The sequence below is a fragment of the Aphelocoma coerulescens genome, chromosome 19, assembly GCF_041296385.1.
Source record: "Aphelocoma coerulescens isolate FSJ_1873_10779 chromosome 19, UR_Acoe_1.0, whole genome shotgun sequence".
Classification (NCBI taxonomy): Eukaryota; Metazoa; Chordata; class Aves; order Passeriformes; family Corvidae; genus Aphelocoma; species Aphelocoma coerulescens.
This window is the reverse complement of record NC_091032.1, coordinates 3,449,369-3,577,500: the sequence shown is the minus strand read 5'-3', so window position 1 is coordinate 3,577,500 and position 128,132 is coordinate 3,449,369. Positions and strand designations below refer to the sequence as shown.

Genomic DNA, 128,132 nt, shown 5'->3' with positions numbered 1-128,132 from the left:
AAATTTTACTCTAAACACCTTTGATCAGGTGTGGAAGCTCTTGCTGAGTAGAAGTGCTGGTGAACATTTCATTTTAAAAGTGGTGGGTACAAACACTAGAAAAATAATATTCTTTACAGAGGAAATAGCAAAATCCACAAAAAGAACTATCCCTAGTCCAGACACTTCTGCTGTCTTAAATGTGGCACATCTGCAAATTGCATTACAGGAAAAATGAGAATAATCCATTTTCAGGCTCTTTCTTCTGCCTCATATCATGCTTATTTTTAGCCTTTTGCAGAACTGGATATAAAATGATCTCCCAGTTCTCCTATTGCAGCAATTTGAAAGTGACCTTATTTTTGCTTTGCAGATTCTATTATGTGGGGAGGGGGAAGGACTCACAGAGTTGTCAACCCTCCCTTTCTCTGATTTTTCTGTGGCAGCAGTTGGAGACAGAAAGGACCCACCAGGTGACCTGATGTTGTTGCCAGCAAAGCCCAGAGGCCCCTCCATTAACCATTTCCCAGGTATTAAAGTGGCAGCTGACTGACACTGAGTGTGCTCCATTCTGGTAGTTTGCATTGCCAAAAAGAATGTTCCTTCTCTGAAATAGCTGGAGCTGTATCACAGAGGGTTTTAAGAGGCTGGACACTTATTTTAGAGAGATGTGTCAGTGCTGCATTGAAGCAGAGTTTGGATTTGAGGATTTCAGGAGCTGCAAGTGGATTTTAACAACTCCCAAAAAGGGATATTTGAGAACAGTTTGCTCACTGCTGATATTCAGCTGCTTAGGGGGAAGAATATCATTGCTTTGTTTGTTTTGACTTTACAAAAGAACAATAATTAAACGTTTCCTACAGTGGTAGAAACTCACAAGGCTTTTTTGGCCCAGGTAAGATATCCTTGGCCTTTGAAGCCATGTGAATTTACAGCAAAAAGCCTGGATTAGGATGCAGAGGATCTGGGGTGATGGAAGGAATGAGGCAAGGACTGAGTTTTGTGTATCTGAGAGTGGCATGATAAAAACTCACAGACTGCAGATGGAACAAGATTAGACTATTAGATGGTTTATATAGAATTTGTGTTAAGAATATGAAGGGGAGAGGTGGTGAAAATGTGAGTAGTTCTATTATTGGTTGAAAAAGCTCCTTGTAGAGCTGTTGGTTTTCTCACCTGTTTACTGGCCATGTTTGTAACTCCATAAACAGAGTTAGCCAAACCAAGAATGTAGCAGCTTAGGACTTGAATTTTAAATGCTGGTTTGCTGCCTCAGTTGGGAGCTGCTGGTGTCATGCAAATGGAAAACAGTCTCATATAGAACGATTGCTGATTTGTTGTGTCACGTTCATCAGCCTGTGGATTTCCTGCAGGTCGGGTAGGGAGGTGTCAAAGGTCAGTGTGGTTGTTCACAGGCAGTTTGAGCTCAGCTGTGGTCCTCACAGGGTGTTTGAAACGTGCTGTCGGAGTTCAGCGTTGGCAGCAGGAGCTTTGCTTTAGCCCAGGCAGAAGGATGGGGGCAGCTGGTGCTGGCACAGCTCTGGGAACTCCTGAGCTGCAAAAGGGGCTGCAGGCAGAGCTCTGGGTTCTCCAAAACCACCCATTCCCCACCAGACTGACCTTCCCAGGTTCATCCCCTGTGCCACAGAGAAAGGAAAACAATATTCCTACACTGTTCCTAGCTACTTAGTGCTCTCTTACAGCAAGAATGGAACTTCTCCATGTGCCTTATGTTATAGGAATGCCAAAGCTCACTTCTCCAAGAGCTCCAGATCAAGAGCTGCTTGGGAGTCCTCCTGCTGTCTTGGCTACTGACTCTCTGCTGTGAGCCCCAAGAAGTCAGATGCTGTCCCTAAAATGCTCATCAGCTGTAAAACAGGATTGAAGGCACTTTCCCAAATGTACAAGGGGCACTGAAATCATATGCTACCAATGGACTTATCAGGCATTGACATTGCAAAGGAGAATTCTTGGTGTGGAGGGACTTTGCCATGCAGGAGGAGATTTTAAATTCTCACTGAGACAGATTCTTTGCTAAGGCTGCCCTGGCACAGAAACAAAATCTGATCAGATCCCATGCAGGTGACTGGAGCATGAGCAGAAGGCAGCAGCCTTCCAAGCAAGAAACAGTCTCTGACACAAGGAAATGGAAGAAATCATGAAAAATTCAGCCCTGCTGCTTCCTGATGTCAGAGCATTTTGCAGAGGTATTGGCTTTTATCAGCAGCCTCTCCTTGTTCAGCAATCTGCAAGGCAGATACTGTGACTGTGGGTGTGTTAGAGCACTTTATTTGTTGTTGGGTCCTTGGCCTGGGCCAGGCTTTAACCCAAGCAAGTCCCTCACAGCCACTCACTCCCTGCCCCACCAGCACACTGGGGAGAATTGGAAGGGTAAGAGCTGGAAAACATGTGGGTTGAGTACAGACAGTTTAATAGGGAAAGCAAAAGCTGCACCACAAGCAAAGCAAAGCAAACAACGGAATTAATTCCCCCCCTTCCCGTGGCAGGTGGGTATTCAGCCATCCCCAGGAGAGTAGGGCCCCATCACATGCAAGTTACATGCAAGGACAAACACCTTCACTCCAAACATGTTCCCTTCCTCATTCTTCCCCTCACTTTATATGAGGAGCACGGTGTCAAAAGGTGTGGATATCAGTTTGGGTTTCCTGTCCTGGCTGCATCTCCTCCCAGCTTCCCATGGACACCCAATTCCTCACCAGCATGGCAGGGCGAGGAGCAGAAAAGGCCTTGGCTCTGTGCAAGCCCTGCTCAGGAATAACAAAAACATCTCTGTATTATCACCCATGTTCAGCACAAATCCAAAACACAGCCCCATTCCAGACACTGGGAGGAAAATCTCATTAAATCTACTCCAGCCAAACCCAGCACAGCCTAAATGACATCTTTTAGAGAAACATGGGCAAACTGTTGGAGTCTTACCTCCAGTGCTCCAGTAAGGAGTGTCTTAAGTGCTCTGGCTTGGTCATCCCCAAAGTTGCTGCCAGACCACTACAAGCCTCCTGGGGACTGCCAGGACTGTTACAGTGGAGTGAAATGGATGGATGTTTCCTTGAGGCCTCCAGGCCAGGTTGGACAGGACTTGGAGCAACCTGGGCTACTGGAATGTGTCCCTGCCCCTGGCAAGGGGCTGGAATGAGATGGTCTTCAAGGTCCCTTCCAACCCAACTCCTTCCATGGTTCTATAGTTCCCCACACCTGGTAGCTCACAGGTTTGTGAAAAGACCTGTAGCATGAGGCAGTTATTTTGGAGGATAAGAAGTATGTTTTTAATCAAGTGCCATCAGGAAGTTCTACAGGATTTTCTATTTTAAGATTTAATAGTTCTAATCTGCTTTTTATGTCATGTTTTCTCTCCCTTGCCATTCAATCCAAAAGCGAGGTACTCCACTGCCTCTTTTCTCCAGTGGACATAAATATATGATGTTTCACACATCTTCTGTGGCACTAAAAATCCCTCCACCTCAATATTAAGCCCATCAATATCTGGCAGAATTATACTTCCAGAGACAGACTCAGGCACAAGGTTTCGAGACCCCCATCTTCACAGACTTCAGGGGTCCGTGTCAGAGTACCCCCCCAGACTGGTGAGCTCTGGAGCTCATTTCCATCCAGGTCCTTGGGACCCTGATTTGTGCTGTTAACTGCTCGTCTTCACATCTGTTCTGCTGCAGCTGCCTGGGAAAATAGCAGGAAAGGATTTTTCCTTTATGCCAGTTTTCTCCTCAGTCAAGATCTGTGAAAGAGGAATAAGTGAAGCTGACCCATGTTTCTGCCTCTGGAGACAAATCAGCACCTGAATTAAATGAACAGATGGAAGATCTTACAGTCTGTACAGCTTTAAGGGGCTGAACCAAATAGAGGGGAAAATATATTTGCTGTACATGATTATCATATTTTGTTTGCTAAACCCACTGACATGCAGGAAGAAAAGGGGATTTGAGCCAATTCATTTCTTCAGAGCAGCTGGAGAAGCCCCTGTCCCCTCTGGAGAGCTGTCACTCCACACCGACCGAGTGCTCCAGAGGGAAGGACGGCTCTGCTGCACAACCAGCTCCTGTGTGAGCCTTGGGATGGAGGGCTGCAGGTGCACAAAGGCCCAGGCCCCATCCCTGGCTGGGAATGAGAGCACAGGCAGGCAGCAGCCACAGTGAGCACTATTCCTGCTCCAAAGCAAACTCCTGTGCCAGATAATTGGTTGAATTTTGTTAGAGTTGTCTTAGCATCCTTTTCCTTCATCAAACTGACCTCAACTCCATCAACAGCCCATTCCTGCAGGCTGGATAACCTGTCTGATGCGTCAGGAAGCTCAGTATTTGGAGTATTTTTAACTGTGCCATCTTATCCCTGTGCCACTCACTAGGAGCTCTGTAGGCTGATGTATCACTGTTGCTCTCCTTCCCTTTCAGTCACTGTTTCCAGCTGCAGCCTACTTGGAGTCTGAAGTTCTGCAGGAATTCATGTTGTCAATCACAAGTCTTGTCCCAGAATTACTGACTTCACCATCAAAACAGCTTGAGGTCAGTCAGAGCAGGAGCTGCTCTCTGGGAGCAATCCTCAATTCCGCTGTTCTTACTGAAGGTAACAGGTTGTAGTGAGGGTTAATGTTCTGCAGCCTTTTTTTGGGAGGAGCTGGAGGCTGTGGCAGCTTGTTCAGCATCCCGGGGGAGCTGCTGTGGAGCAGGGAACCAAAGCCATCTCCTTCTAACTGCAGGTGAAAATGGGCTTAGCTACTGCAGGGCAGCAACATCTAACGCAGTTACCTTTTGCACTGTTGATCAAAAACTGTATCATGAAGGGCATAAAAGGTACACACCTGAACTGGAGTGTCCAGCCTGCTGGCTTTGCTCCTCCTAGAGTGTCTAGTAGAAAGGTGGTGCAGGACTGGGGCCAGTGTTTGCACTCAGGGTGTGGCAGAGTCCAGCTGAGAGATCTCTGGTTTGTTTTGGCTTCTGCACTGAGCAAAACAGTGAGAGAAAGCAGAACAGCTGTGGTTTTGATTTGTTACAGGGCCTGCTCCAGCTCTCCTACTCCATAATTCTTTCATCAGTTATCTGCAGGAATTAGTGATAACAGCAGCATCACTGCAAGTCCCTTCCTGTGTTCAGTTGATAAAATTCACTCTTACAGCTGAAGTCATACAGGAGCTACAAATGACCATCCTTAGCCTCTGTTTTCCTTGTCCAATCTCAGGCAGCAACATTAGCTTTGAATGCTGCTGTTTCAGTAGCTGGAATTGCAGACTGCTGCATCTGGCTGGGCTGCTCATCATCTCTCAGGCACAGGTGGAGGGTGGTGTTGTTCCTTATGCTCTGATGCCAAAAAACACCCTTCAACTGGCTGTATTTGAAAAAGAGATTTGTTTTTCATAGATGAAGGCCATAAAGTCTCATTATCTTTCAAGGTATGACCTTGAATGTCTGGCCATGAACTTTTCATCACCTGAGATTTCAGGTTTCAGTGTGTTCACAAGGCCTTTTGGAGATGTTTTTAACCTTCCAACAATGTCTGAGGAAGTTCAGACAGGGAGGAATCTGCTGGGGGCTGCCATTAGTGACTGGTCCCCCTGTGTCCCTTCCTAAAGCACTGTTTCAAACAGGCATGTGATGGCACATTGCAGCAGAAACACAGAATTCTCTCCATTGAAATTAAGGAGAAGGATCCTTAACCACTGGCAGGAGTTGCTGCTAAGTCCAGTGGTCTAGCTGCCCCTGTAGCCCCAGTACTTCTGTCTGCCTAATGAGCTCCTGCTCAAAAACTCAATACTAAAAAACTCCTGCTCAGTAACTCAAAAACTGAGTTATTTTCAGGCTAGAAGGACCCTACCGAAGCATTTTATTGTTGGTTGTAAAAGTTAAGTGATGTTAAGTACAGCAGGCTGTAAAAACCAGGACATCACTTCCTAATATGCTTCTCAGTTACAAAAGCCAGAGTCTGGCTTGTTTAGATAGCGAGAAAACTGGGCTTTGGGAAAGCTGCAGGATACTGAAATACAGGTGGTGTTTAACTTAGGCATGAAACTTGACATTAACTGGGCTGGCAGCATTCCCAAAAGCTTTCTGTAAGCACAGCTTCTCTTGGAGCCTTGGGCACAGTAGTGCTGCACACAGAGGTGTGTCCTCCTTCCCGACATCCTGCTCCTGGCTGGAGCTCAGGGACAGAGGTGACACATCCCTGGAGCTCAGTGGGAAGTCAGTGGGACACACATCCCACCAGTGCTCCTCCCAGCTGGAGCAGACAGAGCTGCAGGTGAGAAGGGGGATCTGGGTTCTCCCCTTGCTGGCCCAGGGCAGAGCAGAACATTCTTGCACTGGATGTAGGCAGCAGGAATTCTTTCAAATCCCTGGGACTGCCCAGCAGTGCTGGCTGCACTACAACCTGTAATCTCCATTAGCTGCTGGCTTGGGCACCAGCAAGGCTGGAAGGGACAGAGAATTTGGAGAATAATCCTGCCCAGTTCCTGAAATAGAGCATAGCTGACCTGTAAAAGATCCTAGCCAGTCATCTGTTAAGTTAAATTGGCTGTCTTGTCCTCATGCAGGTCTCTAACCGGCCGAGGTACAGTGAAATTAGATCCATTTTACATAGCATAAATATTTAACAGCTCTAGAGCATGTAGTTTAATATTAAACAGACAGTCTTATAAATACTTCAGAATTATAGAGGCTGTCACAGTACATGGAAATGACTTGATAGGATCTAGGAGAAATATTTAGGTTTGACAGGAGAGGAAGTGATGGGGTTAGAGAGAATCAGCCACATTTTTAACTGCTGGAGGAGTCAGTAAAAAAACCAAAAAAAGTGGTACAGCTTCTGTTCTTAAAAGGCAATTTGGGTGAGTTTCCTCCTCCTCTGGAAATAACAGACTGGTTCCCACCCTACTCTCTTCAAGGAATGAAAACATTCTCAATCTTAAGAAAACACTGCCGAGAAAACAGAACAATTTAGGAGCCACTGTTCAGTGATCCATTCAGCGTGGGATTATCATTATTAGAAAGGCAAGTGGTACTTAATCAGGGATTTAGATGCTCTTGAACCTTGTTATTTTAAACCCATGCACTACGTTTTGCCACCTAAGAGAGTTTAAAATTTATTATTTGTGACTTTGCTTTAAAAAAAGTAAACAAAATCCCACCTAACCCATAAGCTGAGCCCCACTGCCACTGGTTATGGCAGTAACCACTGTCTGCAGCACAGGGCTTCAGAGGGACTGAGGAGGCACTGTCCCAAATTTGGGGACTATTTCAGTTCTCCCTCCTGCCCACCAGCTTCCTGTGTGATCCCTGAAAGTCATTTCTCTCCCCAGGAGGTTCACAAGTCATGTGCAGTCTAATTTCCCATGAAATCTTCGAAACGCATTTCAGGATTAGCCCCTCCAGGCCTCTGTTCCCATCTGTGAAACAGAGATAAAGCAGAACTTGAGAGAAATGTTAAAATAAAAGGGAGGTACATTTTATCCCATAGGAGGCTGAACTGTTATATGAGTAGGAAAGTTGTGTCTATTTACAGTTGTCAGCAATGCAGGTGGGTTCTCTGTGCTAAAGTCATGGCAAAACTGACTTCTTCTGTATAGATTCTGTATCCTCTAAGAACATGGAATGACATGGCAAGGGATATGACTTTCAAACATTACATCTCACTCAAACCTCTGGAGTTTTAGTGTTCTGTGATAGTTCTGTGACATTCCAGAGCTTGCTTCCTACTTCTGAAGTTGGCTGTAGCATTCTAAGGTAATTTTCTCTGATGTATTGTGCACAATTCCAGTGTCCAATACAATGTGATTTCCAGTGCAGTGGGGTTCAAGGATGGGACTTGTACAAAGAAACTTGGGTCAGCTCTTGCATCAGAAATATTTTGGTTTATAGCCTGGAAAGGGACAGAGGCTTCTGTGCACCTTGGAGACTTGTGGGGTTGGTGTGAAGTTAAGAGCTGTCGGCTGAACTGGACCAATTCCTGATGCAGCTATTTCTTGGAAGGTGTCCCCTGAGTACCGGTCAATTTTTATCCTGGAACATGTTTGAGTCCAATTTAGCCAAAAAAATGTTCTGGGTCAGGTACAAAGTGTGGTGAAGAGCCACAACTAAGTTTTAATGTGTCCAAAGGAGAATGATGTTTCCTGAGAATTTGTCACCTGGCAGGGCCTCAGGCAGTGGCAGTTCTGTGATGTCCCCTGTGCACCTGTCCAAGGCTTTCACTGATGCAGAGAGAGGCTGCCTTTGACAGCAGAGGTACAAACCACTGCTGGGGCAGTTTGGTTTTTAGTTGAAGCTGGCACAGCTGACCTCCACTGGTAGGAGGAGACTCTCCCTTTGTGACTCAGATTTATTTATGCTGCTACTGCCCAAGTACAGCCAGTGAGCCCTTGGGTAAAGCACTCAAACAGCCACATCAGGGCAGGTCTGTAGGTGTGGTGGGGGTTTCCCAGTGTTGTAAGAATCCAGGTGTTCCCACTGAGGTCAGTGAGCATCTGAGCTAGAAAGCAAGTTCCAAAGGTCTCAGAGTCCAAGGATGACAACTCTGACAGTTCACACGGGGGCCTGCTCTGTGTGTCACCATCAAAGGCACTCACTGCTGCCCTGAGTAACAAGAACAGCATGGGAGGGGACGGGAGAAGAGCTGCTGCCGTCGAAGGTTGAATTTTCCAGGGCATGTACTGCAAGGACAAGCAGCAGGTGCAAGGGATGGACTTCATAGGACTATTGCTGCTGTCCCCTGGGTCCCACAGAGCAGACAGGAGCTCTCCCCTTGCTGCCCTCATCCCAGGAGTTGTGGGACAGCTCCTGCCTGGTGACGCTGCAGTCCCTGCCAGACGCTGTCCATCACCCAGGAGCAGGTGCCTGGAACAGCAGCAGGTCTTCAGGAGCTGGAAACTGAAAGACAACTCATTTTTTCTTAATTTAATTTTTATCAGTGATGACTGTTTACACTTGTGCTGTCAGGCTGTAGGACACTGACAGCCACTGTACAATCTTGTACTGGCTTGGGGAAATAGTTGCTACGTCTGGATGCCTTTGGGACGTTCCCAAATCCTTGTCAATTAGTGCCAGCAATGTTACTTGGCATGTTCCAGCCATTGTCAGCATTGCTGTCAGGCACCCCTGTGTGACAGGGTTTCAGCTTTATACCATTGTGCAGGACAGTTATTAATGTCCTACTTCTTTAGACACTGTTAAGCAACCAAAACCTGGATTTACCAGGCTGGTATGTTATTAGGAATCCATTTCTTTGCTAATTGCAGCTCTCACGCAACACTTTTGTTTTCCCTTCACCAGGGTGAATCAACTTGTGATGCCACCAGCCTCTGTGAAAGTCTGAGATGGTGAGTGACCCAAACCAGCAGCAGGTTTCAAGCTACCCCTCTGCTCCAAACCCCTGTCAGCCCATTTCTTTCCTTATCTATTGCAGAGAAGTTTCCATAGCCAGCTCTGGTTTGCAGCTTTGCCGCCCTCAGCCCAAAGCAGAGCAGATCAAGAATAGGGAAACCAGGGGTCAGCTCAAGTGTCCTTTGGGGTATGGAGGTGCTTCCAGAACCTGGTGCTCCCTTCTTTGAGCAGAAAAGCCCATTACCCCTGTCCCCTTGACCACCAGCAGTGTGACTGTCCCAGGCCAGAACTTAAAACCTTCTGGTGTTCACAAAACTTCCTGCTGCCCTGCTCTGGGTCAAACATGGGCTGCTCCCAAACCACCATTCCTGGCATAGTCCAAATTTTTTGCAGAAAGTGTTTCCTGGCAGCACCGACCCTGAGTGTTGTTGTGGGACTGTCCCCTCTGCTACCCTCGATCCAGGGCCACAGCACTGAGCTGGAGGGACCATCCCCTTCCTGCTGCCCACCCTGTCCCTTGTGGTCATGCTGTCCTTATCACTCCCCCACAGCCACAGCGCTGCTGCTTGGAGCCGCCACAAGTGATAAAGACTTCCCAGCATTTTACTGGAGCCAAAATTAATTAAAGCAAGTTTTTGAGGAGGAGATTTCTTTCCCATAAATTAAATGCATTGAAAGAGTAATCAGAAAATCAGAACTCAATGAGCCTTTTGAGAGAAAAGATTTAATACAATCTCTAGCACAGCAGATGTGTTACTTCCACAGAGGGGAGTGGATTCGGGCATAGGGCTGCCTGGAGCTTGCAGGCTCTGGGCTGGATGTGTACTCACACAGTATTATTTAACAGCAGCTTTTAGATAAAGTTGGAGGTTTGTTTTAAAAAAAGCCATCAACAAATCTGGGAGGAAGTACTTTGTGCTGTTGCTGAAACTTGCCTTATAAGCCAGTGACTACCTAGGTCCTGGGCACACCAAGGTTTTTCACTGCACTTTCTTCTTTTTTGGTCCAGTTTTATACAGGCTGAAAGAAATCAGGGCACCATCATAGGATAATTCTTCTGTAATGCAGCAGTCACTGATTTTTAAGGTCAGGGGCTATTTCCTGCATAACATGGAGCACAGATCCTCTCACAGGAAATCCTGCAGTGAGAGAACTTGTTATCCGTGCCCCCTTATCTAGGAAAGCTGTTGGCTGCTAGATAGGCCACCACAGTAGTACCTCAGCAGATAGGTGCTGACGTGCTCCTTAAAGCCAGCTTGGACCACCTGCAGTGCCTGCTCTGCCGTGTCAGCAGCATGCTGAGCTGGGCTGTGCTGGACTGACACCTGAGCTGGGCTCTCCAAGGAACAGCAGTTTCAAAAATGACAATTTAAGGCACAAGGTGGTCCCTCTTTTCTTTAGTAAAGTGAGGGGGTCAAAAACAGTCTACAGAAATGGAGCCTGTAATGTGCTGTGCTGTTGTACCCACACACCTGCTGCCGGTCACCTCCCAGAGCAGCCTGGGCCTGGATCACAGCGCATTTGTTTCCATTCCAAATGGCTACAGCACATCCCAAAGTGCTGCCTCCACCATGGGCAGGCTTTGCCAGCCCCCAGCTTGCACAGAGACCTGGGGTCTCTTAGCTGGCCCCCACCACAAAGCCAGTCCATACCTGGGACTTCCCCAGTAACCACCTCCTTCTGTTCCCTGTTTGCAGCTGCCAGTGAAGGCAATGACACGTGGACTCCTGCTCCCACCATACCAATCTCAAGCTCGAAGCCCTTCTGTACTGGGTATCAGTGGATCCTTCAGCTCCACATCACAGAGGGGTTCTCCAGCACCAAATCCATCCTGCTGCTCCAGCCTGCAGGGCCAGGCACCAGGAGACGAGCAGGGCAGCCGAGAACATGGGAACTCCTGGAGCGCAGGGACATTCATGGGGTCCCCGAGCATGGAAACCAACTGGCCACTGGACCCAGAAAATGCTGCCCAAGTGAGCAACTGTAGATTGTGTAAATGGTTTTAGTTGTAGCCAATGAAGTCCATTGTTTGTAGGGCAGCTGGTGTCCTATGGAATGCTGCTGCTCTGCCAGCACTCCCACTCCCACAGACTGCACTAGTTGGGGACCTGTTCTGTACATCACCTTTTCTTTGACACTGAAGGCTCAATTCAGATTATTATTTTTTATTTAAATATGTTGTAAGATGCTTTATCTCTGCTGAAGACATTAGATGAGATATAAATATATATATATATTTAGATAAACAGTTTTTATTTAAACATTTGAAATCTGGAGCTGCCTGTGCAACCATAGCAGACATGAATAACGTCCATAGCCCTCCTCCTCCCAGTGCCCAGGTGCCAGGGCCTGCAAGGGCACCACAGGAAAACTTCCAGTGGGTGACCTACCTGTCACTGAGACTGAGCAATGGGACAGAGGAGAGAGTTTCACTGCACTGGGTATGCTGCTGGTTGTCACAGAAGGACCCAGAAGAACATTGGACTGAAATCCCTATGGGCTCTAGAGTTTTCCATATGCTAAATTCAGCCTTGCCTAGGAGGTTCACAGGCTTTTAAAATACCAAAATCCACCTGGCTGAATGGCTGTACCTTGGGCCTGGGAGTGCAATACTGCTGTGCCAGTGACCTCATGCTTTGTTTACATGATACCATATCACTCAGACTGTCAATGCTAATTCTCCCTGTCAATACTCCAAAGCAGGTGGCTGACGCTGCCTTCAGAGCAGTGCTTGGGTTCCTGCACACCCAACCCTGGCCTATCCCAGAGCGCTGTCACTGGGGTGTCACTTGTACCTTTACAAAGGTGCATTTGAGAGCTTTCAGACAAGGCCAGTGCCTAAACTGGGTTAGACTCAAATGCAGAAGCATGTCATGGTGCCATTCCACTGGAGTCTTGTTTCCTGCACTTGGCCTCCACAAGCCAAATTTATGCTGTGTCAGCTGGATGGAGGAGGAAGGGGAGCACAGACCCTGCAGAGGGCCAGGCTGCCACAGGAAGGGCACTGCCACAGGGAGGGCACTGGCTCAGCAAGCCCCCATTCCCTCTGTTCTGAGCCCCCTCTCACGGTTCAGATCACCCCTCCAGTTCAGCACAACTTGAGCAGGTGAAAGCACCTCGCTCTTGTGCTCACAAGTGGCTGCACTTAGGCTCCAAGGAGGACTAAATCAGCTCAGGAAATGCCAAACCAGGACTGGCTGTGAGTTAAGGCTGGGAGCTGCTGTCCTGGTTGTGCCATAGGATTAGTCAGGCACAGGAAGGTACTGTTAGTAAATCTGGGTTTATCTCCCATTCCCTGCCAGGATGTGCTGGGACCTACAGCACAGCAGAGATGGTTGTAATTCCAGGTGCTCATCCCATAGCAAGTCCCTGCCCTATAATCCTGTGAGCCTTTCCTCCTCCCCAGACCTCACAGGACTCCTCTGCAAGGGTTCTGTCACCTGAAATACCTTAACAATAGCTCTAAGACGTGGCTAAAGAACCAGAACCAGAAGTGTTCCTCGAGTGCCTGAGCAAGCAGGTGCTAGAAAAAACAAAGCAAAGCAAATCCCAAACAATGCTTCACTTCCTACCTCGTGCCACTATTTACACTTGGAGGGAAAACACAGCAGCTGTAGTCTGGGAGCCAAACACTTGGCTTTAAAGGCACATGAATTTCTGATTCCCATTAAGAAATTCCTTTTTAAGCTGTTTAAAAAGAAACAAAAAGCAACCCAACAATCAGTCATTTCATCTCAGAGACCAAAGAAGATTAACCACATTTCCTAAATTGCTTTTCTGATAGGCTCTCTCTGTTGTAGCATTTACTGTCAACAAAATGGAACATTTCTGCTAAGGTTCAGAGCTTAGGAATTCTCCTTAAACTCAATTCTCAGGAGTCAACAGTGAAAAGGGAACTGAAATGTTCTGTAATGTCACTGGCAGTCCTTGTTTGTGACAGGCTCTAGTCCCTGTCAGAGCTCCGTGCTGGTTTTATCCTCTGTGCCCATGAAGGAAATGCTGTGGATTCTGTTTAAATAAGGACAGAGGGAAGGGAGCAGAGTAGTGAGAAATGTGTCCTACCTTCACCAAGGGATCCCTGAATCCCTGCTCTCATACATTCCAGGCTAGGAGAGGGAGGCTCAGGCTCCTTCCAGATCCTTGCTGCATTCACCAGGGTCTGTGCAAGTGTCCAGAGGCACCGGGGAGGCTGCAGATGCCTCTCAGTTAATCACAAGGGTTTTCTTCTACTCCACTACATAAAGGGGATTTTTTAAAGCATTAACTCCCCCCAGCTGATCCTGCACTGGCAATGAGGTGGTTTGTACACAGTGTGGGAAACTGAGGCAATGGGACCTGCCCAAAGAGGCAAGAGAATGACCCAAAAGGCAGCAAGCTGCCAACCCAAGCGGCTCCTGCTGCCACCGCTCCCAGAGCAGGTCTGGGTGGCCCCAGGAGCCTCTCCCCTTACAGTCAGGGTGATTAAACCCCATAAACATCTGGCTGTGCTCTGGGAAGCAGAGTTCTTCCAAGCTCCATCCCAAATGCTTGTTTTCTTCTCCATTTGCTTTATTGTTTGGTAAACCAGCACTTACAATCACTTTTACTATGTGATGTACGGGAGTATTAGTATATTTTCTTGTTATACAAGGAAGGAGTATAAAATAGTTTTCTGATTTCTTTCAGAAGCAAATGACTATTTTATTTTTTAAGAGCAATTGATTGTGAATCTCAGAGTATAAAAAAAGATAAGCCAAATATATACCTTTATGTAAATTAAGAAATAAAAGTATTTAAAATGTACCTCCTGGCTCCTTTTCTTGTGTCACCTCTTGGCTGTGCACTCCTGTGGTTGCTGCCTGCAGGGCTGGTCCCTGGGATAAGGATGCTCCAAGCTCCAGCAGCCACGGAGCTGCCAAGGACTTACCTGGACACCAGCCTGCCTGGAGTTTGTTGAGAAATAACACCAGGAGCAGGGAAGGTGGTGAATTACAGCCTCCTCTTCCGTCTGAGCTGGATCCAGCCAGGATTAGAGCTGGGGGGAAGGAGTCAGTGGTGGGTACAGAGGTGGGGTCTTGCTCCAGCCCCATTCAGGCTCCCTACAGCACAACTAAAGGACCTGGCTGATGGACTTATGAAAATGGGTGGTGTGGGAGCCATGGGTCAGGTGCTCAGGAAGATGGACAGGAAGCCAGGAAATGAATTCCCAAGTGGTCCCACAGTGAGCATCAAGGCTGCCCTTCTCCAGGGATCCTGGAGCAGCCATGCCCACCAACCTCACAGGATGGTGGCTTGTGGAAAAAAGGAGTGAAGGGGCTGGTCCTGCTGCATCAGGAGCCCTGCAGCTCTGCCTTGGGCTGCCGTGACACACAGACAAGGGTATCTGAGGCTCCCCTGACCAGCTGGGAGAGACCCCTCCCACAGCACCCTGCAGTGCCTCCCTTCAGTGTCCTCCTTCAGCACAGGGCAAGTGTCCAAGCCAGGACACCGCGAAAGCAAAGGCTCTGTCACTTAAAACAATCATCCCTGATGGCCTTTTGTCAGTGCTTCTCGGGGCTTTCTGCTTAATCATTCTTGTAAATGACTTTATTAAGAATAATTTTCCAAATTCTGATGTTCCAGCAGATAGATAAGCTTCGAAGCTCAGCAGCTTTAGCTTCCATCCATCAAGTACTGTTAACAAGAGTGTGCTGTCCACACTGGCTTTGGATCATGGCCATACCTGTGTGTATGTGTGTGCCCTCACACACTCACGCACTCCCCATCCCTGCTTCAGAAACCCTCCCATCACTGCCTGTAGAGCTCTCACAGGGCCACCCATGCTCTGACAAACAACAGCCTCATGGGCTGGCACAGGGTGACCACTCTGACCCTCTCCTGAGCTGATCTGTACAAGCTGATGCTCTTTGTGCTGCAGTGCCCTGGTGTCAGTGGTGCATTTACATTTACCACGTTGCACAAAGAGGTGCTGATTGCATGGCAACCTCTCCTGAACAACTCCAACACTGCACCCATTGCCGGAGTCCTTGGCAAAATTGCTGTATGGCATACAGGATATTACATCAGAAATCACAGAATCATGGAATGGTTTGGGCTGGAAGGACCATAAAGACCAGTTAATTCCACCCCCCTGCCATGGCAGGGACACCTTCCACTATCCCAGGTTGCTCCAAGACCTGTCCAGCCTGGCTGTTAACACTTCCAGGGATGGGGCAGCCTCTGCCAGGGCCTCACCACTCTCCCAAGTCTCCACGTGCCTGGATTTGTCCCATGGTTTTGGCCAGTCTCCAGCATTGCATCCCTCCCGAGCTCAGTGCCCAGGGCCTGTGGCTGTTTTCTTGCATCCAGAAGAACCGTTGAGCTCCCTGGCAAGAGCTCTGAGTCCAAGACAGCTGAGAAGAAAATGCTTCATTTAAATCAAAGCATGCTCAGTGGTCTAAAGCCTTAAAGGTCAAGCAACAGACAGGACCCGAAATCAAGTAAAATGAAACCTTTGTGATTTATATTAAAAGGCCCAATTAAGTGCTGGTGAAACACAATTTGACTTGGTGGATTAGTGACTGCGTTCTATAAGCTGTGCATCGAAGTCAGCCTACAGTCAGGTAATTTAATTGGCAAAAGAGTTGTTAGGGAAGCATGGCTCGCACTGTGCCCTGCAGCTCTCCTGTCCCTTTTCCCCTTGACCACTCTGCTAGTCCTGGAGACTAAGCACACCAACGAACACAGAAGGCAGAGGTCAGTCAACCTCTCCAGCCTGACAGCTGACATCTGGCACTACCCAGTGGCCATCCTTCTGTCAGAAACAACAGCTGGCACAGCTCTGGCCTCGTGCTTTGCCCTTCCCAAAATGACAAGCTGATGCACATGAACTCTTCACTGCAGTGGCCCTGGCAGGTATCCCAGAACAGCTCAGCCAGGCTCTGTGGCCTCATGTGGGCAAGGACTTGCCCAGCATGGTGGTTCTGGGTGCCACAGCTGTGCTCTCTGCAGGCAGGTGAAGATTCCCTCCCTAAGCTGCCTGCAGAAAACCCTCTCAACCAGCTCACTCCTTGCTTCCCACCCACCACACCTGCCTGCTGTTCCTCCTCTGGTTCCACACAGCAGAGGCACAAAATCCCAGGATGTCCCACTTACAGGCACAGAGAGAAAGAATGAAATCATTAGTGAGGCAGTTCAGATCTGAAGCCCCTGGTCCCCTTTGGAGCCCGTCCGGATCATTAAACCACGGACAGCCCTGACCTGCTGGCCTCCTGTGTGCTGCATTTGCATAATACATGAGAAGTCATCACCCAGGGGACAGCTGGAGGGGCTTAGCTGGGATTGAGGTTTTAACGAGGCAGTGAACCAGCTTTCAGCAGTAAATGGCAGAGGCAGGGCCGCATCCCCAGTGCCAACAGGCCCCTTTGGAGCAGAGGCACCTTTTTTCCTGGAGACAGGACTGGCAATAATTGCCAACACCTTCTGCCTGGGAATAGAGATTTGCAGCTCTTCTGCAGGCTGCAACAGCAGCTATTCCAGTCAAGAGCCTACAGCCACCTCCAGATGAAAAAGTGCTTTGGGAGAAAAGGTCCAGCAGGGCAAGTCCAGCCCTGAATTGCTCAGACAAGCGTGGGAGCACCACAGAGAGCAGGAACTAGCCACCTCCTGAAGCATCTGCACTATCCTGCCACACACCTGCAGCCCAAGTCTCCATCCTGTCTGGGTACCTCTGCAAACCCTTCCAAGGCTGGAAGCCAACAGTCATCAAGGGTGGGCACAAGGAGAGCTGCCCTTCACCTCCTGCCCAATCTATGCCAATACCTGAAAGACTCTTGACTTGCAGAGTCCAGAGCCTGCCAAGTCCTCCTCATCCAGCTTGCACAAGGGCTGTGTCCTCCAAGGCAACACCACAGTGCCCCTCAGTCCTGACTCACCCGAGTGCCTGCAGGAGCCAGCTGTGGAGGCAGGAAGTGAAAGGCAGGCACAGGAAGGATACTGTGCTGTGGGCACAGAAATTCCAGCTGTCACCTGCTGCTCGCAGGAGCCCGCATGTGGATGTGCAGCTCAGCCTGTGGGATCACTGCTGGGACAGGGAAAGAGGAAGCTGCAGGTCTGCAATGGGATTGCAGACCAGGGGTCTGCAATGGGATGTGTCTGTGCCGCCGCCAGCCGCTGTCTCCAGGAGTTCTGGTGCCATTGGAGCAGAGAATCATTGCAAAGGCAGATAAACAGCCATGGGGAAACACAGCCCTTTGCAGCTCTTCTCTCACCCCCTCCAAACACAGTATGACATTTCCAGTGCCTTTATCTCTGCCTGGTAGTACAGACCCACCGAAGGCACAACAGGCACAGCCCTGCTCCCGGCCCTTCCCTCTGCCAGCAGCAGCTTCTGCCAGGAGCCAGCACCAAACTCCTCTGCAGTAAGGTGGAGAGCACTGAGGCCCTCAGACAATCACAGAATCACTAAGGTTGGAAAAGACCTTCAGGATCATCAAGCCCAACCATTAACCCAGCACTGCTCCCTTGGATGCTGGAGAGGAGTCAGGGCCAAGCACCAACACCCATGTTCTGGCATCCAGGAGCAGGGTGCTCAGCAGGTGGGGAGGAGCAGGGGAGGGAGGAGGCTTTAGTGGCAACTACAGCATGAGTAGCATTTCAAACACTTTGAGCCTCAGCTCTCAACAAGAACCAGGTACCCAACACATGGGAGAATTTGGTCCTGGCACTCTCCAAAGGGATGAAGGCATTTCAGCATTCAGGAGCCTGGGGATAAATAAGCAGATGCAATTCCAGGCAGTCACCTCCCCAGACTGCTGCAGGCCTGCTGTTCCAGGTGCCTTGCATGGCTGCACACAAACTGCTGGCCTGGCAGAGTGGCCAATCAATCAACCATTTCAATTGTTTCACTAATTATTGACGTCCCTGCACTACCACAGGGGCCATGACCCCTCCTGCACTCAGCAGCAAAAAGGCAAGAAAAACCATACCACAGTAGTTACTGACAACACCAGAGTGTTCAAACTGGAAATAGCTGACCCCAGAGTTTGCATGTGCAAACCCATTTGACCCCAGGCATTTTGGAGGCTGCATCTCCCACACTGGAAAAGCTGTAAGCACTGCTGGGCCTGGGCAGGACAGGGATGAGCCTTTAGGAGCTCCTTCTGAATCTCCCACAAGGGCTTGACCACATAACTCAGCAGTGCCAGCACACCCACCCCAACTCCCCAAGGAATCCAAACCAGCCTCTCACTTCTGCCTTGGGAAATCATGGAGACAGGATTCTTTGGCACTGCCAGAGAGGAGAGAGTGGGCATCTCCCAGAGCCTGGAGGGTATGTAACCTCCTGAAGCTCTCTGTGCTCTAGGCTGAACCCTCCACACAAGCCAGACCCGCAGTTTTAGAGCTCAGCATCATGGAAGGTTTATTTAAAAGTCATGGAGAGCATAAAAACTATAGATATAAAAAGTATTTCCACAGTCTACTGAGCCATGCTAGCCATGCCAGGCCTGGGTGAGTCCATGGGTGAGTTTACTCCTGCAGAACTCGAGCTTTCTTCTCTTTTCTTTTCTTCTTGGCTTTGTTCTGCTTCTGCTGGGTATCCTGGACAACACTCCCCTTGGTTTTCTTTGCAGCTGGAACCTGCTCAGCTTCATCGCCTGCAGCACCTTTTCTTTTTCTGTTTCTCCTCCTCTTCTTCTTCTTCTTGTCAGCCACAGCATCTCCTCCATTAGCAGTGGGGAGGTCCCCACCGCCCACCTTTGACACTCCATTCTCCCTGCCCCCCCTGTTTGGATTCTTTTTGCTACCACCAGGCACGAGGCCTTTCTTCTGCTTGGGGGTTTCTGTTCCCAGGGGCTGCTCCTCTGGGGCTGCTGGTTCTCCATCTTCCCCTGGTGCCACCCCATTCTCCTGGATGCCTTTCTTGCGATTCTTGCGTTTCTTGGTCTCTGGCAGGAAGCCTTTCTTCTTCCGCTTAAGCGACTCCGCTCCCTGAGTGGGCTTACTGGCTGCCTTCTCTTTCTTGGGCTTCCTGCAGAGAGAATGCCAAAAATCAAGAGCAACTTAATTTACAGCCAGGGAACAGTGTGATCCATGTGACAGGCAGTCCACGAACAGGCAGAAGCACCAGAAAGGTGCCAGAAGCACAGGATGAGGATGAATGCTGTGAGGATGAGGTTATCCAAGGAGGTGAGGTAATGCTTGCCTGTGGCCCTGGCTTTCTTAGTCTTCTGGCAACACATGATCAGGTATCAGACATGTCAGTCATGTGTTACAACCCTTTCCCATCAAGGACCAATCCCAAGATGTAAGCACACAGAACAATGAACCCGGCATTATTCCAAATAAGCATTAATGAGTGTCTCAACCCCACCAACCAAAGAGCTCCATTAAACTCCACCCTGAGCTCACTGCCTTGACTTCCTTTCTCTTCCCACCTCCCCACATCATTGTACACAAGCACCCAGACAAGGCAGAGTGCCAGGATGCCAAGCACACATACGTGTAATTCAGCCAGCACATGACGTTCCAGTAGAGAGAGTCGAGCCGTGGAGAATTCCCAATGTCTTCCAGCTGGTTCAGAGTGAGCAGCACTTTCTCCACCTCTGTCAACTTCACATTCAGCTTCTGCAAGAGGCAAGTAGAGGCAATCTGCAGAGTGACCTCGGGAGGGGCACTCACAGCAGCAGGGCACAGGCCATCCTCAGGAGAAGGCTATGGCAGGAATTACCAATCCTGCCTGGCCTCTCCAAGCCACTACCTTGAGTCCATTTGCAACACCACTTCAGTTTGGGGCAAAAACGGGTGAGTCACACCACGCCATCAGGTACTGGGTTTGCTCAACAACTTGAGCTTCTACCATGAGAGGCATTAGTCTAACAGAACTGTAGTGGCACAAAAAGAACTGGAGGGTCCTTCAGTCCACTCTCCTTTCCTGTCCATGGCTGGGAGCAGGGAAGAGAAGACACATGACTATGTACCCATCCAGGAGAAAAGCAGCAGCATGTTCAGTCTGGTTTCTAAAGATCTGGCACCCTCTTCTGTAACCCACTGCATAATCTCAGTCAAACCAGGCAGAAAGGGGTGTCTCAAAGGCTATTCAGCTCCTACAAGAGCCTTGGAAATAACCTCTCCACCCACTTTCCTGTTAGGTCTTCACAAAGAAACAGGCTGTGGTCTGAGTTCTGGGCTTATCAGTAGCAAACTGGGCTTCAGCAATTCTGCTGCTTGTGGTGTTTTCCTCCAGTAAATAAGACCACATTAGGGACACATTTTGTCACCTACAGAAAATCTTCACATGCTCAAAAAAGTAATTTTTTATTAGGGAAAACAAAGCCCCAGAACAAAGCTTCACTCCTGCTCTTAAAGCTATTAAGTCTATTTGTGGGATTCATGATCTCTGGAGTTCAGTGGAGAAGAAAGAGCAATCACCTGGGATAAAGCCCACGCTCACTGTACCCCAGGTTATATTCCTGCTGCTAAGAAAGCAGATGCCACAAGTGTTTGCTGAGCACTGCACAAATTCTCCTCTGGAGATCAGCTCATAAAGACTGTGGATCACTCCTTCAGACAGGAGGGCTCTTCTGTCCTCAGATCCAAGCAGGCATTCCCTCTAGAGGTACTTTTGGTAGGAAATGAGGTGGGATGTAGTAATTACCTGGCAAAATCCAAGTGTGACATTTAAAAGATACTCAGGAAACAGCCATTTGTCACATACTGGGTCACACACTCACCTGCCCTGTCACAGTTTTAAGGAGAAAGTTCAACAGCTCCAAGCTCTTGGCAACTTTCTCTTTCTCAGCCTTCATGATGGGTTTTCCAAGAGTTTTCAAACACTGCAAATTAAATGAGAAGATTGAGAAGAAACACACATTAGATGGGGAAACAAACCACACTTCACAGGAGAAAGCAGAGAACAAGTAATGAATGGCAAGATTCACCTGTCAGCAAAGTAATTCTGGAACACAAACCCCACCAAACTGTGGAAAAGCTCAGGAAGGCACTTGGGGAAAGCTTCTGATTAATTAAGGTTAATTAAGAAACAACTGGACAAAGTAAGAGCAAGCCATATCACAGAAGCACAAGCTTGCTGCTGTCCATAGTTTCTAAGCTAAAGCACAACTGGAGATGCTTTCCTGGAGAAAAGCAGGTACAGTAATCCCTGACCTCGCCCTGGAGAGGCCAAGAAGCTGTCAGAAAACAGACTCACCTGAGGGACCACAGCTACTCAGCTTCAGGAGCTCAGATTTACACATAAAGCATTATTGCTAAAATCCATTACGACTTATGCCCAGGAAATCCCAGGTGCCTGCCATAACAGGCCTTGTCAAGCTTAAGTTCACTGAAATAACTGAGGGAAAAATGTCCCCTGTGTTCTCTCTATATGCTGCAGGGTTTCCAAGACACTGAAAGGTCTGGCTTAGAGGAAAATTACTCCAAAGATAGGTCAAATAAAAGCCAGTTATTTACAAAAAGGGCAGAAAATAGCCGTAAAAAGGCAGCTGGATCAAAGAGGTGGCCCACTGGCTCAGGAGCACTGATCCTCTACCTGCAGCTGGTCCTTCATCCCTGCTGACATGGTCCTTTTCCTCCCCATTCTATTTCTGTGCGGACACAGCAAACCCCACACAGATCACACTAATAGGAAATAGGATTTGCAGGGACAAGTGCACTGCAGACACTGGCAGCCAAAGAAGGCTGTACTTGTGGCCAAGCCCTCCTGTCCTTGGAATTTGGACATTTCAACACAGCCAAGGGGCAAAGCCCACACCACACTCAGCATCCTCAGTTCCTCAGGCTGAAAACTCCCTGCCCCAAACCTGGACCCAGCAGTGGAATGTCATTGTTCTCTCACAGATCCTGTATTCCAACCAGATTGGAAACAATTTAAGGACTCAGCAAACTGTTCTCCATCTATATCAGCATGAAGTTGGCAAATAACATAAAAATCCTTGCAGACACTGAGAGAAGTAAGAAATCTATTCCCCAAAGCAAATTCTTTCAGTATTGACACTCAAAACAGAAAAATAATGATGCCCAGCAAGAGCGTAGGGAACACTTTCAGCATAGAAAGTGGGGAGACAAGATAACATGTCTGCAAAAACAGCAGCCTTCAAGTAGAATTATTCACTATCTGTACAAGTTCCACACCCTGGGAGTATCTTTTTTAAATAATAAAGATACAGTTATTTCCTCTTCAGGATGGTCCACTCAAGCCCTGTATTAGAAAGCCATTCTGCTGGCTGGAATTCAAGCTGCAACTTCATCTGACTATCAATAACTTGCTAATTACTCTCTCCTGATATAGACAGATGCACTGCAACTCTATTCCAGAGCTGTCGTTAACCTACAAGGTCATACAATTCCACAGCTCTGAAGTCTCCCAGGTAAAAACAGAAACAAATATAGGGGATGTGATTGGAAAAAAAAATAAATCTTCCCATGTAGGATACAACACCCCATGGGTCAGGCACATTCAGTTTATGAGGCTTACCACTAATAATAAAAATAATAATGAACAAAAAAGGCTGATTTACATAAACATTTTCTTTGCAATTTGAAGAACAAAATATTGCCAGTCTAACAGTCTTCCTTGTGGTTAAATCAGCTTTCAGAGAGGCTATTAGGCTGAGATCCTTATTTTGCTAAGTTGTGCACAAGTTCACAGTATGAGAAAATCAGCATGGATTGTCAGCTCCTTGGGACAAGAAGAATCAGGGCAGTGCTGTGAGATGGAGCCAGAGCGAAGTCAACTGTCATTTCATCCTTTCAATATACAAACACTTTAGAATTAAAATGGTGTTAAAAATAAATTGCATTTTCTCTTCACCGTACATGAGTGATGTAGACAACCGCATTCAAATCACGCTGGCTTGACTCTGCCTGTTCTTGCTGCCCTGATGCTTTGAAAGGTTTGAAATAAATCCTGCTGAAGTCAACAGAAAAGTCCTGCAGCTCTGAAACAACACCTGATGGGCTGATTTTCACCAGTACACAAGTTTTCAGATGCTGGGGAAACTGGGATGTGCGTCTAGTGGGAGGTACCCAACCAAATTCACGTGGAAAGAAGAGAGTGGCTGGCCCAGCTGGAGATGGAAAACATCACTAGTCTAGTGACTAAACATCTACATTAAAAGCAGTGTTTTGCATGAATCTGGAAACACAACCACACCTCCACCAGTATAAATAGCCAGAAGCAAACTGGTACAATTTAGATGCTCTGCAAACAAAGATCTCCCTACTGAAATGGATCACTTCAAAACAGCTCTCAAAGACCGAGAAGGAACAAGGAGGGTGGGGGCAGAAGCCAAAGAAGTCACAAAGAAGCAGCAGATAATTCATTCCTACAGACTGTACAATTTTCTCTAGCCCAGAAGCAGAAAGGATTGGCTTTAAGGAAGCTGGATTCAGACAAAGTTTTACTGTTCCTCAACATATGCCTTTCTCCCTTTCCCTTCTGCTACAATGAGTGTAAAACAAATTTGCTACTAAAGCACAAAACCACCACCACCTCTGCATGTGGTAGGTTGAGACAGTCAAAAGCCTCCTTAAAGAGTGGAGCCCAATTCCTGCTCAGCCCAGAGTCACTTATTATCTTGATCTCAGAGCACTTGCCATTAGCATTCCATGAGATGGTATCTCTGATTAGGCATTGCTTCATTCTCCTCCTCCCACAGCAGGGAGTACACAGAATGGAGCATTTGCTTCCATGGGATCTGTGTTATTTGTGTTATTTGCTTCAATGGGATTTGTGTTATTTGTGTTAGCATGAGACACAAACATGCTCACTCTTGTTATGTAAAAGAAGCTGACTTTGGGCTGGGACTACTGGCAAGCCTGGGGAAATGGCTCCCAGGGAACGAAATCCAAAGCCTCTTCAATGGGAACTGGGTTCAGAAGTCAAAAGCAACTTTCCCAAGAATTTATGTAACTTAAGCAATTATAAAACTTCCTGCTACACAGGGTACCAACCATTGTCTGCATGCTGTGTTCTGCTCCCTCATTCAGCTCCCCGAGAGATGAAATCAGCTCTGCCACCCCAATTGCAGAGGTCAATCATTCTACAGGCCTACCCTGATTTTATTTCGGGAATGTACACAATCCAATCATAAAATCAAAGCAAAAGCTATTATGTAACAGATGGCAAACTGCAACACATGGCAAACATGCCTTAAAAAGAGAAGTAGTATTTCAGTCCTCTGCAGCACCCCCGGGAGAGCCTCGAACACCGATCAGATCACAAACACTTGCACAGGGCTGGTAAAGATCTGTCTTACATAGCAAGACTGAGGCACAAAGCAGAGGTTTGCTTCCAGCTATGCTACAGGTCAGTGGTGGAGGGTTAAAGGAAAACCCAGAAGAACTTGTCCAACCACCTATTCTGTGATTCTCTGCCATGTGCTGTTCCAGAGGTATCTAATTCCCTCTTTCCCTGGCCTCTGAAAGCATTACCAGCCCAAGGGTCACACAACCCAATTACGCACTACTAAAAGCAGAGAGACCACATGATTTATACCCAACAGCTACACTGGCATCACTTGCTGATTTATGTTGCTTTTCTCCCATTTTCTGCTTTTCTTACTCTGCTGCTTCAGGAACAGCCTGTCCCATTTCACAGGATATCTCAGTTCCAGTTCCAGCTCAGCAATACCTGTGATGGTTAATCATGCCTGTACATCTGAGCTGTCAGCAGATCTGGGCAGGTCATTTTTCAAAAGGAAAAACTATGGAGGCAGTTTTCACAGCTGGAACTCCCATCTCACCTCAAGCCAATATAGCAGTACAGCTCCTGCCTCACCCTACGTGGATTCAGCTGGCAGAGAAGGTTTTGTCTTGTTATGTCAGACACGCCGCTTCCAAAAGCCTCTGGCTGTTTCTGGAAGAGGGCACTCCTAGATCTAAAGTTCTCTGCTTCCAGATTTCTACAAGAAGAACTTCACACTGCCAGCATCTTAACAATCAGTGGGTTTTACTATATCTCTCATTCCTGTATCACACATGACTATATCCCAACTACTGCAGGATCCAGCCTTCGTTCCATGTGGCATTGCACTTCACAGCATTCCCCCATCTTCACCAAGTGTAAAACAAGTTAGTCAGAGCACAGGAGGTGCATAGCTGCAGTAATTTCAGTCACACAGGTAGGACAGAGGGCCGGCAGGTAATTATTACCACGCAGCTCAGTTTCTAAGTCCAAAACTCCCCTGAAACCCGTCACACAGCAAAAGCTCTGTATGTGCACCTAGAGCCAAAGTCAGCATCCCAGCTGCCCAACTTCCCTGCAGGGGAGATGGCAATATGCTGTTACATGGAGCCATGCAATGTTCCTGGAAGTCTCCACATCCACACCTGCCTGCACCTCTGCCCCTTTCACAGAGACCATGGGGGGACACGCTCAGCCCAGACTCACAGCAGCATCTCAGTGCCCTGCCACTAGAGACAAGCTCAGTTCCCAACTGGAACTTTGAATACCATTTAATATTTATGCATTCCCAGCATGTCCTTCAGCCTAGTCCACTGTTTGAAACAAATAGCCCTTCCCCTCCATGGGATCAGCCCGACAGATCCATCACTGAGAGCTGGAGAAGCCCAGCCAACTTGCATTCTTTCTGCACACTGCGCTACCTCCATCCGGCCCCTCCTCGCACACAGCAGAGCAGACACTGACGGATGAATGTGCGGATTCACGGCTGGACACAGCACCAAGTCCTTCTGCAGACACACCCCTCCACAACCTTACACCACTGGACAGCCCGGGGTTCCTGGGGTAAAGTCTCTTCTCCAGCAGCAGAGTTCAGCAAAGGTTCCACCCCACAGAATGTCCTCAGCCACAATGAGGAAGTGCCAGAGGTCTGAGCTCCGAATGCTGAGGTCGAAGCTGTGCCCCAGCTCCGTGCTGCATGCAGGATCCCAGAACAGTGGCACAGCGTGAGATTTTGCTGGTGGTGTGGCTCAGGTCCCTGTGGTGGAATCACACCCAGAGGAACCCAGCAAGAGCACTGTGGGATCTACAAGCCGTGTCTAGTACCTGAGCCAAAGTACAAGACTTCCCACATCACCATAGAGGTGAGGTTTGGGAAGGGCAGAGCCTTCCTGTGTTATTGAGAGGTTAAGAGGAAATTGAAGCTGAAGGACTGCAGTATTCTGTATGCTCACAGCTCCTGTTACTACCCCATGTGAGCATACAAAATAGCGTATGCTCAGTATGCCCTCGCCTCGCCTGTAATTCTGCTTGTGCTTCTCCTGAGAGGAAGGAGGTAAGCCAGCATCATTCCCCGTATATCACAGAGGCCAAGTAACATGATGCCACACAAACTGTGACAGAGCCAGGAGTCAACTCTGAGCTTCCCAAAATTCAGACACGCTGGCCCCACATATTTCCTTTCATGATAATTGCCTTGGGAATGGTTTATTATCCCATACCATTTTGGGGGTTTTTGATCTGTTTTGTTTGTGCCTGGGGTGGCTGCTGTCCCTCCCCCCCCATCCTCCCTGGCCCTGGGACTATTCGTGATGAATGGGAGTCCGGCCAGGGTTTCTGGAGGGAGTTGGGGGCGGGGTGAAGCAGCTCCCACTTTTTAGGATGGACTGTTTGACTGGACACACACAGCCGGCATCTCTGACCAGGGATCTTGCTGTTTCTGTGGGTTTTGCCTGCTTCGGCACTGTGACTGGGCTTGCTGGCTTGCTTTATTTTCTCTGCTGCTGTGCTGTTGGGGGAGCCCAGAGCCAGTGCATGCCACTCCAGCACCCGGGACCACCGGGAGGCTGCCCCCTCCTCCACACAGCCCAGACCCAGGGCCCAGCCAGCGCCGATGAGAAATCCCGGGGAGTCTCTCTCTGCCGTGTTTGGGAGCCGGGCTGCTGCTGCCCAGCCCCGCCGTACCTCTGCCATTGCTCCGGGCTTGTGCTACATTCTGGCTGTTTCCCCCCTGCCTGCTGGGATGCCTCCCACTACAGCTGCAGAGTTTCTGCTGCCTCTTACTTGCTGCCCTGGGGAAGCCCACCCTGCCATTCAGCCTGCTTCTGAAGTCCCTGCTACAGCCCCTTTCGCTATCCAGAGGGGCACCAGGCTCGGCTCCCCCTGTGAATTTGAAAGGAAGCCCTTTCTCCTCCTCTCCCGGCGGCCGAGCCGCCATTGCCGTGTGGGGAGAGGAGGCGGAGCAGCGCCCCCTGCTGGCACGGGGAACCATGGCAGCCGCCCTGCCCGGCCGGGAGCCAGCAGCGCCCCTGGTGGCCGTGAGCGGAACTGCAGCGAGGGGAAAGCGCCTGCGGCCGATGGAGGCGGGGGTAAGGTTCCACAATTTCAGTATCTAGCATTTATTCAATATTTTTATTTCTTTCTTTTTCTGTGCCTTGCAGGCACCCTTTTTTTGCTCATAAACAGGAGGTTTTTTTCACTTTTGCCCACTGGTATCCATTTCTCTCATTGGCAAAAGGGATTACTGGAGCTCTTTTGTTCAGAGGAAACACTCATTTCACACCGTTTTCTCCTAAATTTGTCTCCAAAACCAAGACAATAATATTCACTATACAATCCCAAACCAGAACTTAGGGCTAAATCATGGAAGACAAAGAAGAGAGGAGGGGAGTATATCTCTTCATTCCAGTTTCCATCTATCCACAGAGCCACATCCATTTCCAATTCCATGTACACCAGGTACACAGGCACACAAGGACAGGTTCTCACACCACCCACCTGACCAGCACAGCAGCTGCTACTGAGCCTTAAAGGCAGAAAAAAAGCATTGACAGTCCCTCCTCCATCCATTTTCTCTAAGTTTCTAAAGACTGAAAGCATAAATGTTCAAAACTTACTCCTTGCATCTCTAAGGAAGTCATCAAGAAATGCTCCCAAAAGGAGGGAACCACCAAGTCTCTGCCTGCCCCTGACTGAGAAGAAGGGAAGGCAGGGGACTAAGCAGACCCACATGCTGAAGGGTGTAAATAAAGGACATTTTTGGTGATATTTATTTTGGCAGTTATTACAGGGAGGAGACAAAAAATCCAGAAGCCATTCTCACAGAAAATGTCAACGCTTTCCCAAGTTTAATGATCTGATTTTTCTTCCAAAGGCCAGCTGAAAATGCAGCAGGGAAAAACCACACAGGACAGCTGAGAGAACAGAAGAGAAGGAAGTCTCCACAGAGACATCCAGTATTCTGAAAGCACATTGAAAATATCAGTTAAACCACTACTGGCCTCATTTTACAAGCTAAGAGGCTGAGAAAGGGCAGTGAATTAAGAATTTATAAAGATGGACAGATAAAAGTTCAGGCAATCTTCAAGGAAAAAAATTGAAGGATGGCTTTTTTAGAGATTTGATTAAGTCACTTTAATAATTTATCTCACTACAAACTAAGACACCGATAATCAAATGTGATGCCCTTCAGAAATTAAGGGCATGTCTACACTGGAAGGCCAGATAGTATATCCCTCTCTCCCCTACTCTCTCAGTAGCTCCAGATAGTTATTTTAAATCCCTCACTGAACAACACCATGGTAACAAAACCCTGGAATGCCATACAACAAAAGTCTTCAGGGAGCACACAGTAACTTCCTGTTAAAAAGAGGTCTTGGGTTATCTATGCCATCCCTTCCCAGGCCATGTAATTCCCTATCTGTCTACATTCATGCCTGCCCAGTCCAGGCCTAAGCAATGACTTAAGTGTATGGAGGCATCAAATGCATCTCATTGGGATTACGTGTAATTATCTGAAAGCCTCCAGAACTGGTGACCGGGAGTGCTTTGGTTTTGCACCAAACTCAGGTATCAGATTCTGTCAGCACTTTTACAGTGCAGGATGCCTTGATCCTGTCTGGGTGTCAAACAGCCTACTGGAACACTGTCTGCTCTGCCCATTCCTTATGACACCGACAAAACAAGCAAAGGGAAAATCAGTAGTAAAGTTTGTCTCTTCTTATGATGTACTTATTGCAGAAGAAAGACAAAGGAAACCCTCAGGAAACCACTGTGTTCAAGCCAAAGAAAGCAGTTTTAACAACAGTTTTCTGAGGGCTGTTCTGTTTTGAAGTTCACAGCCATCAAAATACATATTTTCTGGACTATTCCCACTCCCTTTGACTTTCACATCATAACTGGGAGTTTCAGCATAAATTGGGAATTACATAGAGCATCTCAGTTCAGGAGGGCAAGCTGGTCCCTAGGAAAGGGATGACAAAAAAAGGCAATGAAATTACGTATTCAGAACCTGGAACTTCCTGCCCCAAATCTGTCTGTGAGTTACAAAAAAAACTGGCACCAGTTCAAGATCTCTCCAAAGCCGAGACAGCAATTTTGCAACATATAAAAAGGAAACATAAATATATCTCAACAAGGGAAGGAAACACCAAGATGTGCCTACAGTGACAACCAGGAGAGCTGAAAGATCAAAATGAGAGATGCTGGATAGAGTAAAAAAGCGTCTGAACTATAGCAGCAAACCCAGAGATCCCTCACCAAAACTGTGTGAGAGCTTCCTGTATGGAATGGGGAACTGGACCTCTCGGGCTCTGCAATACTTTACTGTGTGATTCAGGGCAGCCTGAACTCACAACAATCAGCAGAGATGACCGCGGGACAGAGATGACTGTCCAACACACGGGGCTGTTCTGAAACCAAGTTAAGAGACAGACAGACTGTTCATGCACAAGAAGGGCCTCTGAGATGTCTCCGGAGACCCAAGTTTGATTCCTGGCTCAGCTCCCAGCCAAGGAGCGTCACCTGTAAAACAGGATGAACGACTTTAGCAAACCAAATGCATTATGTCTTGGGTTTCTGCAAAATACTTTCTGCATTACATCAACAACTCACTGGTTCGAATTTCCTTTGTAAAGCACTTTTAGACCTACTGATAAAGAACAAAGAGAAGATGTTCCTGTCAAACGTTCCAGCATCCCAGGTGAGCTCTGTCACTTATAACATGAAGCAACTCTTATTTCTTTATACCATGAACAAAACTGAGTCATCCAGACCCCCAGTTAGAACAGACTTGAACAACTGTAGCAAGGTTCTGCTTTGTGTAAAGTAACTATTTAAGATTTGGGAAGCCAAAACTGTGCCAGAGCTGTTTTTCTGCTTCCTCATCTTTGCAGTGAAGGGCTGTGGATGAGGCTTTCTGCCCAGGTGACCCAGCAGCACAAGCCAAGAGCACCAACAGCAAGCAGCGCTCTCACACGAGCAAGTCAACTCCAAAGTACCCAATGGGACATCAAGACCTGCCTTGGTGACAGCAAGGAGAGGGCAAACATGGATCCCTCATGACCACGATGTGTGTTTTGTAAGCATGCTTAAACAATCTGGGAACAAATAAGGTCAAGTTAGCTTATGTAAGCACAAGAGCCATTGCCTCGCAGCAGCCGGAGCTGCTATTTCGGGAACCTGTCTCTTCACTTAACGTTCCTGGCCACTGATTCTCCCTCATCTGCCTCTTAGCTTTGCCTGCATAATTCAGTGATATCCAAGACTTGTCTCACATTGCTTCTTCCCCAGTTCCAGCTCATATCACTGCCTAACCCATCCCAGATTTCCCTGGTGAGGATGCTCCTCACCAAGGGATCTCAGCAGGTATGCAGTGCAATCCCTGAGGCGAGACAGGATAAGCAGGCAGACACCAGGAGATAGTATCTTGTCCTCTCTGACAGCCTTAAGCCTCCCAGGGCAATCCTGCACCTTGGGAGCTACAGCCTCCGAGCTGCAAATGTGACCCAGGATACAGAGTGCAGCAAAGCCTTCAGGTGACAGTCTCCTTGTGAGCAACAGCACTGCCTGAATTACAAGTGCACATCAGTTAAAGTGTTGCAAACCTCTCCCTGGGTCAAAGAAAAGTACAAAATTCTAGATTATAATTTTTTTCTTCTTATAACAGCTATTTGTGAGGGACAGTGGCAGGGATGGCCAATGACAACAAATACAAACATTTCAAGCAGAGGCAGGGCGATAAATATCATCATTTTCCACAACACCCCACAGCTCTCAGTCCAGGTTCTCACAGGTAAGCACCCACATCTGCCAGCATCTACTCACTCACATACCTCTGAAATCACAGCTGACCTGGAATGTCCTATGGAAACAAGTCTCAGAAGTAAAGAGACGAGACTGAGCTGCAGGAGAAACTCAGAGTTCTGCAAACATCCTCCCAATCCTCCAGCTAAGCAGAAGCATGTCAGGACAGCAGTGACAAAAAGGGCTGTTGTTTAGTCCAAGCTCTTCCCAAACAAACTCATCTGTCTTGGTTTGAAAGACAGGTGTCTTTCAAGGAAGGCAGGAGCCTCCCTTGAAATGGAAAATGCAACCACTTTTCCCTCCGAATTATTATAATTTTGAAATTAAGGGGCTTTCAGGCAGAGATATGAGAAATAGGAATAACAGTTCTTTACTATTATGTATCTATATGTGTATAACCAGTCAAACAAACAGCAATAACTGTGGCAGGAACAGCAAACAATCCCAAACCCAGTCCCAGCCTTCTCGGCTGTCGGGCCCTTTCCCCTCGGGTGCAGTTCCGCTCGCAGCCGGCAGGGGCGCTGGCGGCTCCCGGTGAGCAGGGCAGGTGCGATGGCTCTGTGGAAGCAGTGATCCTGTAGTAAAGGGGTCTGCTCTTCCTTGGAAAGGTCCAGTGGTGGCTGTGTAGCTCCTGTCCTCTGGGAATCCAGTGGAAGGGTTGTCTCTGGTGTTCAGAGTCCCAGATTATATCCACGATGGGATGCTTGGGGTTCCTCCCTCTGGGTGGAGCATCTCACAATGGGGTAATGAGTCATGAGGCCAAGTGTTGATTAGGGTCGTTAACAGAAGATAGTCCAGAGGGAGTTATCCCTGAGTCTTTCAGCATGGCATTGATGGGCCATTAACAGAAAGATAGTCTGGGGGGAGGAGGCAAGGAAACACTGCTCCACCTGATTTCAACAGCTCATGCAGATGGTAACAGAATACACTGCAACCCAGGACATCACGCCATAACTTCAACATTGGGCCTGGAACTTCTACCCTACCTGCAGCTTCTCTGTCAGCCAAGCACACAACTTCCACCTGGAGATTCAGGGCTAATAAACTCTTCAGCAAGTTCCTTTAATGATGGAATAGTCTCTTTGACAAATACATACTTTCTACAGATTCTAAATTTGCTCAGTTTCCAGCCTCTGACTTTTACTACAAGAGATTTTTTTACCATCTTCAAAAGATGACACTGAGAACACCGTTTTACTACACCATAGAGCTACTACGTGTTTCTACAGCTCTTACTCAGGGAAGTAAGTGTTTCTGCACCACCAAAATGACACAGAATTCCTTTTCCAGCTTTAGTAAGTCTTGCAGCACAAGTGCCAGCCTTTGGCTATGAATCAAAACTGTTATGTGGAATATAAAGTCCTTGACCCCTTCTCACTACAGCAATATTGAATGTGCAGCTGCCCCAGCCCCACACAGCCACACCCAGCTGGGTTAAGTACATGGCGGGGAGCAGGAGGAAGGGAGGCAAAACCCCCACATGTATGAACACCACCAGCAGTCTGTAAAAATGTTATATCAGGGCTTTTGCAGGCCAAAAAGAGAACCAGCAGCTATATGCCACTGCCATTTAACAATATGGGAGGCCTCCTGCCCGCAGGGTAAACCTTGGACAACCCAAACAAACTGACAGTATTTCTCAGGAATTTTTCTTTAAACACACATGACCACAGAAATGAGAGGCACTGAGGAAACTTTAATAGCAAAACTCATTATAATCTTGGATGGGTTGCAAGATGCTAAACTCTCCCTAACAAGAACAACATAAAGGCATTGTAAATGTTTGTGGTTTCCCAGTGAATCACTGAGTTCTGCATGTATTCAGCTGCTAGAGAAAAACATGGAGATGACCAGGTTGGGAGGAGTGGTATGTTTTATGTAGCTGAGAAACAAAATCATACCTAACTCCACCCACTGGATTCCTGATGTAATCTTTAATAAAAAGTGTTTAATGAAACCGAGGATTACCTGCTTTCTCCAGAATTATAAACAGCATCTTTAAATTCCCTGTTTTAAACAAAGATTTTGTTCCTCCTTGACAAAAAGAAACAGATCTAATTGTTCTGTTTCAATACAGCAAATTATAGAATAGCCTAAATTACCATGTAACCAGCATCTGAAGAAGTAAGTAAAGAATGAAAGCCACCCTTAGAAAGAGGTCACTATTACAGTTACACAGAAACTCCAACACTGGAATCTCCCACGTCATCAAGTTTAGTCACCACATCACAACATTAATTTGGCTGCTTGGTTCCCCTCACATCAATCCACAAGAATAAAAGTGAATGGCATTTGCTTCTTCAACCTCCTGTCCCACAGATTATCTCCCACGTAACAGCTGCACCCAAACACCATCCTCAGGTACAATTTGCACTGGCCACTGACTCGGGAGCCCTGCAATTTCTGTCACTGTTTCTTCTATACAAATTATTTTCCAATGTATTTTAAGGTTTCCCTTTTGAACAATATTAGCAAGGGAGTCTGGTCCAGAAGGCCTGCAATGCACCAGGAGCCAAAAGTCCAGTGCACCTCAGCTCTACTTTTGTGGCTCTGAAGCTCATTCCAATAAAGAACTTGCATGACATGTCCTGAAATTCATGTTCAAAATACCGTTCCATTCTTTTTATATATTTTTTTTAAAAACACCTTAAATTGATCTGTATGAGTGTATTCCCTAAAATTTGAGCTCTGTCTCTTGGATCCATACACAGCCTTGCTGAGCTGCACCAGGAACATCACAGTGGTGTTATAAGAAATCTTCCAGCCTGGTGGGTACTACTCAGACCTAGTGCCAGCAGGCACAAGGTCTCTAAGACCTCTTAAGCTGAGCACAGTCCCAGACTGCAGCTCTGAGACCGAGCACCAGACAGATGAAAACAGCACTCATTAGGTGTCATCTGTACTTTAAACACGTTGAAGCTTGTTACCTCTGTCACTTGGCTGATGCTTCTGCTGATCAATTCCTCCCATTCCTTCTCTGTAATGAAGAGCTTCAGTTCATGAAGTAGCAGAACTTTGTGGAGAAGCAAACAGGCCATGGCCTGAAAGAGAAAGGGGAGAGAAGAACATGAAACTCTCCAGGGAAGGTGTTAGCAATGTAAATACCCTGCTAAAGCAAACAGCTACGCACACCATCTCGGGGAGGCCACAATACAAAGGCTGCACACCCTCACCAAACAAGTATGTCACAGACTGGTTTGGGTTGGAAGGGACCCTAGTTTCTGCCAGGGCCAGAACAGGGACAGGGACACCCTCCACTATCCCAGGTTGCTCCAAGCCCCATCCAACCTGGCCTTGAACACTTCCAGGGATGGGGCAGCCACCTAGCTTTTCTGGGCAACCTGTCCCAGTGCCCCACCACCGTCACAGCCACGTATTTCTTCCTAATATCCGACCTAAACCTGTCCTCCTTCAGTGAAAAGCTCTGTTTGAAAACATTCTCTAGGTCCTTATAGAGTCACCCCTCAGGAGACAGGGTGGTGGGTTTTGGTTGAATGCACATATAAAAAAGAGAAGGTCAAAGGGGAATGGAGTGAATCATTACAGTTCTAGATTTAGGCATGAATATCCAAAATGTGCGTTAGCAACTGCTCCAAGGGCATCACTATTGGTCTCCCCAAGTTTTGAGGCAGCACCTTTGAGTGACTGCACCCTTTACTGTACCCTGACAAGTGCAATAGGCACAAATAATAAAAAATAAAAGCTGGCAGGATAGCAAATGCTTCATTTCAGAGGAATACTAGATGGGAATTGCTGTTCAGAGCAGCACTTGGCCTTGCCCTGGAGCCAAACTTGTTCATTAAGCCTCTATATTAACACAGCAATGAAAAGAATGGCCGCTAGAAAACCAACAGTAATCTGCAATCTTCTTACACATCCTTTTCTATTCCAGAATTCCTATTTTAAGGCTTTCTTAGGTACAAGAGAAAAATGCAGCAAAGACAAAATATAAAAATGCATGAAATACAGTAATGAGGATTAGTACAAATAGCTTAGAGGATTTAAGGGGGGATTTTTTTGTAGCAGCACAGCGTTAGTGAGCAAATTCTACTCATATAAAGAAAATAATGTTGCCTCTAGCTGCCATCACACAGACTAAAATTGAATGCAGTTACAAATATCAAAAAACAGAAGGAATTACAAGAGCTAATCTCATCCAAAAAAAGCAACGGCTGCTGTTCTTTAACCACATATCACAGAAAACAAATGAGCAAAGTTTGTAAAGTTCTTTATCAAAGACATCATTGAGATTAAAAGTCTGAGACCTCAAAGATAAAAGCAACATGGTGATATGCAACCTGGCCTCCAGGTACCCCTTGGGTCAAAAAGAAGCAACCTGAAAAACATGGAGCAGGAGGCTAAAACCTGACCCAGACTTTTATTGGGTCGCTTCTAGGGAACTATTTACTGATTTATTCAAAGTGAGCAAAGAGAAGAAATCCCTGGATTCCCTGAGAGCAGCATGACCAGCCAGAGTCGCAGGCAGTCAAACAAACACATCACAAGCTCAAGGAGGTCTGTGTTTCCTGTACAACATACTCCAGGCTTCTGGGACAGATGGGATACTGGAACACAGGTTGCTCCCTGGAGAATACCAGCACTTGTATCTGTCACAACAGATAATGTCACACATCCTTGTAAGCTTACCTCCAGTTTGCACCAGTGTGGCCAGTGAAGAGAATTATCCAAACAGAAATTCTGTTCTTTACTGGAAGGTGAAAGTGCAGCAGGGAACCAATGAGACCATGTCAGAAGATTTATGCTCATTCAATGAGAGAAAACACCCTAATGCCATCTTCAAGGCAGGCAGGCTTACATATTCCTTGTAATTATGGGGAGGCTGTGCCTTACAGAACAAATTATGCCATGTCTGCATGCATGTACCAAATGCAGTGGAAAGTCACTTCAGTGCAATTACAAAGAGAATGTGACCCTCGGAGTAGATGAAAGACTGCAATTCATTCTGAAAGGCCCAGGCAGGGTCACAAACCTCCAGGCACCAGCTCTTCTCTGACAATTACAAACACATTTATACTGCAAATGGGTGCAAAGCAGAGAGAAGGGTCATGTTAAGGTATACTGGGATATCTCAGGACTGCAGGTTTACTCCAGAGGCACCAGTGACAAGGGCTTGCTCAGGAACTGCTCCAGTCAGCAGTGGGTAGGAGCACTGCAAATTAATGAGGAAAAGAACTGGAAGGAAATCAAAGCCACCCAAAGGAATGGGAGCTCTGGAGACCTGAGACTCCTATGGTGCACTGAGAACAGTCCCTGAATGGGACCTACTCCTTGGTAAGCACTAAGCTTGAAAAGCATTTTAAAAGAAAGGGAAAAAAAAAAACCCAAACCATTGAGCATTCCCTTCTGTGTGACATAAGTGAGGAAGTCAGAACACCCAGTCATGTCAAGATCCCGGCTGGTGCTATCACTCTTTAGTAATTCTGTCACACTCAGAGCTTTCATGTCTCCAGCCTGTGTATTGGATTCCAGCAAAGTGAAAATATGATTGAGTTTCACATAATTAAAACACTGCTATTGCTCTACTCAACATTATCCTTTTTCCTGATTGTTTAATTTAATAATGATAATTTAGTACTAAGCACAAACAACTTTTCTCATTTGAAACAACAAAAGTAGACTATTTACTTGTTGGTTGAAATAAAATTTGGCTTAAGAACATCTCACTCAGAGAGTAAACATGACACTAATAACTACAGGGTTGTCAGTACCATGCTATGCTGTACTTTAAGGTTATCATATTCATCCCAGAGTCAATGATTTCCCTGTTCCTAGAGCTATTATTAACATATAGCCCTTGTACAGCCTATTCTTTTACAGCAAACTGAAACAGCTCAACAGCAAAAGTTAAACCACAGGGAGAGGGACTGACATCAGTGGACTCAGCCAAAAACATCAGGGGCAGGACCAAAACTAAATCAAGTTCTTCAGTCCCGGTCCAAGGGTGAACCCGATAAGAAACAACATTTCTCACTCCTCCTGCTGATGCCATCCCACCTCAGCAAGTTCAAACGAAACTAGGAGGGGCACCAAGTTTTCTTTAGAAGGTGGTGCAACCATCACATGTCACTCACAGCATCCATAAGCACGTGAAGAAGGATCCTGGATGTCATCAGAAGATTGCTTAACAAGGAAATGTACCCAGAGAAAACAATCTAGCAACCAAGAGCACAAAGCTGCACATCCCCTTGGAAAGCAACAGTCCTCAGCAATGGCTTTTCAGCCACAATTCATCTGTCAGGGCTGAGAAACATCAAAGCACTGCCTGGGAGGGCATGGAATAGCTCCAGGTAGAATAGTCCCTCCTGGCAGGGTTTGCAAAAGCGATTTTGAACACTCAAAAGTGCAATCACTTTCATGACCTTCAGGAGCTTCACCAGGTAACAAAAGCTTTGCTTTATCACCTAATATAAGGGGAGCTAAGAGTATGAGCGCTTTGCATAAGAAAGGAAAGACCCAAAGTCAGTCAGATCTTCAGGAACCATTTCCTTGAGGGGGCAGAGAAACAGCCCTGCCGATACATTTCATTTTCCTTGTTTTATCTTCTCAAATACATGGACACAATGCAGCTGAAAGCAGACATGTTAGAGGCGTGACATCCATGCACATGGGAGTGAATGTTCATCACCCCACCCCTGCTTTAGAGGGCCAGTCAGAGATACTGCAAGCCACTTTCTTACCCATCTCAACACATCCCACTTTTGGGGAATGCAAATGTTTTTAATGAAAATAGCCTAAAAAAGAAAATGAGACTGAGCAGAGGATTTTTCAACCCATCTCCTGGAATGAGGATCTTCCCATCCCCAGCAACTTCAGGAAACACATCACTGGAGCACCACCAAACAGTAGTGGCAATACTAGCAATCCAAAAAGATCTTTTCAGAAATGAAGAATAGTCACAAAATTTACCTATGTTCTGTTCTGTGATGCAGAGGTTTCACTGAAACTTTTGAAATACAAGACCACACACAGAGCACCTTAGGAGGAGCCAAGCCACCCCAGCTAGTTCAAATCTTTTCCATCAACACTTAAAACCCTTGTAATTTCTCACAGCTCATAATTTACCCTTAATATGCTCATGATGTGTCTTTTACAGATGATACAGGGACCAGCTGCATGTTTTACCATCACATCACAGACCATCAGCAATTTGAAGGTTGGAGAGTACTTCCACAAAACCCAGCACAGACCTGGAGCTCAACCACTAGACAAGCCAGTTGTCTCTCTCCCTCCTGCTCTCCCCAGCAACACTGGTATTTTGGAATGTCTTACAAGTATTTGGCAATTTTGGAGGCTGGCAGAACAATACTGTCCCCAAGAATATCACAGAAGATTCTCTCCATTTTGTCAGTGCCAAATCAAGCCTGCTGTGTTCCTGACAGCCCTATGAGAGAGCCAAGTATTATCAACACTTCACAAATGGACAAAAATAGCAGAAGACTCAAAGAGTCCCAGCTACCAAACTCAGTCCAGCTCAGAAAAGAGGGGTGTCATCCCCACTCATGCACAGTCTCTGAAATGAGAATGTGTGACAATAGTTACAAGCAGCTGACAGCCAGATTAGAGCTTTTTCTAAAGGGAGCTGAATGCTGCAGTGCATCCTGTGCACTAGAAGCCACGCAGTTGCCTAATCAAAACATTTTCTCCTAAATGCCAGTTTTTAAAAAGACCATAAAGTAGTAAAAACAGTAAAATAGTAGGAAAAAAAATACAAGGAAGGTCTATTCAAGCAGGCACAGTAGATACACATAGAGACTCCCACATATATCTATCAAGCATACAACTAAATGAGGCAGAAAGGCTCATTATCAGTCCACGTGGGAGCAGAGAACAAACAATAACTAAGGGCAGTGCTGACCCTAAGATTTTCTGTGGCTTTGTTCATTTCTCTCTTATCTGCAACGATTACACAAAATGCCATTCGGTGCAAACAGTTGTGATTTCTTTCTGAAACAGGCAACGTGCTCACTGCAGTAACCAAGATGTGCTGGTAATTCCCAGGTGTGCTCACCCACCTTAGCCAGATACTAAAAAAGAGTGTGAGTGGAGGCTGCACACAACCCAACTTTATCTTGCACAGGGAAGGACAAGACATCTGGCCTAACCATTAAACATGGTAATGGATTAAACCCCTACCCATCCAGCCACTGTTTTCCTACTGAAAGCAGGTTATCTAGCACAGGTAGGGCAGAAGTTGCTCTCCCCTGTCACCATCCAGGTGAGCTGGATGGAGGGGAACAGATTGAGATGTCTTTCAATCACTGCTATGAAAGAGGAAAAGAACAAAAAGAACAAAACAAATAAGCCTTTGCAATACTGTAGAGATTCTGTTTGCAATTCTGAAGAGACGAAGGCATGACCTAAATTCAGAGTTGTTTTTCCAAAGAAAAGCAGTCTGTTAATAGAAGGACACTTGTTTCTGATGCAAAAAGAAACACTCTTCAGTCCCAAGTGGTTTAGGATACTGGCTGGAGGTGGCTTTGCAAACAAGTGAAAAAAACTGCCACCCAGGCACACTCCTGAGAGAAAAGACACTGAAATCAGCAGCCACCACTGCCACCATCAGAGGAGCAGGAACCTTAAGATGTGCCTGCACTGTGACACACCAAACCCTGAGTTTTCACACAGCTGTTCTGCTGGGTGATCCCTATGCAGTTTGCAGCCTACAGCTGAGTAACCCTTCCAAATTCCCTGACAGCCATTTCCAGCTTTCAGTAAAGAGGCAGCAAGTTTGCCTGGCTTGCCTCAAGCACATGGCAGGACAGAAACTCTTATTAGATCTGACCCAGGATAGTATTTGAGCTTATCACACCTCTTTACACTTTGTAAGAGAAGTAGTAGGGAGTTTAAATGGTTACTGAAGACATGAAGATGGATTTTCCTCATCTTTCTGCCTGTTGTTTTTGCAACATGAACAAAGTTTATCCACATGAAACATGTTACCAATGTGGCAAGATCTTCTTATTCCCTTTATGCAGTATATATATATAAAAAGAAAACATTTTACCTGGAAAATTACAGGTTTGTGCAACTCAAATGCATTTTTATAAGTGAAGAAGAGTTTTAGTACTATCAACATTCCACTGCTCTTGGAAGTCCAGGAGACAAAAATATACAGTTGGTATCCCACCACAGAGGCCACTGGTATTTCAGAGCACTAATGCCTCCCTTCAGGCACAGAGCTTGCCCTGCCAGCACATCTGACTCAGTGCCAGCACAAGGCATAAAACAGCAACTCTCAGCGTGTACAGCAACAGGGATATGGCAAAAAATAATTGCACTTCTAGAAATTCTCTCCTCCCAAGCCCTTTGAGACTGCAGTCTCATGAATCACATGCTGCATTTGTGACAAATGCTACCAGGAAAGCTGGGTAAAAGAACAGAGGCCAAGAATATGGGAAATTATAAATAAGTTTTGTTTGAATTTTAATAAATAATAAAACTATGAAATAAATTCCTCAGCTATCTGTAATCTACTACCCGTTTAAAATTAACCAACCAACCCACTCCAAAACCCAAAAGCTCCACCTTACAGGGCTATTGGTTACAGGAGAACAACCTATCATTTATTACTACAGAGCAGGAGATCCAAAGCACCACAGCAAAAGCCTCTTCCAATTACTGTCAAAGCTTTTTTAAAATGAAAACAAAGAGCATCCAAAGCCATGAAGCAAGTGCCAATCTACCCCCATTTCTGCTCATACAGTCAAACTATTTTATTTTTACATTCACATTGGATGTGGGATGGAGATAAAGGCTCCACTGGAGCAGTCTTGAGTTTCAGGGCTTCTTATTTCTTAACCAATATTTGATTCATCATTTGAGCATTTCTGAGCCCACGAGCTACAAGTCTATTTGATCTTGGTTTGGCAGCTGAGTCCGAGTTAGAAACTCAGCCTTGAAGGTTATTCAAAAGGACCCATATGAGAGGGATGGGACAATAAGATCCACAACAATGGAACTGTTCCACACAGCAAATTCCCAGCAGGCTGTTCAGAGGCAATGGCAGTTCAGTGTATGCTGTGAATACCATACAATCATGGAATGGCTTGGCCTGGATGGGACACCTTAAAGCCTATCCTGTTCCACCCCTGCCATGGGCTTCCACAATCCCAGGTTGCTCCAAGCCCTGTCCAACCTGGCCTTGGACACTTCCACGCATGGGGCAGCCCCAGCTGCTCTGGGCACCCTGTGCCAGGGCCTCCCCACCCTCACAGGGAAGAATTCCTCCCCAATATCCCATCCATCCCTGTTCTCTGGCAGTGGGAAGCCCTTCCCCCTTGTCCTGTCACTCCAGGCCCTTGTCCGAAGTCCCTCTCCAGCTCTCCTGGAGCCCCTGTAGGCACTGGAAGGGGCTCTGAGCTCTCCCTGGAGCCTTCTCTTCTCCAAGCTGAACACCCCCACTCTTCCATCCTGGTTCCAGAGCAGAGGGGCTCCAGCCCTTGGAGCATCTCCATGGCCTCCTTAGTGGGAGGCAAGAAGAGGGACAGAACAGGATTCTTTCCAAATTTAAGGACAAACAAGAAATTATGCTTCAAGATCCTTAACACGTATCCTCACTAAACAAGCATCAAACACCAATTATTTACTTAAAACATACAAAAGTTATTTAAAGGCTTTAGATACAAAAAGTGAAAGCAAGTGGTGCTTAAGAAACGTTTGTGCCAAATCACTTTTCCTCAATCCCCAAGATGTAACTGCAGTATCTCACACACAGCATGTGCACACAGACATGATTCATACATACTTCAAATCCAACAGGGAGAGAGGATAAGACAAAGCCCTGGCTGTGGCTTAAGAAAACTATTTTTGATAACAAAAACTAATTTTCCCTCCTCACCACCACTGAAACAAGGCACACACAAGCAGTAGAGATTGTCATTTAGTAGCTGTCTAAAAGGTTTCAGTGTGAAAAGTGCTCACACCTCCGGGGATAAGTGGATTGTTAGGAGAATGTGGCTATTCATGTTCATCTTCTGTTCATGCATGGTTATGAGAATGTGCCTGGCATGTTCAGCTGTGCAGCAATGCCTGTGCAAGGACATCTGAGCAACAACACAACTATTTCTTGGTTTAAAAACTGGACATCAACTTTTACCCCAAATTTACCCTGTTATCCTGCTGATTAAGGGACCCGAGGAGAGCCTTTCCTGCACCTTGTTCCTGGCTGGCTCCTCTGTCCTGCGTGGCACAAGGACACTGTCAGTCACTAGACAGACTCCTGTGCCTGAAAGCAGTCAGAGAGAGCTCACACTGCCCACAAAGACCATGAAAACATCTTCTGTATGATCACCTGGTTTTGGAGCTGAATTCAGCAATTCCTGCTACAACCCAGTGTCCTCAGACTAATGAAATGGCTTCTTCAAGGCGTTCCCTCAGCCAGCCCTGACAAGGTGTGATATTGCTGTCTAAGGTCGGCAGAGCACCAGCAGGACACCACTTGGCCAGCACAGAAGCTGTCAGACTGTCAGATGAGTTTCCAGGTCTGTCCTTCTGCCTCCAGAAACAGAGATCATAGAAGAATGCAGGAGAAGTAAACACTGAGCAGAAATCCCCAGCCATCATCCACCATCCCCAGCTCCCACACCTTCACAGTGCTCCAAACATCACGCTCTGGGTCAGAAAGTAGGTTCCTCCCTCAGTCTGGCTTTGCCAAAAAAAAAACCAAATAGGAGATTTATGAGCTCAGGAAAAAAATTCTCCTTGCTAAAAAATGGTGAAAACAAATGATGTTTTACTGCTTAAATTAAGTTCCTGCGACAAATGGATGAGAAATTTTGCAAGGCTGGTTAATTATAACATGTAAAGCATTTAAGTGACACCTAAATCACATTTTACAACCTTGGATGAGAAAGGCAACCTCCGTGTACTCCCACCAAACATCCTACATCATCAAGCTCTTGCAATCTTCAGTGGTTCAGAACAAGCCAACCTGCATTGCAGCCCAGCTTAAGGCACTTTTACCTGTTCTTACTCCCAGTAAAAAAGCAGATTTCCATCGATCTGGCAGGAACCTTTAAACCACTCACAACAGGTTACATATAATTAGCACATTGAAAATAATTGCCATTCAAGAATGTTTTGCTCATTTGACCATCACCATAGTATAGATGATCTGTTTAGGCCTTCTTGAGCACAAAAATGATGAATGAACTCTGTGGGTTCAACTTTGATTCCGAAACCCCTCCCTCTCTCTGGCTGGTTTAACACGCAGATCAGCAGTTTGCAAACCAAAGGGGGCTCGTGTCCTCCTGGGACTGTTTGATACACTTCGATTTTTGTTTAATACATCCCAGTATTTCCCAGTGCAGGTCAACTTCCCAGTCACTATCTCGGCAATGGAAGAAGTGGAAAAGCAATCACTTGCTCATCACCTGCTAAGGTAGCAGCTGAACTGGATCCCTCACCTCCATGAGAGAGGCTCAAGACCAAGACTCAGGGATGGTGAAAATCTCTGGCTAAAATGCTTCCAGGTGGAGGAAAAGCACAGGATGTAGAGCTAGATCAGACCTTGGTCCCCACTTTGGATACTCTACTTTTGAGTTTCAGGTTTTGCTACCTTTCTTCTGAAAAGGAACAAAGCTCCCTGGAAGCAGAGACAAAACTGGCTGTGAAGAAATCTCCATCTTCCTACCCCTCCTGCAAACTGCTCTCTCCTCTCTATTTCTATTGTCCTTCATACACCTCTTCACCTATGGCTCAGATGTCCTGCTCTAGGCAGTAGCAAGGAGAAGTTAAGCAACCTGTATGATTCCACTACTATTCCCAAGGCTCTGAAGAGCAGCAGTTCATTGATCAAACAAGCTGCTCACTTCATTCTGCTGCGACTGAGCACTTGCCAGACCACAGAAAGTTTATCCCATTAGTTACACTGGCACATCCTCCTCCACAACCTGAAAATGGCTATAGCATGACAAGCACTTTAACCACTGCTGCTCAATCTGGCTGAAAATGTGGATTGAGCTACACCCCACACAAACCACCTTTATATAATGCAGCTGCACCTACACAAGTTGTGTCAGTCTAGACCCTACAGGTAAAGATACTCACTGATTTCACTGACACAGTCACACCAGATGAGTTTCAAATGTACTTGAGACAGCAGAAATCCCAGGACTAGCAGTCCTGGCAGATTACATAAACAACCTGCAGACCATATATACAGCATTCACTCACAGGTTTCTTTATGCCCTAGTACTTTTTTTAACCAGGGACCCTGCAAATCACATTCTCTTCACTGCTGCCAAGGAATGGACTTTTTCAATGCTTGGTTCCCCTGCAAACAGTGTTCTGGAGGATGTTCTTGCCAGAGGAAAAGCCTCAACTTGCACTTGCCTAACCAGCGGGGCCCATTTGGGAGAGTCTGGTCACTGCAGCAGGACATCTGTGCCCAATACAAGTGTGCACAGGTACAGCTGCTTCCTTCAGCACTGTTCTGTTGGCAGCTGGGAGAGGCAAAAAAAAAAATTTAAAAAAAATTTAAAGCTTCCTCCTTTGGTCACCACAGTCTAACAAGACACACTGATACAAATAAGAAGTTGCTACATTTTAAAGGGAGTAGAGAGAAGTCAGGACACACAGAGAGATCTGACTGCAGTTTTTTAGAGGATACCTACATGGCAAATAGTGGGATGCACTGGAAGGTTTTCTGCCTCAGATAAAGGGTCTGCAGGACATTTGTGCAGTCAAAACAATGAGCATATAAAACACATAACATAAACACAATAAGCATAACACACAGGACCCCTGGGCCAGGCCTGGCTGATGGTATTAGATACCAGCTCCGAGTATTTCATTTGCATACAACAAATGGTGAGCATTCAGGGCTGGGGAAAACCTTGTGCTCTTCTTTCACCAGAGGCCAACAGGCAGACCCTTGGGACACAGCAATCCATACAGCACAATCCATATATTGGTCTGCTGCTTTGGTCAACACACAGTTTCATTTCTCCCTGGGGTAACCACTTACCATATCAGAAAGGCCAATCAGTCTTAATGCTTTGCTCCAAAAAAAAAAAGTCAATATATTATTACCCTAAATTCTTGGAAAATGAAAAGATGCCATAATTAAGTGAGCCATGAGGACACAACATAAATCAGCAGCAGAACACAGATTAGCATCCATGAGCTCTGATGTTTTCTTGCTCTTCCTGTAATGCCCAACTACAGGAGTGAAACACTGCTGGGGAATACTGGTACCACAAAGCACACTGAGACCAGGGAGAAAAGAACAGGAATGGACTCTGCAATGCAACCAAGCTTCCCTTTCCCGCATTAAAAAATAATAATCAGAAAATATGCCCATTTTCCTTCTTCTCTGCCAAATTAAGGACACAGTCACAATTTAAAAAAAATAATCTAAAACAATTTGGTTTCTTACTAAGACCCTGTTTATTTTGGAGCATTTCTACTTTGCTTTTACAAGTTTCTCACTCTAAACATCAGAGCAAGAAATGTTTTTTTGTTAAGAAATTAAAGCAAAGACTCTTGAAGGACATCCCAGTATCTGAGGCTCAAAGAAACACGACCAAGAAACCTCTCAGGAAATTATCTGAGACACTCTCTCCCAATTCTGGCTTTCCTCTCGAAAAAAAACCCAAACCAACCTATCCCCAAAGCTTTAATTTTGTCAGTTTCTATTTAACTTTATTTATTATTTATATATTGTAATATTGAACACCAAGAGGCTCCACTGACACCTCAAGTTACTCACACACATTGGTAAGACCAAGACCAAAACTGTGCCCCCAGTTGCCTCACCCTCACTGCTCCTCCCAGTACTTTCCAAGCCAGATGTCTCCCCTGCACAACAAAGCCCTCAATTCAGGAGAGACTCGCAATAGGATTTTCTTGAGGCAATTCAGAAGGCAGCTACAGCATAATGCAGCATATTTAAAGAGACTTTGCTGAAGTCAAATTTAATAATTTAGGAGATTTAAGAGCAGCACATGTTTAAAAAAAGCCCATGTTGCCTAGGCACTGTGTGCTTTTAGCTGCTGCCCCCGATACACTAGACCAGCCTTGATGTTGCAAGGACAAAGGTTTTCATCTTTTGAGAATATTTCACTCATATCAGCAGATAATGAGAAATTAGAATTCCAATTCACTCAGACATCAACCACTGAAGTATAGCTTTCATGCAGTATTTAAAAAAAAAAAGGTACTCACACGTCAGTAAAATTGTTAGCTTGGAATACTGAAATAAAAAGCACTGCTAAGCAAAAAAAAAAAACAAAGCTGGAAACTGTACTGGGTTGAACTTTGAAGATTCATTGCTTTGGATGCTCACCAGCAGACCTCTTTTCATTTTGCAGAATCCACTGAGAGAGGCACGATGACAAGACAGAGGGCACAGTGCCCTCGGGAAGAGGGACAGGGCTGGAGACCCTGTTGTGTGTGGAGGCTGCTGAGAAATCCTGCAGAGGAACCTGAACTCCTTTCTTGTGCTTCAACTCTTGCAGAGTGGCATTTTAGTATGTCCCAAGGGAAAGCAGAAAGAGAAGCAGCCAAACCCCACTCTTCCCACACCCCCATACTACAACAAAAATGGACCTCCCACCTGGGGACATCCTTGTCAGTGAGCAGAGCCCAGACTGGCTATATATAGCATTTTATGCTATAAAAGCCCTCATCTTTCTTCACTTCCCAACAAAACACCCTTCCAACACACCTGCCAGTACTCCCAAACCAAGATCCCACAGCTCACTGTAAACAGAACATAAATCACTCCCCAGATCTTCAACAGGATTCTATCCTGATGGTTTTTTATATTTTGTAACATTAATGTATCTTGAGTCCGTATGACTGAGAGTCCCTAGTTTTATCATACCACAGCCATTTCTTCCCCTACTGTCTTTGTTATGCCATTATTAAATACATGGCAATGACCTTGTATCTGAGCAAACTTTTCCCATTTGCTCTACACAAACATCTACTCCTCAAACTGTGGAAGGGGCTCTGTTTGGCAGGCTGAACACAACACACTTGGGTGGTTCAATCTCTTTAAAAACTATCAACTCACTTTTTAAAAACTATCAACTACCCATGTGTCAGATGGCAAATTTAATTTAGTAGGCTAGGAAATGACTCAGTTGGAAAATCACTGCAATATGGTATAGATCTAACTCAGCAAGTCCATCCTACACACAGGGCTGTTACTGCTCTGGAGCACTTCCTTCCTTGGACAGCTCTTACCAGCAGCTGTGTCTACAGCAAGAACTAAAAGTTATGTGACCTTTTAATTTTTTTATTTCTTCCCAGCAACAGACTGGAATGCTTCCTCCATTACTGAGGATTTGCTACATGATCATCAACACAATCAGCTGAACAGTAGTGAGCAAAATAAACACAGCCTATATCTCCAGAATCACAATAAAGAGGCAAACAGAAGCTTTTTCATGTTCTGCTTGTGCTGCACTGAGTATGGTGGAATATAAAGACTGGGGCTGATAACAGGGCAGTGTCTCTGTGCCAGCCAGTTAATGCCTGGTATCACTATGGATTTGTTTGTGGGCAATGCAGGCATCTGTCTGCTAGACACTTCTGGCAAAAGACAGAGACCATTAGAAGGCACCAAGAAGTACAATAAAAAAAAAAACCTGTATGCAGGAAAAATAAACAAACATAAGCAGCTTACAACATGCATGATGCTCCCAAGAGACCCTGCAGGTTCAGTGACAGGGGTCCCACATTCAGTTGAAATTCACCATGAGCACACCAAGTTCTCAATGCAAATACAAGTGAAAACTCATGCCATGGAATTTCGAGCACTCAGCTTAAATGCAGCCAGGAGGACCTCAAAAATTTACACAGACCTTTTAAAATTTTCAACCATCTCACACAAGTAAGAGAGAAACACAGCTTAGAAAGCAATTCCTCAGGGAGACACGTTTTGCTGTGGCATCAGACACCTTTCCAAAGAAGATCAGAGACTATTTATAGATGCTGTCAATGTTCTCCTCACCAAAGGAAAATGGTTTCTTCGAGCAATCCCCGTGTAAGAAACACTCTCAAAAATGAAAGGCTGGGATGCAATAATCCACATGCACAGCCATCCTAAAGGTCTGGGAACTAAAAATCTCCACAAAAAAACGTAGAGCACTCTGGCCCTGACCCAGCAAAGCACTTAAGCATTCAACTGCTTCCCATTCAACTTCAGTGGACAGTTTACATACCTAGAGCTAGTCCGTGTCCCAGGGCTTTGCTGGCTCTGATGAAAGAGATCAAAAATGCCCAAGAGCCCATCCATAGCTCAGCTTCACCTTGCAAAACATTGACTCTCCTTGACCATCACCTTGCACAAAACAAGAACAGGAACAGGACACTGACTGCAGCCAAAGCATGTTCAGTTTGATGTAGATTTTCCAGCTGCAAATTATTTCTTTTCATTGAGGAGAGGGCACTTACTGAAAAGGATGGATTCTACAGGCAACAGCCTCTCCAGCACTGCATCCCTTGGATCTCACTGCCTGTGGACAATTCACCCTCTGAAGGTCTGTCCACCTGTGACACCTCTACAGAGGACACAGGCACAGGGTGTCTGACCTGTGCCAACAGACAGAGGATGCTCTGAAGGAACAGAGCCTTTCACTCATGGCCTATTGCTCAGCTCCCACCAGTTGCCCAGTGCTCATTCCTGATGCATAGCAGGTAGAGCTGAACTGGTGCTGGTTGTTATCTGGGAAGGTTTATTTTGCTTCATTTTTAGTAACAGCTTATGCAAAATGTTCCATAACAAGCTCTTCCTCTACCACCTGCTGGAAGCTATCTGTGAGCACACAGGCAGGCCACAGTGCATTAATGTGGGGATCCATTCATCTCCCCCAGCATGAAGTGAAATACTCCCAAACACTCACACAGAGGGATGCTGGCTTCTGAGGTTTTGCAGCACTTTTACTGTTCTTGTTGTATTAAAGTTTAATTACTTTTTAACTTAGATATTTACATCAAACATAAACTGTTCAGAAGGACAACTGTCAACCAGCCAAGACCTCTTTGGCAGGACTTTGGGATCATATTTTACTCTTCTGGTGATGGCAGCTCTGGCACAGACCTGCTTCAGTTCTGTAAAATTATGTCTATATATGTTTGATCCCTTTGGGGAGACTGCCAAAGCACCAAGATTAATTAGCAACTTACCTAAAATACACTCTCTATTAGATAGATCTTAAAGGGTTCCTTGTCACAGACAGCTTTATCAAAACACATTCTGGAATACTAATGAATCTATATGACATAAGATGACATTTTGAACTCTGTCTCAGTGCCCATTCTCATTTCCACACTAAGTAAAATGACTTTTATTAGCTTCATGACAGCTCTGCACTTACATCAGCTCTGCAGAGTTCCAGCCAAATCACAGAAAATAAACTCACTTGATGGACAAATATACCCTCATTATGCTTCCAGCTACTGCAACATCCTCGATCAATATGGCTTTGACTGTAAATAAGAAGGCAGGAATGTATTCAAATTGATGTGTGACCACAGTGCAAAAGTAATTGCAGAGGCTCTTAGCAATTGCGCTCACTCGCAGTGCCTTTCTCAAAGGAAAAGAACAAGGGATGGATATTAAATCATTTCTGTAAACCCTAGGAAGAAGTTACAGACTAGAAGAGGTTTTAAGTGTCTGCTACAAGCAAGATGGAGACAACACCTTACTCCTGGCAGTAGTGATGCTTCATTTATTAGTGCTCATTTCCAAACTGATTCCAATACTGCTGGCCAACAAGCTGGACTTCTCAGGGAAAAGCACAGCTGTTCCAGGCCAGGCTTGAGAGAGGTTGCACTTCAGCCTGCTTCCAGCTGGGAGCTGGCAGGTGCCCTTGCCTGCAGGAGCCTGCATCAGCAGCACACCTGGGTACTGCAATGCAACGAGCCACACATTTTCCCTCTTCACCTGATCCTCAGGCTCACAGAGGGAGGTTTTAGGGTAGAAATATTAGTTCATGGACTCATCCAGTTCTCGTATAGGAGAATGGGGGGATACTGCAGTGAGAACTGCACCACAATTACCAGTGCAGCACTGAGGGGTTTGTGCTACAACAGCATCAGCCCAGGGACAGCCCAGGACTGCACAATTACAGAATTAGATGTTACTGTGGGTCTGCTCATCAGACCAATGCAGCTAAAAATAAACCAGGAAGACATTCCTCACCTAAGGCTCAGGAGGGTTCTGGTATGTAGCTGAGTCATACAATAATCATTAAATTAAACACATCTTGATCCCTGGTTTATGCTCCATCAGCACAAACTAAAAAACCAAGCTTTTGTGCATATTGAAAAAGCAACACTGCACCCACTGAAACAAGGCACAAGGAAGTAATTTGAAGGTCAAGGACTCCTGGAAAGCAACTGCAGCAGTAAGAACAAATTGCACTAAGAAAGGAGGAAGTGAGGACTAGCTCACACACATTTTTTTCCAAACAGAATTTGAGAGAATATGTTTAGTGCTTGTGGAAGACATCAGGCTGACAGAAACATCCTTTGTCCATGAAACAGCACAAGCCTCCCCCATCCTGTCAGCACCACACACGTTCTGCTAGCTAACTGCACTGCCAGTGAGATCATCTGTGCCAGACACTTATCACAATTCACTAGTGCCAGGACAACTCAAAGGGATAATGCAAGCTCCACTTGTCATTTTCCCATACCAGTTATCACTGGGGTCTGTTTCCCCAGCTGCCATTTGTACCTGAGCCCCTCAGGTGTGTGACAGGTATGTGTCTGGTCACTGCACTCCAGAAATGGTAGCCACACTTTACTCTGGTGTAAGCACTTTACCTGTAAGGGAAAGTTCTCAGATCTGCCTGGATGTACCAAAAGATTGTTATGTGGGCACTGGCCTCATTCTCCTACCACTGAAGACATTTCTGCAAGGACAAGACCATGGTGTGACTGGTTCTTAGGACCTCAGTCTGCAGAACTGCATTCAACAACCTAGATTAGACTGCACTACGAAGTCATTCTGTACCTCCTTCTTCCTTTTTTTACTTTAACTTGTAGCACTTCTCCCACACTAAAGGTCCTCTTGAAAACCTTCACAGTAGCTGCTTGCAATCAAGTGATTCTGTGTAGTTTCTAGTCACTTCTTTCTACAACAGACAACACTGCAAGGGCATGTGGCAGGGATGAGGGAGGCCACATTCTGAGAAGACAGTACAGCCTTAAGTTATATGCTGATTTAACATACATATGGGATGGCAAGGATCCACAAAAGTTTGTGAAAGGGATCCCAGCTGCTACTGTAGAAAAAAAACAAAAGAAAAAAGCCCACCAAAAAACCCACAAACAAAAAAAACCCCACAAAAATAAAAAAACCCAAACCAAAACCACCCAAACCATCATAAACCCCACCAGATTTCTCAGTTCAATAAATGAGTGACAACCAAACACTAGTATGTTGATTTTTTTCAAAGCCTGAAGTGTTTTAACTTTCACACACACACATTTGAGACTTTAAGTTCCCACTTGAAGAAAGGCAGAGTTTGAAAACAGGCCAGCCAGTACCACTGAGCATTCAGAGCACCAGCTGCCTCAGGCACAATGCATTTGAACTTGCAGAGCTCGAGTCACAGGGTCCTGCAGCCAGTGTGGTCTCACAACAGGTGAGAAGTCCAGCTGAGAAGCATGAACTGCCTGAAACAAGGTGGCTTTGCAGATCCACCATCACACACATCCTCATCTTGTATCTTTCTGATGTATAGGTTTAAACAGGTACTAAATAAATTCAGGGTGGGATGACAACCCCCCTTTCCATGGCTAAAACATCCCTTGCCTTTGTCTCCCCAGTCACAAACGACACCAATCTCTCTGTCTCTATCCTTTTCCAGGGAAACTGCTGCATTACTGTCTCCTACAGGCATCAATGTCCCAGTAGTAACATCAGAGGAGCAGAACTTGGCCACAAGTACAAGCTTCAGTCTCAAGTTCAGTCTCAGTAAGACCATTGCAAATTCACCTTTCCAGTTTAAAACTTGTTATACAGGTTGAGCTTACTGCTAAGGAAACCTATCAACCCAATCACTGTGAGCCACACTTAAAACTGCCTTGAGAGCTCTCACCCCCCCCAAAGTGTTGTTTTATCTCACAAACTACTTCAACATGGAGCTGAACAACCTCACTGCTCCTTCAGGCATGTAGGAACAGTGTCAGAGGAAAAGGGCTAACAATGTCAGTCACACTAAATAAAGTTTTTGTTTTAAAGCTTCTTTTGCTAAATTCTGCATCAAGAATATATCTCCAAAACACCCTACTCTACAGCAAACACCCAGGCCAAAGAAAAGTGCCTCCCAGAAAGACAAGTAACACCCACCCAGTAGCTACAAACACCTCCATGTCTGTAAAGACACAACACTGCTGCCGAGAGTTTGCTGTTCTCCAGGTTTTAGAGGTGACCAACTGAGGAAGACAGGATGCACAGAAAGGCTGCAGCACTGCAAGACCCAGTTGCCTGGGTCATCAGCTACAGCCAACAGTCCACAGACAATCTCTCCTTTCCAATATTCTTGTACTGACTTCACAGAAGCCATAATTTCATGTTAATGAGCACTGCCTCTGATGAAATAAATCACAGCTCTCACCCAGATACTCCTGCCCCTGAGCAGACTGTCCCTGTGCCCTGAACAAGACCAGCAAATTGACTGAAGTTAACTTTAACATGGCAAAAGGAGGAAAAAAACTGTGTGTGCAAGGACAAGATAAATTTTCAGCCAAATCATCCTCCTGTCCCATTTTGTGACGTAAATGCACGAACACCTGGGCAGCAGGCAGACAGTGAGCTCCCCAGGGTCAGGACAAATGGCTGGGGCTGGAGAGGCCAGACTGCTCCTCTCCAAGCCAGTGCCAGCTGAGCAGCATCTGAATGGCTCCTGCATTTCCTACAGGATCTTCTCTGTTACCACTGCCCAGAAACTGAGTTTGACAGACCTGCAGCAGCCCACAGCAGCACACACAGGAACAACAGTGCACACACAGTTCAGGTTTGCTGTTTCTTGACCAGACCCCAGGCAGGCCCAGGCCTTGCTGTACACTGTGTTCTGCAAACCACCTCAGCCAGGTTGGTCCAGGGTAATCACTTAATCATCAAGTTTAACTTTACACTAGAGGCCCCAGCAAGAGCAGAGCTCCTTGAAGTAAGAGCTGGGCATGTAGGCCAGTGGCCACAAGATCTTGCTTAGAGGCTCTAAAAAGGTAGGGACCAGTCTGGCTGAGAGGAGACGTGGAAGAGACCCCCAGCCTCCATGCTGCTCTCACAGACCTCCCAGGTACATGGGGTGAGGAGGAAGGAACACCCTCCTCACATCCTCTTCACGAATCGCTTTTCATTTTGTTCACAACTACCTTAAAGCTCAACCTGAAGGTACATCTCCTCCTCCCCCAGGCTGGCTGGGACAGTGGCCAGCAGCCCTGCTGGGCCAGAGCCCCAGGGTTCATTATCAAGCCAACACAAGACACCTGCCCAGAGCTAAGCCTCCACCTTCCCATGCAGAGTATGGCTCTTCCTACCTGGCATGGCCCTGGGGACACCCTCCTAAAGGGATCTGCAGAGCCAAGTCAGAATCCCAGTGGGATTAGCTGTCCACAGAGATGCAGCAGCCATATCCAGACCAATCACCACTAACAACAGGAATGTTAGAACAGAAATCAAGCCTCCAGTCCCTGGGACTAAGCTAGTTTAATGATTAGAAGTCAATATTCAGGGCTAAAAGTGGAAGACCACCCCACTTGCCTCTCAGTCATCAGGGCTGGCCAAATTCAGAGTACCGTGAGCCCTTTTGGAAGCTGAGTTCTTCCACCTCATTTTCCCAGAAGCTGCCAGGGAGAAGTTACCCCCTGCTTTACCCACATCACTTTGCCATGTACACTCACCTAACCTGACTTCTACCCTACCCACTAGGATACCACCAAAGCACATTTGCATTGAGAATCAGTGGGAAAATTTAATTGAAGACCTAACAAACTGGACATATGATGCTGGGAAGCCAGAATGCCTGAAAAGGAAGCACTGCATAAAAAATGTAAAGCTGCAACTCCAAGCTCCACAGGCTTTCGAGAGCTCACTCTCCATGTGCCTTTGTTTGAACAGCAGTATATCCATGTTCTGTACCCAGCTCCCACACACTCCACATATCCTCCCCTACTCCTCCCACCTACAGGCAAACAAGCTCTGCAAACAAAGCTTGAGCAGCTTTGTGGAAGCCCTGGTAGAAGGACAATGCTATTCCCTGTGGAGAAGCAAAGATACCCACATAATGGAGCTGTCTGCTTGGGATGCTGCTCTGGTCGCCTGAGGATGGGATCAAGTATGGGCCTTACAATAATTTATTTGTGTAACACATCCTTATTACCATCCACTGGAATTATTAATAGCTTAATTCACTCTTTTTTTGTTTGTTTGTTTTGTTCCTCTTTAAATCAAAGCCATTCCTGTTGGGTAAAACAGTCTGAAGTGCAATTTACACTGACAGTGTAAAACAGCCCTACTGTTAACACATACCTACCCCTTCACATTCCCTCCAATGATCAGAAACAACAAAACATCTATTTATGAAACAGAAAGATCAATCTAGGATGCACTTCTGCAGGAGACAGACACAGGGTACAGCTGGGGGGTGGGAAAGTTTGAGACAGTGCTACTGGCCTAGAGGGGTTTTGGTTATTAACTGTGTGGAAGGCCCCCCCACTGCAGTGAAAATCCAGACAGGCCTCATTCCCTGCACCAGCAACACTGAGCTGTGCACTCACCCTGCAATGTTTTATTGATAAGGCCCCAGTAATTTTGTGTTAGTCAGGCACAGGCAACCAACCATCAAAAATCAGATCTGTGGCACAGGTGGTTTTAAACTAAATATAGCAACACATGGACTAGAAAATGCAGGACAGCTAGCAAGGCACAGAACCTGACCTCGAGGTAGCATGAGGAGGCAGGGATTACAGCATGCTCCATTAATACCAAGGAACATCTTACCAAGAAGGAAGTAATCAAGGAATAAGCAACTGGAGTCAATGCCTACCACCATCTGGCCTCAACCCTGAAAGCTGCAGGCAGTTTTTAAAGGAGAGGCTACCAAAGAACCCCCATGATTGTGGATACATTGTGTGGCATTTCCACAACTTCACACACCTGAAGCAGCAAGGCAGTATTTGCAAAAGCTCTGGTCCCCCAGAAGCCACTTCCAAAATTGGGCAGCCCTAAAGGCATATTATAAACATATTAAAAATCATCTGAACTGCCATGTTTAAATGACTTCTCTGATTGCCTGTTTTACAGCTTTGTTTGTTTACTTTCATTCTTACCTGCTGATGTTGCCTGGCTGCTGCTGTGATAAACTCAACAAGAGTATCTACTAACGGCTTACACATGATCTGCAACAAAGAAAGACACAGTCTCTTGTTAGTAGTTTGCTGACAGACAGGAGTTTGTTTTTCAAGCAAAATAGTCTATATTTTACACAGCTTCTTGAGTAAGAAGAAAATGACACAAGAAATAGAAGTGCCCAGAAATCAGCAACAGCTTATTTGAAAATTAACAGCTTTGTTCACACCACCTCTGAGTGAAATTTTGATCACAACAGAACACAGCAGCAAAACTCTTCACCTCTATTCACTTGGAAAAATCAGGCAAGTATTTTTCACCCCCTGTGTTCTGCTTACTGATGACTAAAGCCTGCATCTGGCTGACACTTTCTGTAGTGTCAGTTCACTTTGTGCAGAGCCCCAGTTCCAGGCAAAGGAGAACACGTTGAGTTGTTGCCAGATGTGGACTGGTCTCTTCTCCCAGGGAACAAATGACAGGACAAAAGGGAAGGGCCTAAAGTTGCACCAGGGGAGATTTACATTAGGTATTAGGAAAAATCTCTTCACTGAAAGGGTTGTCAGGCACTCACACAGGCTTCTCAGGGAAGCAGTTGAGTCACCATCCCTGGAGGTATTTAGAAAGATGTGGATGTGGTGATTTTAAAAGACATTTCTACAAGGAACAGTCATATGGAATCCACAGGCTCTACAAACCTGCAGATGGGATCTTAGGTTTGCTGTCCATGTGGGCAACACACAGCCTTGCTCTCCCTCCATTTCTCAAACTTATGTATGAGGCATCGTGGGCTGGTGTCCTAAGAAACCTGGCAAGCAGAGGAACTCTCTCCTGGATAGAGTCCCTCAGAGTCTGAAAGCATCTTCCCCCAGTTACACAAGCCTACAGCTCCTCCCACCCTCATGTCAGACATCAATTCTAAAAGGTTTCAAGAAAGGGCTTCTGGCAGCTGTCTCTAGCTTGTTCTGACCTAAAAATCCCTGAAGAATTGTATGACATTCAGGCCCAAGGCCTGTTTCTTAAAAACTGGCTGTCCTCATCGTGGAGACCAGCCCCAGGCATAGGTCAAGCTTGCAGGAAATAGCTCAAACATTTCAGACACTTGCACATTCTGAGTATCAGGCTTGGAGATTAGACTCCAATTAGACTTTACACTCCTCAGCCTTCTTGGAAGAAAACTGAGAAACTGAGCATGCAGTTGGAGCAGAGCTGGACAGGAGCTACACTGGTTGTTCAAACAAGGTGACCTGTGTTGCCTTTGTGCAAAATTTGCTCCTCCATCTTGTCTTGAATACTGATAAAAAATTAGAGCTTCTTAGGCTGTGTTTTAAAGAGCAGCCTTCTGTTCACCTGCTTTCTGCATGCAGTATCCCAGTCCAAACCATAAATAAGATCCTGGCCTCCTGCAGTGTTGCTATAAAAACATGCAGAATTAAGAGTCTGGTGAAGATCCAAGGAAACCTCACAGCAGTTTCCAAAGTCTGCAGTAAAGCAGAGAAGTTTCTCTCCCAACTTTCCCCAGAATTAGAATCATACTTTGGAGCCAGCAGAAGACAACAGAGCACACAGTCAGCAGCACTTACTGGGAAGCGTTTGAAGAGATCATGGAACATGGAGCATGTGAGGGGACTGTTCCGTTTACTGAGGAACTGGGTCAGTGCCTGCTGATAGATAACTGCCACCTTCTTCACATTCAAACAGCCTGGGTTCAAAAGCTGTAGGGAAAAAAACAGAACAAAAGCTTGTCCAGTGAAACACAAGAATGAATCACTAACAATGAATAAATTAATTTTCATAATTTCTCAGAGATTTTTCCAACAACTAAATATACTTGAGATATGACACAGAACCATGAAGAAACAACCAAGTGGGCCCCAAATATGCTCTCCCAGGCACTGACAGCCATATGACTTCTTCACCGAAGGGCAGCACAGCTTCCTAGCAGGACTACACACACTCCATGTAGTGTGGGGGCTGTGCTCTAGGTTTGTGGTTGGCACATCTAATACACAAGGCTCACAGAGCCCATCCTGCAGTAGCTGGGCTGTGCACATGGTGTTCTCAGCTGAAGAGCTACTTGAATCTGTAGATTTTAGTGTATGTACGCATTTGTACCTACATGCACTTAGCAGCTATGTCCAGGACTCCTAGGTACTCAGCAGACAAGCCCTAGCACTGATCAGAGATCCAGCAATTCCAAAACTGTGTCCATGCTCCAATATCCCCCTCTGGTGGGGAACAAGAATCCCAGACACATAGCAACCAGTTGAGACCAGCTCAGGCTACATGGATCTAAACAAACAGGAGTCATTGAAGAGCCAAGTGTGGAGCACTGCATCCCAACGTTCCTGACTGTTCTCATATTGCCAGGGAAATACTGCTCTTTGGGAAGAGCAGAAAATTAGGGCCCAGGAGGAAAAAGCTGTCATCTTCACAGTAGTGAACATGTGCCCAAGCAATTTTTCCTTGGCCCCATGGAAAGCTAAAGCCATGTTAACGTGGTGTCCCGTTCTCAGGTCAAACTCCCAGTGCTACTGCAGCTGAACACAGGCTAAAGTGGAACAAAGCAGATGGGTCTTGAAATGTGTGACCTCAGTTTTTCTAGCTGAGTGTCTCTACTTAGCACCTATTTGACACACGCATCTTCAGAGGAAAAAATTGATTCCTCCTTCCATGAATATATTTACTGTAAAAAACTTCTTCTATAGTTTTTCCATAAATTTGGCTACTGCCAAAGTGTCCTAGTGTCTGCTCTAGTCCCACTTTCCTGCTTATTGAAAAGCTCCAAATTAAGCTCACAAAGCACAGCTCACTGGAAAGACACCACACTTTTGTCTCTGGTTCCCCACAGCAAAACCTCCCTGGCCTCAAGACAATGTCAGCACCAGCAGCATCACACGAACTGAGCTGTCACTTCCCTCAAACCAGCAGCTCACATCAGTTACTGGCTCTGTCCCTGCCTGGTCAGGACCAGAGCTCTGCTCCCATTGGAATAAGAGGCTTCCCTGTGAAGCATAAGGGTGCTGTGAAGCATGTCTCACTATAGCCTCAAAGTCAAGTATGTTGTTCATATTCCCCCCAGAGCTCCCATTTTGTTTTTCTTTCACAAAAGGCCCAGCACTGCAGGAGCTACTTGGATTAACACCCTCTGCTTCTCACTAGCCCTAGAAACACTGGCTGTCTTTTCAGCCTCCAGTAATACATCAGTGTGTGTAATTTCCATGAGGGAGCTCCATTTATTTTTCTACCCCAAAAGATGTCAGCAGGATTAAGGCACTAATTCCTGTGCTCAGTTAGAGGGGTTCAGCAGCAAGGTCAGGATCAGCTGGTGAGACTGAGACACTACTTGCTACGTTTCTAGTGGAGGTGACCGGAGTGGGCTGCCCAATATAAAGGGTCACCATACTGTGAAATGCAGCAGACACAGTAGGTGCAAGAGGATCAAGACTAAGGGTCCCCTAGTAATGGACACCTGTAGCACAGTCAGATGAAGTCTCCCTCCAAACAACTACCACCAAAATCAGGGCTGCTCCACACACTCTTCACCCTTCACTTCACCTTAAACCAAACCTCAGGGGAATAGGAATTTACTCTCATCCACATCTGTGTCTTCCTGCTTCTCAGCACCCTCTGGAAAAAAACTCAGAGTGACTGCCAGGAGTTTAATGGAAAAAACAGCAAATCAGGGAGGAGAACAGCACAAATACATGTCAGGCTTCTTTGGACAACCTGGATCCACTGAATCAGTTGCCCGTGTGCCTATGGGCAAGCAGGCACTGAAAGGCAGGAGGGTGAGGGCCAGAAAGGGATGGGGAACTTTCCAGTGTTATGGAAATCATGTAGACAGGTACCTGCAAGCAGCAGGCCCAGTGACAATGAACAAGCAAGGCCCACTCAGCAAAACCAGGTAATGCAGCTTTACTGGCAAAAAACATCCTCAGGAGCAGCCTCATGTCTTACCTGACACGCCTGCTTCGCCCTGCTGTCACTCTGTTTCTCTGGCTCAGGGGGAGGCAGAGTTGATGCTGTGTTTCCTTTCAACACTTTCAGCAGGTATAATGAGGCACTATAGAAGAAAAGGGAAGAACACAGCAGTTACCACAGTGCCACAGTGCCACTGCAAAGCCACCTGAGGGCAGAGGCCAAGCAGTGCAGGCAGCTTATTCTGTAGCAAAGATGGTTACAGAATTTGCAAGGGCCCCTTCTCTCAGTCTAACCCACTCTGGCCAGACCTAAAGACAGAGAAATCTTAGGAAGCTGAATCATTATATTATTTACTGTTTTCACAGTCAGATATGCCCACTATCAGCCTGGTTTCCTCAAGCTCAAGCTTTTGCACTGCTGGAGGAGTTCTGCACTTGCCCAGGATTTCTGAGCCTGCACAGCTCAGCCAGTGCTGCAGCATGGCCTCTCAGCCCCAGCTGCCATGTGCTGGAGAACTCAGGCATATCCACTGGGAGAGCGTGCAGACCTCTGTGCTTTTGGAAAACGCAGTATTTACTGGGCACTGCTCCACTGAGGACTGCCACTGCTGGGAAGCTGTCAGGGAGCCATGCAGCACACACAGCCAGCCCCGTGTTGCCAGAAGTACCACGGTTCCTGCACAGCCATGGGGCAGATGTGCTGCAGAGCCAACACTGTCCAGTGACACTGGGTTGACTATGCAACATGGTACCCACTGCACACACAGCTGAGTCAAAAAATCCCAGACTGAGTATGAAAGTCTTCAGGAAAGTGGCTGCATGTTGCAAGAGAGCCTGCTGGTAAATGGCACTCCCATTTACACCATGGAACAGCAAGAACACTCATCTTTCTAACAAATACATATCTGGCTTATCCTAATTTTCCTGTGTTCCACAGCAAAGGAGAAAATACTGGTATGTACAGTCAGGACTCGATCACTATTGTCCTCATTGTGCTATCATGGAGACAGTAAACACTGCATTTAAAGAATAATCATCACAGGTTGACTAGGAATTACACTCATCCCCCACTGAATCACACACACTGCATTACTCCCAGAAGAAGCCACAAGAAAGCACCTCCCACCAGCCACAGCAAAGCTCTACCAGACCATTTCTGTATCACAGAAGCTATAAAAGACAACCACCAAAAAACAGACATGCTTGAAAATGCTTCAGATTGCCAGGAGTGACTAGTCCTTATGTAAGACACAGATGCTGGTACCAAGCCTTCTGCGAGGCTCTCGCTTCCCAGACCTCTTAACACACAACACCACACCTGCTCAGATCTCCCAGCATCAGCAGAGATGCTCCTTAAGAACACTCACCTGAAGTAATAGAGAGCCACTGCAGAGTCGGTGTGCTTGCAGGCTTTCTTGACAAGTCTTTGCACTAAAGCATGCACATCTTCTTGCAGGGAGGCCACTCTCTTGCAGTACTGCTTGTTGCGGCACAGCGAGTTCCTGCACAGCATTAAAACAAACCCAAAGTCATTACCTAGAGAGAGCTCCGGGGAACAGATGGCCAGGAACACTTATCACTTTATCAGGGTGAGTGAGAACGAAGCCAGAACACACTGAGTGATAAGAAACAATGCTAGCTGTGGGCAGCACGTGCCTGTGGCAAGAAGGGGGAGAATACTTAACCACTCTTCACCTTCAAGCACAAATTTAGGCATCAGAGCCGACTTTCCTTCAGAGCTCCCACAAAGGGGACCTCAAAGGCTACCTCAAACCTTGTTACTTCACAACTGCTTCTCAACTGGGGCGAGAGAGCAGCACTGAAAATGCTTTAGAGAGTGCTGAGGATGTCAAGAAGTGGTGCACAGAGGACACATGCGACACAGCATGCATTAAGTCTGTCTAGCTGGTATCATCCCTCACTTCTGGCCCTGAACAGAGGATTTGCACTCTGCCTGTCTCAGAAATAACTTGTTGAGTGTTTGTTCCAGCCACAGCAGCAATCCTGTAAGCCTTGGGACTTGTTGCATGTCTGACTCAGAGGCCAGAGGCCCGTGGAGGTATTCAGTGACATGGCTCCATACCTGCAATACCTGTGTTTGTTCCTGAGGCTTCCACCTGCAAACAGGTTTGACACTTGAAGTCCTTTAGCCTAGAAAATCCAGACCCTAATTCCTTTCCTGCAGGTTATAACTAAGCACTGTGTATATGTGTGGTGCTTGTAATCTAACCCTACACAATCTATAAGCATAGCAACTGCCTTCAGCCTTAGAAAGACCAGCTCCTGGTGTTCAACCAATACCACAGCTGTTTATCAAAAGCCATTGTCTATTATCTGGAGGTCTAAGGATACTTACTTGAAGATACTGGCTGTTTTCTGGAGGAAGTCAACCTCCTGCTTGTCAGAGTCTGAGCTCATGCACTGTTCAATTAGCTGAAGCAGTGGCTCAATGATATCAAACACCAAGGGGTTCTCTGCTTGCTTAAGCAGGAACACATCGATCAGATCCAACACCTGCAAACACAGAGTTGCTGATGTGAGGAGTATGGCAGACAGTGAAACAAGATGGATTTACCTAGAGCAGCTACCAGTAGGCTATGGAGCAGCTGGAAGGGGCTGAAGAAAATTATTTGCAGCTGAGATCTGTACACATTCTGGTATCATTTGTACAGTTAGGGCATGGGAAACTGAAAATTAAAATTTGAAACTGAGGATTAAGAGCTGTCTGTTGGTTTCAACCTTATTTCATGCAGTGACACCATTTAGGAAGAACAGTTACAAGAATCAGTGTCACCTGGCCAGACCTGCAGCCACTCTAACCCTGCACAGGTCCCTGTTAGCACCACTGACTGATAGCTCTCAGTTTCCAGACAGTGCATTAGCATAAAATCAGCCTTTTTCATAAAATAGCATCAGAAGGGAAACGAAGTAGAGCCACTGGCTCACTTCACTGTTCAGCCTTCACCTTGGCTAACCTGACTCCTGACTCCCACTTCTGTCTGGGAGCAGCTGGAGCTGTCCCTGGAGGCTGGAATGTCCCAGAAGGTCCATGCTGACGCCAGGCGGCCTGAACTCAGCATTACAGTTACAACCAACCAGGGTGTTTATTACAATCCCCCCTGATTTTATGGGCATAACAAGCCAAAAAAAGCTTATGTTGCAAAATGACCCGAGGCATTTTATGCATGTCTCACTAAGGAACACCAAGCTTGTCCAGTTTACAAAAACTGACAAACCTCTGGGTAGCTGCAGGAAACGATCTTATAAATTTAAGCATTTCAGATCAGCAAATGAAAACCATGGTGAACTTCCTGACAGCACAATCCTGGTTTTTAAACAGGCCTGTGAAGCCTCAGTCACTATCCCAACAGTGGCGTGCCAGGTGCTGTATAAAGCCAGAACAATCCAGTCCCAGCTTCCAGGAGCTCACAACATATGTGAATGTCCAAGCTGTTCAGTGTTAGGTAGCTCACTGCATGCATAGGCTTCAACTAACATGCTACTAAGCCAGAGGTCTTCACACCAAACACTTCTCTCCCACCTTAGCCTTGAAATCCCTCCGTAGGATCTTCTCTTTCCGCATTCTGTCTTTCTCATCTTTCTTCGCCTTGATCCGTTTCTGCTGCTCAGCAAAAAGGGCTGAGATGTTCTTGTCAAGAGCCATCATAGCCTCATCATCCAGCTCTTCATCACTCTTATCTCCTTCCTTTTGATTTTAGAAGACAAAACCCAACTCATCAACTCATATACTTCAAAAAGACAGAGGGGAGGGAACCAGAGCCAAGATCACACTCCAGTAGGGATATAGTTAACCCAGAATAATACTGCAGGGAAGGAACACACATGCTCAGGCCCATGAGAAACCTCACTTATATTTCCCATCAGGTAATCTGGCTGCACAGCACTAACATGTCAAGAGGATCAGAAGAGGAAAGAGGCTGAAGTTTTGACCTGACTCCTTCTGTGCTGTTTCTCCTTCAGTAAAGGGGTTCATATGTTCCTAAGTCTGCAACCTTTATGGGAATCATTAAACCAAACTCTATCACTGCTACAGTAACTCTCCAGAGTAGCCTTCAAGGAACACTCCTCCACACAGGCAGCCAACACACGTAACAGTATCTCAGTGCTGTAGTTCACATCAATCTCATTTATTACAGGCAGGAGCACAAGCCGTGTCAGGCTAGACTGGACAAGCTAAAGTGCTCAAGGAACATAAAGTGCTCTTAGGAACAATAAATAAAAGAACAAGTGACTTATTCCCACAGCTCAGCTAAGATCCTGAGCTGTTTTAAGTGCCATACAAAGATGGCTGCCAGGGCTGTGACTGCATGAGTTCAGGCAGGATGTGGGTTACTACATCATCTCCCACCACCCCAAACTCCTGCTATCTGTATCAAGGTAGGCAGTGAAAACATACCAAAGTATTCCCTGCTTGGAGAACTTTCATCAGCTGACTGCGAAAATTATCATCAACTTCTTCACTCTCCTCATCTCCAGTGTCAGTGCTGTCTTCATCCGAGGAATCCTCGCTTCCTTCCTCATCCTAAGGAAAGAAAGTTCATCTCCTGAGCCCACCATACAAGACCAACTCAATTCTCAGATGTGTCATTGCTCAGAAATAAAAACTCAACCCTCCCCTCCCCTACTGCTTTCCTTCTAGCCCTCAGGTTCAAGTACAGACACCTCACATAATGGGGTATCACGTCTCCACAAGAGCTAAAAGCAGAACATAATACAGACTTCTCTGTCATATTAAATAAGTATCAAAGAGAAGCTTCCAAGGAACAGCTCTCATCTGACCCTCCTCTCTGCTGATGCCTGTGACTTGAATCTCTACAGTCCTTAAAAGAGTGAGATCTGGAATCCAGCTGGCTGTGCATCACAGCCATGATTCTGTCTGTGGCTGCCAAAAGGAGAGGCCTGTGCTCATTCTAGGATGCAGCTACTTCTTCTCAGAAAGGCACCTATTCAACCAGCCACACCTACAACAGCAGGCCAAGAGACTCAAGCATGCACTTCCAACAAGCCATTTGTGTGTTGCACCTTTAAAGTAAATCTTAACAGAGCAACAGCTGTTCTCCTCAAATAGAAAAATGATGTTAATCTATTACCACAGCTCAGGAGAAACATTGTACACTAAGGATATGAAGAGTGTTTGTCACTGGCAATGGCGCAATTACCATGTCCTGTGAAGATTTGGTCTTTTTGTTCGATTCTTCCATCACAACGACTGCACTTTCTTCATTTTGCTCTTGGTTAGGGTCAAAAACCTAAAAAAAAATGCACTTGTGTTTTTTCAATGTTTTGTTTTAAAGCATTTCTTGTGTACAACAGACAGAAATTTCAGCACAGTAAACCAGCTAAATAACAAAATTTTAAGTGAAGGCATTAAGTTTCTGCTTGTTAACGTGCCAAGTTCTTTCTGTAAGTAACAAAAAATGTAGAGAAAACTGAAGAGGCCAGTGGCATCGCACATCTTGGCTTGTTACAAATGAAGCAGTTGGTTCATCACAAAGTACCTGAGAGCCCATCTTTGCAATCCACATATTACTTTCTCAGTAGACACCGCACTTCTTAGTGGTACGACCAACTCAGATTTTTAGTGTCACTTATTTTTAGCACATCTATGAAAAAAACACCTTTCTAGAAAAAAGAAATGCTACCATTTATACTTACGTGTAAGATCTACCAGTTATATAAACTGACCCAGGAATTTCTTCAACCTAAAACTACCAAATAATACAGCTTAAAGTTAGCAGATCTCAGGCTCCTGTAAAAAAAACAACCAAACAAAAAACCCCAAGAAACAAACTCCTCCTCCACAAAAACAAACAAAAAAAAGCCCCAACTCTCTCTAAACTACAGTTCAAATTCAGTAGCACACATCATCAGACATTTCCTAAATCAAGTAGACTTTAAATTAAACCCAAAATCGAGATGTGCTAGTACACACATCTGTTAGAGACAAAACAGGCAAACAGTACAAGGCCCTGCCAGTGCCTCACTTACATCCAGGATCAGCTGCAAGCCTCTCTTGGTCAGGCTAGGGCATATCCATACAAACACACTCTTGGAAATCCGACGTAAGAGGAGGCTGGGCTGGGCAAGGAGGGAGAGAAGGATTTCCACCATCACCTCAACCCATCCTGGCTCTGAGATGTCTGCACAGGAACAAACAATGACAGGAAGAGGCGTTGGTACATCAGTAAGAAACTACAGAAAAATTCACCAAGGAATAAAAAATAGAATTGTCCTTCTAGCTGACTCTTCAAAGTACCCACTCAGCAACACAGACCAGAAGGCTGGGAGGGAGAAACCACTGGGAGAAACATGCTTGAAATGGTCTTTTGACCACTGCAAAGCCTTACCAGGTAACAAGAGCTACTATTTATTAAATCATTACTTAGATTAGCAGTTCTGCAAGTCTCATGACACCTGCTTGGCCACATTAAAGCAATTAGCAGCTGGTCAGCAAAAGTATATGCATTTTATAGTGTTTTCAATGAAATCAGAAGTCACAGCAGCCCATGAAAAGTGATGGCATTTGAAATTCGTCCCTTAGTCCAAAAGTTTGGGAATCCTGATCTACAACCAACCAAACCACCAAAGAACTACAGCTTTTATTTTCACAGTGCCCTCAAATTGATTTACACAGATTTCAGGAGAACAAGACCACAGCTGGAGAGGAAATCAAAAGATCAAGACAAGTTTTTTCCTGGTCAAGTCCCAGCGTAGAGGGTCCACAGGCCCCAAACAAGGATCAGCCTCCATCTCCAAACATGCTGTGTATGCACCCAGGACACATTTAGTTTGCTCAGAACTCAAGCAAAGAAGAAAACATGTTTCATGCCTGCTAGGTGTTTGAGCCCACAGCTTTGCCAGGCAGACACCACCAGTTCACCACCAGTCAAGCTCATGGCCCACACAGAACAACAACTCAAGAGTGAACTCCCTTGGAGTGCTCACCCAAACAAGGGCGGCTGTGGAGCTCAGCTCTCCTTTCCGAGGCACACAGGAACACAACCCCCTGACAGTGCAGACAGAGAGCTGGAGCAGAAGACTTAGGCACGGAAAGAGAATGAAGAAGGGATTCTACTGGGGGTAAGTGCATCAAGCCAGAACCAATGCAGAGTGCTTCACTAACACAGAACTGCCATCTTCTGTCTTTGACAAACCACTACCAACCCCACTCCCTTTCTTTCTGCAGGAAGGACTCACCAGTCTTCTTCTTCTTGGCTTCTTTGCTGAACGCCCTCTCTGTACAGCTCAGAAGGTCACTCAGAACATCCACTGTTTCAGACTGATTCTGTTTGATCACAAGCAGACAGTAAAGGCTCAGAATTCCCCACTACCAACAACAACAGAAGGAATATGCTCCAAATCTAAGGACCACTCTAAACAGGTACAAATATTACAGTCAACTAACATAACTCTTTTGCAGAAAAAAACCCCATGAAATTAAGTAAAAATTGCTCCTGTCAGCAGCAAATCAAGGGCAGAACTAATGCTCAGGCCAAGCTTTGCCCCTTAGAGATCTATGGGTAGTGTAAGAATCACAGTTTATTAGCTGCCAGTTGCCCATTTTCAGAAGCCAGAGGTTCTGAAAGGCTGGATCTCCGAACACAGAGAAACTCCCCATCTCGGTGTTCAGAAAGGCAGCTATCAGCATGTTTTATACCACAGAAATATTCTTCAGAGGTCTTACCTTGAACAGATGAATGGCCATTGAAAGCAGAAGTTGTTGGAAAGCACCAACTTTAGCACTGTCTGATTTGTTTTCCTTCTTCTGCAGATTCTTCACAGACTGAAGTGTTCTGAAGAAAGAAACCTCTCTGAGTTTTTCACAATTACAACAGCAATCTTCTCATATGATCAGACTAAAAATGTGACCAAAACTATAGTACTGTTTTGTGTAGTTGACATTTAATTTATTGGCATTGGATACACATATGGTACACAACCTTAACCCAATAACAGTGTCTCACTGAATGTGGGTTATAAAAAAACATCACTTGTGCACAGACTGCATTCCTAATACCACAGCCGAGGCTAGACCTTTATAGAAAATTGAACTCAGAAAAGAGTCACTGAGAAGTTTGTACAGGCATTATTAGGAGAAAAGATGAGCAGACTGTTACAATTGTGTCTGGGAGAGGGACTATGAGCAAAAACAGAAAAGGACACAGCTATCACATAATTAACACATAGAAGGAAGAGGAAGAAAGGAATGGGGTGAAAAGAAACAGAAAGACACTCTGAAACCCAGGCATGGGTGCAGGATACTCAAAGGAAAGAAAAAGAACTGCCACTGCCTGTGAAATGGCTGTGCTACAGCAACCAGAACAGCAGGAGGCAGAGAGAATACAGTGTCTCTTCTACTGTCCCAAAGAGAGACCAAGACCAGGGCTCTCCCATCTTTCTCACTTCACCAATCTAGCATCCAGTTTCCCAAGCCTCTCACCTTTCCCAGATATCCCTCTGTTCCTTGGTAAAAGGTTTCACAGTTTTGACATGCTCACTGGAGAGCAGCTTGTTGGCATATTCAACAAGAAGAAAGATCCACAGCTTCCCATCTGCAGTCACACCATGGACGTGCTTCTCTCTCAAGGCTGCAGCCTTTGCTGTATCCCCCAAAACAGGCAGGGTGTTTAATGTCTGAAGTAACCTGCAAAGACAGCCAGCATGTTACTGTCAGAGGAACCAAATGGCCTGCTCCCACTTTCCAAAATAATGCCCACCAGCAAAGCACTCTCATCCTACAGCTCTGGGCACTCACTGCCACCCAGACTGACAGTGCCCAACTTTCAACCCACACATGTACCCAAGACAGTAATGTAGAGCTCATTATCTTTGTGGCCCCAAGCACATCTGGTGCTCTCAAGGACACAATTAATCTCAGCCGTTTCCCACTCTGTGTCCCACCATGTCCTCTGCTTTCCTTCTACTGAGGTTTGGCAATCATCTAAAAACATCTATTACCAACTCTATCTCCCTTAGTACAGGGAGGGCTGTGGAGTCACCAGCACCTCACACACAGAGTGGGCAGAAAGCCAACAGCCACAAGCACAACCCCAGCACCTCCCTCTTGGGTCCTTCCCCTTCCAGCTTGCAAGAGGCAATGGAAATATTTAGGAAAAAGCAGTATGAGCTCAAATCCACATCTGCCATATCATCTCACACATACACATCAGATTTGCCATGGACAAAACATGGATCTTTGAAAAATCCATTCAGGATCTCCTTAAAAAAAGCCATTCCCTGGTGCTGGAGTCAAAGAAATCCTCCAAAAGCAGCCTACCATTCCAAATGTCTTGCCTCACCATTCACAAGTTGATCTCATCCTCAGGAAAAAAGAGAAATTTCCAAGCTTAAAGCACACAATCAAATCCTTACCCAAAGAAGTAGTTTTCTGTCTCCGTATGATCCTGTTCATTTAAGGGCTCTGATGGAAGGACACTCGCCTCAGCTATCTGGGAATTCTTTTTCTTAGCAACAAAGAAAGCATGGAAGAAGCAAAACCTAGAATAGACAGAAATAGGAACAAAATCAAAACCCAGATTGGTCATTATCAAAGCAAAATCAGCCCATGTGTGCAAACCAAACAGCGCCACATTCAAGAAGTCCAAGCACTGAAAAAAGCCACTATTTACAATGAGACCCTTTTCTCGAGATACACAGGGTAAAGAAGAAGATGCTCAGGACTTCACAAAAGTGAAGCACCAACACTTAAGGCCACAAAACACAATACTCAGACTGTCAGATGTGGATCATATTCTCCAAGACACTTTAAGTGACAGATAAATACCTGTTAAGACCTGATGTTACAAGTAATATCTTCAAGCAGTTTAGGCAAGTAGGAATGGAAAATTTATGGAAAACAAAGAGGACTAATGTGGTTTTAAGTGACAACTACTTATGACACAGGTTAGTCCAATTATGCAGAAGGTTTGAAAACACAATATAGTCTCCTAAACTATTTATTATGGAGCATTTCCATTACTGGATTTTCCTAGTGTCATGGGGACAGCCTATGGGGAATACTGCTGTTGAGCTAAAAAGAATTATCCCAAGCACACGTGTCTTTACATCAGTCTCACCTGGCAATGTCCATCACAAGGCTCTCTTCTTTTTTCGTTGCACTTTCAGTGATGTTAACCAGTCGGTGGATGATCCATTTTCTCAATCGAGCAGCCTTCTGGTGTGCTCTTTGAATAAGAAGGTGGGCACCATCACCAGTCTGAACACTAACCCAACATAAATACACACCACACAGTCCACTGCATCAAGAGGTGACTTTCAGATATTTAGAGGCTTTACACTAGAACTGGCAAAGTTACGTAGTAACAAAGCAACAGGTACCAAAGAAGTGATATCATCTTCTCAAGTTTGCTTTTTACTATGCAAAAGGTAATCTATTTACCCCACAGAGATTCTGCAGGTGAGCAAAAAGTGCTTCAAGAATTGCAGCAGTCAGTAGAGTGAGGTTTATAGGTGCACAGGTAACACATAACCTGGCCTGAGTGCCAGTGTGTCTAATACAGAGATAAAAGAGAGGGACAATTCCTACAACGACCTGAGAAGCTGTAGTGAAAGAGGAAATCACGGGACATATTCTCCAAAGCAAATGTCAGGGGTAGAAAAAGAAGAGAAAAGGCTCTTTTGGTGATCCAGTCTGCTTTGGGCAGGCTGGCTGGTTTTCACTATGCTTGCAGAATTTGCAGGATTGAATTTTGTCCCAGCAGAAGAGTCAGATGCTGGGGCTAAACTTTCTGAGACAGAGCAAAGAAACAACTGTCAACTCATGGCAAGGGAACCAGCAAATGCTGAGAAGAAGGTGCAATACCCATGTACTCACATGTCGGCATTTTCCCGGTTCTGTTTTTGCCGGTTACTTGAGAAGTCTAAACAACAGTCCAAGTCTGGCCTGAGGAACATGTCTTTGAGCCAGGAGATGTATTTTTGCAAGGCCACTGCCTGCAGATGTCTGACTACCCTGGAAGTACTCAACAACACTGGCTTCCCTTGATTGGTAAGGGTAGAGAAGCCCATCATCACAGCCAGCTGCCTCTCTGGGTCATCGCAGCCACTCAGAAAGGTATCTATATATCCCTCCATCTCTGCAGCAAACTTAAATCCCTGTGGAAACTGAAAAACACGGTCCAAAGAAGCAGGTTAGGAACTTCATACTCAGCCTGAGTGGCTCTGTAAATACAAATCATAGAATCATAGAATGGCCTGGGCTGGAAGGGACCTCAAAATTCATCTCATTCCGACCCCCTGCCATGGGCCTTGAAGGGACAGCTTCCACCAGATCAGACTGCTCCAAGCCCCATCCAACCTAGCCTTGAACACTTCCAGTGTAAATCACATGAAAGAATTTGGCTGCAGTAAGTAAATTAAAGTCACATGCCTGAATACTTGTCCTAAGGCTTACAGTCAGTCATCAATTTCACCTCATGGTATTCCTCTCACAGCAGCAGCCACTGTAAGCAACCACAGAATCCTGCCATGTACCAACATCAACCTTGTAACCTGCACCTTCCAGAACAGTGAGGCTTCAGTAGACTGACCACAAGCTGGTCAGTGCAACTAAGCTCTCAGGCTGATCAACTCTTTACTTTGTGTGAAAGTTCCAGGGTGTTTCTCACATCATCTGCCTTAGAGCTTCCCTAGATTTGGATATTCCCCATCATCAATTCCAGTTTCATCTACCAGCCCTGGAGCCTGCTGACCTACAGGGGTTAGAATAAATGCCACCTCCTCTCCCTAGTGTCTCAGAAGCACTGAGGCATTCTGAAAGGAGGAGAAGTTGATATGTTTTAGCTTAAACTCAAACCCTGAGGTGTGGCTGTTTTGTGCTAAGTCTTATCTTCGGCCCTGCCACTGCCCCACAAGGCATACAGGGGGCAGGCTGCTGGCCTTGGACACTGTCCAGCAGCATAGAGATGACCAGGACATGTCCCATTTCACCATGTATCCCAATCCCTTACAGTCTTCCACAGCCCACAGTGTTCAATCCCACTCAACTTGTTCTGGAAAAAAAATATATGCTTAACTGGAGAAATCTCAAAGAGGCTGTTTCATTCCAGAAGTCCAACACATCTTTTTTTAAATTAATAAAACAACTTGTTTGATCTACTGTCACGTTCAATACAGTGACCTGGCAGAAGCAAAACAGTAATGAAAGTCTAGGGAACACTGTTCTTTTAAATAAAGGAGCTATAAACTTGTCATTAACTACAAATCCATCCAATTATAACATAAATAGCCCTGAAAGAGATCTCAGAAAAAACACAATCTAGCACGCTCCTGCTTCTACTGTTGGAGAACTCAGTACTTGTGCACCAATATGAAAACTGGGAGAAAAACTCCAGGAAAGACACTGTAAACAGGCTAACAGCTCTCAACAAAGGGTTCAACAATCACCTCTCAAGAAAAGCAAAGCAGGTTTATTTGCTCCCTTATTGATAAAGTGGAATCAGAAGGATAACTGCCAGTAGATATCAGACTCCAGCTTTGTCTAGTTCCATCTCCAACAATCACCAGAATGCCATAAGGAAGTGCAAGGTAACAGCATTTACTTCCCAAAACAACCTACCTATGTCAAGAAACAAAACAAAATAAACCCCAAAACCAGAATCTAATTCAAACTAAGATCTTTTCTACTCTCTCATCATCAACAATATTAGGAGCTTCTCCTTCCATTTAGTCTCATTATCTTCACAGGATTTGTACTTTTCAGACAGGAATCAAATTAACAAATTTTTGATGCACATGGAAGAGCACAGCCTAATTTACTGTGCAAGAAGCACAAAATATAAGAAATAGGAAAACTACTAAGCCAGTGGATAAATCCTGGAGAAAGCTTGGTCCATTTAGGCAGGCACCATGGTACGCAGTATTTGCAGAGCAAACCCACACATCAATTGCTGCTTTGATAACAGAACAAAAAGATCACACAGACCTATTTCTCCCAAGAGACAACAACTATTTTTGGGCCCACAGGAGGAGGTTTGGGATTGCATTACCACAAAAAGCCAAGCTAAAACCTATTTTTATCAGTATTCTCCTTTTATTTTTCCTCCATTTATTACAGGGTCATGTTGTTTGCTGGCTTCCCAGAAGGGAAGGAGGAAGAGGAGTTCCAAAATCCAAGTCCAAATAAATTTTGTGCCTAAACCTCAGATGTGCTTACTGAAACAAGCGCTAACAAACAAAAGCACGAGCTGTCCCTTTTTGTCTTTGTGTTCCAATGTTCATGCGACACCCAGCACAATGATAAACAAAAAGGAGCTTCTGGATACACAAAACCAAAGGGACTGCTAAAGGACGCCACATGACACTGTCAATTTCCCGAGGGCTGCCCTTCCTCTGCTTCCCCCATCATTAGAGCTTTCTCGGCAGTGGCAATGAAAGCAGGTGGAGCAGTGCTGAACAGCTTCCATTCCCTTAAAACAGGCAATGACAATCAAACACAGGCTATACTCAGTCCACTGCACCCAGTGGTCATACAACAACCTTGTTTTTCGTAAGAGTTCAAGGTCTAAAACTACATAAACTTTTTTTTATACAAGATGATTTGAAACGAGAAGTGGGGCAGAGACAACTTGTGCTCAAGACATGGCCTTTAGCTTGTTCAAAGACCTACCTGAGTCGCTACCACGTGTTCTCCATAGTGCAGCATCACCTTCCCTTTGAGAACCACCTGCAGCTGCTCCACGGACAGCAAGGGGAGAGCACTGCCCAGCAATCGGTAGCACATGTAACTGAGTGGGAACAAAGAACATTCCCTCAGGCTAAGGCACAGCAGTAAATCCACACACAGGGGTAAGACAAAGAGGGAGTGCTGGGGCAGGCTACAGGAGCATGCAGGGAGATGTAAGTCAAAATCCCTGAGTCAAGAAACAGAAGGACAACATAGGAAATGACCAACAGTGTATGTTAAAACAAACCTCACAGGTCCTGATTTCTCCTTCAATAGCCCATTCTCCACAACTTCATTCCAGAACAGTTCAAAAGCACCTTCCTTCAATGCAACTTGTAGCAAATCAAATACTACACTGGGCAATTTCTTGTCTTCCTTCTCAGACTTGGCAGCACTTTTCAGAAGCTCTACAAGTCTAGAAGAAGGAAAAAAATAATGTGAGAGATCTGACCTGGAAGGGAATTGCAGAAGGCCAAATTCATCCTGCCGAAGGACACAGAACATTTCCCAAGAACTGCAGGCTGTGCCTCCTGGGAGAAATGACACAACCATAACTTGGGAACCTGCATAACAATTAACACCTAACCCTTAGCAGCACCTGCAGTGGCAAATACAGGCAGGTATCAGTATTACAGCCATATTTCTCTCACTGCTAGCCAACAGAAAAAGAATGTTCATTTAAACCTCCTTATTTAAGAACTTACCTGGAAATATTTTCCTTATTTACAACAGTAGGTGAGCCAAACAGCTTCTTCAGTTTCTTAGGTTTCAGAACACCGGGGAATTTCTGCATGCCCACAAGCAAAAGGTGCAGGTTCTCTGGAGATGTGAAGGCTGAAGAGAGGTCACCTTGCAAGATGTCAAACAGGACCTCCTCAAACACAGTTTCAGGAACCTAGATAGGAACAAGGGTGAAAGCATATGAGAAATATCTGAGGGCATCTTACTAACTTGCAGTGAAGTAAGTACATTAAAGTATCTGCATTGGAGGACATTTTATTGAAAGCTTGCAGTGTTCTGGAAACTCTAGAAATAGTCTTTATGTGACACAACGTAAAATAAATAACAGATGTGTCCATGACTCCCAGACAGTCCCAGGTGCTTAACCATGGTGAGTAGGACAGTATGTTGTCATCAGACAGCAATTCTGGTCAACTGACTCCAGCTGCAATTGTTCTCTTGCTGTCTGACTGCTCTGCCTGGACAACCCAGGCCGGGCAACCCACGCACACGGAAACTCTCTGTTTTTATTTAACACTGCTAGTCTTCATATCTACAAACAACGTTCACTTTAAAAAAAGGAAATAAACTATTTTCTTTTACTACATACTCAGAGTTCTTGACTCCTCGTCCCTACATCATTTCATTCCCCACAGCCCAAAATTCAACCTTAGGCCCAGACCTGGTGCATAAAAAAAGGTGGTTTGCTGTTCAGAGTTTTCAGCATACATCTATTCAAAAGAGCAGATGGTCTAACACATCATCCAAGCAGGTGAACTGGGGAACAGACTGTGGGATTGTCCACGATGAAGTCAAACTAAGCTAAACCCGAGCACCCTCCCCAGAATACAAGCATCTGCCCACAAGCAATATAGGGACAGCTCCCACAGTTTACACTCACTCTTCCACACTCCCTTGTAACTTCCAGCCATGAACAAACTAAAGGAAAATCTGACCCCAAAGCCAAGCCCTCTCTTCCTCCCCACCCCACCCCCACAACTCCACGTGCTGTGCCTGTACCTCAGAGGTGATGTCAATAAGAGTTTTGCGCGGGAGATCTCGGAGGTGCGTTTGGTAATTTGTCAGCTGCTGGAGAAGCTGGATGCTCTCCAGCAGAGCTTTCCGGTCCTAGAAAGGAAAGAGAAGCCAAAAACAGAGGACATATATCAGAAATTAAGCTGACAGCTCAGGTAGTAATCCGCTCTTTAGATGTTTATGCCTACTTGTAATAAGAAAAAGACAATTGTTTCTTAATAGGCCACTCAGCTTTTTTTCCAAAATGGTGTTTTCCAGCTGGGTATGACAACAGACCCCTTCCTTCCAGGAGAGGTAGGAACCTCCTGTACTATTTGACACAGTTCCTACATTCTGCTCAGGAACAGACACTAAAAAGGCACAAAGAGTTCATGGATTATGCAATAGAAATGAACTGACCTCGATGCTTCAACTGCCATTGCATTGATTACCCAGTGACCCAGCCTTTCTCTGTCAATCCTCTTTCCACATCAGAAGCCCCAGAACCAGAACTGGCACACCTGACAGGAGTGTTACCTTCACAAGCCGCCCAGACTGGAACAGAGCCATGACTCCAAAAAAGTTCCCAAAAGCAGCATTTCTCACAAGTTTCTGAAAGGAAAAAAAAAAAAAAAAAAAAAAAAAAAAGGGAAGAAAAAGAAAATAGCTGAAAATCTACTTTCCTGAGAGGTTAGATTTCACATGCAGCTACATGATCAGTGGAACAAGATGGCAGGAAGATCCAGCCTTGAACACCCGACCATGGAAAGAACATACTGAAAAGCAACCCCCTGCACAATATTTAAGAACTGTCCTAGAGTACCTCTTCATCACACTGACAAATCTCAACTAAAACAGGGCCAAATGACAATGTCATCAACTTCCAGTTTTTAGAAATATTTGTTATTTCATTATAGTCATTTGCTTTAAGAAGAACCCCAAAACTACAGTATACACCAAGACTTCAAAGAATAGAGACCAATTAATTTAAAGTAGCAGTTGGCAAATGTTGCCATGAGCTGACTTACTTTCTTCACTTTTTCCAGATTGTGTTTTTCTTTTATCTGTTCCAAAATGCTGCACAGTGGAATTTCCTCAAAAGCCTGCAAAACCTGAGAAGAGAGATGGAATAGCTGTTTGCAGTTCTTCCATTTCATGACATATTGGGTTAAGCTAAATTAGAGCTGAACAGTTGTTCAGCACAGCAGTGGATGTGCTGCTTTATCAGGCCAGAATAAAGACAACCAGATCAGTAAAGATGTATAGAACAGGAACTAGGCTGGGAGAGCTGGGGTTGTGCAGCCTGGAGAAGGCTCCGGGGAGATCTTAGAGCTTCTTCCAGTGCCTAAAGAGGCTCCAAGAGAGCTGCAGAGGGACTTTGGAGTCCCAGAGTGCCAGGACAAGGAGGAATGACTTCACACTGACAGAAGCTCAGTTTAGGTTAGATATTAGAAATTGTTCCCTGTGAAGGTGGTGAGGCCCTCACACAGGCTGCCCAGAGAAGCTGCGACTGCCCAATCCCTCAAAGTGTCCAAGGCCAGGCTGGACAGGACTTGGAGCAACCTGGAATAGCGGAAGGTGTCCATGCCCATGGCAGAGGGTGGAAGGAGATGATTTTTAAGGTTCCATCCAATCCAAACCATTTCTAGGATTCCATGCAAACACAAATATTGTTACTGATATTCCAGGTTTTCTCTCTGTACATGGCAGATTAATGAGAACATTTTGCTGAAACTACCTGACCCCATAACAGAGGTAATCAAACTTTTCACCATGGGCAAGGCCCTAATCAAAGCGGGAAACACATAAGCTCTTCTGCTTTATCAAATTCTCAGGTGACATGAGGTCAGATACCACTGGTGATCCCAATTGCTGGGAGTCTTTGCTATGTCACAGACTCAACCACTGTGGAGGAAAAAACTCTGAAGTGTTTGTTAAAGGGTTGCCCCTTCAGATATCCCATATCAACAGACCAAGACCAGGGGCAAGTCAGTTTTAAGAAGTAGCAATAGTACTAAATGCAGAATAATTGAAAACTTGGTCAAAGTTTGTAAATTAAGGACAGTCCTTGAAGCAGGACTGAATTCTGTAGTATGAATATGATACCGGTATAGTTCATACTTTTAAGAGTTTCTTAAGCAGCGTAGCACCATCTAAAACTACTACAGTCATCGTGAGAGCCTTCCCTCCCACGTGCACGCAGGAGCGGTCAGAAGGGAGCCCTCCAGCCTTGCACAGACAGCAAAAGGGACCCCAGGCATGGACAGAGGCTGCCGACGGTTCTGGTCCGCGCTGGGAAACACTGACCTGCGCCAAGGCCAAGCTGAAGCCAGGGCGGGCGGCCTCGCGGGTGGCTCCCAGTCCCTCCACCAGCCGCTTCAGGGTGTACTTGAGCTCATCGTCCTGCAAGAGAGACCGAGCTGGGCGGTGCCTGGGCTGCTCCAAGCGCGGCCCGGCCGCCGGACCCCCGCGCCCGGCCCCTGCCCCGTCCGCACTGACGCGTTCCCAAGCGGGAGCGGAGGGATGAGCCGTGTGACCCACTGCCCGCCCGCACCCACCGCCCCTCCGGCCCCCGCCTCACCTTCTTGCCCTCCCGCAGGTGCCGCAGGAGGCTCTCGGTGGCCTCCAGCCGCACCTCCTGCTCCGGCTTGGCGATGTCCCAGAAGAAGTCGAGGAAGGCGCGGCTCTGCCGCAGCACCCCGCGGGGGTCGGTCACCGCCGCGCCGCCGTCCCGCTGCTCCATCTGTTCCCTCTCCTCCATCCCCGCCATGCCGCCACCGCTGCTGCACGTGGGGCCGCCCGCCGCTCCGCCTCTTCCGGGGCAGCGGGGCCGCCGCGGGACGGGCTCGGCCGCCGTGTGAGCCGCTACCCTCAGGCCTCCGGTACCTCAGCCCCGCTCCCCTCAGCGCTTCCCGCTCCTCTCAGCCCCGCTTCTGTTCCCTCAGCGCTTCCCGCTCCTCTCAGCCCCATTCCCTGCTCCCCTCAGCGCTTCCCGCTCCCCTCAGCGCTTCCCGCTCCCCTCAGCGCTTCTCGCTCCTCTCAGCGCTTCCCGCTCCTCTCAGCCCCACTCCCTGCTCCTCTCAGCCCCACTCCTGTCCCCTCAGCGCTTCCCGCTCCTCTCAGCCCCACTCCCTGCTCCTCTCAGCGCTTCCCGCTCCTCTCAGCGCACCCCGCTCCTCTCAGCCGCACTCCCCGCTCCCCTCAGCGCTTCCCGCTCCCCTCAGCCCCATTCCCTGCTCCCCTCAGCGCACCCCGCTCCTCTCAGCCCCACTCCTGTCCCCTCAGCGCTTCCCGCTCCTCTCAGCCCCACTCCTGTCCCCTCAGCGCTTCCCGCTCCTCTCAGCCCCATTCCCTGCTCCCCTCAGCGCTTCCCGCTCCTCTCAGCCCCACTCCCTGCTCCTCTCAGCCCCACTCCCTGCTCCCCTCAGCGCTTCCCGCTCCTCTCAGCCCCACTCCTGTCCCCTCAGACCCCGCTGCCCTCATGGCCGCCCTTCACACCCCTCTCCCTCAGCCCCTCATCCCACAAAATCGGGTTGCTTACCCGGTGTGCCACAAGCCAATAGCGACACACTCGACGGACGCATTGATTGATTATTTCAGAGTTGCGCGAGCCGCGGTGCTCGGTGGTGTTCCACAAATCCAGCACACCCCACCGGGCTTTTCACACCATTATTTATACTCAGAAATTCAGAGTTAGTATCTTCCCAAGTACTGCCCATCTATTGGGGTTGATTAGTAACCTACAAGTTGTGTAACCTCAATTTCTACACATGCTGAGGGGAAGGGTCTTCACAGGGTCTTTTTAGAATTATAATGAACACAGGTCAGCTATAGGATACATGGACCTTGAGTCTTTTGCTAAATTAGCAGTGTACACACAGACATACATCAGCATCCGAATTTCTACATCCTTAACGCTCATTCGTTCCAGGATGTCCTTGAGTAAGGGATGCTGACTGCTGCCTGCCCCATGGGTTAGGTCTCCTCTCTTGCTGAAAGTATGCAAAGATCTTACACTGAAGAACATCCCTACTTAAGATAACCTTGACATATTCCACATTTTGCAACAGCCCCGCTCCCCGTAGCGCCCCAGCCCTGCTCCTCCGTAGGACTCATTCGTCCCTCCTCTGCCCCAAGGGCTCCCTGGGCTTCCCTCACCCGGTTCGCATCTCTGGAGGGAGGGTTGGATCCGGGCTGCATCCTGTCTCCGGGGGCACAGGGGCAAAGCCTGCGGGGTGAGCCGGGATCGGCGATTCGGGGTCAGGCACCCGAGGTGTGGGGACAGTTGGTTATCGTATGAGAATCTGTCATGTGGTTTTATTAAAGAACATTAAATGATGGCCTGGAAAAAGGAGACAAACCACTTGGTGCAAATGGTATTTTTTAAGGACACTGTGAAACTCTCGGATACCGCCCGCTGTCTTAATTTGCAATAAAATCCAGCACTATCCTCCAGCTGCCCTGTGAACTCTGCGCATTGCTGCTGCCCTGCCAGACACCGGTGCCACCCGCGGGAATGCAGGGAATGACCCCGGAGCAGGATCCTTCCCTGTGATCACTGTGATTCCTAGAGGATGACTGTGACACCTGGAGCAGGATCTATTTCCATGATTTCTGTGATCCCCGCCCGCAGCGACAGCGGGATGCTTGGGGAATCAGAGCCGCGGGCTGGGCTTGTATCAGCACTGGAGAGTCCAACGCTCACCGGAGGCGTTACCGCAGCCCATCCCGGGCACATCCCCGGGCGGATCCCCGAGAGATCCCGGGCACATCCACGGGCAGATCTCAGGCAGATCCGGAGCAGATCCCCAGGCAGAGCCGCGGGCAAATCCCGCACAGATCCCAGAGCAGACACCGACCAGATGCCCGGGCAGATGTCGTCCCAGAGCCGACGGGAGGGAGCCGCGCGGCACGTCTCCAGACAGGCAGCGGCGCGGACAGCCCCGTCACGGCGGGGAGCTGGAGGCAGGCACGGCGCGGGGCAGCCCCGGCCCGCGCGCCGCCATATATAAGCGTTGCGGGGTCCTCGGGCGCGGTCCTGTCACGCTCGCACGGGGACGAGGCCGCGGCGGCGATGGCGGATTTCGATCCCTACGACGACCGGGCCTACAGCAGCTTCGGCGGTGGCCGCGGGTAAGTGGGGCTGGGGGCAGCACTCAGGGCTCCCCCTCCGTAGCTGGGACGGGAGCGGGGAGCAGCGCCCCCGGCCAGGCGAGGCTGGGGCGCGGCCGCAGGGCCCGGCCTGCCCCGCTCCGTGGGGATGGCGGGCGGGGGTTGCGGAACGAGGACGCTGTCTCTGGGAACTGTTTGGGCTCGTTCTGCCCCCCGCCCGTCCTCCCCCAGAACGCGGGAGCGCCCTTCCGCTGGCCGTGGCGGACCCGCTTTGTGCGGCGGGGTGGGGGCTGCGGGTCCCGGTGGGGTCCCGGCCGTCCCCGCACTGCTCTGGCCAGCGCCGCAGAATTCAGGGCTGGGCGGCTCGGGAGCGCCGGCAAGGGGCGGGAGGAGGAGGGTGTCGCTGTTCCCGCCGTCCCGGAGGCGAGTGGAGGGGGGATTTAGGGAGGTGCTGGGCCAGAGCCAAGTAAGGCCCTAAGGAGCTTGTGCGGGGCCGGACCAGGATGAGTGGAGGGAACGTCCCTGAAGGACTGGAGCAGGGCAGGAGGCCGCAGTGCTGGCGGGACGAGACGCCCCCGGGAGCGGGCAGCGTTGTGGTGCCTGCGGCGGGAGGAAATGGGAGGGCTTTGTGGTATCTCCGCTCGAGGAGCGCTGGGAGCCGCCGTCCTGCGTTATCCGGGGCTCCGGGTGCTGACTGCAAATCCCTGATCCTTAGGAATCGGGCTTGTCTGTGTCTCTGCTGAGAGTGTTTTTAGGGGAGGAGCTATAGAAACAATAACCAGTAACTAGAAGTTTATCTTAAATTTGGCTAGGAAGATGCAATCAAACAATTGATTTTTTTTTTTTTTTTTGGAGGTTGATGCTGTTACAAGTTTCTGTGTGCACTGAAATAAAACAGTAGTCATAAAGCTGTGGAATAAACTTCCTTGTGAGCAAATCTTCACAAGTATATTACTGTATAATCTAATCTTCTAAGGTGTGTTTCCTGATCAGGAGTGTTCATGCCCTTTTCTGCTCTTAGATGAATAACTTGGTTTCATTTCAGACTCTTTAGGCAGCAGGGAGGAGCTGCTGGAGTTAGAACAGCAGTAAGTTTTTTTTGTCTTTGGAAATACTCTGACACCTTAAGCTTTTCAAGCTAATTTTCATGCATTGATACCATTTGTGTCTAATTCAGAGATGTCCCAGAGCAAGCAGATGATGTAGCCACTTGCATTTCTGTTATTTTTTTAAATTCTGTAACAAAATAACTTTGCCAGCAGCATAAAGTGGCACTTGACTCATAAGAAACTCAGATGTTGCTGCACAGTGTATCCTAGTCAATGTAGGCACGTTCTGTAAAGTAAAAAATGCCAGTTAAAATTTTATCTGGTATTCAGATTCCTGTAAGAAAACTTAAACTTGCTCTCAGGCAAGATGTGGATCATTGTTTGGTGAACTAAAGGCATCCTGCAAATTAATAGATGTCTTTACAGATAAGAAAACGTACTTACTCTGATTTGCCTGCAGTTCTAAACATCAGATACTACAAATCTTAGAGTCCAATGTATACTTCTATCTAATTTATCATTATCACTATTAAGTTACTAATAGCTAATTCACAATTTTACAGGTCTCTCTGTGTGTTCTATGAAGTCCTGTGATATATGCAGTTTAACAAAAACATGACTGTTCTGGAAGGTTCTGATTAAGAATCCCATGTTAATTTAAAGTGGTTCCTGCTCAGGTACTCTAGGACTGTAGGAGTAGTGTAAACTCAGCTGAGATGTAATAGTTTTTGTGGAAGTTGCATTTTGCATAACCTTTGGTGTACATAGTAAGAGAGCACAGGATTTCAGTATGACAGATGGGAAACCAGTGCCCAACAGGTTCTAACATATGTAAGTTATCTGCCTCTTTCTCATAATCATCAAAATTATGGTGGAAGTCAGGATATGACTGGTGTGATGAGATGGGATTTTGCTACACCTGAGATATTTAGTGATGCACTGACTAAAAGCTGAATCCTAATATTGGGGAATGCAAAAGTCACTTTATTCCTGGTGAAGAATGTGGTGCTGACATTAGTGACAAAAGGCTTACTATAAGCTTTTTATAAAGTGTTTTGGAGCCCGAAGTTTGACAGGAAAGCCTGCAGTTAAGCATACTGAGGCCTAGTTGAAACTGAACATCTGTAAAGCTTCTCAGAGTTGAAAGAAAGGGAGTGTTTACCACTCCTGACATGCTGCTAGGCTGTTTATTTAGGTGTGTCTTGAAGTGCTGGGCACCTTACTAAAGGTTGAGATTCACCTGCTGAAGTGCTGGTCAGTGAAAATGGGGAGTTAGTCCTTATGCTTCTGGCAGCTTGAGTCCCATGTCTTACCATCTAGCATTAAAAGATACTTCCAAATTTTTAGGCTTGGGTAAGCTTTTTGCTGAAGACATCTGATACTTACTCCAGACGTGTGCTGGGTTGCTTGAATAAATTTGGTTTGAATTTAGTGTTGTGGTCTTGGAGGGTTGACCCTGTCATCCTGCTGATCCTTATGCTGCCCCAGAAAAGCTCTGTCAGAACCCAGGTAGGCTGTTGTCTCTGCTGTGCAAAAGGTAAATCCTGAGCTTTGATCTCTAGTGAAAGGCTATTTAACTCAAATACTGGCTTTCAAAATATCCTTCATTTTGAACTTTTGGCAGATCTTCTTTTCTGGAGACATAACTAAACTTTGCAAAAGAGTAATGGGAGTTACTCAAAATGGGAGTTTAGTTGTTTTCTATCCAATATGGCCAAAGCTGTTAACTCAGCCCACAAAAGTTTAATTATGGGGGTGTTGCTAGAAGCAAGCTTTCCTCTTCAGCTTTCTGCTTTGGTTTTCTGAGAAGGAAATCAGATCATGTCTTTCAGATTCCCACAGTAAGATGACATAATTATTACCTAATTGTGTCTAAGCAAAAGTTTAGAGTGGGAAATGCAGGTACTCATTCAGTACTCTGGTTTGCTTAGTTCAGATGTGTTTTCAATTATTTCTTTACTTTTGTCCTACTTTGTTGCAAATGAGAGAATCTTCTTCCAATCTCATTGTTTGGTTACTGAAGTCAGCCGTTTTCCTTTATTTCAGTTTCAGTGTTGGAAAAAATGTAGGGAAGTATAGAAACAGCTTCTTTTTGTCTTACTATACTTGAGTTCCATAAGAAACTTGTTTGGGAACTGTTATGTGACCATTTCTGTTCTTCAAATGGAAACTAAAATACCAAAGGTATAGTTACGTATTTGATAACTAAAGCCTTAATATCAAGTTGGAGAAGAATGTTTAATTTTCTGACTTTAAAATCAGTCTGGATTGCACAGTAGGGCCTGGATTTCCACACAATGCACCCCATGAAGTTCTGGTGCACTGTGTTAGAAAGGAGGTTCGTCAGTAGCACAGAAAATCCTTTTGGGGATTGAGGGTGTGGATTTAGAAGTGGCTCAAATGGAGCTGAGTAGAGGTTGCTGATGAAAGTTGTAGTTCCAGCCCTTGCTCTCCTTTCCATCTTGGCAAAGTGCTCTTTGCAGCTGTAAAGATCACCTTGTTGGTCTGGCTGAGGATTCAACTCCAGGGTGGGTTTTTAGGTGAATCAGCTCCCTGTGAGGTGACTGGCAGCACAGGGAATGTTCTGAGAATATGGAGGAGGAGGGAGTGCTCCCTTGAAACTCACCTGGGGAAATTCTGATGTTCCTGTAGGACATAAACATTAAGATTTTCTTTTTTTGGATGCAGGTTAAATGGATGGTGTTTTAATAGCTGTTCCTAACACTGTACATGAGAATTAAGGACAAAGGCATGGAACTGATTCTACATGTTCTGGGATTATTTAGAACTGTAACTCAGCTTTCTTGGAGTTCCTCCTTAAAACTCAGTCTTGTGACTAAAGTTAATTCACAACTATTACAGCTTTAGTTCTCCAGTATGTTTTTGACTTGTTAATGAGACAAAGGCAGATGAGGAATATTGTCAAAAATGCTAAAATGCAAACCTGGGTGGACACTAATTAAAGATATGTAGATTGTGATTCAAGTAGATTTAGCAGCATGTTGATAGTGTTGGTGACAAATGATTCTTGCATGGAGCTGCTAAATAAGGCACAAATGACAGGCTCACCTAGGAAGAGTTAAGAAATCTTATTCAAGCTTAATGCATTATCTGATTCATTAGTAATAAAATATTTATTCTTGAATGAAAAAAAATACTGTCAAGTACCTTGCTTGCCCAGTGGATTTTTTGGCTGCATGCAACCAGCCAGAATAAAAGGAAATTATAAAATTATTTGACCTACTGGATTTTAGGAAGGACTGCAGCAATCTAATTTGTCACATTGGCAAATCCTGCTTTGGTACAGCTTGTGTTCCACCGTGGTTTTAAATGCATGGAGAGCCTCAGGGAAAGGGAACAGACACAAGCAAAGCCCAGCAGAAGGAAGGTGATAAAGGGAGGATAGAGTAGTAAGTAGATATTTCAGGTAAAGGTCAGAGATTGCTTACATGGGACAAATGGTGTTGGAACCAGTGGTATCCTATAGTCTACAAGTCCAGGAACTTTTAAGTTCAGGTTGCCTTGTATATATATGTATATACCTTGCTCTCTGTACAGAAATTCCAAGTTGGCCTTTGAAGATGAGGCTCTGCAGGAAGTTCACACAGATGTGTTACATTAGTACAGTAAAGAATTTAGCTGGGACAATTTATTTCCTAAGCACCCAGTGCCAAGAGTTTAACTGGTAGTGAGGGACAAGACAGGAAAAGACCACCCAGTTTACCTCTGTAATTCACAAGACAAAAGAAAAAGTAAACATCCAGACAGCACAGAATTTTTTTGTGCCTCAGAACCTCTTGTTCAACCAAATTTATTTTGTGTTTAGTTCAAAGCATTCCAGTCCAGATAGCTAACAATTATGGCCACGGCTTCAGACTTAGGGGAAGGTGTTTCTGTTAAGCTAAATGTTGCTGAGATAACTTGGATGGTCGTGGAGTGGGTGTTGGTAATACATTGTTTAGTTAAAAGCATTGGATCCAGCTTAATTTCAGGATAAGCTGACAAACCTGTGCCATGCAAGTATTTCTTCTTTGCTATAAATTATTCTTAAAATCTGTTCTAAGATGTTGTTTTTTGGAGGTAATGTTTTTGAGCAGGGGACAGTAGAGATAACCTTCCATTGCTTTCCTTAATGAATTGGGGGTTGAGAAGTTCATTCATTGCTTCATTAATGAGTTTGCCTCGTAATGTATTCAGTTTCCCACTGGACTACTGCCTCAGGTAATACTGGAAAGGAGTTGACCAACAGTTCAGGTGGTAGGTACAGGCAAAAAGATAGAAAAATTAACCAAAGCTGTGGGAAAATCAACTTGCAGCTAGACGTAGCACCTGAGCAGTGCTATGGATTGCACTGTGGCTGTGCTGGGAGGCAGTTCCAGAGGCACTGTGCTTTTTTCAACAGGTCTCGTGGTGGTGGCCTTGGTTCCCGCAGAAATAAAGAGCTGCCAACAGAACCCCCTTTCACAGCATATGTGGGAAATCTGCCCTTCAACACTGTCCAAGGAGACATAGATGCCATCTTCAAGGATCTCAGCATAAGGAGTGTACGACTAGTCAGAGACAAGGAAACAGACAAATTTAAAGGTGAGCGTTCGGAGTTCTTTGGTGGCAGATGAAAAACTAGTAGGAGAAAAAATCACTTTAATAGGGAATTTCAGTCTAAAGCACAGTTTTTCTCTGCTTTTATGTTGACTTACGCAGGTTTTCTTATTCGCTAATATGTAAATGTATAATTTGAATGAGAGTTGTTGTTCTATCACCTTGAGATACAGAGTAACATGAATGAGGAGTCAATATTTGCCCTGACATAAAAGAACTTTCTCAAACCTTGTCTGGTATGAATTCTACCAGAGCTGACCCACTTAAGTCCCATGACCTTAAGCATTGAGTAATTCCTTTACTTCAGAAGACTCCCATTGCTTCAGCTCTGTATTTTTTTAGTAGACTGGGAGAAAAAGCAAATAAATAACCCACTCAGGCAGTTGTTTTAGAGGAAGCAAATTCAATTGCTGTGGGACTTGTCTGGTGGAAATGGACTATATTTGTAAGTTACTTTAAGGGGTGGAAAAGGCTTACGTTGGATAACAGAGGGTCTTTGAAAAGGAGTAAATCCACTAAATGATGTGATGACACAAAATCACACTTCTGGCCACATAGGTATTTCAGTTTCTTGTTTAAAAACACAAGGAACCAAGTGTCAGTATTCAGCTGAATAACTGTCTGAAGGCATAGATCAGATGTAATCTATAATGAGAACTCTGTGGGAAAGGGAATTAGGTTCTTGGCATTCACAGAGTGCCCAGAGTTCTGTTTCAGGATTTGCCCCATCATTAACAGGTGCAGGTAAATGTGTTCATTGTTGATGATGATGCTTGGTTTCTGCGCCATGCACATCTTGCATTTGCACATAACAACTCATGTTTAAAAGAGAAGGAAGCTATTAGCAGACATGCAGGAGGAGCAGCTTCTTACAAAGGCTCTTTAAAGTGCTATTAACTTGAGATTTGTTCCTTACAGGATTTTGTTACGTAGAGTTCGATGAGGTGGAGTCACTCAAGGAAGCTCTTACATATGATGGTGCAGTAAGTACACCTGCAATTAATTTGTGAAATCAAAGACGAGCATAAGTCTCAAACCCTTTGGCTGCCCTTATGATACATCCTGAACAGATTCTCCCATTGATTTAACAGCTTTTGGGTGACCGATCACTCCGAGTGGACATAGCAGAAGGCAGGAAACAGGATAAAGGTGGCTTTGGCTTCAGAAAAGGCGGTGGGCCGGATGACAGAGGTGACTTCCCTTTTTCTAAGTAGCTTCTTAATACAGTGGTCATAGTTACGGCTTCTGGTGCTGACTAATGCTAAGACAAGGCATGCAAGTGAACATGAAGATTATATTGAAAGGTGAAATTTTGTATGTATATAATTACCTGTTTCTAACCAGCTGCTGCTGCTGCTCCTGAGGTGTCTGGAATTAAGCTGTGCTTTGTGTCCAAAGGCTGGATGTATTGTCACTCCTAACCCAGGAAGTGAGACCAATACCCCTAATAATGTGTTGTGTCTTGCAGAGGACAATCATAAGCCCAACAGTCTGATCTGCTACTATTTTATGATGATGTATGAAAAGTGAGTAAGCACAAATAGACAAGTGCTTATTTTGGAGTATGTCTCTTGTTCCAGTGTAGAAACATTCTTGCCTGTAGCTGAAAGTTGGTTGAACCAGACTCACCAGAGGTTTCCATTGAATGTGCATTAGAGAAATTTTTCTGACCACTTATTCTTGCTTAACTTAAACTGTTTGTTCCTGTGCAATGGAACTTGGTAGTACCAAAAGAAAAGGATTTTCCATCAGCATAACTTTGGATATTGAAGGACTGAAACATTGGTTTGGTATTCCCTTGCTCAGTCTTTCCCACAGCTTCAGACCTGAACACAATTGTGGCTTTTTTCCTAGGAATGGGAGGAGGTTCCCGAGAATCCAGAGGAGGTGGATGGGATTCCAGAGATGACTTCAATTCTGGTATCAGTATTAACACTTATACAGATAGGAAGCCTAAAAGGCACTGAAATGTTATAATTTTCATTTGTCCCCATTACTGGTTTGATTGAATCTACTGTATGTGCCAACTTTGGACATCCTGCAGCTGTGGTGGGATTCCTCGTGGGGAATCTGCCATTGCCTTGTAACAGAGGAAAGAGTCTTGATCAAAAAGTCTATGAAATGACCCTAAATGACAGAATTCTTGTCCAGATGTGGCCTATGGTGACTGTTTTAAGCATTTCTCAAACATACAAGTAAATTTCTGAATAGTAGCAGAAACAGACAGACCATGTAGGAAGACTGATATTCTGTCAGAGCAGAGGCTTTCATCTTAAGGAGATGTGATGTCACTGTACGTGTGTCCCTGAAGTAACTGACTTCTCTAAAGTCAGATTAGTGTCCCAAAGCACTTGTAAAAGCAAAATGTTCATTAACTTTTGGACCTGTTTTGGTAATGCAGCTGCAGCAAGTGACTGAGCTTACTGAGTGGAAGGTAGTGACTGAGCTACTGGGTTTGCTCTTAACTTCCAGTCAGTTCCAGCTATTAGAATGCAGGGTATCATTAACACAATTGCTTTTGTCCTCTGAACTCATGGGTTTGGTCCATTTTCTGATGGGAGATGTTGGCAAGTACCACTTTGCAATGTCTGGTCTCTGCGTGAGTGGAATGAACGATGTAGGAGAAGCCAAGTGTGTCCTTGCCCCCAGCATGGATTGGAGCGTGATGCTGGCGAGAGAAGCTTGCTGCAGTGCTGTGCTTAACCTGCCTCTGGAGCTAAGCATTCTGTGTCACAGCTTTGTACCTTCTTTGGCAGCTTCTCCAAATGTGGATGCATTTCAGCCTGTTAAATGCTGGATGAGTGATTTGTGAGCCAAAAGTTTAGCATTTCAGTCTTAGCTGCTACAGAAGCTTTTCTTCTCAGGTTGTACAGCCTTGCTTTAGATCAAGTCTTTAAAGATGGACTGTTTGGCACTGAAGTAAGTAAGGGACAGCTCTGCAACTCTGCCAAATACTGAAGTGGAAAGGAAAATCTCAGTTGGGAACCAAACAACTTTCTCTTCCAGGCAGCTTCTGAAAATCTGAGTGTATTCCCTTTCTGTATGCTGTTAGCCTGAAGTATCCTCCTCCCACTGAAATGCAGGCAGTGGGGGCTTGGAGAGATACTCAGGGAGAGTCACTGGTACAGACTGGGACTCTGGTCAGTGACGATAGTTCTTGATTTTTTTTTTGTGATACATAAACTGAAGAAATGCAGTCAGTATAAAGTCTCATTTGGTTTTTTCCCCAGCCCTTTAATTAGTATAGTAAATGCCTGGTCAGTTTATAGTACAGCTAAACAGCCTTGGGGTTTTACTTTGTTTTATAAGGACTGTGTATTTCACTACTCCCCAGCTATTTTCCCATTTGCTCTGCTCCTGCAGATTTCAGTCTAAGGCTGTGTAGCCAGTGTGATGATCTGGCTATGGAAGTACTCTGAGTACTTGTAGTGTTGTCTGTCAAGTCAGCTAATGGTATTAACAAACTGAAGTTGCAGCTGAGGTTCATATTTTAAACACGCTTGACCCACTCTCCAACACTCCAATAAGCCTCCAGGTGGATAAAGCACTTCCTGAACTTGGCATAGTATACTTGGTTTCAAATGGAACCCGAACAACTCCTCCAGAAGGTGCTAGAGCTCTGTGAAACAACCTGTCTGCAGACAAAGGCTCTCAGTGCATCACCTTGGACTGACTGCGGTGACTAGCAAGGTTTTCCAGTCATCCAGATAAAAGTCTAGATTAAAAACATTTCAAAATATGCTCTTTAAATTCACTGTCTTCCATCTTCAGGATTCAAAGATGATGACTTCTTGGGAGGTCGGGGTAGAGGAACCCGCCCTGGAGACCGGCGACCACCAGGTGCCTCCATGGGAAGTGGTGGCACTGGTCGCTTCAGAGATGGGCCTCCCCTTCGTGGGTCTTCCATGGACTTTAGAGAGCCAACAGAAGGTAAACTCCTACCATGTGTGATTCAGTCTTCTGTGCAAAGGAGACTCCTGGTTTTGTTGTCAGGGTAAAGCTCCTGCCCTTGACAGGCAGATCTCACAAGTGGAATGTTTTTCCTTTCAGAGGAAAGAGCACAGCGACCCCGACTCCAGCTCAAACCTCGAACAGTCGATACTCCCCTCAATCAAGTAGCCAATCCAAACTCTGCAATCTTTGGAGGAGCCAAGCCCCGGGAGGAAGTAGTAAAAGAGCACGACTGAGTTTGGGGTTGAGAGGGAATGGGGAGGCGGGAGAAAAAGCAAGACAGTACAGAGTGACTAGCTCTGCTGGAATGTCAACCCTGCAGTTTACCATTCCTGCCATCTGGTATTTGTCCTCTTTGAAACCGAAAACACAGAGCTTGTGAATGCATGTCAGCTGTTAACAAGTGGTTTTTAGTACGTTCTTGGCTTTGCTGTATCTAGTGCCTGCTTTGTGCTGAGTTTCCCTCTTCTGTTTCCTTCCAAGCAGCACAGTTGCCAGTAGATAAGGCAGTGTGGCTGCTTCCACAAGTGTGGAGGTCTCTGGACAAAGGTGCTGCTTCACTTCTTCCTTTCTGGGTTTGTTTTACTTTAGAAGCACAGGTTAGACTTAGTTATTTCCCTGGATTGTTTCCTTTTACTTCCTCAGTGTTCCTCTTCTGACCTGCATGTCTCGTTCTGTATTGCTGTGGCTCTGAAGAGGAAAACTGAAGAGTCCAGATGAGTTGAACAGAAATTTACAGTTCTGAGTAGTGAAATACCATTTATGACAATTGGTGATAGTTGCTGTTCACAGCAGAGCCCCTTATAAAACAAAGGGGGTCAGCTGCCCTTTCACATGGGTTGTCAGGAAGGATCAATTTAATGGATGCCTTGCCTGACAAGCCTGGTGAATAGCTGGTGGAATCAGTATGGATAAAGCCTCTGCCAGCAGCCTCTTCCTGCTGGCTCTTGACTTCCAAATGGTATGATGCTACTACACCTCTGAGCTCAAGGTTAGTGCTGCAAAGCTGTGCCTGTTTGAGCACAACTGCTCACTGGCTCTTTCTGCTTACTTTTTTGGGTTTTACGTGTTTGGTAAATTTTTAAATGAAGTTTCTACAAATAAAATTGACTTTTTTATTTTTGTTGAAGGAGTGTATACTTTGCCATGCAGTATTTGCCCATCACTATCCCCTGTATTTCTTTGCCCAGTGGGGTACAGTTTTAGCACCTCAGCTTTCAGAATACTTTGAAAATGGGCAGATTAGAGATCTTTCTGCTATAGATTCTCATGTAGAAGTTTGGGTAAAAAGCGTCTCTTGTTGCTGCACCTCTCTTCACTTGAAATATTTCTTGTCAGTGTTGTGTGGGAGGAGGGAGGGGAGGCTAAAGCAAAAGGAGAAATCATTAATGTTTAAAACCAAAACCTGGTTCTACCACACTGAAGTGTGGACACGTCCAGTGTATGGGAAGAGCTTGGGCCCCTATTGCCAGTGCTGAGAGCCTTCAGATAAACCAGCCAGCACCCCAGAGTACTTACAAGAAGAGATTGGAAGCATGGCTGCCCCACTACCAGCACCACTGCTAGTGATGAATTTCTTCCCTACTGTTCCCATTTTAAGTCAGAGTCCCAGCAATTTACAGAACTACTCTTTCCTTCTTTCTGCCTTTCACTTAATCTGCTTCTGAAATAAGAACCATTTGTCTAACACTAATACTTAATTTTAAGACAGACATGCATTTGTGTGGTTGTATTCCAAACCAATAATTGATCTATTTACATCTTCAATGTGGAAAAGATTTTAAGAACAAATTCCCATATAAAAATTCACTTCTAGTCAAGACAGTTGACTTTTAAATGTAAAAACAAAGGAAAAAAAAAAAAGAATTCCAAACACTTAACACATTCTGCTTCATAACAAAATAAATTTATGGATATGGTATTTTGTGAATGATCTTTTAAATAAAAGAAAACATTAAGTAATACTTAACATTGGTCTTTATTGAGTCTACTCTACCATGTTTCTCCCCCCTCAGTTTTCAAATATTGTGTTAATTTGTCCTAGAGCCATTCTGATACAAAATAAAGGGGGGAAGAGGAAAAGATAAAGGGGAGGAATCTTATCTAAAGAGTGCTGGAACAGTGAAATCAAAATTGTTTATGGGTGGAAATAAGCCCAACTTCTTTGTCCTGTGACTTCAGTGTCACTTGAGTGTATTACTAAGGCTGCTAGGTGGGATTTGGAATTCCTGCAGCTTGCAGGTCTTGCAGCTGATCAGGCTGTGCTCCTCCAGATGGGTGCTGCTGCCCTGTGCCCAGCACCGGGCAGGATGTGTCCTTCCAGTGTGAGTACTGAGCTTTGTGGGCTTTGTGCTGAGACAGTAAATGGATCAGCTACTGCTGTTTTGCCCCCTTCCTCCAAACTTTTCCAACTGACCCATTTCCCACTAGGCATAATAGTTAAGGAGGCTGTTGCCCTGTGGCTTTGAAGTGTGTGCTTACTGCAGGGTAAATTGAAAGAGGTAGAGCCATGTTTTTATTGAGGAAATGAGCTCTGACCTCCCTGCTGGTTTTACTGCTTTCCATAGCCTGAAAGGATGGGGAGGTGTTCCTGCTTCCAGCTACTCAGTCCACCCTCTCTTTAGACCTGCTCTTACCACAGCTTGAGCAGAGTCCCAGTCCTGCTCTGGAGCCTGTGCTGGAGCTGTGTGTGCCAGTACCTGGCTGTCCTGCATGTCAGCCTGAGGAGTGTGGAAGAGCAGGGCTGGTTGAGAGTTGGTCCCCTGCAGCTCTTGCCACAGCTTATCCACAGCTGCCCTGTCAAACTGGTGCTGCTGGAAGCAGGGATTTCATCACTGCGTGGAGAAAAGGAGCCCTGATGAGTGAGAGAGGTGGCAAACAGCTCATCTTAGTTCTAGAAGGGTTTTCCACTATGCAGCCTGGTCCCAAAATCATTGGTTTTTTGTTTTGTTTTGTTTTGTTGTGGGTTTTTTTGTAATTTTTCATATGCAAGCATTCATGCATTGCATGGCTTCTTTGGAGCATTCCACACTGTTCCTCCCCTGGTTCAGGGTCAGACTCCTCCAGTCCTTTTTCTTTCCCTCCTTCAAAAATTTAGTGGATGGATGTTTTCCTATACAGAAGCTTATCAACCAGCTTGTGTCAACAGTTGACACAACTATATTTAATGTATGGATGCAGCATTTGAGTTTTGTAGAAAGGAAGCAAGATTTTCTTCCCATCCCACCAGGAAAAGCAGTTGAGGTTTAACCTGTGATGCTTAACTTTACCTGTAGCTTAAAGCTAAGCCTCACATGGTAAAGCCCAGACTGAGGAGGTACCAGCAGTGTAGCAAATGGATAATTCACTTTGCGGGTATTCATGTTCTCACTGAGTTATTTCTGGTAGCTGTGCAGAGCTTTCTTCTAGCTTAAATGTAGAAAAATAAACAAAACTGAAGGTAGGAAGGCACCAGGCAGGTTTTGGAACTGAAACCGAGTTTGCTTTGCTACTGTAGGAAGTGCTTTGCCATGTTACTCCAGTTTGGCTGCAAGTGGGAAAGCTGGGAGTCTGGAAGAGCTGCTGGACACTGCAGCAGTGAATAGTAGCATTTAATGTGCTGCAAAACTCTGCTGTCAACCACCAAAAAGTAATCCCCACTGAACTCCTGAGTCCAGGAATGGCCCTGGGAGAGCTCATCCCAGCACTCAGAGCAGCACCCAGTGCTGGCATGGGTGTGTTGCCAACTTGCTGGGCTGTGCGAGCCTGGAGCAGATTCTGAGGGGGCTCTTTGTGCTTGTGGCCATCAAGGTTGTTCTGATGGCTGAAGAAAGAGGTGGAGGAGTGTCCACACACTCAAATAATGGGCTGGTGATGGTAGAGTCACATTAAATTCATGCCCTCGAGTGTGGCTTACTGGCCTTCCTAAGCAACAACTTGTTCTCCTGCTGAGATGTGTTGCCACTATTCAGAGTCTCCAGTGCTGCCCATGAATTTCTGAAGTTCTGCAGGTGTCCCAGGGCTGAGGATGATTGTGGCCAAGCTTGCTGTCCCAGGGCAGTTTTGGATTATACTGATATTTTTAACTTATGTCATGAATGCTGTTACAGTTTCAATCCTGAATTTAGTACATAATTTTGCTACCTGTATTACTGGCTGCTGACTTGTCTTCAGAAAAGATGATAAAACTGTGAGAATTTTAGAGCAAATCCTGTAATGTTGCAACCAACCTTTCCTCTTTGTAGGAAAGATTTAATATTAAAGCCAGCAGAGTTTGGAATGCACGTGCAGCCCCTTCAAGCAGAGCGCTGGCGTGTTGCAGCTTGCAGAGCAGTCCTTGTCCTGCTACTTTGGACAAATCTGCTTGCAGTGACTTTGCTGGAATCCCCCTGTTTTCCTGGGTGTGTTTTGGACAGCAGCTCTGTGTGTCAGGTTGGCTCCAAGGCGTAGTCACAGGTTTTCTGTTCCGGCCCCATTCCCTCTCTGTGCGCAGCAGCCGTCTCGTGGTTATTCACACTCACAGCAAGAGCAGCTGTTAACGTTGAGCATCTTGAAATCTGTGTTATGTTCTACATTCTGGTGGTTTCTTTGTTTCACTACCAGTGGGGTGCAAACGCTCTGAAGGAAAGGGACTGCTCGCCTATTCCAGCATATTCTAGTGTAGAATCAGTTACCTTTGTACTTTTCAAGGGCTTCCCTGGGATGGATTCTCGGGATGCAATTTAGTTGGTGTTGCTTGTGTTAAATTTTTAGAAAAGGGAGTTTCTGTGACTGAAAAGGAATTTGATTTCCAGCTGAGAGGGGAATTTTCTCATCTGGTAGTTGACTCCCTCCTCTTCAATGCCACTTACCCCCTGCAGGAACGAAGTATATTCAAACTGGCAGAGAGATATCTTTTATTTGGTGCATACATTTTATTTATATAATCTGTAATTTATTCTGTTGTTTGTGATAGCACTTGCTATAGCAGTATTAAACCAAACTGAATAGAAGCACTTAGGATGCTGTAATCATATTTTTGACCCTGCTTGCTGAAAGGCTTTAATCCTTCAGTGCCAGACACTTGACTCTCAAGCCTGATGCACATTAGTAATAGCAATACCTTGATGACATTATCTGTTCAGCCCCTGCAGGGAAGCTCTGCTGTTCTCCTGAGTCTGCTCACAGGAACCCGAGATGGACACAAGACACGAGCCATTAGGTTCTGGTGGTGCATGCAGTGTCTTGGTGTGCACATGGAGGCAGCGTTATTAGGTCTTAAATCGTGTTCCTCATCTTACTGTACCTGTTGGAGTGACTCAATCTAAAGCATTTTCTGGTTTCCTTTTCCATCGTGTCAACAACTCTGTTCCGTGACATCACCTGCTCAACAGCAGGTTCAGTGTGACATCAGCTTCCCTCACTTCTGTCCCCTCTGCAGCAAAGTACATCCAAGGGCTTTGAGGACTTTCAGCGTTACAGGAACAACCCTGTTACCTGTGTGCTCACCAATTCCTGTGTAAAGCTCTAGAGTATCCCAGGGTTGATGTTTTTGGGATGTTATTGCTGGGAATGTTGCCACCACGTTTCTGCCCAGTAGGTTTCAGCCAGGTTAGTGTTCCCTGTGGTCAGGATTTGCTTCCTACCACAAGATTGTTTTGTTCATGTCACCGTGCTCCCGAGATCTGCCTCTTTCTTTTAAATAAACCAAAAACTCACAAAGTACCTCTATAAACCCCTGCAAAATCTGTACTGTAACGAATCTGTATAATTTGTATTGCTGTATAAAAATTCAAATAAAAGCATTCAAACCTTCTAGGTTTTTGTCTTCAAATTTAAGAATTCTTGTGTCTACAAGGATGAACTCAGCAGGATAAGAACGGGAAACTTTGTGGCCATAGGGATGTTTGGGATTAGTCTTTGCAAAGTTCACTTGGCCAAAGTTTTGTGAAGCACCCAGGGATCCTGGCTGTGAGATGACTTTCCACTGGGTGGTAGCAGCATTTATTTTCCTTCAGCAGGAACGGAGCCACTTTCGGTTTCAGCTCAGAGAGATCTGACGTGCAGCTGGGGCAGGGGAGGAGGCAGCACTTCCCCTTTGCCTGGGGAAAGACTCGTTCCACTACGGCAGAGAGAAACGCCGTTTCTAGGTGGATACAAAACTATCCAGGACTACTTCAGCACATCAGAAAATTTCCTCCAAGATATGGCTTGCGTTAAAGCGCCATGAAAATGTTGCTAAACAAATGGAATTCATTGTAATCCCAGGTAGTGGTTGGGATGAGACACGTGCTCGTTCCGTCTCAAAGCAAGAGGGGCTTTGATGCTGGTGCAGAGCAATGCTTGACACGCAAAGCTGGTGAGCTTGGAGCCTGTTGGAGCTTGGAAAATGCATGAGCATGAGCTTGGAGCATGTTGGAGCTTTCTCAAACTTTCCAGCATCGGGTGTGTTTGTGCAGAAGGTGAGGTTTAGATGATGCCCTGTTTTCCGGTCCTTGTTTCACTGCTGATTTTTGATCAGAGTTAGTCACAACACCTGATTCAAGCAAAGCCAGCTGGTCTTGGAGCAGCCCCTACCTTTATCTGAAAGAACGTAAACCAGCCCTCAGGGCATTTGGCTTTCCGGGGCCCAGGTAAGCTGTGCAGGGTAGAAGATGGGTTCTAATGAGCCCTCTGGGCCCAAGAGATCTCTCTGCAGCTTGTCAGCTTTATATCAAAAGGTGAAAAAGTGGGTTAGGTTAGCTGGTGAACCTGCCTGGAGGAGTAGGAACTATGTGTTTGTCATGGGGGGAAAACAAACCCAAGTTGAAACGGGCGAGCTTTAAAAAGAACGTGAAAGGTGAAATTATACTGTGGTGTTTCTATAACTTATTGCAATAGTTAAAAATGTGCTGCTCCTATGTCTTTGACCTTCTGTAAAATCAGAAATGGTTTCCAGCAGCAGGTCTCAATGAGGCAGAGGGGTTACAGGAGGGAAAGGACAGACAAGGGTAGAGCCCAGTTTCCCAAGCCAGGTTTGATGCCTGAGGGGTCATTCTGTGTGTGTTGGAGGGGCGTTGGTCTGGCCTCACAAAGAGCAGAACCTGGGGCTGTGCTGGAGAGTTCTCAGAGTGAGGACTCATCCTAAACCTTTACATCCAGCCCTTCTTGGGAGAAATGTGAAGAAGGGAGATAGGATCCACACAGAGGCATGTGCTGCTGCAGTAATTACCCTCTAATCAAGGTGGTGGGCCTCTGCAGAGGACTGATGCCTTTGAAGGGCATCACTCTGCCCAAGAGCTGTTATATCACACTGGGGTGACTCTCCTGCATTGCTCCTTGGGCACAGGAGCAGCTTCTGCCTGCTCTGAAAAGGCTGAGTGGTCCATCAGGGGACAGTGGGGACTAACACGAGGTGCAGCCCAAGCCAACCAGGGTAACATCCACACCACAGCACTGAGTCATCCCTGAAGCTCTGAGACCCACCAGAGAACCTGTAAATGAATACGTGGCTCCTTTTTAGCAGTGGCTGTTCCTGATGTGATTGATTTCAGGTACAAAAGGCAAATTTAGTCTCCAGCATATTTAGACTATCAGTTCTGCCATAAAGAACTCTTTTGCAAAACTTCTGTTGTCAGCTTATGTTTGAACATGTAAAAACTCTGCAAGAAATCTGTTAGTAAACTATTTAATCACTAAGACCTCTGCTAGAAATGCCAATTTTGTAACAACTCTTTTGGCAGTGAAAAAAACATTTCACCTTTTGCAATGTCCTTTACACAAAGACCACCCAGAAACCACGTGAGCAATTGAAAGCTGGGTCTGCCTCTTTTTATCTTTGGTTCAGATTATACTGATTTCAAGATAGGCTTCAGCACCCAGATTTTGTCTGGGAATGGCTCTGGAAGGTGCATTAATTTTGCATCTCAGGTTAGAATTGGAAGAGAGAAAGTCTATTTGCATGTACAGTGGTTAATATCTTATTGAAGTAATGTTTCCTCTGAAAGCTCAATAGCCAGATTTCATCCCAGAGTTGCAAAAACTGTAACCATTGGCTCCTTAATCATTTTTGTGAAGAAGAGTCCCCTTCTCGCACAGAGAGCTGGGTGTAGGTGGCTGGTTGTGGCAGCTTCAGAGTGCCCTAATTTAAATATAACAACATTTCCCTTTACTGAATAATTTACATGTAAGAGAGGCTTTGTAAAGCCTTAGTGAAAGCAGCATGAAACGTTTTGTTTATGGTTGTAACTCTTGAGCCCCGTGGCTCTTGCACTGTTGTTGCACAACTGCACATTTCTGTCTGTGTGCAGACTTCCCTAGTGCTGGAGTAGGATCCCTCTTTCATGGACTGTGACAGGGCTCACAGCCAGTACATAAATCCCCTATTATTCATGAACCCTCCTTATTCCATTCAAGCACCAAAAATTTTGAGGAATTACGTTTTTTTTTTATTTTGAAGAATGCAGTGAAATTGTGCCTGCTGTGTGCAAACTGCCAATGCTGAAGCATATGAGCTGATTTTATTCTTACAGCGCCGGACAGGAGCTCCAGGTTTGGCCTGGAGCAATGGTGACCTCGGGCTATTTGCTGCCTTTGAAACTTGTTACCATCTTTTCCATAAAAACTAAGAGAGGGCTTGCAGTTTGTTGTGCCTGCTTTGAGATTTTCCAGGCAGCACTGATGCCTTTTCTTGGTCTTAAAATCAAGAGTCATACACGGTTAGAAGGGGAAAAGGGATTTTACCTTGGTGTTTATTTTAAGGATCCTTAGGTACACACGTCCAGGTCATGTGCATTGAGATGCACCCCGCCGAGTCTCTGTCTGTGTTCCCCTCCCCAACACTGGGTATAACATTATAGGTTTTACTAATTAGCAGATCTATCAAAGATTCCCCAATGAGAGGCTCAAGTGAGCCCCCCTCCCCAAGGAACCTTCCCCTGGATGGTTCTATTTTAGTTTACAGAATGTGTTCTGGAGAGGACCTTGGGCTCTGGGGCACACTGATCCCTGGCTACGAAGCTTCTAAAATGTTGAGTCTCTTAGCTTAACAAACAAGGCCAAGAATGTAGGCAAAAAGCACTGAGAATACAGAAGTTGTAAAAAGGTATAACAGGGGTATAAAAGAAAAGGCAAAAATCTTCATGGCATCAGCACCTGCCACTTCCAGCGCGCAGTGTCGTTCCTGTGAAGGCTCTTTGCCAAAAGGAAGCCTGAACTTTTCTTGGGGCACCAGCCCCATCTGAACCTCAAGGGACGTGACCTCGGTGCTGTGCGGGGTCCGAGCCTCTCGCTCTCCCCACGGGGCCACCCTGGCCCGAGTGGGTTTGTGCAGGCGCCGTCCCTCGGGGAGCCGCGAGGCGCTGCCCGGATGCTGGGGTTGGTGATTCACAGGGGGACAGGAAACCAGCAGCTGCTGACGAGCCCTGGAGGAACCGGCCCCAGCCCCGGCAGCTGCGCCCCAGAGGTGCTGGAGGAGATGGGACACAGCGGGGAGAGCGGCTGAGGCTGTGGGTAAGGCGGGGGAGGGAGGGAGGGAGGGATGGGGAGAGGAAAGTGGCCGGAGGTGCTTGGGGCTCCTTTGGGGCCAGTAGCCCACCGAGCTCAGAGATCCCAGGTTAGACCTCGGTGACCCTTTAAAGAAGTTCAAGGTCATCCCTGTAAAACCTCTCTGAAAAGCAGCACGGTGGATGTTCCCTCCTCGCTGCTGCTCCTGGCCATCACCAGCTCCAAGGTGGGAATTGCCAACTCTCTCTTCTCAGCAGCATTTAGACCCCTCTGGACCTGAGATGAGTCCGTCCCACACAACCTGCATTGCCTGTTTTACAGTACAGTCCTTTACATCTCCTTATCCATCTGCTGATGGAAACGTGGGCTTAATTACATTATTTCTGCACTCACATCTTCTAAAATATTCTGGAAGATTCAATCTGTGCTGAGCTTCCCTCATCCTTGCATGGTCTTTCTTCTGGCTCCTGCCTGTAAGCTTCTGGGACTGCTGCAGCCCACGCTGCTCCCCCTCCAAAGCCAAATCCTTAAAAATAGCTGATTCAAACGACACTTTCTGGGTTTTCCATTGATTACAGACCTGACTGGTTTCATGGATATGAATGTATTTATTTTACTGCATGTAAGTTCTTGAAATTGCTAATTCTAGATGGAAAGAGATTTGGTTTTGCATCAGTTTTCTCTTGTGTGATCAATGCTCAGTGTAATATGGGCCATGAGGCAGATAATTTAGCAGAAGAGGATAATTTTGGGATAATCTTGTGTGAGATTGGCTCATTTTCGTGGGACTGGAGTATGTAGTTACACAGGGGTTGCCTGTATTGCTAACATGGCATCCCCTGGGCTCCCAGTGGAAGTGGATGATGCTGTGAGGCTTCAATGCTGCCTGGAACAGGGAAGTTACAAATACAAGATACGTCTGTGAGTTACCTTTTTGTGCTGCCATGCCTGTTGTGACTGGGGTTTTGCACCGTATTTTCCACCCGAGGTTTTTTTAAAAGTATTTTCCGAAGTTATAATCTATGTGAAAGTTGGTTTATCAATTCTAATTTTCCCCTTTTATCATATGTTCTACTGAAATGCATCTATTGGCATAAAATCCTCATCTGCCTGAATAGGTGTAAAAACCCCAGACTTTAACTCTATGGCAGCAGCTTTCCTAAGAAGCCTGACACTGGCATAAATCTGGTAGGAAATGAGATGTACAGACCTCTGGAAAGGAGCTTTTTTGGAGGCTCAGTGCTCGTCATTGAAGTGTTTCCAGCCACAGGAGCTTCCTTGGTCTGAGACTTTAATTTCTGAATCGATGGGACTTTCTGTGGCAATCTGTGCCACACAGGCAAACAGAAAGTGGAGTTGCTTTTCTTAGACATGTTAGAGACATTGAGTCAAGCTGAATATTGCATCTGTTCAACAAGTCAGTGTGCTGAATTTCATATGGTGAGTCTTTAAATACACTCTCCACTTCATATTTCATACCAGTGACTCATCCTACCAGCCTGAAGTAGAATTAATTTACTGCAAACTGGTGCAGACCACAAAACTTTCTGGAGGGGAGAGAAGGTGATTGGTTTATATTTGCCTTTTGGGCATTTTTTGATGAATAGATAGAATACATCATATAAATACATTATTTTAGTCTTTATCTTGCAATGTAAACACAGGGTTGGGCTTGACATCTGCAAAGGGCTAAAATGTCTTCAGCAGAAATTATCTCATGGAAAACCAGGCATTGCTGAGGCCACATCAACACATTCCTCACCCTCCTGGTTTCTCAGTAAAAAGTTAAAGTTCACTTTAAGTGCTCTTGCAGGTTTTTTTTAGTGAGCTTTGTGCCTCTTCTGCTGCTTTTGGGAAGTTCTTCCAGACTTTCCATCCATTAGGAATTTTATTTCCAGTCTGTGCATATCCAGCTTATACCCACTCCCTTTAGATGCCAGAATCGCCTTAGTTCAATTCAAAAGTTTTTCTCATTTTGTTGTGCAGCTCTTGGACAGACAGACAGTGAGTGTCCATGTCCTCTTACTCTCCATTTCAGTGGAATTAAAAGCAGGAGACCTTTTAGTCTTCCTGGATAAAACCACCTCTCCTTCCCTTGGATCTTCATAGTGAGCCTTGTTACTGGGGTGAATCCTTAAATTAGGAATGACAAGACCTGGCACAGAGTGGATACGATTTTGCAAGTTCATTAATTCTTCCTAAACTTTTTTAGTAAGAAAAAGCCTGTCTCCTTGCTTGCTAAAAATATCTGAGGCCAGAGAAAGAGCAGCCCCTGTTTGGGAAGGAGAGCTTCGCCCTCTGAAGGAGACCACAGCCCTATCCAGACTCCAGTGTGTTGCTCTCCCAGGCATTGCTTGTCTGGAGCAGCTGCTCCTGGGGGATTTGTGGGGTGGTGGTGCTCAGGGTGTGCCATGGCCCCACTGGCTTCCTCAGCACAAAACGGGGAAAAACAGGCAAAAGGAGAAGAGGGAAGTGTATGAACAGAACAGGGCATTGTGACACTTAACTAAACTATGGGAACCTGTTTTCTCCCTGAGTCTGGGTTTAGCATCTTGAATGCAGGGCTGGCCATCCATGAACTCCACGTGTCCTTCTGTGCTGAGACCTCCATGGCTCGAGTCTATTTGTTCTCCTCTCCAACTCCCCAAGGCAGAGCACAGGGAAGCATGTTCAGCCTTCCAAATATTTTATTTATATCCTGCCAGCCATGAGTAAGTGCTTCCAGCCTTCTGCTTGTCATAAATCTGTTCATCACCTCCTTCTGTCATCTCCTTACCAGAGCAGGGCTTGTACCAAAAGAAAGGATTTTCCATGAGCTTGGGTATTTGGGGAACACAACTGATCTCAGGGCTGATGGTGTTTGTGTGTGACTTGGGGGATAAAGCTGTGATGGGGTGGGACACACCATGTCCTGTTCATCAGCCCCTCAAATGACCACTTTTTGTGTCCCTGGTGAGTGGGGGCTCAGGAGCAGCCAGGTTTTGCTGCCTCACTGCCCGCGGCTGAGATAAAATTGGCTCTGGAAGGGAGAAGGTGGCCTGCCATGCAATGGGACAAACTAGGTCAGTGTTGTCAGGTGCCTTCAGCTCTGCCTTGCCTTCACTTTAAAGAAAAAAAAAGAGAGAAAAAAAAGAGAAAGAAAAAAGAGAAAAAAAGCCAGAAAGCCCACAAACAAAGCAGCAGCATTGCAGCCCTTTGTATTTTGGTCACCAGCACTGGGCCAACTTCCCGCAGCTGCCTCGTGGAGAGGATCTACAGCTCATGATTTCCATGGGGGATGCTGAGCAAAGGAAAAATGATGGGAGAAACCACAGGGTTTTGACTTGTCCCTGTTGGGTTCTGGTCCTGCACCTCTGAGGCGGGTGCGTGGAGGTCTGGGCACTTAAATTTCGAACAACTCGTCTCATCTTCTTCAGGAAGTGCTGCAAAAAAACTGTGCAGAGAAAGAGAGGCCTCTGGGGGTCTACAAAGGGCAAAGCCATGGTGGAGCGAGTGCTGGCAGCTGCTGGGTCCTGAAGAGCCCAGGGAACTGGAACATAACAGGAATGAGCCCAGTTTGTTCCCAAGCAAGGGGTGGTCTCAAAGCCTCATTGAGGTCACTTCTGGGCAGCCAGACGGTGTTTGGGAACCACTGAGAGGATGCTGACACCAAACCCCTTCAGCCATTGCTCCCTGTTTTGCTCAAGGTCTGTCTGAGTGGAAATGAGGGAGTTCCCTTCATCTCCTTTCCCTGCCCCATGCTGATTTGCACCATGATTATTTTCACCATGCCCTGATAATTAGAAACTTGGCACAGGACTGAGACTTCAATGACAAACTGGACCACAAACCTCCCACCAACATGCTCACCAACATGTCCCAAGTGCTTGGCAGGGACAGGAGGATGTTGCTCAGTCCCCACAGGCTCAGCTGCCATGAAAGGCTTTGGGTTTTCTCCAACATGACCGGGCTGTCAGAGCAACTTCCAAACTTCTGGGGAGTTTGGGCAGAGAAATGTTGTTTATTCCACTTTAATCAAGCAGAAGCAGAAGGTGCTGAGCAGGGCAGAATCAAGCTGCTGCTTTCTATTGTCTGCTACTGGCATTTGTTTCATTAATTTGAATTATTTTAATTATCAATTATTATATCTTTCCTCCTCCATTCACCAGTATAATCCAGGCTTAAATTGTAATAAGAGAGGTTGAAGGTAGGCAGTAGGAAAGCTTCCTGCCAGCCAGAGCGATGACGTACTGGCCTTTGGCACACTGAAGCATCTCCATCCCTAGGGAAAAAAGTTTATTAAAAACACAAAATAAATTAAAATAATCTGTAACTTAAAAAAATCTGGCCCTGGGGAATAGGAATGGGCTAAATGATCCATCTCAGTGCCAGCAGGCTCTTTCTGTGATATTTATAGGATGTTTTGTATTTTAAAGGAAGAAGTTGAAGCCAAATCATGCTGATTGTTGAAAACTGTTAGCTGCTGTTTCTGGAAAAGCCTGTCATGGAAAGGAGGGGAAGAGCCGGTGGCTGAGCCAGCTCAATGCAGAAAAAGGCACGGGGAATTTAACAGTGGAAGTCACTCTGAGCTGCAGAAAAGAGCCAGAGCACATTGTGCAAAGGTCTTGACCATTTAACTATTGCTGAGTGCCTCCCTTTTGTCCTCTATTCTAGATATTAAAAAATTACTGTCTGCTGACAGCGTTTGATGGCAGCAGTGTGGGTTTGGGGATTAGGAATGAGTAATTTGGAGCAGTGCAGGAAAGGGCATTGCCTCTGCTGCCCCGTCATACAACCCGAAAGTCCCTTCTGCATCCTCAGCAGCCTCCTGGCTCCATGGGGCTGTGAGGGCAAACACCACGTGGCTTTTTGGGGGTAAAAGCTCTCTGAGGGATAGCCTCACACCCCTGTGTGCTCCCACAGCTCACGGGGTCCCCTTGCCGTGTGTTTCAGGCTGGATTTGGCTGGGCCATGGTGCAGCCGGAGCTGTGGGCGGCTGCGGCGCTGATGCTGCTCGGGGCTGCCCTCAGCCTCTGCCTCAGGTGCCAGCTCTCCGGTAAGTTCTGCCCTCGGGCTGCGGGTCCTGCCCGCTGCCCTGGCTGGGCTTTCCTCTTGGAATGTCCCGCCCCGTGTGGATTTGGTTCTGCTCAGCCATGGACCAGCTTTGCCCTTGTGGGGATGCTCACACAGCTTGAGTGGGGAAGAGGCTCTGCCAGAGAGCTGCGGGGGAAGGAGCACCCAAACTGCAGCACCCCTTCCTTGGGGTGGGTGTAACACTGTGGGCTGCAGACCCCTCTCCGTGGTCATCGTGGTGGGTGGCTTTGGGACTCCACCTGGGAGGACCAGCTCCAGTTACACAAATCCTGCAGAGGGTCTGGGACAGAAGGGCAGGCATGGAACGGGAGTCTGGAGGATAAATTCATACAGACAGTAGGGTGAGCACCCAGTGGGGTTTGAGTCCCTTCCCGAGCACTGGGGGGGTTTTAGTGGGGGAGAGGCTGCAGTTTGGGGACAGGACTGGTTGCTTTGCTTTGCGGGGTTTGAGACAAAAAACACAATTTAAACATGGTTTCAAAAAATTTCATCAAAACCCTAGTGCAGCTGCTGCTCACTGCCTCCACTGTCCTGATGTGTTGAAGAAGTTCTGTGAATGTATTTTATTGGCTTTTCTGATCTCTTAACTCCCAAAGCATCCTTTCTAAGAGCTTTTTGTTCCCTTGTCTTCCAGCTACCAAACGGGAGACACAGCTCCATGAGCAGAGGAGCCAGTAAGTTGCCTTTCCCTGTTGTGTTTCTTCCCCAAACAACTCACCCAGGGTGAGCCCCAGAGCCAGATCCAAGCTGAAATCTGGGTTTATATAAAATAAAATAATGCCAGGATGGGATGCAAGGTGGTGTCCCCCAGCCCAAGGTGCTGCTGAAGGGGCAATGCCTTTACAGAGAATAATCCAAAATTAAACTGAAGCTCTGACTGTGATGTCTTGAGTCATTAACTAGTTGGAAAAAGGTCTGGGAGAGAAGGACAAGTTCTTATCCTGTTCTGTTGTGCCCTGAGATGAGACAGAAAGGTTGGTTACTTCATAAAGAAGCCCCTGCCCTTGGCTGGTGCTGGTGGGACCCTGCACCAGAGCAACCACTGACCTGCGGCACAAGAAATGAAGGAAATGCAGTGTACACACATGCACCACCCCTTATTTCCTTCAGCAACAGACAAACCACAGTAAATTACATTAAAAAAGAAAAGTTGGGTTGTAAGCTTTGTCACAAGAGCAAACGAGGTGCGACAGGGCTCTGCAAAGGCCTCCAAGGGTTGGGGTGTTTCTGTGGGCAGAGGCTCCAGAGGGATCCAGATGGAGCAGCCACTGAAGGCTCCGTCCCCCACAGACTCCATCCCTCACAGACTCTTGCTGAATTGTCTCAACTTCTTGAAACATACCTGGGTTAGGTGCTTTGACTTCAGGTTTGTGGTGGTGTGTGCTCTTTTTAGAGATGTGGTGTGGGTGTCTTGCAAGCAAAGTGGTTTGACTCTACGTTTGGGTTTTTTGATATCTCTCCCACCAGCCCTGTGCCGTGATTCCCAGCTGGGTATGGGACAACCCCAATGAAAGAAGGGGAAACGGTTCCCAAAATTGGAGTTAATAAGTGTCTGTGTAGAAACACCTGCAGTAGAAAAGGTGTTGAATCCTCTCGTGCTCTGAAAAGCAGCTCTCCTATTAACTAAAAAGTAAAGAGGTTACTGGGCATAGGTTATCACTGATAACATTATTTTATTCATATTGATGTTAAGGAATGATGGGAGGCGCAGAGGCAGCAGTGGAGGTGAAGCAGTGGGGTTTGAAGGCATTTCGTGCATGAACATCCATTTTTTTGTGGGTAAAAAGGCTCTTCTGGCCTTTGGTTGCTGAAGCATCAGAATGGGAATCCTAAAAGATGTTTTCCTCATCCCTGAACCCTTCCCTTAACTGATGTTGGCTGCTCTACCAGTGGTCCAAAACCACATATTGTCTTTAAAGGATCAAAGAAGAGTCTCCAGGAAGATGCTGCCAGCTCATACAGGCCCTGCATGACATGCTGAGTGATGCAGCTTGGCACATCACAGAGCCCAGCATGGTGCTCTCTGCCCTCCACTCACCAAAGAGTCAAGTCTCTTTTATCTGTTTTCTTTGTCATAAACGCCAAAATTCAGCTGAGGTTTCACTGCTATTTTTTCCAGGCTCGAAAGCCAGCAGAGATTTGAGGTGATTCGATCCCATACCAGTGAGTATGAGCATTGCATGTGGCTCCTGCCTCGTGGTGTGGGGGCTCTGCATGCATAGAGCAGGGTGAAAGTAATATTCAAAGGGTCACCTTGAAGCCAGGCCATGAAATGATGAGACCTGGATTGTCCAAGCCACCTTAGATGCTTCTAGGGATGCGAATTCTGAGCTCTAGGAAAAAAATGCCTTTTGCATTGAAAATAATTCACTAAAGCAATGTTGTTGAAAAGTGACATCTCAACTTCTGGGGCTCTTGGAACCATGCTGTGCACCCTGTGAAAATGAAGGTGTGGGTGATAGGAGTGACTCATTCATCATCCCCCCTCACTGCTTCCTGCGGCAGGTTGGGTTCAGCGCTGACCTTTTGAGTTTTATATCACAATGAGCAGCTGCTGAGTCCATGTGAAATGTGTCCATCTGCAGATGGCTCTGCCCTGCCCCAGGACTCTGCTGGCTCCAAGCCCCTTAACCCCTCTACAAGTCTCTGTTTCGTCCCAGCCCCACCAAAGCTCTCGACTGCACCTCGCAGTGTGGAGGGAGGGGAATGGCCCCCAAATCGAGCGGGTTTGGGGGACAACAGGCAACAAGGCAGCAGCTGGGATTGTAGCTTCCTCCAGCAAGTGTTTGCAAGCTCTGCGGTCTGCACAGACACCAGCTTTTTCTCTAGTTGTTTCCTGTTTTGACCATTTTTGAACATTCAAGGAACAATTTGGAAGCTATTTTAGGATGCATTAGGAAAATGCTTGCCAGTCCTGGGGATTCCTCTCTGGTGGATGTTCTGTGCTCTTTGAAATACCTGCTGCTGCCATAATAATTAACACGGTAATTCTGTTGTTGTTGCCAGCTGCAACCCGAAGGCTGGAAAAAATTAAGGAACCTGAAAACTTATCAATAGCAAGGTAGGTAAAAAACTCAAATAAAATCTAGCTCTAGAGCCAAGGTTGGGTGAAGTTCACACAACATACAAGAACATTTGGGATTGCATTCTGGGCCCTATAGATGTGGCTTGGACTGTACTTAGAATCAAAGAATAGTTTGGGTTGCAAGGGACCTTTCAAGGTCATCTAGTCCAACCCCCCAGTGAGGAGCAGGGACATCTTCAACTTGATCAGGTTGCTTCATTTATTGATGGTCAATAGTATGTTTAGAGTATTTCTGGATTCTCTTCAGTCTGCATTCTTCTGGCAACTGATTAAATCAAACCCAGGGAAGTGAGCTGTGGCTGTACATAATAGATACATTGTGGAAAAGAAATGGCCATTATTCACTTACAAGCAGTTTGATGTGAAAAATCCCCTTCTCCCCATCACCAAAACCCCCAGAAACTGCACAGCCATGGTAACTCTGCTGCAGTGTTCAAACATAGTTATTCTTGTCTTGGGATTTTACCCCAAATTCTTCATCTCCCCTTGCTCCATGTGTGTGTTTGATAACCTCACAAGGAAGTTTCATGGATGGTCCTTCTGATGGTGTGTAACTGCTGTTAGGGTGTGCTCAGACCTGGGATTTTAGGTCTCATTTCTCTCTTTCAGGAAAGCCACCGAAGAGCTCAGTGCTTCCTGTCACACTGGATATGGTGAGCAGCTTCCTGGGACAGGCACAGATACAATGAATCACAGAATCACAGAACGGTTCGGGTTGGAAAGGACCTTAAAGATCATCTCCTTCCAACCCCCTGCCATGGCCAGGGACACCTTCCACTATCCCAGGTTGCTCCAAGCCCTGTCCAGCCTCGCCTTGGACACTTCCAGGGACGGGGCAGTCGCAGCTTCTCTGGGCACCCTGTGCCAGTGCCTCACCACCCTCATAGGGAAAAATTTCTTCCCAATATCCCATCTATCCCTGTCCTCTGTCAGTGGGAAGCCATTCCCCCTTGTCCTGCCACTCCCAGCCCTTGTCCAGTCTCTCTTGCCTCCAGACACTGAAGGGGGCTCTAAGGTCTCCCCAGAGCCTTCTCTTTTCCAGGCTGAACAACCCCAGCTTTCCCAGCCTGTCTCCAGAGCAGAGGGGCTCCAGCCCTTGGAGCATTCTTGTGCACTCCTCTGGACTTGATCCAACAGGTCCACGTCCATCTTAATTTGGGTCTATCCTAGGTCTGAGTTTAAAGCCCAGTGCTCATCCTGCTCTGGCTGACCAGTCTTGGTTAGAGCCACAGGCATAGATTGTTTAAAATATTCCCCCTGGCTGTCCCAATTCCTGTACCCTGGAGTGTCCAACTTGCAGCCATGTCCCCTAACCTCAGAGCTGAGTGGGGGTAGAGCTGCTGCTGCTGAAATTCTCGGTGTCTCCATTGTCAAACTGCTCCCATCACTCCCATCATCTCTTGTCCCCAGGGAGCAGGGATGAGTCCAGGTACCAGAATTTCCTTGCAGGTAAGTGCTGCAGCCACATGTCGGGGGGTTTGGGAAGGAAGGCTGCCGAGGGGATGGGAGGTCCCAGGGCATGGGAGCTGGCAGGGAGCACACAGGCAGCTGGCACTGCACCTGGCAGAGCTCTGGCTCGGTCAGTTTAGAGATTGCTTTGTAAGACACACACTGATCTGACCAACGGGCAGAGCTCCCGAGCCCTCTGCTCCCTCCCGGGGCAGTATGAGCTGGCGCTTGCCCTAAGAGGATTATTGGTGTGTGGGGCTGTGCTCTCCTTTCCCAAGCTGGGGAGCATATTCCCCATCTCCCTGCCAGCTGGCAGGATGTGTCCATGAGAAGTGCAGAGCCAGGGTTTTCTCAGGACCTGGGGTGAATCAGGGCTGCCTCCCCATGCTCCAGCCACCTGGCTCTGCTGTGGATGGGCTTTGGGGCTGTGCCAGGGCCTTGTGGCTGCTGGGGACATCGGTTGTGGCTGTGCTGGGGGGTTTGTCCAGCTGTGCCCAGGGATGGCTGTTCAGGTTGATGCCATGGTGGGGTGCTGACAGCAAACCCTTGTTCTTGCAGAGAACTGCCTGCAAGAAGATGCTGCCTATGTGTAAGTACCCTGTGCTGCCACCAGCACGGTCGAGTGGAGCCATACTGGTCCCAGTGCTGTCCTGGTACTCCCATAGCTCAGCCTGGGAAGCCTGTGCCAGGCAGGAGGAGCTAACAGTGCTGCTCTTCTCACAGGGAGCCCATATCTCTGGATTACTACTACAACTGCACCAGGTTCTTCGCCCCACCCCGTGGTAGGTGCCCAGGCAAGCAAGGTGGGTTCCTTTGCATGGCTGTCCCATGGCTTCAGGGAGCTTGTGAGACTGTTCTTGCTGAGGTCTGTGCATCACTGTGTATGGCCTGAAGCAAGTGTGGGTCCAGGAGACACATTCATTAAAAGGGTGTAGCAGGGCTGTGGAGCTTGAGGGATGTCCAAGCCCCCATCAGTCCATCTGTTGCCTATAAACAGGACAGCCCAAAACCATTGGTGATAGTGCTCCTGTGGGTGACCACCCGATTCCACTGCACTGGGATATGCCATCCCTTGGTCACCACAGGCCATCACAAAGACTAGCTATCTTTTAGCTAATCTACATTTCATTGTGGGAAACAGCCCCCTCCTGCTGAGGGATCTTCCCAGCTCGCTTACACTTCCTTAGGTCCTTTGTCACTCCTCTTTCTTCTCTCTGTCAGAGAAAGATGAGGATTCCTATTCCTATGAAAACGTCACCATTGGAGCGTCTCAGGGCTCTGACCCAGGTAAGTGTGTTGCTGTCATGGTTCGTGTGTGTTACACAAAGTGCAGAGAGGGACAGTGACCTGCTTAGCCAAGAGAAACCTGCTTGTTCACAGCTCAGCTCTTCCTACTGGCTCTGTGCCATGGAGCTGGAGTGCAGGGGGTGGCTGCACACACAGAGGAGGCCTGGAGCATTTCCCCTTTCTGCAGGAAAATGCACGTGGTGATACTTCCAACCTGATCCCTTTGACTTGGTGGTTTCTGCAGCAATTCAGGAGCTTTGGGGTCTGCATCTCTAGGTTTTTAGTGTTGTTACAGCCAGGCTGATCATGGTTCTAGCCCCTAGCTCAGGTTTCTCACCATATCCAGTACAAGAAGGCTGCAGCCACGAAGCTTCTGGAGGATGCCATTGGCCCAGTGTCCATTCAGGGCTTCCAGCATCAGTCCTGGGATGTTGTAATCAAAAGAGGAAGTCAGTTTGGTTTCCTTCTGTGAGTTAACACACGCTTTCTGCACTGCTAAAGCCTGCCCTGCTCCTGCCTGGCTTTGTGCAGAGTGATTAGAGGAGGCAGGATCAGCAGGGACCTGTCTGATCCCCATCCGTGCCTGCACATATCCAGGCACATGGCCAGGGCTGGAAAAATGATGAGGCAGCATCAGCAGATCTGTGCTGGCTGGAAACTCAGCCACGTGCACTGCGCAGTCAGGGTGTGGTGGTAGGAGAGGGGTTTCACAAAGGCCCATTTTGAGTCCATTTGCTGTTCAGTATTGTCCTGTCCAAACTCTTCCTTGTCACAGATGACACTGTAGACTATGAGAACAGCATGGCCATACACACATGGAAACTCCAGCAAGGACAAGGTATGTTCTCAGCTGTTATTTGCTGTTTGGGGATGGGGCTCATGGGCAGACTGCCTGCTACACTAGGCCAGTATAGACCATGCCAGGGCAACACAGCCATCACCCTTGTCTTGAATTAATTTTTTCCCCAACTGTCCGTGATAAATATCCAAGGCAATGTGCAAATTGCTGCACATGCCCATAACTGAATGCTGCTCCATTGGGACGTGGTGTTTCTCATACTCAAAAGGCCACCATTTGGGTGGCTGTGCCTAAACCCTGACCATGGGATGCTACAGAAAAATGTTGCTCTTCAGGTCTTATGTCCTCTTACATGTGAGGTTGCCCCAGCGCAAGCACAGCTGTGTAATCCCCTGTGACACAGAACTGTGGGCACACACCCAGTGGGTCAGCCCTTGACTCTCCTGCTGTAATCAGGGGGCCTATTTCTCAAGTTGACCTTTTAACTGCAGTTTAATCTAATGTGTGGCTTCCTGTGAGGCATGGGGGGGAGTTCTGGCCTGGGAGATAGTGGGGAGTGTACACATAGATATTTAAGAGCTTTTTGTCTCTGGTGTGAAAGTTGTCTAAGCAAACTGATTCCTGTTTGCACACTCTCTAGATTAAATCCCTTTTGGCTCTGAAGAGCTGCCCAGAGTGTTTGCAAATTTGCTGTGATCATTTTGAAGCCTCTTCAATGAGACCTTGACACTGATCTAAGGTTTCTTAGACCAGGCACAAAAACACATCAGCACCAAAGGCTAAATATTGGCAGGACACATGGTGTGTCAGTGGTCTGTGTGTTTTTCCATCAACCCACTCACTGATGAGTGCTTCCCATCCTCACCCACAGCCCCGCTGACAGAGAGCCCAGATGATGAGCCAGACTACATCAACGCGGGTCCTGTGTCAGGCCCTGCCCTGCTATCAGAGCAAAGGTAGAAACAGAGTAAATGGTTGATATGTTTATGAGTGGAAGGATTTGGTTTATGGTGTTTATTTAGGGGTGGGAGGATTTGGTTTATGCCAAAGGGAGTTCGGCAGCACCAGCACAGCAGCCCACATGGGCAGTGGAGGAGTGGGAGGAGCCCACCCTGTGCTGTGCCACATCTCTGGCTAATGCCAAGCTGACTAACACGGACCATGGAGACAAATTTGTCCAAGTCCATGTCCCAGCTCCAGTGCTGCCCTCCTCCAACAGGCACAGGAACTCTGAACTGCTCCAGAGCAGCTTGAGGCAGCGCTGCTACGTGCTGTGGACAGGGACACCCAGAACCCCCCTGCTCTGAGCAGGGATTCCCTCAGCTAAGCCCCTGCCTGCTGTGCTAAAACCACATATCCTGCCCCATTATCAGCACCAACCTGATGCTGCTGATAAAGAATTACTCAAGGAAGATAAAGGAAAAAACCTGCAGAGAGCTGCAGGAAGGTTGCATGACAGAGGGACAGTGAACGACGTACTCGTTAGTGCTGGTCACTCTGCTCCAGGCTGGACTAGGACTCCAGCTGGGAGATGGACTGGGACCAGTATCGCTCTCCTTGCTGGATTTTTACTCTCTTGAGCACCTGCAGAGACCCAGTGGGATTGTCCTTATGCTGTGTGCCAGCTGCTGTAGTTTTATAGGGTTTTATATTCCCCAAACTGTAGGCACCAGCAGTGCACAGACTCCCAAAATCAGATCTTTCTGAAGCCATGCAGACTATTTAAGATTTGTACCCACCATGCAAAGCACAGTCATCCTATTCTGCACCCTATGGCATTTGCTTCTGCCAGATGTAGCTGGACATGGAAAAACCCAGCCTGAGAAACATGACCCAGCCATACCTTGCTGCCAGGCATCTTTTATCATTATAATGATGCCTCTGTTGTAGCCTTTGCCAGCATAGTAATATTCTGAAATCTCAATGTCCAACCAACAAATGCCAGCAGAAGTTCTCCACCAAGGGAGGCTGAATTGAGGAATGGGCTCCTGGTGCCTCTGTGCGTCCTGCTCTGATCAGGGATCATCCTCAAGGAGCACAACTGGTGTTTCTGCTTAGACATGGACATTTTGTAGTGCATGTCACTGCTTGTCCCTGGAAAGAAAATGTAGCAGGCAGAAGAGTTAAGTTGAAAGCAGGGATTAAAAGTCAGTGGACTCACTGTTTTTTCTCCTCTTTTTTCAAGTATTCTGCAAGAAGTCTGAAGAAATCTTTTGCTGAGCTGTAAGAGCGCACCCAGCGAACGTGCACAGGGAGAGGGGAGATTTCCATGCCTCAGTGAAATCTCTTCTCCAAACTGTGCCTGCAATGATGTAGAAGGGGTGTTACTGAAAGGAATAAATGCACTGTTTGAAGCCCCACAGAAGTCCAACTGCAAACTGGCAACTGGAGAAAGCACTCTGCCCCCAGTGACCATGGGCAAGCCCCAGGCTCCTCATCCCATCTTATTTCCCTGCATGTCCACTTGGGGGAAGATGGCCAGTCTGGGCAATGTTTTCTGCTGTCAGGCATGAAATGAATCCTTAACTTGCTGAGCAGTAATGCAGCTGGCTACCTAATTTGTCAGGGTGACTCATGCACGATGGTATTAAGCCATAGGGATTATGTTCGGATTTAGTTCCTGTGCTCTCCTACAGAAGCAGTTTCCTACACGAGAGGAACTGGCAAGACAGAGGTTGTGTTTATAACAGCAGTGGTTGTCTGGAGCTGAATGAGACTCCAACCTGTTCACAAAAGCTAAAGAGGATTAAATGCCTGCCTTATCCATAGCTTGTAATTCACAGTGTTGGTCTATAGCAGTTTTCCTCATGTTTCAGTATCTGTTTCATAATGATACAAAGCACCAGCAACAACTGTGAGGGTCAGATCCACAGCCACCAGCCTCAGAAACTGTACCAGTCCCTCAATATGGCTGTAGGAACATCATCCCAGAAAGAGAATCTCTATCTCCTGAGCCCTGATGCACAGATCTGGCACTTCTGGAACACTTATTTATTAAAACTGAAAACATCCAAAGAAAATGGGGTGTTTTGTTATGGTTTGCAATGATACAGATGTCTTCATGGTCAGGTGACACAGAAATGGGAGGACTTGAGGTGATACGGAGTAATGTGCAGGATCTTATGGGGAGAAAATGCCTTAAAAGCCTTCTTCCTCACAATCAGATTGGAAAACTGTGTTTCAGGAAAGAACACAGCCCCCACTCACGGTGAGTGAGCAGAGAAGGGGAGCTAAGGGTTAGAGAGCCATGGAGTGGGAGAAGGGATGTCAGGTGCTTCCTGCTACAAATGACTTGGCTCTAACTTCAGCAGAATCACCCAGAGACCACGGGTGCCCACCATTGGTGTAGCTGAAACAGTGGGTGGGTTGGAGTCTGGCTTAGGAGAAGGTTTACTAGTGGCTCCTACAATTGCTACAAGTTTCCACAGGACTTTTACAACAGAGAAAATCTAGTGCACTTCAGGGATGCACACAGGCAGGGAGCTACAGCCTGGTTTTCTGCTCACCCCAGCCCAGCTTCTCCTCGCATCCTTAGGTTTCCTGATGGTCAAATGCTCTGCAAAAAGTCTGCACAGGTGCATGGCAGCAGGGTCCCTGTGAGCTAGGAGCACAGAGTGACAGCCTGTGCTGGCTCTGCACAGGCTCCCAGGCAGGTTAAGGGGTGCTTGAAATTGTGCCTGGCCCTCACAGGGCTATGAGACTGTTGGGATTCATCCTCAGCACCTGAAGAAGCTCCTGCTGTCCTTGAAGTGCTGCAGACTGTGGATTGTTCACTGCAAGGGTGAGCTTGTTCCAAGTGATGTCTGATGATGTTACCCACTGGTGATTCATCTCCCAATCAAGGGAGCCATTCATGAATAGGAGATTAGCAGCAGTGACAGATCCTTGGCACACAGCAACAGATCCAGCTGGAGACCTCCCAGAAAGTTCTAAGCATTAGGTCAGTGCACGGTCAAAACATCAAAAGACAAGATTTACTGCTCTCCTCACTAAGCAGGGAGGCAGATTACACCAATTAGATTTTCTTGGTACAAGGTTCCTCCATTGCCAAAGTCTGAGTTTGAAAGTTGTGGAGCCAAAGCAGGCAGGGCAGGAGCTGGATGTGGAGAATTTTCCCTTTGCTTACTGGGTGTCTGAGCAAATCTCCCTTTGCAGCTCTCCAGAGCAGTCAGCTGTAGTGAGGGGTAAATCCATCCTTAGCTTTGTAAAAGCTTCTGGAGCACTTCTCAGCCAGTCACCTCATTACACTGGAAGGTATCCAGGGACTGTTTCAGGAACTCTCATCAATGTCTGTTATTAGTCTTGCTCTGAACAACCTCACAGTTTGTCTTTGCCATGAGTGAGTACGGATGTGTGTGTTCACTGACACGCTGTCCTTTCAGGATTGGCTTTAGGTTTGCAAGGATTTCTGGTGCTCAATCAGAATTGCTAGACACAGTGTCATTTAAACCTAATACAAGGAGACTTACATCTCCCCTGGGCCCACCTCCTTCTCCTCACATTAGGTAGGCAGTCAAGTGAGAAATTCACTTCCTGTTTTCAATTTAAGATGCTTTAGAAAAGTAGTTCTGGCACTGCTGGTGCAGCTCTGAAATGGAGCTGGGGAGCCTGTGCTAAGTGCTGGGAAGCAGCGGCTCTGCACTCAGAGGGGGAACAAACACCTTTGGAGAGTAGGAGGTGTTGGTAACCTCTGGGATCAATACTTGTCCTCTTCTAAAGAAAAGGGAGTGTGATTATGTCCCCGCAGAGCTGGAAATGATTAGCCCAGAGGAGAGTGCTCCAAACTGGAGCTGTGAAATGCAGCTACTGAATATAGTTGAGAAGAAACCCTCTGAAACCAGGTAGGAGCAGGAGCCATGACCCTCCATGTTCCTCAGCCTTCCACTGGCACCACCACTGTAGGCAGGCACATTCCACACGGTGAGGACTGGCCTTGAGTCATCCTAAGTGTTTGCTGCTTTATGAAACATCCATGATAACACCTCTTCCTTCCCCATTCAGCAATGAACACATTTAACGAGAAAGTAGAGACAGAGTAGGCTGGTTATGATGTGCAGTCAAAGGAAAATTAACCTTATTTAAATTTTTAGGGACAAAAGCTGTGATGCTGTGTCTGTAGAGAACTCAGCAGCTCAAGCCCCAGTATTAAACTATTAGTTGTGTACTTAATAGAGTTTGTGCTGATAGTGAGAACTCACTGGCTGGGAACCAAAGCCTAAGTTCAGTATATATCTAGTGAAGGAAGAATGTACTTTTGAGCATTACATCCATTATTCCAAGAGCTGTTTGCTGCACGCCCTGCATTTTAGCTGCCAATACCCTTGCTCTCCTGCACATTGAATCACAAAAGTTTGTCTGCAGGCTCTGCCAGAGGAGCTGCAGGAAGACTTGAGGGGAAAGTCATGATGCCACCAGCTCCTGCTGCTGAAACTTGTGACCCCTTTGGCTTGTCAGAGAATGGGAGAGTGTACCCAGCCCCTGCCTCAGTGCAGGACCAGTCCCCAGGCTGAAGCCAATTGGTGCTGCCAGGAAAGATCCATTTGGCACCAAGACAGCTGCAGTAGGGAACTGAACACTTGGAGTGGAAATCATCAACAAAATGGGCAGAAGTGCAACACCAGCAACTTGTGACTCTCTGCTCTTTTGTGTGACTGCTGTAACCAGACCATGCTTAATTATACTAAGATGTATCTGCTTGGAGACACAAGTCCCACATCTCATATTAGGTGGTCAAATTCAATTTATATTTACTTTCTCTCTGCACTTCACACTTAATTGCCCATCTACACTGGCAAGGTGTTTCCAAAACTGGACAGGAAAACATGATTCTCTAGCTTCTTGGCAGGCTGAAACTATGCCATTACCTAACCTGGACATGCAGGGACAGGAAAGGGACCTCACATGCAGAGCATCCCAGAATTTAGTAAAGTATTTAAAGATTACAAAAAGAATATCCAAAATATATTGGCACCATTAAGAAATGTGTAAAATTTCTCCTGTATGTTTGGTGAAAATACCTTCCCTACCCACAGGACAAAGTGGCACTTGCACAATGTATCTCAATTATAACTTCAGTAAATGCTGTATTTTGTGCAAAAAAATTCCTTCTTGGTCTTGGTAAGATCACTGATGACCAGGCTTGAAGTGTAATCCCTAACAACAGGGTTCCATTTTCCTTTCTCCTGCTTAGGTCTCACCACCACGGACATAAGCAGTTTTGCTGAGTGCACTGGAAAGATCTTATTGCTCTGGACTGTCACAGTCCTCCATTCTATCCTGGTTATAAAACACATAAAAGTTCACAGGTTAAAGTAAATTTTAGAGCTTTATTGGTCTAAATAAAAAAGCATTAATCATTTTTGCAAAAACATCTGGTTTCCTCCCAGCAGGCTCGAGGAGGTGCCTAACTGGCTGCAGGGGCTGCAGTCTTCTGGCACAGCCGGGCCAGCAGCCCAGCCATTTGTAAAAGGGAGTTCACACCTTCTGCTATCTTCATGTGAGTGTACCCGATTTCCTGGTGACAGACACTTTGTCAAGTCTTCTGTTTGTCCCCCAGTCTGTGTATATTTTACTAATGACTAAATAGAACATACCCCTTACTGCTAAAAGACCAGCTTCAAGTCACACTAACTTCACAGAATGTATCTACTCTATAAACCAACTAAAATGCCTTTTGTTTTTAAAATCAAAGCCTTTTCTTCCCCACTTCCTTTGTAAGAAGCAAGGTGCCTACATATGAGGACAGTCTTCAAATATGAAGAGTGATTTCATATCACCATCTTAACCATTTGTCAACTCCCTGTTAATATAATTTAATATTTTACTATCTATTGGACTAGAATCAAGTACGCACTTGATAAACATTTTCAAGGAGTTATTTGAGATTTTGATATAAATAAAAAATTCAGCATTACATCTGCTATTAATTTTAGCTGATCACTAAAGTGACTTCTGGGTGTTCAGATGCTAAATTTCAAGTGACCCTTACTCACAAACTGATGATGCAGTGGTAAAGAAAGCTGTAATGAGTCAAGAAACACTTTCTTTGTGCTAATATACAAGAAATTTTAAATGGAAACCCCTGAGGCTGCCCCTGATCACATCCTCTTCTTGAAAAGGCCCAAAAGATTCCCATCAGGAGCTGGGTTAGTACTAACCTTGATAAATTCCAGTTTCAGATATTCTGGCATTTGAAAGGTTTTACACACACGGAAGATATTGCCAATGACATCTTCTGGAGAGTATCCAAGTCGCCACAGGTGAGCAAGAATCTGTGCAGGCAGGAAAAATCCCCCATTTATCTGCCAGGTGAGTCAAGATACTGACTTTTGGAACAGCTGTATATAACTGAAATTGCATGTACTATTTATCAGCTGATTTAACCTCAAGCATCTAGCAAGTAATTTCACTACAGCTTCCTTTTTTACGTGTCAGCTTATTTATCTGAACAAACTCCCCCACAAAAGGGATTTAGTTCATCTACGTGGTATTGCCCTTATCTTAAAAAACAACACACACTGTGAATTCCTCAAAGCAAACAAAAAAATTTGTAGAGAAATAATGTCTTCCTATACTGACACAAGACATGAAAACCAACCTTGTATGCTTCATCAATATTTGCATTTATGCAGTGTTGTATCATTTCCTTCACAAGCAGAGGATGAGGCTCATCACATACCTGTATCCAAGAGAAATATTACACTTAAAATATTAGAAGACTTTGTGTTAAACCTCTGGTATTTTCACCAAGCTTCCATGGAGTTGAAGTACTGAATCAGAAATATTCCATAATACAGACTAAATTTTAAGTAATCTGACTTTTCAGATAGTCTGTCATGGCAGACTCAACAGCATGAAATGAGAACACCCAAGTACAGGTTCCCAAGTTATCACTGAAATTTCCCAGCAGTTATGTGATTTGTGTGCTTTGAGAGAGCTGCAAAGCCACAGGGGCTCAGATGTGCCATTAGGGACATCTTTTCAAAAGGCATATGGGCTTTTTAAAGTCTAATGCTGTAACTGCTGCATACACAGGGCTGTCTCCAAACTAGCAAAAAGGCTTATGTGTCTAATGGAATCTCACACAGCCATAGGGCTAAACTTCTGGCAAAACTGTTTTCAGCTATTACTGACCTTAAAGACATTTTCACTGTTTATAAAGCCAAATCCAGAGTATGTGGATTGTAGGTTGTTTAATGCCTGTGAAAGAAAAAATAAGACACTATTTATTTTCTGAAGTGCTCTACTTCTCACTCCTCTCCCCAGGATGAAATGCACTTCAGGAAATGATGCCAAATAAGCAGTTTGCAATTAAACAACAGAAAAAAATCACAAATTTCTGCTGACTTTATTTCCTCCCACAAATTTGGTATCCACTTCCCACCAACTCACTTTTAATAAGCATTTTAAGCCCTCACAAAACCAAACAGTTTAGTTACTCTTGGACCATAAGTCACATCCCCATTGCTTTACCTCTCCAGAGAGAAATCCTTGAGAGCTGCAATTGAGAAGTTTTTTGCTTTAAATAGAAGCCTTTGTTTCAGTGTCTTTCTCCTCTTACCTGTCTCATATCACCTTGGGCTGTGAAGATAATGGCTTCTAGTCCATCATCTGTATATGATACATCCTCTTTCTCAACAATTTTCAGTAGCCTGGCAAGGATTTGTGCATCTGTCAGCTTGGTGTAACGCAGCACTGCACACCGAGACTGTATAGGTTCTGAGGACAGAGATGTGTAATTAGCTTCTCCCTTTTTCTCAAAAAACCCCACAATGAAACATATGTCTTCATTTCAGTTTCCAACAGTTCTTACATCTTTTAAAGAAAACTGGTATGTGAGCTCCAAGCAGAACACAGCCTCTCCTTCAGCACACACAATTGTTATGGTCCTTCCCTTGAGCCCAAATGTGCTACTGGAGTTTTTCCAGTTATGTGGAAACATATACAAAGCTCAGCTTCCTCTGTTCTCCTGGATTTCTGAATATAGATGTTTATCACGTTATTTTATCAAGGGAACTCTAAAGGTCTGCAATGTGTTCACCTCTAGGCAAACTTTAAGATTATGATTCAGAAAGGACAAAAAGGGTACCCAGTAAACAATACATCAAACATCTTAAACTGTAGCAGAGTGGGATGCAGATTAAGCCCAAAGCTTCTGCAGTCACATATGGCACTATCCATTAAAAATGGCTGCTCAAAGGGTTCCCTGGCTATACAAATAAACTCTCAGCTGAACTACAAGTGGCTTGATTTTTCAGAAGTACTATGCTTTCTTGCAACAAGCTGGTCCAAGGTATTTCTGGAAGCTGCCTTGGAAGTTAGCCAACAGTATGGAGAACATATGACAAGAACACCCAGGAACCAGCAGCACTTACCTATGATTTTGTCAGAGGCATTGCACGCAAGTGCGAAGCGTGTTGTTTTGGAATAAATTTCCATTGTTCTTCTCAGTGCTTGCTGTGCTCCATCTGTCATGCTGGGGGGAGACAAGGAGTTAGGACAGATTTTGCCCTTCGCTCACTCCTAAGTGCAGCCTAAGAACTATTTTCATACAAGCTTCAGAGTTTACTGATACTAAGCTGTGCTTTGTAAATGACTTAATACTCTCGTTTGATAAACTAAGCAGCTTTTTCTAGTCATGTGAACAAAGTCTGCAATGTCACTGAGACCTCCAAAACATGCAAACTGACATCCATGACATGCAAAATGAAATCATTAATGCTCTGAAGAACACTGCTAAGAATATTAATACACCACCTGCATAAGGTGGAGGAGGAGAATGTTCCATTTTCATCCAGTGAAATTCTCTATATGAGCCAAACTCTTCAAAGAGAAGGAATCCCAGAATCCCAGAATCCCAGAATGGTTTGGGTTGGAAGGGACCTTAAAGCTCATCCAGTTCCAACCCCCTGCCATGGACAGGGACACCTTCCACTAGACCAGGTTGCTCCAAGCCCTATCCAACCTGACCTTGAACAGTTCCAGGGATGGGGCATCCTTCCAGCAAACTGAAAGGTGCTGTTTCATATCCAGAGCACTCCACGTCAATATTCAGCATCTCTTTTGAAGCAATAACCTCTGCTTGCTGTGAGTACTCCCATAAAATCACTGTTCAATCCATATTAATTTCCTAACAAATTGTTTTGCACAGCTTGATAGAAACACTCAATACTGTCCAAGATTGGAGCTCTACAGACAGGAGAGATGTGGCACATTTCACACAGTAGCTGAGGTCATGAAAAGCAACATACCTGTCTGCTTCATCAAGGATGATTATTTTATGCCGACCTTTTGGAAGTGTGACCTTTTGCTGGGCAAACATTTTGATTTTGTTTCTTACAACATCAATGCCTCTGGAACAATAATTCAATTGATTCATGAGATGTGGGGTGAAAATACAGAATAGATTTTTTTCCAGCAGCTACAGCAGAAGTGCTCCTGGTTCTTCCACTGTTTGTTCCTGCCCCTTCAGCTGTTTCAGTGCAACTGCTGTGGAACCATGCTGTAAGCCAGACTGTCCAACTGATTCGGATTCAAACACTAACAATCCTTGCTTTAGGGGGTCTTGAAGAAAGTAATTTAAAGTAGCAACACAAATATACACAAAATCAGTAACCTTACTTGCAGTACCACCACAAAATGACTTTGTTTGGCACAAGGAAAGGGTAATAAATAACAGCAGAAGCATTTAAGATTGCTTTGCCAGTTCTTCCCGCAGCTCCATCCACAGCCCCAGCTGTAGCTCAGGAGAGTTTAAGAAAAACAGCTGGATAGACTGAATCATATCAGCACAACATGGCTGTCAGTGCAAAGACCTACTTTTATTAAGAAAGGATTTTACTTTTTTGTTCTGTTCAGAAAAAGAATGTTGTGATTCTGTAGTTCTTCTATAACTGATACTAACAGAGGTAGGTAAAGTGTATTGTGCTCAGACAACCCACCAGGAAATGTCAGAATACTTCAGGATGGGTCTGAACAGAAATTGGGAAATGTAATCAGCCCTTAGTGCTGAGAAACATAGTCAGCCTCTAGTGCCCATTAGATCCTAAGAGTACAGTCAGTGTCCCCTACACACCTAACACCCTGATCCTACATTTTAATCAACTGCCCTTATAGTCCTAATTTCTCTCCCTCTAAGCACTGAAGAGTTTCAGTATAAACAACTTGTTCACATTTCATTCTTAGGATCCTCATGAATGCAGTGGGAAGCTTAACTCTTTCAAATAAATTTGAGAAAAAAGTACCATTATGGATTCTGCACTTGACCTGTTTATATTTTCATTAATGAAAGTATCTATAAAGTTTATAAAACATCAAGAAATAATATCTGTGTTGATGGGTGAACACCAAAGATTACCTAACTAGTTGGAAAGACTGCACTAAAATAAGTCTTAGAGGTTTTACTATAGCATTAAGCCTATGAAACGGGCCTGGGTTTAAAAACAGAAATGGAAACTTGCTTTTTCATTAAAAATTTGGTAAGATTTATTCATTCTCACCTGTCATTTGAGGCATTCAGCTCCAGAACAGCATCCTTTAATGCAGGACCAAGCAGAGCACGAGCCAGGCACAGGATACTGGTGGTTTTACCTGTTCCTGGAGGGCCCTAAAAATGTGACAGTGCAGCAACTGCTGATAAGTTTAATGCAATTGTCTAAGCTGTGCTCTCTACAAATCTCCTCGGTCATGAAAGAAGGCTGCAACAGAGGAACTGCAGAGAAAACATCAGCCTGGAAGCTGTGCCTGAGCTCAGCATTCTGCTCCTAACAGAGGACGTATGCTGCAGGGAGAAGCACAGGATGTGTTTCAGCAGGCACCTGAGGCAGAGTTAAACTTGTTTCTCTGTGTGTTCTGCCAAGAACATTGCTCCAAGACCACACAACCAACATCTCTCCCTCACCAGTACACTCAGGCACAAAGCTGGTCTGTACTGGGAGGCCATCCTGGCTAGATTTCAAATCCAGGACTAACACTGAAATACAGCATAACACAGCAATACTCACAGCAATTATAATATTTGGTACATTCCCCTCTTTTGCAAAGACCTAAGAAAGAATGATAATAAGAAATTATGTAAGAAAATAACATGAACAAGCAGTTTCAATTCTGTTCTATTTTAAGCATCAGAAACATGCTTCTTTTTTTCCCCCTCCTGTTTCCATTTTTTGAACCCTGGTGCTTTTATATGTTGGTTTTTTTAACTGAACTGTTAGAAATCAGCCCCTAGAATAATATAGAAATATTTAAAAGGACTTCATGCCACAGGTCTTTAGTACTCTTGCCTTTCCTTTGCATCTGTTTTAATTATACACTTGCTAGTATAATCTTTCTGTTAACAAATACTGTGTTCACAGATTAATTTGTCATAGAATTATAGAATCCTGGAATAGCTGGAATTGGAAGGGACCTTAAAGCCCATCTCATTCCAATCCCCTGCCATGGACAGGGACATCTTCCACTAGACCAGGTTGCTCCAAGCCCCATCCAACATTGCCTTTGACACTTTCAGGGAATAACTGATACAGCAAACATTTCTTTAAAAAAAAAAAAAATCTTTCTGTTGTTATACGAATTATGTTTATTAATTGAAACAATATTATTATAACAGCTACAAATTATCTAAACTGTATCAAATAGCCAATTTAAACATTCCAATTGAACAAGGCATATTTCCTTACACACCACTCAAATATTATGTAAAACTTGGAATTTTTTAAGTAAATCAGGAAGCTTTCTTACACGTACTCAAGTATGTATGTAAAAATACAACAGTGTTTTTACTGGCCTGTGGACCTATAAAGAAATATAGATATATAGAAATAAAGAAAAAAGACACAGGAACAGCTACACACCTCCAACCTGCTCACAGTATCTTCATTTCCAACTATTTCAGACAGTTTCATGGGTCTGTATTTTTCCACCCTGTAAAAGTAAAACTCCACACACTTCACCACATCTAATAACGCTTTAATAGTGCTTTAGACTGATGGACAAGGAGGATTATGTTAAGAGAGCACGGGACAAAGATGACTGGACATGTCTTTACTGCAAGTGCTGCAGGGTCTCCCTCACTGCTAAGCACAGCATTCCACAACATTAATCATTCACTCAAAGAATCCCAGAATGGTTTGGCTTGGAAAGGACCTTAAAGGCCATCTCACCAGAGCCTCCTGTCACGGGCAGGGACACCTTCCACTAGACCAGGCTGCTTCAGCTCCAACCTGGCCTTGAACACTTCCAGGGATGGGGCAGCTACAGCTTCTCTGGGCAACCTGTGCCAGAGCTGTACCGCCCTGAAAGAAACACTTCCCAAGGAATCAGGGCCCACACTGAAGGACAGATGGTGTAAATATTTATTCCATTGGTATAAAAAAGCAAAAGGAGGGGAAAAATTGCTCAAACAGGAATTCAGTGCCTCAGCCTGAGAAGCCACCCTGCGTGCTCTCCCGTAGTCAATGCAGTGCAGGGCTGAGTTTTCTCTGGGTTACAAAGGAAAACAATGGGATTTTCTTCACTATTGATTTCTGGAAGTGTTCAAGGCCAGGCTGGGGCTTGGAGCAACCTGGTCTAGTGGAAAGTATCTCTGCCCATGGCAGGAGGCTGGAACAAGACGGCCTTTAAGGTCCCTTCCAATCCAAACCATTCTGTGATTCCTGCCTTCCCAGCCCCGGCAACAGACCGGGCAGGTCACAGGGCGCAGGCAGAGTCCCCGGTTCCGAGCCAGACTGAGCTCTTGCACCCCGGCGGGCATCGGGGGACGGCCCTGAACACGCGGGTCTGGCCGTGGCCGGGTGCGGCCGCCACAGGCGCTGCCTTCCCGCCAGCAGCGCGGCCCGCGCTCCCCTCGCAGGCTCTGGCGCCCACAGCCCTGCCCGCCTCCGCGCTCTGCACCAACCACCGCCCGCCCGCCCGCCCCGCGCTGCGTCCCGCCCCGCTCCCTGCGGCGGGCGTCCATGGCGGCTCAGGGGGCCGCAGTCCCTCGCCCGCTGCCCCTGCTCACCAGGGCAGCTCGTAGTGGCCGCTGCCGCCTATGGGCGCGGGTTCAGCGGATTCCCGCTTCTCGCCTGCCGACGGCCCGGCCTTCTCGTCCTCCGCCACATCCACCTCCATGGCGGCGCAGTTGGCGCTGCCGGCCCGTCTCCCCGCCGCCGCCGTGAGGGAAGGGGGGGGCCGTGTTGCCGGGCCCGCCTCCGGGGCGGGCCGGCGGAGGCAGGCGGGGTGGGCGCTCTCCGGCCGGTTGCCTGCTCCTGTGGCTGCTCGGTGGGGCGGGGAGGCGGCAGCCCCGGCCTGTGGTGGTGGGGCCGGGCTGGGCTGTGCCGAGGAAGGGCTGTTGGTGGGGGGAGGCCGCTCGCAACTCGGCTGGGTGAGCTTGTGCTCGGCTCTTTGGACTCTCTGGGCTTCCCACCCTACTGCGTGTTAAGATAGTAACAACAGTAACGTGTTTGCATTTCAGGGGTCTAAAACTTTGTTTTTTCTATCTACCTGTATTTTCCCCCCATAAAATGAAAACGGTACAAGATGCATTGCAAAATATTGTAAGCAGTTACGTTATAGTTGGGGGGGATGATTTTGGCTCTATTTATTGAACACGTACAGTGTATACAGGCTGCCCAGGGAAGCTCTGGCTGCCCTGTCCCTGCAAGTGCTCAAGGGCAGATTGGATGGGCTTGGAGCAATCTTGTCTAGTGGAAGGTGTCCCCATGGCAGAGGGTGGAATGAAATGAGCTTTTAAGATCTTTTCCAACTCAAACCATTCTGTGATTCTATGATTCTAAGTGTTCTTTTCCAGGTTAAGTCAAGGTGGCTCATCCACCTAAGTCAAGACTCATTTTTTTTCTTAATTGATAATTCTGATGAAGTGTTATGGTACCGAGCTTATTGGTACCCCTACATGCTACCAGCCCCTGACAGAGGACTGGGTTGTTGTATCCATAGCATTAGAATTTGGAAATCAGTACTCATTTTCAACCTCAGTAGTTACTGGGGCCTTGGTACATCTTTCAGCTCTGTTTATGCTCCACGTAATTAATGACATTTGTGTTAGCTCAGTGAGCAGAGCATCTGTCCTTCAGTCTGGGCCCTGATTCCTTGTGAAGTGTTTCTAATTTAAGATTGGTGTGAGGCAGGAGCTCACAACTGACCATATTTGCAGCTCAATGTGAGCAGTGACAGAGTAACTTCATCTTACTTGTCAACAAGTACAACATCTGTATTCCAGTGTTACTGTCAGTACCTGTTATTGGTATTTTGAGGTTGACATATGAGCATTTGCCTTCAGCCTGTAAAACTGGTTCTGCCTATGGCCTGACAGTGATGGAGTTTGCTGAGTTTCTCCTAAGGCTCTGAAACTCTGGAGGGTGAAGTTTCTGTTTTGCAAAGTGCTGTCTAATATCTGACTTTTTATGTAGGTGGTAAGTGCTTTAATCTTGTTTTGCACATTGTTTTTATTAATAGCTGTAGTGGGTCCCAGTGATTGTAGGATAAGTGTTATGTAAGGGTAAAATTGGAAGTGTTCTGCAGCCTTCATGTGCCTGGCTGAGTTAACATCAACAGTGGATTAACTGCCTCCATTGGAGGTAAAGTAGATAATTAAATAATTATATGGCATATGAGGGTGAGAGTTGGCTTTTTTTTTGGTATTCAGACTGTTTGTTCCTGTGACACTCAAATTCACTCTTTTGTCTTTAGATTTAATTTTCTGCAGTGCTCATCAGAATCCAACATGAGACAGTGAAATACTGCAGCACTGTTGGTCATAACAGCCTGTCATGCAGCACCCTGGATATGCTTTGGTTTCTTGCCAAATTAAACAGTAGTTCTGCTCTTAGGAAGTACCAGTTTCTAGATAAGATATTTTCCTGGCTAGCATTAATTCTACCACTCTTACGTGTAGGATTGCTGCTGATAAGCACTCAAAGGACAATAGAAAGGCTAATGATAACAACCATTGCAGAGAGCCTGATGACAGATTTTGTGATGTTTCGGCTAACAGTTGAAATAAATGTAGTTTTGAGCATGGTCTCCTAAAGTGCTGCAGCCCAAGCGTAGGCAGGAGCTTCTCACAGTGGTTTATCAAACACAGAACAAGTATTTATTAAGGCATAACAATATTGATAGGGATATGTGGCAGGTGGACAGGCAAATGTGAGCTGAAAGTTTTAAAACCCATCATGTCCCAAAATCCGAGCTGTTCTTATTGTAGTCTGGCAGTTGAGATCACAGGATACATCCAGGGTGAAATGAATTCCAAATTCAGTGCTGAAATAGCAGAACTTTTGATGTGTCATCAGCAATGCCTAAATACAGATGTACTGTGTTATCCTGAAAGGAGAATAATCCTGAATTAAAATTATTCTTTCAGATCCTTCTTGCTCATACCCCAAAAGATGTATAGAAAAGTTTAATAAGTACTTGTAATCAGTACAGAGTACCGACAAAGGCTTTTTGCTAATGGTTTATTCAGCAATTGGAGTGTTCCTCTTCAGTGTATTCAAACAGCATCTATTACTAGTAGTGGGGATCTCCATCAGAGAAATAAATCATGATCTTGTCAGCCCAGCAGCAAGGAAGTCCCAGCTTTAGATTCTTGAGGTGTAGGGAACAGGTCTTCTAAAGATCATATGGAAGCTCTTCTCAGACCAGCTCTAAGTCAAGGGCTCAAGCTCTAGTCCCCACAGGGAAACTAAAGCTTAGCACAACACATTTCCTCAGAGAATTGGGTAAATGCAGAAGTTGTGGCAAAAGAATTGCTGCTTTGCATGCTATGGTTGGTGAAAGTGAGGGTGGCTTGTTTGGAGTTTGAACAACAAATTGAAATTAGTGAAAACACTAAAAGTGACACAGTAGTTGAAGACAGTGAAAAGCAAGAGCAAGGGTGATGTGAGGTGTAAAACAGAAAGCAGTAGAAATAAAACATGAGAGGAAACTAACTTCAGGCAATTGTTAGCAAAAAGTATGGATCTGTATATTATATATAAAAATTTCTTATATGCAGTGGTTTGGGGAGGGAGAGCAGAATGGTTTACTATTCAAGGTTGTTTTGCTGTTAGGTTAAATCTGTGAGTTCAGCTTACTGTTACTGTTAGGGCTAACACACATGCATGTTATCCTGCAGGCCTAGAAGACCAGGGGCTGAGGTCTTAAATTGCAGTATTAAGAGAAGTGCAGAGTTCCTTGGGCTGTCCCTTGCTGGCCCCACCACCGCAGTTAAAGCTTTGGCTCCAGCTGCAGCCTGCTGCTGTTTCACAGCCACAAGTAGGTCATGAAGCACAGATGGCCTCGCTGCCAGGGGCGTGTGCAGTCTGCAGTCCCCTT

General features: G+C 46.1%; 5 protein-coding genes across 6 annotated transcripts in view; 3 read left to right on the top strand and 2 right to left on the bottom strand.

Moving 5' to 3' along the window:
• The window catches only part of LOC138120641 (sphingosine-1-phosphate transporter SPNS2-like), a 138,046-nt gene extending 123,994 nt beyond the window's left edge, over positions 1-14,052 (top strand). Inside the window, exons 12-13 of the mRNA XM_069033458.1 lie at positions 9,270-9,316; positions 11,018-14,052. Coding sequence (XP_068889559.1) covers positions 9,270-9,312 — 43 coding nt within the window. The 3' untranslated portion in view covers positions 9,313-9,316; positions 11,018-14,052. The remainder of the gene's footprint in view (positions 1-9,269; positions 9,317-11,017) is intronic.
• A 4,621-nt stretch (positions 14,053-18,673) lies between these two features.
• On the bottom strand, positions 18,674-77,774 carry MYBBP1A (MYB binding protein 1a). The gene is made up of 27 exons (XM_069033398.1): positions 77,556-77,774; positions 77,282-77,377; positions 76,003-76,086; positions 75,512-75,586; positions 74,981-75,088; positions 73,945-74,135; positions 73,488-73,655; positions 73,184-73,301; positions 70,391-70,680; positions 69,633-69,740; positions 68,929-69,054; positions 67,997-68,200; positions 67,241-67,349; positions 66,754-66,841; positions 65,545-65,696; positions 64,716-64,805; positions 63,953-64,078; positions 63,077-63,241; positions 61,892-62,049; positions 60,903-61,037; positions 59,573-59,678; positions 57,196-57,327; positions 55,597-55,665; positions 34,209-34,322; positions 21,011-21,112; positions 19,780-19,904; positions 18,674-19,308 (listed from the first exon to the last, which is right to left on the bottom strand). The coding sequence occupies exons 1-27, from the start codon at positions 77,742-77,744 to the stop codon at positions 18,807-18,809; spliced, it is 3,930 nt and encodes a 1,309-aa protein (XP_068889499.1). The 5' UTR covers positions 77,745-77,774; the 3' UTR covers positions 18,674-18,806.
• A 2,223-nt stretch (positions 77,775-79,997) lies between these two features.
• EIF4H (eukaryotic translation initiation factor 4H) lies at positions 79,998-91,649 on the top strand. 2 transcript variants are annotated; one of them, XM_069033132.1, is made up of 7 exons: positions 79,998-80,107; positions 85,538-85,719; positions 86,653-86,717; positions 86,826-86,925; positions 87,589-87,654; positions 89,506-89,664; positions 89,785-91,649. In XM_069033132.1, the coding sequence occupies exons 1-7, from the start codon at positions 80,049-80,051 to the stop codon at positions 89,919-89,921; spliced, it is 768 nt and encodes a 255-aa protein (XP_068889233.1). In that variant the 5' UTR covers positions 79,998-80,048; the 3' UTR covers positions 89,922-91,649. The 2 variants fall into 2 exon arrangements, with proteins under 2 accessions (XP_068889233.1, XP_068889234.1); XM_069033133.1 differs by lacking the exon at positions 87,589-87,654.
• A 7,340-nt stretch (positions 91,650-98,989) lies between these two features.
• Positions 98,990-114,335, top strand: LAT2 (linker for activation of T cells family member 2). The gene is given in 14 exon segments (XM_069033319.1): positions 98,990-99,016; positions 99,019-99,132; positions 104,059-104,161; positions 104,834-104,873; positions 106,319-106,362; positions 107,206-107,260; positions 107,894-107,937; positions 108,695-108,733; positions 109,292-109,322; positions 109,457-109,536; positions 109,955-110,020; positions 110,796-110,858; positions 111,691-111,775; positions 113,005-114,335. Coding segments are annotated over 14 exon segments (810 nt in total). The 3' UTR covers positions 113,024-114,335.
• Positions 114,336-117,125: 2,790 nt separating this feature from the next.
• Positions 117,126-124,986, bottom strand: RFC2 (replication factor C subunit 2). The gene is made up of 11 exons (XM_069033465.1): positions 124,819-124,986; positions 123,671-123,740; positions 122,822-122,863; positions 122,318-122,424; positions 121,070-121,171; positions 120,194-120,294; positions 119,380-119,537; positions 118,953-119,018; positions 118,417-118,497; positions 117,977-118,090; positions 117,126-117,333 (listed from the first exon to the last, which is right to left on the bottom strand). The coding sequence occupies exons 1-11, from the start codon at positions 124,926-124,928 to the stop codon at positions 117,223-117,225; spliced, it is 1,062 nt and encodes a 353-aa protein (XP_068889566.1). The 5' UTR covers positions 124,929-124,986; the 3' UTR covers positions 117,126-117,222.
• Positions 124,987-128,132: the final 3,146 nt, after the last annotated feature.

Excerpts from the sequence above, each read along its gene's own strand:
- MYBBP1A (XM_069033398.1), bottom strand. The coding sequence starts at position 77,744 with ATGGCGGGGATGGAGGAGAGGGAACAGATGGAGCAGCGGGACGGCGGC. Across the intron at positions 70,681-73,183 it reads AACACGTGGTAGCGACTCAG|TTTCCACAGGGATTTAAGTT; the intron begins GTAGGTCTTTGA and ends CGTGTTTTTCAG. Across the intron at positions 19,309-19,779 it reads ATGTGCTGGCTGAATTACAC|GAAGCCCAAGAAAGAGAAGG; the intron begins GTATGTGTGCTT and ends TTCTCTCTGCAG.
- EIF4H (XM_069033132.1), top strand. The coding sequence starts at position 80,049 with ATGGCGGATTTCGATCCCTACGACGACCGGGCCTACAGCAGCTTCGGC. Across the intron at positions 85,720-86,652 it reads GGAAACAGACAAATTTAAAG|GATTTTGTTACGTAGAGTTC; the intron begins GTGAGCGTTCGG and ends TGTTCCTTACAG. Across the intron at positions 86,926-87,588 it reads CGGTGGGCCGGATGACAGAG|GAATGGGAGGAGGTTCCCGA; the intron begins GTGACTTCCCTT and ends CTTTTTTCCTAG.
- RFC2 (XM_069033465.1), bottom strand. The coding sequence starts at position 124,928 with ATGGAGGTGGATGTGGCGGAGGACGAGAAGGCCGGGCCGTCGGCAGGC. Across the intron at positions 122,864-123,670 it reads ATACTGTGAGCAGGTTGGAG|GTCTTTGCAAAAGAGGGGAA; the intron begins GTGTGTAGCTGT and ends ATTCTTTCTTAG. Across the intron at positions 122,425-122,821 it reads TACCAAATATTATAATTGCT|GGCCCTCCAGGAACAGGTAA; the intron begins GTGAGTATTGCT and ends TCACATTTTTAG.